Source organism: Scophthalmus maximus, chromosome 11 (genome assembly GCF_022379125.1).
Source record: "Scophthalmus maximus strain ysfricsl-2021 chromosome 11, ASM2237912v1, whole genome shotgun sequence".
Lineage (NCBI taxonomy): Eukaryota > Metazoa > Chordata > Actinopteri > Pleuronectiformes > Scophthalmidae > Scophthalmus > Scophthalmus maximus.
The window spans coordinates 15,602,729-15,740,000 of NC_061525.1; the positions used below are offsets into that span (position 1 = coordinate 15,602,729).

General features: G+C 41.4%; 1 protein-coding gene across 2 annotated transcripts; it reads left to right on the forward strand.

The window, feature by feature from the left end:
- The first annotated feature begins 43,028 nt into the window (after positions 1 to 43,028).
- Positions 43,029 to 119,896, forward strand: zgc:172282 (leucine-rich repeat and fibronectin type III domain-containing protein 1-like protein). Of its 2 annotated transcripts, XR_007031723.1 has the most exons (10): positions 43,029 to 43,136; positions 63,954 to 64,170; positions 65,013 to 65,164; positions 65,409 to 65,662; positions 65,910 to 66,153; positions 66,287 to 66,444; positions 67,742 to 68,122; positions 101,961 to 102,610; positions 109,110 to 110,200; positions 117,717 to 119,896. XR_007031723.1 is itself a non-coding variant. In XM_035623842.2 (9 exons), the coding sequence occupies exons 2-9, from the start codon at positions 63,978 to 63,980 to the stop codon at positions 117,722 to 117,724; spliced, it is 2,040 nt and encodes a 679-aa protein (XP_035479735.2). In that variant the 5' UTR covers positions 43,029 to 43,136; positions 63,954 to 63,977; the 3' UTR covers positions 117,725 to 119,896. The 2 variants fall into 2 exon arrangements, 1 of the variants encoding a protein (XP_035479735.2); XM_035623842.2 differs by lacking the exon at positions 109,110 to 110,200.
- Positions 119,897 to 137,272: the final 17,376 nt, after the last annotated feature.

A 137,272-nucleotide genomic window follows, 5' to 3' on the forward strand; every position in this document is an offset into this window, starting at 1 on the left:
GAGTTGTCAAGAGTCACTTTGTGTGAACTGCTACTGTATGTTGGCCTGTTAAAACTGCAACTCAGAGAAGTCAGTGTTTGTAGAAACTTTCTAATGGTAACCAGTTAAAACAAGAAAAAACTGAACCAGTCATATACAGTCTTTTCAAGTTTTACGGCATTCAGAAGTTTCATCAAGGCAGCAAAGGATGAAGTTAAACAATTTCAAAAACATTTTTTACAAACTGTATGTTTTGTCCAGTGTAGCAAATATCCTTTTTCATTAATGCTATTTTTATGAAAAGTTTGTAACATGTGAACGGTAATTCGGGTCACTGCCCCAGTGAAGAATGCTATTTAAATATTTATTTCAACTTACCTCTGTCTCTGGTAAGATGTTGTACTTTATTTAGAGTTTCAACTTTGAGATCTGGGTTTGTTTTCACACTACAGGTATGGTGCATTCACTTAGGGATCAACACTTCTGCTATGAACCAATCACATGATATTCCCTATACTTGTCCCTGTGTCAAAAGGGCCGTCGTCATTTACACCCTCCCCTCGGCTTCAAGTTATCACCCCTAAACGTCAAGTCTCAGACCCAATCAATATAAACATAGAATATGCTTTTCTACTTTCTCCCATTGCACAGAAATTAAGCCGGATTTTCCCCGATAATGCTGCTGCCATCTTGTGCTGGTGACATCATAAAGCTGCAGTACTGATCAGTGTGCACTCGTGATGGGGAGGATGAGGCCGTGGTACAGAGGTCACGCCTATTCACCCTCCCGACTAAGTCAATTTCCGCTGTCCGTCAAGATGTCTCACACCGTTTTTATCCCATCAAATAACTAATTAAGACCAAACTCATCAGAGACATGAACATTTGAACATATCAGTATAATATGCAATACCTGAAACCCGTAAGAAATATGTTTAGGTAGGCCCATGTCTGATCTGCTAACACGGAGGAGGTGGGGGTTGGTGACTTATACTGCAGCCGACCACCAGGGGGAGCTAAAGATGTTTTGGCTTCAGTTTTGTGGAGCTGTCATTTTCTCCGCATCTTCATGTTCCATCATTGGGCTATGACAGTGGATCAAGACACATTTATTTCCTAAAGAATCCTGACAAACCTAGTAGATTGATGTGATGGGGTAATACTTGGGTCATGATTAGATGTTTGTCTTCCACATGCACTATCATTTGTCTACCACATCACGTGCATTTGCACTTTCTTTTGAATCCCCTGTGGGTATGCAATTTGAATTAAAACCACAGCACTGGGAGGTCATTAAAATGCTAATCCACTTGGAAAAATGTAAGCCATAAATGGGATCTAAAATGGGGTTTGATATATTGACAAAACAGATCACAAGCAACTGACTTAATCTTGAATCATCCATAGTGAACTATCGATAATTTGATAATTGCTTGGAAGTTGGATGAGGTGACTGATGATGAGCACTTAAGTTTACGTTCTATTAACTTCACAGTGGAAGATGTGACTCCTGAGTGATTCTGCTGAGCTTCTCAATCCGGACAGTTGAAAAGACTTTAGTGATTGTTCCTAAATTCTGTCATGTTTCAGTAAAGGATTTACATTTTTATTAAATAGAAAATCCTCCCGCACTGGTGTGTGTGTGTGTGTGTGTGTGTGTGTGTGTGTGTGTGTGTGTGTGTGTGTGTGTGTGTGTGTGTGTGTGTGTGTGTGTGTGTGTGTGTGTGTGTGTGTGTGTGTGTGTGTGTGTGTGTGTGTGTGTGTGTGTGTGTGTGTGTGTGTGTGTGTGTGTGTGTGTGTGTGTGTGTGTGTGTGTGTGTGAGTGAGAGAGCTTTAAGTATAAATGTTCATGGACATAAACTGCACTCAAATTCTTCCTTCATGGTTCCTCTGATGCCGATCCCTGGGATGTTAAATTATCACAGGAACTTATTGTCACTTTGAACCAAAGTTAACATATTGTATTCGTCAAGTCCTCCAGCTCAAAGTTGGTGTCAGAGAGATTTTGTTTTCTTTTTTCCCATATGATTTTCATTTTAAGGGGGAAGATATTTTTCTTATTACTTCCCATTTGTTCCCTAAAAGGACTGTGTGGCATTTTGCTTTCATAACAATTCAAACTGTTTTTGATCCAGTAGGTGTTGCAAAGGTTCCCAACATATGTGAAACTACTTAAAGGTTGGATCATTTGACTATTTGATGTATTTTTTTAAGTAAGCTCCAAAGCCTTGCTTCAGGTGAGACACAGGAAGGAAAAAAGACCTAAAGGTCCACAAGGGAGCAGTTTATCTTTCAACAGATGACTATTTCATTGTGCATATGAAAAATGAAGAGATATTATGTGGTGGGGGTATTATGTGTTTGTAGATGGAAATTAGTAGTATGTCCACAGACGCACGCACGCACGCACGCACGCACACACACACACACACACAGAGTGAATGTAATGTGTTGTAACTGCCAGAACAGAACAAATTGTTTTAATCCATACTTTTTCGTCACATCATAACAACATTTATTTGATGACTGGTAATCTTCAATGTTTGTTGATAGTTGCTGATAATGATTATTCAAAGAATGAACCAGAGTCTGGACTTTTAAGATAATGTTTTGTTTAATTATTCATTATTTATCAATGGAGTCATGATCTTCCATGCATTAGCTAATTACCATTGTTCACAGCAGGTTTGTTTTTGTGTATAATTTGTCAAACCTTCTGAAGTGTAAACAGACACTGACAGCTATAGAAAAAGTACACAGATTCCCCTTGTTCTATGAAATATGTATATTTATCAAAGCTGTCAGCCTCCAACTTCAGTGACTGCTTAGCCTTCAGGTGTTGTCTTGCTCTGAAAGATACCAGCGGTCAATAAATGCAGCACTTTGTATTCACTTCCATTTCCTCCCCCACGGCATGTCCTATTGGTACCCAATAATTAATGCAATGAAAAATTTGTTTATATGCAACAATCAAACCATGTTAACTGTTATTGTGCGCAGTCTTGGCATACTACCGAAAGATGCAAGAAAGATACAAAATATGTGTCACATAATCAAACTTCATGGATTGCATTATTGTGCAGATTTATTTGTGTGGAAATGTAGCTGACGAAGAAAAAATCTCTCCTCCCTCATCTCGCAATACTAACCAGATTTGTCTGATTAAAGGGGCAGTTAGCGATTGTGGAGAAGTTAGTCTCTCTCTTTGCTGTTAGTGGACAGCAAAATATTCGCTGATTTTATAAAACATGTATTACTTTAGAATAGCTTACTGCCCCTTTAAGATAAGCACAAAAAAGTTAACTTCATAAAAACTTGTTTTAGGGCCCCCAGCATGGATTGGGAATGCCTCAGGATGTCACCAATAGATTAAATCAAGCCCAGACTAAATAAGTAAGTTGATGAACAACAGGGGAAATGGAGAAAACCTATTTATATATGGAAAGGATTGGTTGTCTTCTAATTTAGTTTTGCTGACAGTGCAATATGCTGGGTTTCATTTGTCACTGTGTGTGTGTGTGTGTGTGTGTGTGTGTGTGTGTGTGTGTGTGTGTGTGTGTGTGTGTGTGTGTGTGTGTGTGTGTGTGTGTGTGTGTGTGTGTGTGTGTGTGTGTGTGTGTGTGTGTGTGTGTGTGTGTGTGTGTGTGTGTGTGTGTGTGTGTGTGTGTGTGTGTGTGTGTGTGTGGGAGCGTCATCAGATCTTGTGGGAGCGTCATCAGATCTTGTGCCCTTCTTCTTTTCGTTTGAAACCTTTTTACACCTTATAAAGACAATCAATTATAGCCAGTGACTGGCATGTCAATGTCTGCCGTGGTGTTTTTAAGTTGTCTAGAGATGTGTGAGTGTGTCTGCCTCCTTGTCTGCTTGGGTGTTTTAAACGTCTGTCAGTTATGAGGAGGACATTATTTTTTTTCCCCTTTTAAGGTTAGCAGCTAACTTTGATATGCTACCAGTCGAGACTCTCACAGCCGCGTGATCACAGCTGCCCTGTATAAAAAGGCTGAACTGGTAGTTCATTATTTTCACTCATTGTTGCTTTGCTTACATACTGTCTGCACTTGTATACACAGAATAAGTTTTACCATTTGTTGAATATAGTTTTCCTGTGCAACTTTGCTTCTAACCTATAAATTGAATACCTATAAATCTAAAAAAGAAGAGTCTACAGTAGCAATGCTAAAAAGCAGGTGATGGTCGGTAGGTATAATGTTTACAACATTGACCTACTTATTTTAATGTCATTAGTTTTGCAGGTTGATGAAAAATCCACCTGCAAAACTAATGAAAAAAAATCAACCTCAATTTGGCCGAACTCAGTTCAACCACATATGAGACAACACTTCTTTAAGGCATAATATACAAAATACTCGTATATACAATTTCCATGTCATTCCATCCATTAGAGATATTTGACAAAAACAAAACAAAAGTCAACCTTAATGTTATATGGTCATTAGGATACATCGTTTGGGAATCTTTATATAATCCAGTTCTAGAAAGAAATCTAGGAGATGTTGAGATACAACATGTCACTGGATAAGTGCATATTTTGATTTTCTAATGGGACTGGATTAAGTTAAAGGATCACCAAAATCCTTAGGATCCATTGTGTTCTAAGTTCAATAATAATCCAATAGAGGAAAAAAAATGCTGGATCACCAAAGTCAGAAGGCTTTATTCTCTGGGGACCATAACTGTCTGTAGTCCGTTTCATGGCAAAACATCAACGATATTTTTCAGTCTGCACCAGCGTGGTGGACTAACCAACTTTTTAAAATGATACAATCATGTCGCTTGATCAAAAAGCCTAGTGGATGACTGCCCATCGAATCCCAGGGCCCTGCAGGATCCCACTGCGATGTGAATGCCACTCTGCTGTGTAGTCAGGATCCGGTTGACGTTAGAAAACCAAACCTCAGAGTGGACAGGATACTGGAGGACTGTTGATGCAATGGCTAGAACACCGTCAGAATGTATTCACTCTGTATGCTGCAGCCATTTAAGCACAGGCTCAATATGTTAAAAATAAACATCAAAGAAAATTCACTATCTCACCTTCAGCGTTCTGCTGTGAATTGATAATGGCTATTGTTGTTAATATTGGCATCATAATACCAGAGGGGTTCTTATCTCTTACTGTTGCCAATAAGACTCAAATCCTGCATTGTCTTTAGTATTGCTAAAACAACATTCTGAATGTCCTCACTGAACAGCAGCTTTCGTGTTGGCCCAAAAGCCCCGAGCTAATTTTCTTTTAAAAAATAAACAATTTACTTGGTGCCAATTTCCCCTTGTCACGATAACTTTTGGTCTACGTTAAATTTGTACGGGTTTACCACAAACATGATTGTTGCTCAAATTGCAACAGTATGTGCAAGCATTTTATAACAGCTCCATGATGTTAAATGACACGTGAAAAGTAAGTCCTTGGAGGTGTGTACATCAGTTCTGAAAGAACAGAAAGAACACATCTCTGAATAATCAGAAATAACTGAACATTTTGAGACGTTTTTTTTTTAAATTTTCATTTTTATCCAATCAAAGCTGCTGCTGCTACCAACAGTTTACATGCTGAAGCCCATTTGACTTTGCCTCTGTTAAATGCGGGCGGCAGGAGCGGGGACAGAACTGTTGAAGATGGATGAATAGACTTGATGTTTCCATCTGAGAGGCGAGTAACGCATGCAGGTGAAAAAGATGCAGAATCAGTCAAACGCGTGGCGAGAGCAACTTGTCCTCATTACGAGGTGTCTTTTTCTTTTTTATAACGAGACACTCTGCCTTTTCGTGTAACTAGCTCACTGAACAGCCGAACAGGAACACAATGGCCTTAACAGCAAGGGAGCTACAATTTCATTACCCCGCACGCTCCCCTCATGTCTTGCCCTTATTTGCCGCTGCTCTCCTCTTTCCCTCTTCTCCTCCTCATCTTCTCATTCCGCCGGCTCTCCTTCTCCCTAAGCTCTCGCTCCCCTCTGCTCTCCTCCTCGGTTCCGGGTCGCCATGGTGACTCAGCTTCTCCCCAGCCAGCGACCAGAATCCCAATCAGACTGGCTTGCCCTCGCTAACACGCACGCACGGCTCCAGTGTGGCGCTGCCAGAGGCCTGATGAGAGTAATGAGAGATTGACGAGTGTCTACCGGCCACAGCTGACCTGTCCTTGGGCCGCTCATAAACAACTCATCTCGCTCCCCTCCTTCGGTCCTCTCCTTTCTTTCTTGTCCTTTTTGCTTTCCCCTCGTGCTTTGTGTTTTCCCTTCGCTTGTCTTCTTTCCTCTCGCCTGCTCTCATCACTAGTAATTGGGTCTGTGCAATAGGTTTGTGTGCAGCTGCTCGGACTGGTATGTCATTGGTCTGAGTCTAGCTCCCCTCGGGCTTCTCATCTACACTCTTACGATGCTGCGAGGAACTTAAGATAAAAAAAAAAAGGGCCAGCGAATGACTTTCTCCCGGGTGCTGGATAATGACAGATTATGCTACATTACAAATCGGTGAGGTTTAAGTACATCGCAATCACACACCAGTTTAGCTGTTGGTGCTGATACACTGGTGCTTTTTCTGCTGGACCCCTGAATAAAGGGGACACAACATTCATGTTTGGGATATACAAACTGATCCTGCGCCGCTGACATCAGTTTCTCTTTCGGAGGATGAATGAATAATATCAGCCCCTCTTCTCTTTGCCATTTTATCTAAGCAGCTACAACCCTACTTGGGATAGCTGGGAGCAGGTTCGGGACTTCACCTCGTAGTACACTACAATAAGTAACTTTGTCAAATGTTTGTTTGTATGTTTGTCAAATGAATCGTTAAACTGCAGGAGAATCTGGACAACAATAAAACGGTAGCCGTCTCCACAGCCACGACCGTCCATTTTTTTAGATCATAAGTTAAAGATAAAAAAGTGAGGAAATGATTTGAAAATCAGAACTCCTGTTTGTAAGGTGATCAGATCAGTGTAGTGACTTTGGTAAATACAAAACAGGTAAATCCTGTTACATGAATGTGCAGCTCAGCAGCCTCAAATTAGCTTTATGCTTGAAACCCGTTTTACTGCATCCGCTACACCTTTATATATTTACTGCAGTTAAATATAAGACATGCTTAACCTGAATTGCCTCAGGCATTATCCAAAAGTGTTTCACTTTAAAAAAACCTTGTCTGGAAGAGACGCATGTCTGATGTGACTTAAAAAGCAAAAAATAATCAATTAACAGCAGAGCAACATTTGAGCTTTCACCTTGGGAAAGGATGCTGATGTCTTCTCTCGCCTTTAAGTTCATGCCCCAACAATTAACTCATTACTCATCTACGTAGTTATAGTTTTTCATATATATATATACATACATATATATGCGGCATACATACAAACTATACATCGTGTAGTCAATGGTCAGCACAGACATTCCAGAATAGAAAAGGTGGCGGTGATGTTTCTGAGCAGGGCATGGCCGTCACACATCACGCCTCACTGTTCGTTCTCTTGACACCACTTTCCACCATTGTTCGGGTCCCTGTGACTCAGTCATGGCTCGCCACTGGCTGCACCTGCGGCAGCATTTGTATTCCCCCAAAATATCCTGAGCATCACTGAAAAGCCATTTTGCCGCTACAAATGGGAACTAGGACATGGCTGTGTATCATTTATTCATTGTTATAATAATTTAAAAGTTGAATATTGTAGCTTTAAATAATAAAAATGTGCCCACTGCCTCTAGCCAAGCTTCATATGCACTGGATTGCTGTTTCTTAGAACTTGTGTTTGGAAAATAGATAGCCTTTGCCATCTGCTTATCTCCAAGAGAATGGAATATTTTCCCTGACAAACGTTCCCCTGTTGTCAAAAGCTTGCTTTTGACGGCTCGTTGGGAACTATCTACAAAAGGAATCAATGGTGCAAAGGAAATAATGTTAGAATGCATGTGGTTTTGTAATGGTGTGGCACACATGGTCAGTTTCATATATATATTATAAATGAAATTATAAATGAATACACAATAATGCAAATTGAATGGAGTATACTATGAAGCACAGTTTGAGTTTTCTGAATGAGTATCTGTTGGCAGGAATATCTAACCATAAAAAAAAGGAAAACAACTGTTTCATTGAATATTATCTTAATCCTATTAACACCCTGATATGAGGGGCCATTAACAAAAGGGTCCATTGAATGTGGGGTCATTATCGGACATTTTATCATTCTCATGTTTCAAAGTTTTCGAACTCATACATTTGAATGAACCCCCCAAAACAACAATTGGTCATTGGCGAAGTAGCTGGTCTTACTAAGGGAGCATCACCGTTCATATGGCATGGTCCCAATGCAGCTGATACATTTATTTTTTTTTGTGTAGTGACCTGATCTGAATGTGACTGAAGTTTGCCTATTCTGTGCATTAACTGTGATGCCGTTGTCAGTCCTCGCAGAGTTTTCAAACAGAGTATCTTAAACCAGCGGGTCAATACTGCAGACAGAAACATGTCATAGATACAGACATCAATGCCACCGACTGTGAGAGGCTGCAGTTATTGCTTCTTTCTTCTTTCTTTCACTTCTTTCTTTCTTCCCCCCCTCTCAGTCAGGCTAGAAATAGCTGCTCTGTGTCACCATCTGGCTCCACCAAGGCTGCTCACCTCTGTGTGTGTTAGTCAGTGTGACTGCTGTGAACTGTGTCAGGCTGTTGGCTCCGACACTGTATTACTGTGGCCTCTGCAAAATAGCTATAGTGAGAAGCCAGCTGGCTGGTCGCACCAAGCTTAGATTCCGGATAACCTGCTTCTACTGCACACCGCTACGAGTACAAAACACCAACCACAAAAAACAAACAAAAAAAACAAAAACCTCTGTGCCCGGCAGAAGCCATCAAATGTTCATTGTTGAGTTGTTTTCAGCCAGTTGTGAATGGCTGTTGTAGATTAAAGAAGATAAATACAAATAGGTGCTGCTATATTTTCAGAAAAGGTCTGCCTCTGAGCTAGAGGAGGTTGGCACGTGTAATGTCTGCAATGGCAAATATAGTTTACATGAATAACTAAAATAGGACAAAAGGAGAGCATTTAAACCCAAAACTGTAAAATGAGCACCTACTATCTGACATCTGAGCAGGGTCACACACAATATCTGAATGCTGAAATATTGCAAAATGACAGGCAGGAGTGGAGAAGGAATGAGCTGTGATATGAATACAGTTGACTTATGTTCTCCATATGCAAATCAACACTTGTAACGGTGAGGTGGAACAAAGTATGTGATTCCCTGTGGTAACAAAATTAACACGATCCAAAATGATTGAATTTGTATTCCTGAAGTATATTTCATAAACAAATGTGATGTGAAGTTTCGTAGAATATCAGAGAGGCTTCATCTGGATTAGTCCCTGCAGCACCAGGACTAAGGTTAGTGTGTCAGCGAATGTGATGAACACAGGATTAGTACATGCACACACAGACACACACAAAATAGGCATAACAGGTGGAGTGAATGGAAGGATGAACGGGTTGTGGTGGGGGTTGAAAGGGGAAGAGAGCGAAAAATGATGGAATTGCGAATTGGGATTAAAGAAGTCTGGACCTTTCACTTTTTTTCAATGATCCATCTATTCAACCAACCGTTCATTAATTCAACAGCTTGCCCAATCATGCCGCCTGTTCCCCCGGCATTTTTTTATATTTTTTTTCATGAAAAATTCATCAGGGGTACTAAGCAATTTCCATGACACTGAAGTCAATGAAACTGACTCAGAATTCATGAATAGTCATCTTTCAAACTCTGATCTTATTCCCTTTTCCTTGTGATCGCAGTGGTGTAGAAATGAGCTGCATTATAAGTATATGCGTTTAAAGTGGCAAATACATGACGGAGAGCACAAGGGAGGGTTACGGATTTCTATCGCGTGCGATCCTTGACACCACCAACCGTTTTAAGGGAAGAGAAAGAGACACAAGACGTTTGTGGGCAGGAGAGAGAGAAGAGAGGCAGAGATAAAAAAGAAAAGGACGGCAGGGAGACGGAGAGACAGAGGGCGGCAGAGCGAGAGAAGCGAGACAAGAAAAAGAAGTTGGTTGGGAGCCAGCTGTTCCCCTCCCGTCTCGCCATGCTGTCAAAGATGCTCACAAGCAGCATTGACCCCCGCTGGATTTCATGTCCAGTTGCTTTATGAGGAAAGTTGCACGGACATCATTCCGATGCCCAGGAAATGCCAGTCAAGCTGACATTTATTTAGTATGTGTGTAAAACAGACACACACAAACTCCCTCGTTGTGGAAAACACATGTCAGTGTGCGTGTCGACTGCTCCTCGCTCTCAGCTTCCCTGCATGTGTCTTTCTTTCCTGCGTGTCTGTCTGTTTCGTCTGTCTGCCACCTTTCCATTTACTTTGTATTATTCTCTGTTCTGACGTGTGCTCTCAAGGAAGGAGCCAGTCATGGTGAAGCCTGAACAAAGATCTAATTTTGCCGGTTCTGCTCTATTTCTCAGTATCTCTGTGGTGCTTTATGCTTCCCTACGAGCCCTACAGGGAAGAGGGAAGAGTAATAGCCTAAATTTCCACCACACGCTCTCACACACGCACACGCACACACACACACACACACACACACACACACACACACACACACACACACACACACACACACACACAGGCGCAATTCATTTTTACCACTTAAGGTCAAGAGCTAAAATAGGTCATGGACCTATCCCTTTGTGGTTCCCCACAAGACAAGCGAAGCAATATGCTTTTTATGGACCTTGTCTTCAAAGGCAAGTAACTAAACTTTTCTCATTTGATTCTTTGACAATTCATATGAAATATATCTCGCAAACCTTATACATTTAGTTTTGAAAAAAGACATAAATGAGAAATGAAGATGAAAACATGGGCAGTTTCCTCCATTTTGTCAGGAGAGTTTCCACAAAAATAAAAATACAACAGTAGAGAGTGTGTGTACCTACAGTACTGTATTCAGTATCAGGAAGAACCAAGTACAACGCCTCTGTGGTGGCAGACAGCTTTTTCCCAAGGCCCTTTTGTACCCTTAGACCTGATAGTGTCAGGCTGTTCTCTAAGAACTTCTGACAGCATCATGACAGTCTGGATATGCCACTTCACTTCATCGCAGTGGTGTTCTGTTGCCCTGTAGTGAGGAGGGTTGTCACAACACAGCAAATCACATCTTCCCATGGACGTCTCTAAATGCATGCATGTGGTGAACTGGACAATTAACCACATTTGGTCACAAGCCACTGAACGATGTAATGCTGCGTCCGCTTGGATCTGTATGTATTGGGTCATGCAAGCTATACAACAAAACAGAAACAAAAAATGTTAAGAATTAATGGAGACACATAATGAATGCAGATGCTTACAGGGTCACTGAATGGTTGATGATGGGAATCATACGCTCAGTTGAACACCTATGGAAGATTATCAACCAAGTGCACTCTCCTTCACCATCACCACAACACCAAATGAAATCCAAATGAAATCTTTTTAGGAATCCTCTTTCTCTCTGACCTCCCAACTTACTAAAGCTGCTTTCATACATGCGCTGTATGTTTTCCTGCCAGCTCCCTGGTAACATTTCCAGAAGAAATTCCGGGAATGATCCTACAATTTTGAACGTGTTTGACCCCGACAGTGTCCTGCTATGTTCTTCATATGCAAACTGCAAACTGTATAAACTGGAAAAATGTATGGATCCAACTTTTTATTTAAAAGTTTAATGTTTGGAAAAGCTGTAAAAGTCTTTGTATTGATTTATCCTTTAATTCATATATATCGGGCTTGACAAGTTGTGCATTTTGTGATGGGCATTGTGTATTGACTTTGTATTCTTTACACTGTTGGTCAGCCTGCGTTTTTTGGACTCGAGATGAACTTGCTGACTTAAATATGAATATACCATATTCATGAAACTCTACACACTGCAGTGCATGCAAATCACACAAGGGCTGATGGATGTTCTGGCACCAACAACCACTCAGAATGGTTCCGATGCCTGCTTCGATATTCAGCTGAACAGTGACTGACCCTTGTGACCCTGTCTGCACACTTTACTCATGTTTTATGTATATACAGTATATGCTAGTCATTGTCTGGAGGAGCTCGGTGCTTGCATAATGGGGGGCTTGTACTTTAAGTACATATAGTGCTGAGTATGTATGTGAGTGTTTGAGTAATTGCAGACAGAGAAGCCTCTGGACTGAAAATCCTCACCTTACACCTTGGCCAAACGTTACATCTGACAGTATAAACTATCAGAATAAACTCCTTAAGGTGATCATTTTGTAGAAACACGGCGAATTCCGCTCTCTGTAGGGAGGAAGAACTTCACCCCCGGAGCTGCATAATTCATGTTAAGTCCTGTCGGTTTGTTAGAGAATGTACTGTTGGAGATGGGCAGAGATAAATCCCCAGTACCCTTCCTATCCAAAGACTCAAAATTGTCATGCTAAATATTGTTAAGCTCAGTTGTTAAAAGAGGTCCACAAATATTTGGCTGTTTTATTTATTTATTATAATTTTTTTGTTCGGTAATATACACAAATTATGTCTGTACATGCTGAATGCATGTTTATTATAACAATAGTATGAGATCTTCTCACACACACACACACACACTCACACACACACACACACACACACACACACACACACAGGCGTGTGTCTAGCCCAACGTATTGGTTTGGCCATGTGATTCATTCAAGGGAAAGTGTGAAATTTGGGGAAGAAAAATAGAAAAAAAATGTCATCGTGCCATAGCCCCGCGGGCTACTATGTGGTTGCTAGGCAGCAATGGTATTTCCTGCTCCCCTGAGCAGTCTGTTTTAGAGAGAGAGAGAAAGAAAGAGAGAAACAGAGAGAGAGAGATGTCACATGTGCCTTTACTCAATGTGACGGCTGGCAGTGAATATTCAAATATCTCGCACACACACAAACACACACACTGAAACACACCAAAATCTCCTGGTGTGTGATGACGGACTGCAACTGTCAGTGCGTCCCACTGCAACAGTTTCTTCCTCACAATGGCTCATTCTTTCTCTTTTCAAAGTCTGTCGTTCTCTCTTCACTTCCATCCCCCAACTTATTCCCCTCTACTCCTTCCTCTCCTAGAGGTTCCCCTTGTTTGACTGGAGTGACTGGATGTCTTCTCTCACTCTCCACCTGTCCCGTCCTTGTCATCGAGGCTCGGGAGCGACTGTTGTTGCAATGAGACTGTTGTGAATATGACTTTGTGTCCTTGTAGAGGCACCTCATTTCTATCACAGACCTAAGTAGGCAGAGAAAGTGTGAGACAGCGAGCTTACCCCGACTTGTACTCATTATGAATGAGCCTGAAGCTGCTTGTCCGCATGTTGTTTTGAGAATCAAAGAAGCATAGTCTCTTTGGATGAAGATCAATACAGATCAATTTGTGTAAAGTTTTTTCTCCGAGCGTGCCACATATTAATGTGACAACTGGCATGGTGTGTCAATTGCCAATAGTTGCCCTATAGTTCCCCAATAGTTCCTGCTGTTGTGAATGCTTCCAACTCAGACAATATCCTGCTGCGTTCATCGTCATATGTGAAAGGCAAACTCCGGAAAATGTCTGGACGCTGTCTTTCAGACAATTTCCCCAGTTCATATCTGAAAACTGCTCTGGAGACAAACAAGCATTCACATCTCAGGGCAATTTGGAGTTAACCTCACCTGTATTTCTTTGACCTGAGGGAGGAACCCAGAGAAAACCCATGACCATGCAAGCCCTCACACAGAAAGACCCTCTTGCTGTGAGGTGACAGTGCTAACCCTCTGCACCACTGTGCCGCCCCATGAAACATTCAACACCTAGCAATTTATGTTGATTTATGGAGGGAATCTGTAGTCAGCTGAAGACTTTTGGGGCGAACATCAAGCGATTTTAAAATGACTTAAGGCAAAAAACAAGCCATTTTTTAACCAAATGAATTTCAGGGCTCAGTCATGATGCAAAAAGGAGATGCAAATCAAGTTTTCAACATTTTGGAATTGATACCTTAATTCAAAATGACTGCCTCATTCTGCAGTCTTTGTTAGGGGGCATCAATACTCAGAAAGTCAGGGTGTTGCTGCCCTGTGTTTCATCTGCATGGTAAGTTCAAATGATAGATTAGCATCTAACTGGGGCCAATCTTTACTTTTAAGATTCCAGGCAGCAGTGTCTTTAAAACCCAAACCATGTCTGAAAACTCTATAGAAGAATCAAATGAGAAGAGCGTACGATTGAGGTGGGAAGCCGGAATCTCACCATGTTTTACACACTTCTGGTAAAACTTCTCACTGTCAAGTGAAAAGAAGCAGCTCACGATGTGAATCAGAGTCGACAGAAGCCTGTCAACATCATCCTCGGACCAACAGAGGGAGGTGGCAGTGACATGGGCCGCAGCACATGGGGAACTAGCCACTACAGATGGGAGATTAAATGTAAAGTGTCACAACTGTCGAGTCTACTTTCTTGACATTCGATGTACAATTCGGTCGTTGCAAGAGACATTCCTCTGTTTTTTTCTTGCCCATCTTCATATAATTGAGTTTGTCAGTAATTTTAATTATGTAAATATAATCCAAAATTGTGTCCGACTATATATTGTATCCTAAAAGGAAATGACAGACAGACGGATTACCCTTAAAAAAATTGCACAAAATGAAAACTACAAGTATCAAGACTCAAAATCTTTTATACTGAAAGAAAAAACAGGTCTTGTTGGACATTGACATGGGGACAGAATAAAAAAACAAAGTCAAAGTGGTTGAAAATAACTGTCATTTAGCCGATTGATGCATCAATGACACAATTTCGATGAACGCATCAATCAGTCTATATATTAACGAGTAAACTGAATGGCAACAGATAAAGATTTGCTTCTGTAGTTTAGTGTGCTGCATCCCAAAAAAGTTTCAACACTTTACTTAATGTCTTGAGCCCATCAAGCCTTTCAGGAATGAGGTTACTTCTTTCAACCCAGTCAAACTGTCACTGAGCTGATCCGATGTGGTCCGACACCCAGTGTTCACTTAGTCATTACAAATAGGTGCACAGTTAAAGCGATCCAAAACAATGTAATAAAAAAAAGTACCCGACAGGCCAACATTTAAAGACGCATCACGCCCCAGGTATAAATCAATTAATGCGTCAGTGTCAGGAGATGATTGAAGTCTGTGCACAGAAGTGTCCCCCGTCGGCTGCACAGAGCTGCATGTTTCATCACTTAAAACTTCATACAGACAACATCTTTGGAAAGCCAGAGGAGAGATAGTTAGTGATTAAACAGAACACAGAGGTCATCTGTGACCATCTGTCTGCCAAGCTCATCATTTGCTGGACTGGCATGTACTTGCGGGACTGCTTTATTAAACTTAAACTAATGAGAACACTTCTGGATTTTGGTCCTATCTGCAATTCCAGGCCATGTACTACTCAAGTGTGATGGATGGCAATCTCCCACATGAGCGTGGTCTCACAATTCAAGCTTAGCCTATGAACTTGATATTTTTGACCTTTAGTCATTTTTGACCTTTAGTTAATGGATTAAGAAGCTCATAAAATGGTGATGTGTGTGAGATCAACTAGTCCACTGTGTTATTTCAGTGTTTGAGATACCCAGGTTATTAAATCAACAAAATCATAAAAATTCTAATTGAGTACAAGATCAAGCTTGTGTTGGGCTTCATGTCATGATAATGGCATCCTCCATTGGCCCGACACTAGCATGTAGCACTCTCTCCTACAAAACACACGGACACATGCATGATACAAAGTTTATCCCATTTGATAGATGAATCACACAGCTGCTGTAATTGTTACACTCCACTGGACTTTCCCCCATGCCTGTCGTGCCTCCATCCGACTCATTAATCACGTTAGTCAAAATGTAGACCATATAATTAAAATTGACCTTACACAAATGATTGTAATATAATTCTGGTGGTGTTATTGGGCTCCTTGGTTTGGACATAGACAGCCAGAGCCCCTTGGCTTAAGGGTTGATCGGGTTGCCCGTTTCATCAGTGACCATACCATCTTCCAATCCCACAATCTTAATGTGTTGGCTTTGGGATTCAATGTGCTCTGTTGTCCCAGGAGAACATTTATCTCAGTGAGCCCTTTGGTTTTGGTTTATGATAAAATATACTTTGGAAGATGAAATATGGTGTCCTTGTGGAAATATACCATTTGATGCTGCAGTTTGTTTAAGAAGATGAAGCAGAATATATTAAAAATGCATGATTTTTTGGACAGTTTGGACAACAGTGCTACATATCTGGATTCGTATTCTTAACATTTTTGCCATGTTGAGTTAGGATTAAGTATGTACTTGACGGATTATGGACTGAAGGGTAAAATGGCCTGTTTGATTGAGTGGCCCATCGGTTCAAGTTTGACCTTGTGCAGTGGATGCTTAGATGTGCAGAGAGCGAGATAGAGCTCTCAGCTTATGTAAGTGGTGTCACATTCTGACTTTGCTCCAAAGCTAATGGGACTGGCATGGTCCGGTCCCCTCTGATGGGGCTGTAGCCTGTAGTCCCATCTGTGTCTGTGTGTGTGTGTGTGTGTGTGTGTGTGTGTGTGTGTGTGTGTGTGTGTGTGTGTGTGTGTGTGTGTGTGTGTGTGTGTGTGTGTGTGTGTGTGTGTGTGTGTGTGTGTGTGTGTGTGTGTGTGTGTGTGTGTGTGTGTGTGTGTGTGTGTGTGTGTGTGTGTGTGTGTGTGTGTGTGTGTGTGTGTGTGCGTGCGTGCGTGCGTGCGTGTGTTTGTCTCCTGTCGAATATGTGTGTGGTAGGAAAGTAGTCGGTTGTTAAACCGCAGAGGTTTGTATGAACAACTCTCTGCGTAGGACACAGAGCTAGGGAACACGAATGGTTTATGTGGTTCATTAACAGTTTTGTCAGAGCCGCTCGCAGACATCAAGGGAGAGAGGGAAACTACATTAGGGTAGTGAGGAGGAGCGGGTGAGACAGTAGGCAGGTGACAGTGGGTGGAGAGAGATCAGACAACCACTGTGATTTATGTGCGACAATGAAAACTGTTCCAGATACCAATTTTTTTCATTTGTATGTCATTGCTTAGTTGGGGGTCTACGATGAATTTTTCGCTGCCACCGAGTGATATCCAAAGATTGTTCAGAGCAACAGGGTACAGTATGTGTGTGCATCATTGAGTCAGTCCTTGTTACAGTGGATGGGTAAGGTAAATTAAAACTAAATGTGGTATTTTAGCCAACATCTTTTGTTTTTCTTGTTTTTGATGAATTGTTGGGTGTCAAATAAAGGTGATCATAGAGCCAAAAATCCACCTCTAAAAATACCACATGTGGTGCTGGAAACGAGCTGTCTCATCAAATACCCTGTGTAGTATAAAAAAACATAAGCATAAAAATCACTTAAGGCTATTAAGAACTTACAGTGGTTATGAATTGTGTCATTTCCACTTACAGTTTAGAGAAATACGTCAAAAACCAATTCCTTCTCGAAAATAATTTCAGAGGAATGTCAGAGGAGTGTTCTTTCTGAGCCTGCATTGTTCATGCAAAGATTTGACAGTTGACCAGGTTTGTTCGTCCCGACGGTGGTGATCAAACATCAAACCGGTGACATCCAAATGGTCAGGAAGATGCACCTGTCAAAAAATATAAGAGAGACGTGATCTTGATCAATGGAGTTATGATCAAACACAAAGCCAAAAGAAAAGAGGAAAAAACTGAAACGATCCCTTTTTTTATTTCCTCTTCAAAAGATTGTTGAAACCACATAAAATGGTAATGCCAAAAATGTAACACAAATGACAGTAGCAATGGGACTCCACCAAACAAAATCTTCTCAGTATTTTCTTTGACCTCAGGAAGAGGAAGGCAAGACTGAAAGCGGATAGGAGAAGCGCCTGACTGTGGCAGATTTATTGGCAGACTTTTTATTCACAGCTGTGGTGATGGAAAACAAAAGTATACCCATATCATCCAATCTTGTCGTGCCAGTCTCATTTCCAGTATATTTATATATATATATATATATTTTTTTTAAACTACTGAGACAACAACAATTGGAGACCAGCCTGCAGATGAGAAACGGCTGTTGATATTGTGTAAACATTTCGGTACAGTATATGTTAAGGCCAGTTAAAGCATGATGCAGCAAAAAAGAGAAAAGAAGTAAAAGGCTATTTAAATGACTACATCTGCTGTGAGCTCCCCAAGGCCACTGTGTTGACATGCAGGGCAGAGCAGAAGACCTAATATCCACTGAATTCCACTGTTGACTGGCTGCATTAGCAACTGCATACATTTGTAACAAACTGACCACTGGGTATGCACGTGATATAATGAGTCCGTATGTATTTTGATCTGTGCCAGTGACCTAAAAATGCATTTGTTGTTGCCGAACAGTGGTGTTTTTTTTTACGACAAAGCAGCAATGCCAAGGGTTACCATCAGGAACAAGTGTGTTGGAAACGGGTATGTGGGAGAAGGCTATAATTATATCTCCCATATTCCCCACAGAAAATGTGTTTATACTGAGTTCAGCGATTCGTTCTATGCAATTTCCTAATTAGACAAGCATACAAATATTTTTGCTAAACCAAAGAAAAGAGAGCAATATGAGGTGGTTATTTCTTTCTTTCTTTCTAAAAACTTGCCCTTTTTTAAAACTTTTCTAGTAAGCATAAAACACACTGGGATCTCACCGCAATTATCTGCATACATTTACGTGTAGAGCTTAACTATTGCACAAGACATCCTCAGTTTCCCTTGGCAACTTTGTCCCTGTAATTAATTTTAAAAAAAAAGAATGCATTAATTTGATCTCATTTGCCACTTCTGCTACAAAAAATTAAAATGTTCTGTCTTAGCTCTGTCTTTCACAAACATGTGAAATTGTAAATTGCATTTTAATGATTTAATGGATTGTATAATAGAAAGCTGCTCATGTCTCCAGAGATATCTGCACGTGTTTAAATATACATGTGGCATAGACTGTTATTTCCAATTATCTCTGTTCCACTGACTGTGTTTTAGATGCGCGCACGCACACACACATACACACACACACACACACACACACACACACACACACACACACACACACCTTCCTGCATATATGTTCACAATGTAATTAGAATATTGCTATTATGGCATGGGTGATGTATTATGTTCATTAGATTTAGGTCTATAGTTTATGTTCAGTCACAAATGGCGCCAATGGATGTTAGAGGATTATTGTTTCTGGTGCCACTGAGTGTTGGTATACAAACAACTTCCACAGTTTATAACATTACATTGATACTGTGCTTAAGACGCAAGTTGGGCTTCTTGTTTGGACATAGAAAGCAAATACTTAAAAAGCACAGCAAACGATATGGCAAGGAAAAGTGTGGAAGTGTGGAAGGAAATTAGTTGATTTATTACCTGCCACAGCAGGTCTTTGTTTCAACTTCTGTGCTTTGTCGCTTGCTCTCTATTTGATTTTGATTGTGAAATTGTGGACAGGATTTCAAAGAGCAGACAATGACGAAAGACTTCCCAGTTGGAATTCTGCGCTTTGCAGATGACATGTTGTACTTCTGTGGTGATCATCAGGCTGTCAACTCCTGCAATTGATTGATTTCAAAATGAGGGTGGGGTCAAGTCTCTGCCTCTCTAGCTCTTTGTTTGAAGCCTTTTTTGTTGGACAAAAGGGGAATGTGCCCCCTCTGTGTAGGGACTGAGTTGCTTCTGCAAGTGATGGAGTTAAATAATACTAGAGCGTGAGCCAAATAGTGGGGTATTAGGTGGTTCAGTGCAGCAGCTGCTTTTATATTGAAGCTGTACCATATCATTGAAATAAAGGAGGAACTGAGGTCAGAGTGAAGCTCTCATTTTACCTATCAATCTATACAATTGAATCCACTCTTATGGCCCTGAATGTTGCGTGGCGACTGAAAGGAGGAAATCACAACAGGCTGCTGGTGGAGTACTCTTGTTGAGTACTCGCATTGTGAGCTGCCTGTTATCTCAAATTATATTGTAGTGTAGTGACTTGGATATCTGGGATGAACTCATGCTTTATATGTTGGCACGAGCCAGCTGAGCTGCTCTAATCATTTGGGCAGAAGAAGACCCTGGTTAAAAAAAATGATGTGGTATCCTTTTCTAGCCTGGGAAAAAAGTTGGAATCCATGGGTGGAGCTGGAGGATGTGGCCAGAGGTCGTCTATGCTCTGATCAAGTGCCGCCTGACTAAGGCAGCGAGCGTTCATGGGTGGAGGGGGTGATTGAATAGATGACTAGATATCCACTCAGTTGAACTTCCAACATGTTGTGCATCGCAGGAGCACCTTCAACTGGGAAACACAACGGTTCATATGCATCATACGATTGTCCCCTTCACAACAGTCATATATGACGTGTTCTCTAGCAGAGAGCTGTACCCTCATGTCTGATGTAGGTGTCAGAGCCACGTATAGAGTCCTTCAATCGGTAGCAACAGGCCTGAACTTGGACCAGTGTCAAACCCTTTGTCTACATGATTTCGTTTATCATGAATAGAACAAACTGATCCTGTTCCAGCAGTCTGTAGGGCTTGGTGCCAGCTTCAGGCAAAGCTAGACTGCAGTGGACCCAGGTGGAAGGAAGTTTTATGTGCCCATGCCCAGTCCCCATCCTCACCACCTCTCCCAACCCACTCCCCTACTACCCCCCCCCCCCCCCCCCTTCACAAAGGCAGGCACATTGAATATTATTTTGGATGAATGTACCCTGTGGGTGTCCCACTGGACCATGTGAACGGGGACGGCTGAACAGCCCCACCACATTTCCATAACATCTCAATTACTGGTGAAAGCCAAAGGCGAAATAAGGTGCAGACCACACACTGATAGTAAAGCAAAGGTAATTCTGAGATTACAGGGACAGACTTGTGAACTGCAGTGACCTCTAAAATCCCAGAGCAGCGGCGAAGTGGCAAAGTCCATTACGAGGAGTTACACCGATCAGCTGGCTGCGTGACTGCTTTGAGCCGCTTCTTCGTGTGAAATGACCTCATCTGTAGAGGTTGTATTATGGTACCTATCATGTACTTGTGTCTTCTGCTCTGCACCCACCTATTCACAGTTAATAGACCTCAGAAGAGAGTTATACCTGAGTGCTGTTCTCTGCACTTCTCAGGTGTCTTTGCGATCTTCCTTCACACACAAAATGTTCCCTCTTTTTCACACACACACACACACACACACACACACACACGCACACACACAAACCAAGTTGACACTGACTGACACACATGCAAAAACAATTCTGGTAGAACATTCGGGTTTCATCAACCTGTCAGTATCTGATCTTCTTTGACCAGCAGGGGTCCTTGTACACTTCGCCTCGCCTCATCTTGCCTTCTACCTTTCGCTCTCCTCCTCTATTCATCTCTCTATCCTCCAACATCCTTTTCCCTGCTATTTAATCTTTTTCTTTTTCTTCCTGTCTCTATCCTCACAAGCCTAAGTTCTCTTCCCTTGATCTCCCCCTCTCCCCTTCCCTGACAACTGATGTTCCTCTCCTCACATCTTTCCCATGCTCCCATACCTCCTTCTCTTCTCCGTCCCAAAATATATCGAAAATTACTTCTTCAGGCATGACAGTCGTTATGTCGCCATGTCCTCTTATGCAATACAATGCAAGTAGTTAGAATGATTAAGATACACACGTAGCATACAGCGTGTTCAAGCACAATAATCCCTTGATAACACACTTTTGAGTACTTTTCTTCCTGTCATGATTTAATACTATTTCACCACGTAAGCTAGTTACTGAGAAGGCTGCCAATGGAGATTCCTCAGTGTTGAAGTATTCTTGTGAGTGGGTATATGACACCTTAAATCCTTGAAATAAAGTCGAGAGGAGAACCAATGTGGTCAGAGAGAAATACTGTCGGAGAGACAACCAAATACGATGGACAGATGCAGAGAGAGAGAAAACAGAAGGGACGGAGGGATAAAAGCAGCCCCCCCCCCCCGGGATGAAGCTCCTTGTGATGGACGGTAAAGTAATTTCAGTCAGCTGAGAGATGGGAAAACAGAAAGATAGGGGAAATGGATATCAGAGCAAGAAAAGGGAGGGGGGCCTCCCTTTTACCAAAGGGGAACAGGAAACAAAAAGGAAAAAAAATGCATATGCCTCTGTAAGAATCACCATACGCATTGGAATATAACACTGCTGATGAAAAACAATGAACACCTAATACTGCAGAAGCACATTGTTATACTTCAGGCCTAATCTTAAAAAAACGTCTACATCAACATATGATTTGCAGCAAAATCAGTTTATTGGGTTGAAGTAACTAACTTTCTTGACACAAATTTCATGTCGTGTTAAATTCTGGTAACTCTGCCGAGCAAATTCTTACCCATGGCTGGCTGCAAACTGGCTTCACAGCCAGGCCAATGCTAACACCGATATGAGGGAGTAAACATTTCTGATACCAATTTATAGGCTGACGTGTTTAGCAATGATTCCTTAAGTGTTGTGATCAGAACCAGATCACAAAGTAATGTAATTCAGGCTTTATAATTTACAGTTTAGTCATGAACCTTATAGGAAACAACAAAAAAGAAAAAGAAAAACACGAATACAACCAAATAAATGAATTACGATTATATATTTATTACTTTACATAACATGTAAACATGAATGCACATATTTCCTGCATTGTTCTATCTGGGTGCCCTCCAAACTGAAACGTCTCGGTCAGGCTCTAATAAACAGTTTAACATAACGTCCCATCAAAATGATTATCATTTTTTTCAGAGCTGTATCAACAATTGGAAAGCACTACATCTAAGTGACGCGTTTCATTTGGTAGTCACCGGCTACATCACTGCAGGTTACTGCGCACTCATCGTCAGGTGTTTATCTGCATTTCCCTTCCACTGAGCTCATGAACACACCTTTGACTTAACAGTGCAGACCATAAATCCTTAAACTGTCACAGTGCAAAAGGCATTAAACATAAGTGCACAAGCAAATGAGTAAACAGAGACTGGCTCTTAGTGCTCCTCCTGAGCCCCTAATAATGGTAGTACTGAATAGTAGGTAATAAAAGATATACAGCACGAGGCCCTTACTGGATTTATGTCCCCAAGGATCAAATGGGGGAGACATGTATTTGCAGACAACTGCAGAGCGATTATAGTCCCCGATATGTTGTTTTTGGTTTTTTTTTCACAAGCGAAATTGCCTTACAAGTTCAGCAATCTATAACCAACTGAGAAGGAAATAAAGAGTGAAAGTGGAGGGCAGTGAGAAAAGCTGGAAACACAGAGAAGGCGTTTGATAGCAGAGTGATATTGTTGAGTATTGTTCAGTTATAGCAGTAATCGATATCCAGCGGAAACTGATCAGCAAGACAAGGAGATGAGGAAGATAAATGAGGAGGTGGAAGGATGCAGAGCGGGAGGACGGGAGTGATGCTGAGGTGGATGCCTAAGAGCAGATTTCTATTCTTTCTTTGCCGTTGTTTTTCAGTTTAATTCAGGACCAGTGCATTTCATTTTTATACCCTTTTTGCTTTTCCTACCTTCCATTTGGTCAGATTCTTCCAGCGGCCTGTGATTTCGTCACTCCCTCTGTTCACACAGTGCTGTGATAGCATTCACTGTGCAAACAGTGAGATGCTGTATTGTAAGCGTGGTTAAATGGGTGCCCTCCAGCGCTGACTTGTACAACAGAGCAGTTGCGAATGGTAGACACCGAAGCTCAGTGTGTTTTTGTCCCGAGGCGCCTCTCGCACAGTACTTCGAACTACTTAGAGGGCTATAGATACTGCAGTGTAACGAATGCTTACACGTACAAACAGATAGGAACATGTAATCACAAACCTTTGTACACAAATGGAGCTCATACTGTCGTTCACATACATAGTCAAAAGGTGCAAAAAAAAAAAGAAGAAACTAAATTGGTTATGAGATGCAGTTAGTCCTACTGTAGAGGCCGGCTTGTGAAGATGGGATATTAGATGATCTGATTCCTTCTGAAAATGCACTGGTAGGAGCAAGTAGCATGAATTATTAATTGTTAAATTCATAAAATTATGAATTGGGATTAATAATGAAGGGGCAGAACACTGGTACCAGGGTCCAATAACCAAACTGTAAATGCAGTCTCATATGGGTGTTCACCTGTAAGTGACATTATACATTATAGTGTTATTGCCTGAGAATGCAACGATCTTCACGTGACCCTTTTGCAAAATAGCTAGACCAGCAGAGATACAGGCAGAACTGCTTCACACACACACAGACACACACACACGCATGAACAAATACACACACACACACACACACACACACACACACACACACACACACACACACACACACACACACACACACACACACACACACACACACACACACAGACACACACACGCGCATGAACGAATACACACACACACACACACACACACACAAATAGGATTTAAAATTGAATCCATGTCATTCCACAGAAGTCACTCAGGTTGCATGCTGAGTAGGGTCATAAAAGGGTGTTTGAGTGCAAGTTTGAGAGGTAATGTGTGTGTGCGTGTGTGCGCGTGCGTGCGTGCGTGCGTGTGTGTGTGTGTGTGTGTGTGCGTGCGTGCGTGCGTGCGGGCGTGCGGAGCAGCGCGAGACAGCCACTGCCGACGGAACTAAGTCACAAATTATTTCTAGGTCTGACAACCAATAGATTGCTTCGGTTCTTCTTGGTGCTCCCAGATGAAACAGCTGTGTGAACATCTGAACATGACACAAACCCTCAGATGATCATTTTGAAGCCTTTTTTTTATTCATGTCGTTCCCTCTTCTCTCTTGTTCCTCTGGATTCCTTTGTGAAACCCAAGATTACAACATGGGCTTCTAATAACCAATTAAACTCCAATGCACTGCAACGTAATAGCTTCTGCCTCAGTGTTAATTAGCAGCTGTTTGTTTACATATTTACCTCTTTACAAAACTACCAACAACTTTGACCAAGCTGAAGGTAAACAGGGCATAAAAGTTGCCTTCATCACTTCATTCATAATAATAAAGTTAAAGTTAATAATATAAATAGCTTATTACTAACGCCAAAGGAGGTTATTTTTTCGCCTGTCAACTTATTTGTTTGTTTGTTTATCAACAACATTACGGTAAAACTACTGTGACATTTTCTCCAACTTCCCAGGGAATAATTCATGGATATTGAAGAAGTGTAGTTCTAACTGAACATAAACTCTTATGTATGAACACAGAATCGCCAGGCTTACACCATTTGACTTTTCAGGCCCTCTTATACACTATAACAATGTGACAGTTTTGCCCCCATGCCCTTATTTTCAATGTATTTTTCTCATACAAATCCAAATCCAAATCCATATGACCCAAACGCAATACTCGCAGGGCGTCACTTATTGTCTTATTAATTTGATCATCTTTTACAACTTTCCCTTTTCTAATATTTTCCGACCTTGGGCTATTAGCATCAGTCAGCACATCAGCACGCTCACCTTTGTTTTCGCTGTCTCTGCAATTCAACATTAGCTTCACTCGAATTAGTTGAGCTCGGGGGCAGCCGAAATATTGCTCGCAGCGAAAACCTGCCGCAGCAGATTCTTTGATAAGAAACCATTGTCGATAGCGAGTGTTTACTTTCTGCCCTTTTTAAAGCGTGTGTCTTCAGCTCTCGGAGAGCTCGGCTTGCATATTTTTACTTTCTCTCACAGCGGGTGCCGTGGCAGGGGAAAGGAGCTTAGAGTCAGGTGGCAGACTTGCATTACCGCAGTAGAAGTCAAGAGGGATAACTCACTCAGGGACTGGTGGGGGGTGGCCACGGCTCCAGATTGAAATAATGCTGTTGTAACGAGAGACGAGGAGGTGTTTGTCAATAAGCAATTTTATTGTTGAAGAATGAACTCATATTACTTGATAGGCTTCTTATCGGAAAGATGGGCTGGCGTGTGTGTGCGTTAGAGGTGGAGATGAGTAAAGGAGAGAGAGAAGTGGAAGACGGGCGAGAGGGGACAACCAGGAGGAAGAGGGGGGAGAAAAGGTATTGGCCCGTTGTTTACTCTATGATTCACTGTAAACTAGACAAACTTAGCACGTTAACAATAATTTGTCAAAGGACAATGGCAAGCGTTTTCTTCGATTTTGGCAGCAAATCATCCGCTTATTTGTTATAACCCATTAAGTGGAGGCGGACGGAGAAGAAGATAAATCATTTTGTTCCAGATCCATTGGTTACACGGAGCATAAACTACAACAAGGTAGACATTTTTTCACTGAATGAATTCTTAGAATATGCAAATGAGACTGAGCGTTCACATATTCAACATATAATATCCATGGCAGGCTGAGTGAGTGAGTGTGTGTGTGTGTGTGTGTGTGTGTGTGGGGGGGGGGGGTCTCAAAAATATCATGTAAAGCCCATCTATTATTTACATAGTGCGGTGATGGTGTGTGTTTTCTGAGAGGAGTGGAAGATGAAGCTAGTCGTGCAGGGCTGCTTCACTTCACACATGCAGTGTTCCCTTTCCAAAACACACACACACACACACACACACACACACACACACACACAGAGGAGTAGCTGTTGAGGCTCAGCAGGAGTGCTGACAGCTCCACTGTCTGACTAATGATTTTCCTCCTGCTCCCTAACCTGTCCCCTCTCCTCTCTCTCTCTCTCTCTCTGCCAGTCGTGGACCAGCTACACTGACAATGATGCTCGGGATAAATCAGCTGTCTGCCACGCTCAGGTTGAAGCTGATCCCGTTAAGCTGTTTACATGCACCTGTAAAACCTGACAATGGGTATTGCAGGGACAAAACCTGCGAACATGTGAATCTATGTATGTATGCAACCGACTAAACAGTCCACTACATGGAAATACAAAAAAAAAAGATAAATAAATGATTATCCAGACATCCTAGGCTTTTCTAATTGGAAAATATGTTCAGTATGCATGGATGATACGCATGTTGACAGCAAGACTACCAATAATGGCTAATGTACAGGAAGGATCCTAAGCCTCTGACATTAGTCAGGTTTCTTGTGATTGGATTGGTCTTGAAATGTATGCGCATACTGCTGTTGCAAAAAAAGATTCTACCGAAAAGGAGCAACTGTGAGGTAAATCCCTCGCATGTGCCTGTCATTTTTTAATGTAAACTGCACAGTATAGTGATGACAATTTAATGGCACAGAGCTGTGGCAAAAGCCAAGAGAGAAAAGACATTTGAAGCCCTACCTCACAAACAAATACAAAAATCGTATAATCTTTCCCGCTATTCAAGATATGGATTTTAAATGGATTTTTAACTTACCAGCCTCTTAGAGTGACATGGGATGTACCAATGAGCTGACTCAATTTTTCTGCTAGCATGAGTGACAACAGGCAGTTGTCGTAATTGACATGTGACCAGTAATGCGATTCGCGGCATTCACAACACTTTTTTTTCTAATTGAAAGTATTGATCTTGAGATTGTTTGGTCTCGGGTCAGTTGATTAGACTTGAGGATTAGATGAACTATTTGCCGATCTGATTAGTGTATTGATGCTGCAAGGATCTTATCAGTGTTGCTGGTTTAATTACTCCTGATAAGAATGCCAAATAATCTCGTGGCTCCAAAGACAGTCATTTGGTTTTAGTTGTCGATGGAGGACATGATTCATTTTTGTCGTGACACTTGTTCACCACGCGAATGTAGCCACCGGCTGATGGTCTTGAGGTATAGTCACGTACAGACGGGTTCCAAAGAACGTTACACGTCAGGTGATAGTGAAGCAATCAGGAGTTCAGTGACTAGCACTTAACTAAGACATGAGCAATCCTTTGCTCCAATGTTTCTGAATGTGTATTCAAGATTACGGGCTTAATGTCTTAACCCCATTTTGGGTTAGGACAATTATTGTTGGTCCCTGTGTGCTTGCTGTTTTTAAAATGAATTCGGACTGTTTGGAGGGGCTCATAGGATCACTTCATTAAGACAGCTTGTCGCACCACAGGCCAACTGGCATCCAGTCAACACGCACGCATGCACACACACACACACACACACACACACACACACACACACACACACACACACACACACACACACACACACACACACACCGCCTCTCTCTCTCTCTCTCTCTCTCTGTTTCTGTTTCTGTCTCTACCATACAGACTGTCGAGGCTGCCAACACTGTAGCCATTGGTTGCAGGATTAAAAATGTCACAGTAATGATAGAGTAGAAAAGGGAGCGGGGGGTGAAGACAAAAAAAGGCCAAAATGAGATGAATGGAGAGGCAAGCGGAAATGGAAGCGGTGAAAAGCGATAGAACAAGGTTATGACGAATAATCTGGAGAGGAAAGGGCAAAATGAGAATGAAGGAAAGTGTAATAAATAAAGTAAAGACATAGTGGGTCTTCCATGCGTTTTATCTGTGTGCGTGTGCGTGCGTGCGTGTGTGCGTGCGTCCCTCCCTCCCTCCCTCCCTCCCTCCCTCCCCTCCCCTCGAGGTTACCCGAGGTAGACGTTAGAGTGCACCATGAGGAGCAACGCTGTCTCTCTACTGTACATGAAATCTGATCTCATTTACTGTAGCTGTATTTTTCCCCTTTTTCTATGTGGTCTTCACTTCCTCGCCTTCTCTTTCTATCATATTTGCAAACCTGCACTTTTGGTTTTCCCTTTCACCTGAGAAACCTGACAGGAAATGCTGCTTCGTGGTTTGACCTCGCCGCTTCAGCCCTGGCCCCACTCAGCACTGAAGTCGAAAGGTGGCTGGTTTTCGTGGGCCTGTTACCTGCTGCTGCAGCCTAACAGATTAGTTAAATCTCCATCCACCAACCACTCCACACTCAATCACTCATACTTGAACTATTACTGCTGAAAGTGGTCACTCAACTGTCTGTGGCTGGCTGCTCGCAGAGTTGACTCAGTGCACACTCGTATTTCCAACCGTTAATAGCCTAAAACAGAGGCGAAAGAGGGCTACAGTTGGTCCTTAGCACAGAAAGGCAGCTTGCTGTTATATTGACTGTGAAATCGTAGTTATGAAAAGCAATGCAGTGTGTCTTTTGTATGACAATTTATTGTTAGCGTTAAGCAGGAGGTGAAGCCCCATCGAATAAAAAGGCAGTGGTTTAACAAAGATAAAGTAGAAAGTAACAGGGTGATGGTGGTTGTAGAGCGATGGCTGCACTGGTGCTTTCCCTTCCAATTCAAAACCAGCTTCATACTCTCTGTCAAGATAGCTTGACCAAAAGAGACATCATAACCAAACAAACATTTTGGGTTGATCTTTGACCAACTGCTCTGCGGGGGATTAGACGTGAATCAGACAGACGTGCACAATGTACTGTAGGTCCAGTCTGAATTCATACATATTACAGAAAATTACAACAAAGACAGCAGAGCATCTGTGGTTGGGAAAAGAAGATTAGATCATTTTTTTTGAAACATTTAGAAAATAAGATAATACACACAAATGCCGCACGGGATAGTCTTTTTTGAAATGAAATGCATTTCAGACTCAAACTGTGACAGCTCTGGTTTGAACAGACTGTATTCACACAGATAGGCAGTGAGCTGCCTCCTAATAGCAGAAACTATGCACATGGGAAAAAAAAATGTAGAAAAAGGTAGCTGGCACATATACGCACAACAAAGACACGTGGTGGTTTTTTTTTCCTTTCCTTTTTTAAATGGTGAGGCCAAACCTGGAGGGAGCCCACTGTTCAAAGTGACTTTGACTGTATCATTATACTGCCATAGTCCTTATAATTAACCTGTTCTTTCAACCACTAGCTCACAAAGCAGCGGCAATAAATCTGAATAAAAGACAAATAAACAGAGATGCAGAGGAAAATGACTGAAACTTTAAGTAATGGGCAGAGCCAACAGAGGCAGAGGCACACGCTGAGACAGAGAAGGAAAAGGGATTCGTTTAGCGTGCTGCTGTTATACGAAATCTGAGGGGGGATGCATAAATAAATTATGGATCATGTTACTGTGAGGTATACTGCTGGATTCTCTGCACACCAAAGACATTATGGCTGAACTGAATTACAGCCACTATAATTTGGCCCGAGGTTAGAAAAAGAGCCAAAGCCTTGGAGCAGATGGGATTCAGACAAGACAAAGACAATGTGAGACCTGCTTCATCAGATGAATCGCTCTGTTCCCAACCCATGTTAATGCCTATTCCTAAACAACATGGAATCAAAAGTGGTATGAAACCAAACCATCCAAAATTAAACTCAAATTGAAATCAAAAGTTTTTTTAATGGAAAAAAACAGTTGCTTAGAGTCCTGGCTGAAAAGGCATGCATATACAATATTAAAAGTGCAAAAAATGATAGCCCATAAACCGTGAAGGGCATGAAGCAAGAAGTCACAAATCACATACAATCTCCATTCAATGACGTTCTTGCCTCCCTGCAGTGTCGACGGATTCCTAGCTGGCTCACTCCCGCACATTGTTGTCGGAGCAGTCTGCTTTTTTTAACTCGCCAAACAAAACAAAATTTACGGCCTAAATCTGGACATAGAAACAAATCTTCGCACACAGACGTGGCTATTATCAAATCCAGCTCGAGTTTGTTTTTGCCAAACAGGACAGCGAGCTGTAAACTAATTTGAGGCATATCTGAAAATGTATGATATCAGAATGCAGCAGTCTGCTGCACATTAAATAAAGACTTCTTCATAAATCATGTCCTGCTTATGTTCACTACTGGAGGATTTCTGTCCGCTCTGTCTGTGTCTCAGAGGCGGGCATGTGTGCATGAAATGTCTCCTCCTGGACTCTCAGTTACGCCTCCAGGGGCCGCGGACAGAGCGCAGTGGGTGGCACTCATACATTGACCAGGAAGAGATCTTATACAGTAATTTCAGACTCTTTCATTCAGTGGAACATGTAAAATGTAAAATAAGATGACACAATGCTGTGATGGATCGGTGATGTTTTATGTTCTGTATAAGCCAAACCGGGGAGAAATCAAGCAGTTTCTTACCGACTCGTATTACTTTTTTTTCATTTCCAAAAGAAACCAGTGCTAAATATAGCAACTTTTTTAATGCAGGATTTATATGCTGAAGTTCCCACTGCTCTCCAGTGAACATGATGATGGATGACTAATATGAAACGCAAAAGAAATGGTTGTGCAACATACACACTGGACATACACATACAGTAAGTGCAAACAATAGACTGATATCACTGAGTCCATCGAAGCACTGAGTAATTTAATCCTCATTTCTCCATTCTGTCTCCTCCATGACCTTTTCATATCATTTTGATTATGTCGGTGGTATTTTGTGTAAATAAGGAGGATGCGTTTGATTCGAGGCAAATCAGGTAAATATCCCAATTAAGTTTTGATTGCACAATCAAATTGTAAATAAACTAGGGAGAAAATGCACGATGGATTTTTTTTTCTCAAAACGACTTGCATCTCAATAATGGAAATTATTGAGATGGGGCAAAGAGTCGAGTCTTACAGTACAGAAAAAAAAGCTAAGCCATTTCCCGCTTTATTGTTGTTTGGTTTTTTAACTTTGATTTTGCAAAATGTAAAATATGATGCTGCACCATTCCCATCACTCTACTTTTCAATAAACAACTGAGTTAATGATCGTTATAAGAAACAACTAAACTGACATTGGTACAAATGAATGGCATCTGATTCTCCCTTAGGCCATGGCTAAAATCCAGTGTTGGCCCTTTGGCAAGGCCCTTAATGCTACCTGCCTACCTCTGTGAGTAAAAAAATAATGGTTATGATTCAATGTAATGTAGCGCTTCAATTAAGAGTTAATGCATTTAAGAACCTGTATCTTCCAACCAACATGAAAACACGGGTATTCCCTGTCGTACCTGTAACTCTGTGTTGTGCAGATGCATCTCCAGAGTATTTAAATCAAGCGTGCTATATCTAAGAGATCTGTCTACTTGCCAAGCTTCTTATATTATTAACTTCACATTTACTGGCTCTCTCAGTGGGGCAGTCATATTCCCTCTAAGATGTGTGGCTTCTTTGAAGAAACTGGAAAGCACTGTAGGTCTGAAGAATTATATCAAATGAGCCTAAAAACCTGTGCGCTCATGTGCATATAATGGCTTCATTATTGCTGTGTTGTTAATTCAGTATCCTTACAATATACCCTTCCTTTTTTCTTTTTTTTTCCTTAAGTGGATTACATTGTCCACTGTTATACTTTGAAAAATGTCTAGAGGCTTGAGAGGCTGCCTGTGCAACATATTAGTTATGGTAAATTAAATCATCGGCCATTTGTTGTTGTTTCCAAAACAGACATGTGGTTGATACTGGAGATGTGTTCTCCACCCAGAAAATGAAGCAGATCCAGAGGTGTCTCACGAGCACTTATGTCTGAATGCCGACGCCCACAATTTTGCAGATAAATCCTCATTATGTGTGCTTATCGCAACCCTGAATGTGAGCCTCGGTGAATGTGTTTGGAAGGGGGATCTACATGTCATGCCAGAAAGTATTCAATGAATTAAGTAAAGTTGAAAGGGCTCATAGAGAAAGATAGCGGCACAGAGAAATAAATAGAGATATAGACACGCTGTTATAAAAGTAGACACATGAAAGGGGGTTTGACAGTGGATTGGATTTTCCCAAGAGAAAAAGAATGACGCCATGCTGGTACATGGAATATGCAAGACAGAAATTGTTTGTATCTGAAAGAAACAGTTAATAGTTGACAAAGATAATGTCTAATCCTTTTTGGCCTTTAGTTGGCAACCATTCATCTACCATATTCACAATTTATTTTCATCTGTTAGTATTGGCTATATTTTTCTGACAATCTATGAAAAAGATAAAATGCGAATGGTTAAGACCAAAAAAGCAGAGACGACGAACCGACGACACACACACACACACACACACACACACACACACACATTGCTGTGAGCCATGGTCACTGTGACACCATATATCCTGTGGTACATTCCTCAACACTTGACTTAACCCGGACATAATTACTGTGCGATTTAACAGGCAATTTTGCTCCTTCACAGTTTGATCCAGCGTGTGTGTGTGTGCGCGTGTGTTTGTGTGCCGGTGCATGTGTGTGTTTTTACCAGTTGATTGGGTCATATTGCGAGGTTAGATTGGGCAGTATCACAGTACAGGCCCACACTTACACAGGCATGGGGTGGATACACAGATGAATAAATGAGCGCTGACCGTTGCAGAGGGGAATTAAGGTGATGAGCAGGCAGGTAGGAGGGAGAGAGTGAGGAAACAGACGGGGGGCAAGCAGATTGAGGGGTGGGAGGAAGAAGAAATTACAGTGGTGACATGGAGGGAGGGAGGGAGGACAGCAAAAACTGAAAAAGTACAAGGAAGGGCAATGAAGAAATGGAGACACAGAGGGAGGGTGAATGAAGCCTATTGAAATTAAGTTTAAATTTAGACAGTAATTGTAGCATGAATTCAGACAGATAAGAGAGTGTGGAATGCATAAATGAGGAGGTAATGGATAGAGAGGCGAGCGGAGGAATGGAGGGCAGAGAATTCGATGGGGCGGCGCTCAAATGAGAGAAAAAGAGTGAGCGATTGATAAATGTAGAGGAGGGTAAACAGATGGAGGGAGAGCGGAGCAAATGGAGTGAGTGTTACGATATTGAATAGAGGGGTTGACAGGATGGAGGAAAGCGGGATGATGGTGAGGGGCAATGGGAGGCACAGTTTGGAGAGAGCACACTTAACAACTCAAGGTCAAACTGCAATTGATTGAAACTGAGGAATAATCGCTCCATACGCTGCGTGACTATGGGCTTCCCAGGACATACGTTCACAGATGTGAGAGAGAATTGTGAAATCCTTGGCTTTTCTATCAAAAGAAGTGTCCACCATCGGCTGTTTTAGGCCCTTGGCGACCAGTGATAATGGCCGCGAAGATTCGGAAAGCAATTACAAACAACCATCTCCACGTTGTGACTCAGTTTTTACGTTTATATTCATGTTCATGGTCCCTATAGGATGAGTCATAATGATTTTGGTGACTGACGTTCATCTTGAGCGAACATTAGGTTCACATACAGTATGTGGGATTGAGTGACAACAACTAATAGATGGAGTTCATGCATCTGCACTCTGGATCAACTGTCGTCACGCTATTGATGGCCTGACTTTCATATCTCGTGCCATCATCGGGTCAACATATCACCTTGTCCAGTTTGATTTAGGATTCAACTTGAAAAACACAATGTAATTAGCATGCCAGCGTGATAAGATAGGGACTTTGTTGGCACTTTATCAAGCTGATGTTACTATTCATCTCAAAACCCAATTGTGTCCAATTAGAGCCTCACAGATCTCACAGAAGGATGAGGGGTAACCTCTTTTTTTGAAAAAAAAATTGTATTTATTTATTTTTACATTTACAATGTACTGCTACGATTGCACAGTATAACGCATATTGTCGAGAGGATTTTATCTGACTGATCTTGCACAGTGTGTCCTGCAATGAACCCCTGCAACATCCCTGTTATCGCACAGTGTGTAGGCGCCTTTATGAAGGAGTTGGTGAGAGGGGAGAAAGGGACAATGGAGAGAGGGGGAGGGAGAGAGAGAAGGCAGGAGAGTGCAGAGCTGTAAATATAATATAGACTCGCTGGTTATCTTGCGTACACTACGAATAAAAAAAAAAAGGGGGGGTCAGAAGGTCTAGGGACGATAAATAAAGACTGTGTTGGAAGTGTGAGGGAGAAACAGGAAATTGAGAGGGGAGGGGGAGGCAAGAGACGAAGAGAGGGAGACATGGTGCTCTGTACTGAGAGACAAAGTAAGGGTGAGACAGACAGTGAAAAAGGCATTGAGAGAGACACTGTGAGAGAGACACTGTGAGAGAGAGAGAGAGAGAGAGAGAGAGAGAGAGAGACAGAGAGAGAGAGAGAGACACAGAGAGAGAGAGAGACACAGAGACAGGTGGTAGTGTTGTGTGGGAGGTGGACAGAAACCGACGGAGAGGTCAGTGTTAACCGCTGTGGTCTGGATTTTCTCCCCGAGACCTATCACAACCTATCAACTCACTGTGGCGGAACACACACACACACACACACACACACACACACACACACTACACACTGCCTCCCTGGTGATGTGGACAGGCTAAATAGAGAGAAATAGTGGTGCTGTAAGTGGTTGGGAAATGGAGAGTGGTAGTAGAGGAAGGGAATGAAGAAATTGTTTCAGATGAGAAACTGTGTGTGTGTGTGTGTGTGTGTGTGTGTGTGTGTGTGTGTGTGTGTGTGTGTGTGTGTGTGTGTGTGTGTGTGTGTGTGTGTGTGTGTGTGTGTGTGTGTGTGTGCGTGCGTGCGTGCGTGCGTGCGTGCGTGCGTGCGTGCGTGCGTGCGTGCGTGCGTGCGTGCGTGCGTGCGTGCGTGCGTGCGTGCGTGCGTGCGTGCGTGCGTGCGTGCGTGCGTGCGTGCGTGAGGAAGGCACACACCGCTTTGTGTCTCCAACATGCCTGTGATCTGGTCAAGGTCATCGACTGGCTACTGCAAAGCCATTCTGGCACAAACATCATTTCATCATTTACAGTATGACATGAAACGCTGGTGTACAGTGCCTGAGCAAGAGACTGAAATAACTCAAAAGATGCCCCATATATATTGTTCGCTGAAAAACAACAACAGTGCCATGCCTACATAAGAGTCCATGATACATGTGTCCATTTAAGTAAATTTTATAATAGTTGTAAGTTAACCAAGGCCACAAGGCAATTTTTGGGGTATACATTTGGGGGAATTCCCTTTTTAAAGACAAGCATATTCCCCTTTTTCCTGCCACAGTATTCACGACATTTCCCCCAGATTCATTTAGACACGAACACCTCTGACTTTACATGCTGTTTGTGGAGAGAAGGGACACGGACAAGAAAGAGAAGAGAAGAGAAGGGGAGGGGAGCGGCAGAGAAGGCGGCTGTCAATCACCATATTGGAAAGTTGCAGGACAGCGCAGTATTACCAACCTCAAACCCTACCAGGCACCTGCACACTACCTTTGTGAGGACCCTCACTGTTGCACTCTACTGTGACCTCATCTGTCACAACTAAATCCCTAACCTAATCCTAACCCTAACCTCAATCCTAACCCTAACCTAATCCTAACCCTAACCCTTAGACCAAGTACTAACACAGTCCCACACACACTGTATAGTTTGCTAATTTACCCGAACCATTGAAGGACAAATGCCTGTACAGTCAATCATGACAAAGCTTCACATTGTGTTGAGATTGATGAGATGAGAAATCTTCATTTCCATCCTGTGCATACCAGGGCTGCAGCTATGGATTGTTTTAGTAACCGAGTATTCTACCGATTGTTCCCTCAATTAACCGAGTAATCGGATAAGAAATACTTTTGCTTCATTGAGAGGAGTGTTGATCTTTTGTCTAGAATGACTCGAGGAATTGTTTCAGCCCTAGTACACACTCTGCTGTTTGGTCGCTGAATGTTCGCATTGGATTTTCACCGGCGATGGCTTCAAGTCAATTGGGTGTTTTAGGAATCACTTCATTCGGAGTAAGAGTAGGTTTCTCACCGTCACACTGATCTGAACCCACGAGAGGTCCTGGGCAGACAGAAATCCGGGATACCCTTTATGTGCTGTAAAATCTTCCTCTGGTCTTCATCAAGTCTGTTTATCAGCATCCTCCCTCACATCTACCCTCTCTTTATAACTTTCCCTCTATCTCTTTTTGCTATATTCGTCTCTCCCAGGCATCTCTTGGAAGTAAATTAAAAATGTTCTCTATTTCCCCCATGCAGTCAAACCTGTCTTCTGGGGGTTTTTTTAAAAACTTTTTTTCAGAGGAAGCCGCATGGTGGCCGACAGCCAGGTTTCATTACATGAATTAGTCATTCCCCTTTATTCATTATTAAAATAACATTACTTATCGTGATTTTAGTACAGCAATCTCACCAAAATAGAGATTGCAAAATACCCCAGCAGTTAAAACAGATCTAGATGTTTTTTGAACAATTATCTTCTCCAGAGCTTGTGGTGTCCATCAGAGATAATTTGTCTTTTTTTATTCATTGTACATTTTATTTCCCCTTCAATTGAATGCAGTCTACAGAATGACACACTTTTCATGCCGCTGCCTCCGATTCGGGAATGGCAGTTTAAATTACAACAACAAACAGATAACCTAATCCCACTGCCTTGCAGTGTGGCTCTGTTTAAACAACCGCACAAGAGGGAAGCAGGGGGACAAATGCGCAGTCTGATAAATAATAGAAGTGGGCAGGAAAGAGATCTGATTGGAGGTACTGTATCAGCGAAACATGGGCGACGTTATCCGCGGGCTCATACATTGTTGGGAGCTGCAATTGTTTATCAAAGATGTAGGAATAATTTGGCGGTACACAGTATGAGGCAGATTCTTCATGTTGGCGTGCATGCGAAGAGTACTACTGTGTATATATGCTGGCATCAGGGATAAATGTTTCGAGATATATCTGTGTGCTAATGTTATGGACCGTTGTGTGTAGACAGACTCATCCACTCTCCTAATCTCTAATCCGTCGCACAGCTGGAGCACTGTGTGTGGGTGGGTGAAGCAGCGTGTGTGTCTGTGAGTTTGTGTTTTCCTGTGTCTATGTGCCTGTCTGTGACCCTCTCATGTATGTGCGAGCGGTATTTAGAAGGTAATTTGGAGTTTGTCCAGAGTAGATTTAGTATATTTTTAAAGTTATGCTACACAGTGTCATCATTGTGATCATATTGGGAAAGAAGGTCCCGGAGCTGGCCAGGGCTACTCCATGCTCTGAGAGCAAGATGTCTTTTTGATGATGCACCTTTTAACTTGAAATGCAGGATACAGGAAGGGGAGATATGTGGCGGCACCCGGCTGAATACAAGAGGACGAGAGAGAGAAGTAGATTTAACTAGCTAACATTGAGAAAGATATATACTTTTATTACACGACTTATCACTCTGACTGACAGTGTATACCACACACCACCCAAGTACAACAAAAACCCTTCGTAGTTGGATTTGCGCCTCTGATTCACTGATTGTCAGCGGCCCCGTCCGTCTCTTTACCAGCCCGCTCTGTTTGCCTGCCATTCAGGGTGCACATGAGAGTGTTTACTGTGTGCATGTTCAGGGAGTACCGTGCTGATGCTGGGAAAAAAAGAAAAAAAAAATGATACGGCAAACACTGCAATATGATAGGTTAGATACACATTTTCACTCATACTGCAGCTCTAGCTCCAATCCTCTTTTAAACACTGAGTGTACCTTCATTGTATATGTGCAAGTGCCAGAGACATATTTACGATGGTGAGAACATTTGTACTTGTAAGTACAAGTACAAGCATTCTTAAGAGTATTGGCATATATATGTGTGAGCATGGCCAATGACACGTCAGAGCTGTTACACTTTCCAGATCAATGTGTGCCCTGGTGTATACGCTTACACACACACGCACACACACACACACACAAAAAAAGAAACTTACTTTCTGCCTCTGTGAGCTTGTTTGTGTGGCGCTAAAAGGCTTGGTTGTCTGAGGTCATCACAGCAACATCTAACCACATGAAATGCTCTTTGATACACAATTTTGGCAATTCACTTATCTAGCTGGTAATTTCCTGATTATTAGGTTAATCATGTGTTTTTTGTCGTTGTTTTTTTTCATTTGGCTGAAACCTCGCTCACACTATTTGTGTTTAACAAATGGACGCCAAATTAAATAATTTTCTTGAGATTTGTGCATTGTTTATGCAGAGTTCATGTTCTAGGAATGTGTTATTTGACTGTATTTCCTCTCCTGTATATTGTATTATGTGTTACCATTATTTTGAGTCATATAATAGTATATTGGGATAACTCAATGCCATTACATAATGTAAATGCTTATATATATATATATATATATATATATATATACACACACATACTGTCTAGAGAGAGAGAGAGATCATGTGCCTTGGTTTATGCATGGCTGTGTGTTTGTGTCGTGTCGGTTGGACTGCAGAGTAGAGCAGATGGGTTTATAATGAGGAGACAGAATGATTCTGATAATGATGACCTGATAATTATATTGCATCTGAAGGAGGGGAGGAAGGCGCAGGGATGGTGGAAGTGGTGTGGTGGATTAAAAAAGTGGAAGGAATGACAGAAAGAGGAGTGGGTGCACGCAGAGAAGGGCTCAGTGTATCTTGGGAAATGGGAAGAGAAGAGGAGCGGAGAAGACGGGATGAGATGAGTTTTCCGAGCCATTAAAAAAAATATTCAAAACGTTTCTTTACTGAAATATCTGCACAGCAGGTCTGTAAAGGTCTTGCCTGGAGTTATGTAACCATAAATATGTTTCTCTTTTTCATGCTGACCTCTCCTGTTAGGCGCTCGGCTGAAATCACACTGGAAAATATTTTGGGCATATCTTGGACTCATACAAACGTGTCTCTCAGAATGGATGAACTCTAATTTATTAATCCTGCTGTCCAGGCTTCACACAATCTTTTGGTTGAGCTGCTTCTGTTATGCACCTGTTTTATCTATGCACAGGGCCGATCAGGGAGCCTCCGACCTGTGAAACAACTGTGGCCTCATATATATATATATATATATATATATATATATATATATAAAATTCTAGCACAGAAACCCTTCAAGTTTATCCCAGCACCCAGGGCTTGTTTTTTTTGTCCATACACTATGATTTATTGCCTTAGGTCATTGCAATTTTTCATCTGGGCCTGACTTAACGTGGGCTTGTTTTTTTAGGGGCAGTAAGCGATTTTAATCCAATAGCCTTTTTTGTAAAATTCTACGAATATCAGCCCTCGACTGTCCGTCTCCCCTGCCCGTGGCTGCCGGCTCGAGCCCCCGACTAGAGCAGTCTAAATATCAACATCAAACAATCTTTCTCCAATGTCGCTTACAGCCAATTTCAAGTTAGGCAATAACAGTAAGGCGTTATTAACTCAAGGTCGAGTTTGGTTCAGTTCAAATTCAGAAGACTTTGTTTGGCCATAAATTATACGTTTGCAGACACAAATGCCTGAAAATTCACTCACACACATAAACGTCAACCTCAAAAATACAAAGTGATGACACTCAAACCATGCAGGTTAAGGGCAGTGGATCAGCTGAAGTCATTATGTGACGGGGAAACTGAGGTTGAATGAAAAAATTGAGAAAATTCTGTAATGGCAGACTCCTCACGGCAGGAAGAGAGCACCAATGCCACATTTTATACGGAGTCATTCAAGATGTTCAGCTTTTGTGTGTTTTGGGTTGTTGGGGGCTGTGTACCTCTGCTGAGGGTGGTTCTGCCTTGTTGATTTTAATCTTCAAGACCTCTGAGGTTACTTTTTCCACGTTATTATGTGTTTCTCGTTATACTTTTATGGTCAAAGAGTTTTAGCGAGATGGCTGGTGGAAGGCCATCACACACACACACACACACACACACACACACACAAAGCTCACTGGCAGGTCATTTCACCGCAATCTCACATAGCCGTGTGGAGAGAACAGAAGCTAAATATAGAGGCAAACTGAGCAGAATACCAATGAATTTCAAGATCGTACAATTCAGACGAGCAGTGTTTCGGTTCAAATGAGGCAGTAGGAGAGTGTTTTTCAAAGTCAGGTTAATGGGAGACCTAAAATAGGTTTTAAGAAAAACTTTTCCGAAGAAAGCTAATTTAATTGCAGTTTTGCTTTTGCAAAGATTTCATCTATAATTGCATGAAATTGAAGAATGTCTCTGTGGTAATTACAACCTTGGAGGATTTAACAAGTACTCCATCACATATTTCAAGATGTCAATTACCAGTGCTACTAATAGGCATCTAACTTTAAGATAGCTATGAATTGCATTTGTTTGAAAAATGTTGGATATTTTGGAGCTTTAAAAAAAAAAAGTGACATTGAGAAAAGTTCGGAAGGAGCATTCTCTGTTTTAACATCAAGTTAGGCTCATTCCTTCCTTCCCTCAAATAATCATACAACGTTTTGTTTTTTATATTTTGTTGTGTTTGCAGACATGCTGCTTCATTACACTGTGAAAAACAAACACTGTAATTTGACAGATCACACAGTAGTAAATGACTGCGTGGATTCCATTTAAAATCCTATGTTGGACTCAACACAAAAAAAAAAACTTGTGTCAGTAGAATAACAGGTTGTTTTCAGATTGTGGAGCGCTGCATGAGCGGCTAATGTACAGTAACTGAAATAAACATGGTTGGCGTGTGAAGAGGAAAGATGTGCTCCTGATCAAAAGAGAAAGGAGGCAAATGAAACGCTGATTCAAGAGCATAATTTAGAAAGTCAATGGGCACAGACTTTTTTTTTTCTTTAATTAATTAAGATGAGGAGATGAATTGGGTAATTTTAGGTCACATGAAATATATGATCTTGCAAGTTATCACTCTCAGATGAGAATTTTTTTTTTTTTTTTTGCCTTTTTAACAGGTCACATGTTAAGATGGAACCCAGAGGTTTATTTCTTTCATTATTATTTATTAAAAAATCGTTTCTCTCTTACTTTGCAAAACTTAACTATAATTTTAGTACCTCAATGAAGCCAGCAGCAGCTGCCACAAGGGACTTAAACGTAGCTGCAGTGTCAACATGCCATACCACAGAGTATCCTCTTGTGTATTACTGTTTTGATAGTAAGCTGCATAACAAAGCATGGAGCTGAAAGTCTGTCAAAAATAGAAAGAACGACAAAAAAATATATATAATTAATATTGTGCTGTCACTGCTAGAATGTGTGTGTGTGTGTGTGTGTGGGTTGTATTTTTATTTTTAGGGAAGATGCGGTGCCTCTAATGAAGATAATTAATACCTCTAATGTCAAAATCAGCCGGTGTGTGTGTCTGATTATGTGAAATCAGGCAAACCGAAGCCCTGACGTGTGCACCCCGTGCTCGCCAACTTGAAAGGATGTTCAGGGAGATCTGACTGCTGTGTCCGTTCGCCGAGACAAATTCATCAGAATGCCTGTGGGGGAAAATAGGTGTTATCATCTTTAATATTGCCAATAACAGCCTAGGTAATCTGCGTGGATTCACCTGTGTGCAGGATGCCACGTCGAGTGTGTGCCAAATGATCAGCTGTCCCACTGTTGTCACATTGCTGTTTCATGTGACGCCTTAGGGCCTCTGATGTGAGCAACGCATTTCTAATAACCTGCAGCTTGTTAGCTCAGCTTTCTACAAAAACACAAAAGTACAGAGTGTCAGTTTCAATTTGATAGTACTTTGATCCATATTGAATGAATTGTTTAAGTAAAAAAGTGACATGATTTTTGCATCAGCGTGCCAAAAGTATTTCCAGGCTTGGCATTGGAAATGTATGTTATTTTCGTACTTCCAGGGTTCTGTTTGCCACAAATGTAACAAGCGCCTTGATATCTTACTTTAGACGGCGCTCACTATTGTTCTTACGATTCCTTCTGTGATAACTAGAAAGAGATAGAGAGAGTTTTGGCGCTCAGCAGCACGCCTCCGCAGTAAACAACAGTTGGATTTGACATCTTGCATCTGACTAGGGTTTCCCCTCATTTAAACAGATAAGTGACAAAGGCTTACATGTAATCTAGGATTTGTGTTTTGTATGGTCACTAACTACTGTGGCAGGATGGTTTGGAATTTTTGGGGCAGCCTCTTTTTTACAGCATGAACAAACACATTAAAAAGTGCATCAGATGATATCTGTCAGACAATCATGTTAGATCTACAGTACTATTTTGGTCTAGATTGAAATGTCTCAACAACTTCATGGTCCCCGTATATATATTTATATATACATATGATTTATGTTCCCCTCTGTCTGATTGTAATCACAAATTACTCACACTTCTCTGTCTCAATGCTCAGCGCTATGTATAAGGAAATGGTTCATTTGTTTGAATTGATCACAGCAGGCCATCTGGGTGCAGTGGGTTACAACAAAGGACTGGATGTACAGGCTTTAAATAGTGAATACCACTGAATGCAGTGGATATCCCTAAAACATCATGGACTAACCCCTGGCTTGTTTCTCTGTTCTCTTCCTCAGGTCTTTGGATCCATCTCCCGAGGCCATCCCTCTTTTCAGTCAATCTCCAGTCGTCCCAGCTTACCTTCATGTTGATGAATAAATCACAGCATACCAGATAGAGGTAGGCGAGGACTCACATCCACCTTTAACTTTACTACTCTATCTCTTTTTTGTGCTATATAAATTGAAACCTGGATGCAACATGGATTCTACTGTGAACTCTGACACTATTGTTTCTTTTTTAACTACATCTAAATCACAGCCATCAATCAAAGCCATTTTATTCCAAATATTTCCTCATGGTCCGCTAACTGTCAGTTCTGTGTGTGGGCTCCGTGAACGGCACACAGTGTGGACCGCACCACACTGTGTGCCGTTTGGTTAGTCGCTACGACGCAGGGGTTTTGACCTTGTGGTTAGCGCGCCGGTCTCCTGTCACCCGAGACGGCGGGTTCAAGCCGCCACCGGTGAAGTAAAAATATCAACAACAAACAATCTTTCTCCAAAATCAATTACTGCCCCTTTAAGGGAAAACTCTGAAAAGTACAATACGGACACAAGTGTTTAAGTAAAACCTGTGCACCTGTGTGTAATTTATGCGCATGTGCCTGTATCAAATGCACTACAATAATATGAGGTTGAGTGCACTCATTCCCATATGAATGTGTGTGTGTGTGTGTGTGTGTGTGTGTGTGTGTGTGTGTGTGTGTGTGTGTGTGTGTGTGTGTGTGTGTGTGTGTGTGTGTGTGTGTGTGTGTGTGTGTGTGTGTGTGTGTGTGTGTGTGTGTGTGTGTGTGTGTGTGTGCGTGCGTGCGTGCGTGCGTGCGTGCGTGCGTGCGTGCGTGCATGTGTGTGTGTGCATGCATGCGTGTGTGTGTGTGCATGTCTGTACCTCTGATGAAAGCAGTACAGACAGGTCTGCAGGCAGCTAAGCAGAGAAGAGACACTGCTATTAATACTAGATGGATGGATTTAAATCAAAGAGCGATACGCTGTTATCGTACAGCTCTCACTAATCATCAACTGTCACACTTGCCTGCTGTTGTCTGAACTGAAATTACATTTTAACATTTTATAACAGTCTTGGTTGGGGGCTCACTGCAGAGGTGAAAAATCTATGCAAACAGTTCCAATGTATTAAGCTTTCTCTTTCATTTTTTGCTCGGTAAAAAAAAGGGATGTAAAGGATGAAACTCTCTGAAAGCCTCAGCTCACTAGTCATTCGGTTTGATCCACCACACTCAGACTTGTCATTTGAAAAACGCACAAATGACCCATAAAGCTGTCATCTGAAATGATAGCTTTAAAGACTGCACATTTCGCTTCTTTTTTTTTTTTTTTCCAGACAGACCTCTGTGTAAACAGGGATTTTCAAAGGCTGACATTTTGTTCCTGTGCCGTTTATCTGGTATGAGCACTGTTGAGTTGTGAGCCTTTTGGGAGCAAAGTGCTGCATTCCGATGTGACGGGTATATGGGCAAGGCCAGGTTAGGCCAAACCTTTTATGAAGCGGCTGGGTTTGTCACCAGGGCAGAAGTGGACAGATTGTTGACAGATTGTGGACAGTGGAGATTTTGGCCATCAGCCTGTCAGAGCACAGCACAGTTAGACTCTGTTCAACTCTGGGACAAAGGTCGAAAGCAACAAAGTATTCCGGATACTAAGACCTACACGAGCTATCAATCATTCGGAAAAAGGAGGAAAAAAAAAACTGCAAATCCACTCAAACTATGCACTGACTGGGTTTTTTTCTATCCAGTTATGTGCAAAGTGTCGGGTGCTGAGCCTTTTCACTAATCACTGTGGGGTATATTCGTATAACTGCTACTTCTAAATATGGAAAAACCTCAACCCCCGGGTGCCCTGCTGCCTCTTCAGTTTTTACTTTAACTTAACTTTTTTTCCTGGAGCACATAAAGGTGTTTTTTTTTCCATTGGCCTTTCCGTCTAGTGGACGTGTCATCAAAATGTGGCCCCTTGCTGCCGCCCAGAGAGTGCTCATAAAGAGAGGTCACGCGATCGGTTAATGCCACAACACTTCTCCAAACATTTTATGGTAGCGTAGGTGAACAATTTTCCCCAGCACTTTTGGCCAGCAGTATTTTCTGTTGTTACTTTATATCCCAGGTTTTAATAGTTTTCTGTTTTATATTGGCTCCGCTTGAGGTGCTCGCCTTAAGAGCTTGTGTCGCTGCATGCAGTGGACGAAGGGTGTTGGGTCAACTTCCACATATTCAGGAGGAAATACAAAAAAAGTTATCTAAAGACCGTCCCTTGTTTGACATCTTACTTTAACAAAGTATTGTCAGTTTTTACATGGTCAGCTCACTGGGTTTTTGTGCCTCGGATGTGAACTGTTTACTCACTGGAAGAGTCAGCAGTTTCCCCGCTAATTGATTTTTGTGTGAATGCAGCACTCTCATGATGGTGATTGGGGTCATTGCACGTTACACTGTTCAACATCTTTAGCATATTGCTCACGACCACAGAAAAAGAAAGATAAAGTAAAAATAAACTCTCTGGCCCAGAATGAGTGGCTGTTTGTAGCTGCACTGAGGACGAGATGTGTGTGTGAACTACACCAGAGTCGGAAGGGGTTCTATGAAGTGCAATTCAACTACAGACGCTCTTTACAGCCAGAATATTACGGCATACTAACTTTGGCTTAGTGGTTTGAAGAATGCTTTCATTTCAGAGGGTTGCAGAACAATTTGTACCGTATCTTTACCTATTTTTTTTTCCTTTTTGCTTGAGGCCCGCCCTTCCTTCTTCACGCTTTCATATTTTCTTCCAGCACCCAGGAGAAACATCTGCCACGAGCAGTTTATTAGAACGAACTAAACGGCTAAAAGGTTTGAGTTGGGTTTTTTTTTCCAGTATGTCCCTTTATTTTGCAGAGCAGAGTTGCAAAATAGCCACTGCAAAGGATAAAAATAAGATGTTGAAGTGAGGTATCGCTCCGCCACTGATGGAGGGATCTTCAGATGAGGCATTTCTGACATTAAAACAACTTTTCCTCGAGTTTGAGAAAGAGACATCAATTCAGACAACTTACTTCTTATCTGCCTAATCATTTCAAAGATTACTCAAGATCGCTCATTTGAACTGTGTGATATCTGTTACAATAGGGTCTATTTTTATGTCTCTATCCCCCTTTGAAATCTTCATAGAGTACACATTTGGATAGAATAAAGTTTGCAGTGTGATATCAGAGAACATTCAGCTTATCTTAGATTAGTTATCTCGGAAATTGAGGTGGATTGATGTGAGGGAATTGGATATTCGAAATCTACATTGCCAGAGCTAAAGATGCAATAGTTCACAGAGTTTGGAATAGGTCACAATGATTCCTGCGCGCGTGCGTCAGTGTGTTTGTGTATGGGCGGATGTTTGTGTGAACATAGCCCTTTGGGAAGTGCTTTTACACAGAATTTGAGAAGGAGCATGTCAACCGGGTCCCCAGAAACATGTCTGTTGTCTTGAAGTAGCCCAGCTCTGTTGGCATTTGTGCACCTTGCGGCATTGCTTTATTTGCAAGTGTTTTTTTTACAACCGCGGCATGTTTCTAAATGCAGCACACGGGTTGTCATATTGATGAATATGTTTTCACTAGAGGTTCATGGTTCCTCAATTTTGCTTGTGTTGTCAATTTGCAATGGTTTGATACTATGTTGTCTGGCTTTTCACAAGAACATCCTCCATGCTCCGCTGTCATGGAAACCCATGGGCTTGAGTTTTTGCTTTTTGGAATAAATGTCATACTTTCCACCAAACTTTTAGAATACGGAATGGATGTAATGGTACTGAGAAATGCATAGACACAGGAGATTGTAATGGTCTTTTATCAATAGTTTATTGCACTTTTTCTTTACTCAGGTTTAAAAAAGTGCTCAAGTTCAAGTCCTGTTTATTTAAAGTAATGCGTTGACATCACACTGAATAAATCTTTACTTCTTTTGTCTCATTGCTATTTAATGTGGGATCATTCTCACATATCTGTAATGGATACAAATGAGAGTTTAGCCGACTGTTATATATTTTGTCCTGTTTCTCCACACATACCCAGATGCATACACTCACTCCTTTTCTATGACACTTCCCAGCCACCTAGGTAATTTGTGTTTTTTTTATTTTTATTTTCGAGAGCTGAGATTTTCAACAAACACCACCCGCTAACCTGCTCCTCTGAAACTCTTCACACCTAAACACACGTTGAAGCAGCACACACCAAAAGTGCAACTGAACACAACTCACTGCAACTCGTGTCTGTTTATCCAATGTCCTCTCCAGTGAAGCAGTTCTGATTGGAGCAGACCACGTCAGTCTTTGAACACGAGTACAAATTTGACCTTGTCTTGTCTCGATGGAGCAAATCTGGGAAATGATGTTCACAATCACGCAATTTAAAAAAAAAAAATATATATATATATATATATATTTGTGTATATGTATGTATATTTGTGTGTGTGTGTATATATATATATATATATATATATATATATATATATATATATATATATATATATAACTACCCAACTAACAGGCTGTGCTGGGGAAATCGACAAGCATGTTTGGTTATAATCACAAAAGCATCAGAAACCAGGTTCCACATTGCTATTGTATGATATACAGTATAGCCTTGACTCAACTATCCTGCATGCTGGCCAGAGCGTCTGATTTCTTCTCGTTCTGCTGTGTTGATTGTGCTGCATCATGCCACAGCCACTCTCACTCAATCCTTTACATCCAGATGTGGGTCAGCCGTCCCCACTGAGCTGTGACCTTCACTCAATGGCATCTCAAGGCGTGTCTCACATCTTTGCCTTTGTATATACACACAGGTATGACCATAAAACAAACCACCGTATCCTGGCAAAGGTGAATACTCTAATAGATTTCCCACCAAGACACCCTGGATAAATAGGGAATCTAAATATTCTATTGAAGTTGAGAACCATGGCAGCCATGTAATTCCCTAAGCTGCCTCTGAAAGCCACAATATTCATATTTCTTCATAGCAATAAAACCATATTACCATATGAAGGCCATAGGATAATATTAGCTCCCTGTGTTCCTCTCCAGTGGCAGGGATCAGTTCAAAGCACAGCCCAAAGCATGGGTGCATGTGTGTGTGTGTGTGTGTGTGAGAGAAAGATAGTGTGTGTATACATGAGCATGTGTGTGTGTGTGTGTGTGTGTGTGTGTGTGTGTGTGTGTGTGTGTGTGAGAGAAAGATAGTGTGTGTATACATGAGCATGTGTGTGTGTGTGTGTGTGTGTGTGTGTGTGTGTGTGTGTGTGTAACTGAATGTGTGTGATCAGTTCCCTGAAGCGACAGCTGCACGCTAAGTTCCTGAATGGAGAGAGCTACTCTGCGATGACTACCAAGTGGCACGCGCATCTCTTTAACATCTTTTCTCTTTTCCTTCCTCCTCCTTTCTACTTTCCTTTCCTTTATGCTTTGTGTTTTCCCCTCATTCCCTTTATTTAGTGATTGTTACGCTTGTGACATGTTTTCTATTGTCCTCTGCTCTTCTACCCCATGCTCCCCTCTACTTGTATCAGCCACTCTCTCAGTTAATTACTACCTGTCACTTTTGTAAGAAAGTAGGTAATGGACGCAGGAGAGGATACATGGAATCATGGAAGGGAAACATACAAAAAGGAGGAATGAAATATGGCAGGGGGAATTAAAAAGTGACATCAACAAGGAGGGACAAAGTGAGAATAGTGAAAGCTGATGAAAACTAAGGTCTGCATTTAATTGTGTTGTGGATGGGTCAGAACCCCATTAGTTACACTAGTGAGTATTTGGAGAGATCTTGCTGCATATACACATTGTCTGAATTAGTGTAAGTGAGACAGAGATAGATGGAGGAAGTGAGAAAGAGAGCTTCATGGTTCCTTAATGGCTGGACAACCTCAAGGCCACAGAATCAGAAATGTAAGGTGACAGCAAAACACCACAGTGGACCACTCGAGAGTGTTTTCTCTTCTCCACGACTGGCTTTATTAAAATCTTCATGCCAACATCGTGCAGGAGTTGATCCTTCCTCAAGGTCGACTTGGCCTTCAAGCATATCGAATGCCTGTGGATCAAACAGCTCGTGGATCTTCGTATTCCCTTGATTCCCTTGTTTGCTCTTACAGTGCATTCAAGTTGCAGTCTTTGTCACCCTTCATTTGTGCTATGTGGAAAAGAAATAGAAATGAGTGCAACCTTTGTTTCAGAGGGAAGCAGGGCAGAGAGACACAAAGGAGATGAACATGTGAAATGCAGGGGTTTCATGGTTATACCTTGTGCTTAAATGTCAGAAATTTGACAAAAAAAAAACCAAAACTGTTCAAAGTTGTGGTGCCTGGTGCGGTACTTGCCTCAACTTAACCAGAAAAAACAAAATAAATGTAATAATAGCAGATTGGAGGGAATCACGAGTGTAGATGACCATTGTGCCCAGTTTGAGTGTTCAAAGGTGCCTTTTGTTACTTGTCACACTCACTCTCTTTGGCCATGGTGGCTGGTGAAAACACCAGTAAAATTCATTCATAAAAAAAAAAAAAAAAAGAAGTAGAAGAAGAAAAGACAATGCAATGGCTTAGCAGTAACATGAGGGAACATGCACTCATTGATTTAGGTTTAAATTTACCCAACATTTTAATGGAAACATATCTATGTATGTATCAACATATGAAAAAGGATGAATATTATGGAGTCCTTTCAAAAAAACAGAAGGTTGCAACTAGATGCAGCAACAGGGAGAACTTTATGTTGCACAGGTATATAAATAGAATCATTGATGTTCGGAGCTGACAGTTATATCGCATAGGTGCTGTTAGTTGTATTTAGAAGAGAGGTGACGCGCGCGCGCACACACACACATAACTGAGATTTCCTCAGTTAGACAGTTGTGCGTGTGTGCGCGTGCACGTGCGCGGTTAGCATTACAGTAAACAAGAGGCTGCGGTTCGTGTTACGATGGAGTGCAGTGTGACACGCATCTCTGCACCATGCAAGTAGCCACAATCGGCTCATTATCTGCTGTACTGACGGGGAGAGGACAGAGTGTTAGAGATGACAGAGAGAAAAAAGAAAAAAAAAGACAGAGGAAAACAGAAGATGACCATGACTACAAAAAACGGAGAACAAGATGGAAATTAACAGAACTGGAGACAGTGTGAAATGGCAAGAAAGAGACATGAATAGTGATGGAGAGGAGAGGGAAGCGAAGGAGTCATGTAACAAGAGAGCCATTAGCAAATGTCCGTTTGCCTCCCCTGCTCAGATGTCTGAAAGACAGCATCGATGTGTGTGTGTGTGTGTGTGTGTGTGTGTGCGTGTGTGTGCGTGATTATGTGTGTGTGTGTGTGTCTGCTCAAATCCGAGCAGTGTATCAGTTCCGTTGGAGGTGAAAGTCTGTCTGGGCCACAGTGTGTATCAGCACCTGTGTGTATTTGCAGTGAAGCCAACCTTTGTTGACAAGCTGGAGAGTTTTTGACACGAGCGATCCACGGAGACGGGCTAAAAAATGTGATCCTCTAATCAAGGATGTAACAATATTGACTTTGGTGTGAATATGTTTCACTATAAACAAGCAGTTGCCAAGAACAGCACCGCCGACATCACAGGTAGTCACCAATACTTAGATAACACACCGCCGCATGTCTTCCAGCCCCGGCGGCTGGTAAATTGTCCAATTTGTTAACTTGTTTTCGTTACGTGTTATGTCCTTTGGTGGGGCTCCTTCCTCGTGCTTTCCTCTGAGGCTCAGGTTAATCTGCTCGCATGTGTGACGGGTGTGTGCAGGTCACGTGAAGACAATGACCCAGTGGCTGCTGTCCATTGTTTATTCTCTGTAGAAGACAAAAATACAATTATTTATGTCTTCTGGTGCGCCTTCATGCTTCTGCACTGTGTTTCTTTGCAATATGCAATATACACATAAAATGTTGTCTCAAAATGCCTTCATGTTATAATAGACAGGGAAAACACCTAAAAGTCTAAATAACAATTAAAACACAATAAAAAATACAAAATCCTGAGAGCAGTGCACAGACAGCAAGAATTAAAGTCCTTGGGCTTAAAGCATACAGTGACAGCACTGATACAATATTCAAACAAAGGAAACACATAGAAGACAATGTGTATCTCCACCTCCTGGACATGTAAAATAACATATCTTATTCAAACGAATGGATACTAAATCCATACAGCTCCACGTTAGTTACTGAATATAACAGGGCGGTCTGACATGCTAAAAATGGGTAGAAAATCATTGACTTAAACATCCAGAAAATGCATTAATATAGCGATTAAAACATCACAAAACATTTCAAGTTCAACCATAGTATTCATTGTGAACAAGGTGCATTAAGATCTTTAACATAAACTATCACATTTCCAAAGAAAACAACATAGCGCACCATTACTTCTTCACACAACTCAATCTCATCACTGTGCGGCAGGGGAGGGCTATGGAAACCTAGGAGGCACAAAAACGGCGAATGTGAATGAATGCGATTTCCACAGGGAGCATGAATAAACATGTCGGTAAATAGAATTAAGCAAAGTCATATGATAAAATTCCACACGAAAAAATAATTAGAAAGATAAATAAAACGTATAAATACAAATTAGAAATAACAAAGTGTATTTTTAACTTGGCTACACGTGGTTCATGTGCCAAGGAATCTTTAACTCAATGGTCATTTTTTCAAATAGGAACCTTATTCAATTTGAATGCAAGTTTCTCAGAGATCGAAAAGCAGGAGGTTTGGTGGTTGGACGTTTCTGCCAATTCAGTTTCTGTCAAACAAATTCCATTATCACTGCAAAGTCATTATGTTATAACCACATACATGTATATTGCTCCTATGATACCAAGGCCAAGCACTGTTACAACTGTACACTATCCACAATTAAAAGCATAGTCGCAGCTCCAGGTTGAATAACTGACCCATTCATATCAGCCTCCGACATGGCTTTATTCATGGGTCAGTGTGTTGACCTATACGGGTAATAACGGTTTAATCACAGGCGTATATAATGAAGGCAGATTCTCCGTGTGGCGGCGCCTGGAGGATATAGTCAGAGGACGAGAAAAGGGTGAAAGAAAATAGTAGGAGAGGGTTGATTACTTTTTTATGCCCCCTTTCAAATTAAAACCTCTCACATTTTAAAAGAGCTGTCTCGAGGCTTAACAGTTGAGAGTATTTCCTTCCAGGTTGTCAGCTATGTAGTTAATGACTGTGAACTGAGTTGAGAAAAAAGGCTTAACCCCTAAAAAAATGTATCTTGCCCAATGCATTCAGGATTAATGTAACTTTTTAGAGAACCTGAGAATGTATATTAGTGAATTTGAACAAGGTCTCTGTGCTCTCTTGAGGACACAAAGACCTCATGGGTTCCGGTCAGCTAGAGAGCAGCACCTTGGTAGCTAACGGCCCACTTTGTCTTGATGGGTCGACTGCTTCCAGCGCATTAAGGAAGTGTCCGCCTTTCCCTCGCTGTACCTGGCTTTGTTTATGGACATGCCAGACTTGCTGCAAGGTGTGTCTTATGCATCGTGATATCCTGATGACACGCAAGCATCGGCCAGACTACTGACAAGGTGTTTCAGGAGCTTTAGGAGCAGTTTTTTCTGTCGGGGAGAGGAGCTCCCTTTACCACAGACGTTGGGGTTTTTAACTTTGCAGACCTTTTAAATACACAAAAAGGAAAGGAGGGGAAACTGAAAAAGCATAATATGTCTCCTTGAAAGCCCAAAACTGTAGCTCTATGTAGACTTTCATCAGTCAATCATCAGTGAGCCCACTTGGTCGCCATGGAGATGGATTTGTTTGCAGTGGCTCCTACGATTTGATTCATAGCACTTTTAGCTGATGATGATCTTGTGACGTTCCGAGTGAGTGGACCTCCATTTTGGGTTGTTTTGTCAAAATACTATTTTTCAATTCAACTTCAATGCTTCATAATTATCTTATGTTGTGGTTATTCCTGTTTACATATTTTTGGGAGTTTTCCTTAAAACAGGCTAATTATCAACAGACACTCTGTACAGAATAAAAAGAGAGACATGGCTGCTGCAGTCTTGTCGGCTACTGCCCTACTTCACTGCAGGCAGTTGATGTGGTCCAAAGGTCTGCTGAAGTCTTTTTTTCCTTATTTAAAGTTGTTAAACACACATTTTACTGCGATCACATTAGATTCTTAATGAGTTCCTCACTGCATTGCGTTTCATTAGGGCTTTTAATGGATACTCCTTTAAATGGATGCTTAATTCCCACAGATTTGGATTTTGGCATGATGACGGAGCAAAAAAACAACAAAAAATGATTTCACACATGCGATGAGGGACTCATCAGAATTTCGATGATCTTTGCGGGGTTTCCACACAGATGAAGTAAATACAATTAGACAAATGGTTGTGTTTATTTCATCAAAATGTAGTTTGATAGACCGACAGTAAAACCTCAGAGATGGAGCACTTATGAATAAAAGCCTCAGTATGTTTGTTTTTATGATGATACAAGGACATTTTCATGCAATGTGTATCTTGGACAAAGATAAAAAGTGGACCAACTCTCTCTCTCTGTCTCTCTCTCTTTCTCTCATTCTGTGGAATCTATCTCTCTCTCTCCCTCCAGATTCACTCTCTCAGACCAATTCAGATCTCCAGACCAATCCCTCATTTTCTCACAGCCCCCGTACACACACTGTCACTACACCCCCACAAAACCATAACACACACACTTCCCACCTCCTCTCTGTTACCATCCATGTGTCATTCGTCGTTGCTAAGTTACAGGCCCCTACCAAGTTTGGTTGTTTGGGTATTTTTGCAGCCAATAAATGCTATGCTGGATTTGACAGATGCCCCATTCTGTTGAAGCACTTTATTTTTACTTTAGCTGTATCTCCGTTCATTGCTTTACCCTGCCATGGTCTCAATGTCCTTCATTCACTTTTTTCATCGCTTTCCATGCTTTGATCTCAGTGTTTTGCTCCCGATCTTGCTCTATTTGATTCAATATGACATAATATGGAATAATTATGGCAGATTAAAAAATGAAAGCTGAAAGATGGACTATCTCTGCAAAGCGGAAACTGTACAGATTTGTCTCACTGTCAATAACTAAAGCAGTATGCAGAGATTAAGCTGCAGCAGAGGGCTGCATTGTTGCACCATGCATGGGTACATATGGACACAAGCACACAAGATTACACCCAGTTGAACTGAAGTGTGTTTGCCTGTGAGAGTGTGTACGCTACAGTACGGTTTTGTGTGTATGCAGCAGGTGGATGCTGTTACTTTCGAGGTCGTTAATAACCCAGTGTCCTCACTAGGGTAGGCTCTGCAGAAATTGAAATATATATATATATATATATATTGAATATATAGACACACACACACATGCAATACATGCAGCTGCTCTTGTGTACACACCAAAACATAAGCAAGCACGTATGCAAAGCAGCAAGCAAGCACTTATAGGCACATACTCTTATACAATAAAGGCAGGAGCACTTTTCCATATGTCCTTACAGAGATTCCTGTGGAAACACACGCACCCACAAACAAAGTCAAGGGTATATGTACATGAAAGCAGCTACTTTTGTGCGATGATTATCTAAAAAAAATATATGTACAACACATTTACCTTTTTTTCCCCCAACCCTTTCTCTCCCCCTGCCTTTACCCTCCAGACTCTTGTTTTCAAAATGAAACAGGACTTTTTCGGAGAACTCAACATCAGGTTCTGGAGAGGAGTTTGAGGGTCAAGTACTAACCAAATTGGTTAACTCAAAGATAACTGGTGTGTGGACATTTCTAGAAATAAACTCTCAGCCAGTCTGTATATTAAGAGGTCAGGTGTGATCGTCTAGCCAGGGAAATTGATTCGATTTTAGTTTTCTTTTTTTAAACATAGCAATTCCATCAAGGATATAAAGGGCAGTGGGGGGGATGAGGCAGGCTTATATTGAATAGGACATGCATTGTAAATGTTTACACCTTACGATATGCTCTGTGGGCACACGCCTATGTGTTTAGTAATGGACTGAATAGGAACATTTCCTAATGAGCGGGTCAGTGACGAGTGAGGCCAGTAGGTGGAGCTAATGGCGGCAGAAGTCCATCAAGGTGCCACTGGAGTCGAAGACGTTTGTGGGAGAGGTGTGATGGAAGATAACAGTCAATCATGTGGGGCGGACTGTACACATTATACAGGTTAGCTGCTATAGGATTCGACTAGAGTCCATCCCTTCTGAAGAAGTAAAAACGGCCCCAGAACAGACTAAAATCGTCAATAAAACCCATATTGTGAAATTGCCAGGTGGACTGGAGCGAGCTGTAAAGACAAGTTGTAGAGAGGATTCATCTAAAAAGCACGGCTCCATGAATGATAGGGTCGGGTATAAAAAATAAAAAAAGGACTTTCCACAAGTACTTTAACCATTAAAAAGGTTGTTAAGATCCGTTTTGGTCAGCTCAGACTGCTGACAACCTGCATTGTTTGTCCTCACATGAGCCATCACATTACAGTTTGTGGAGGAAGGGGGGGTGAGCACGGCAATCCTTAGAGCTTGTCCAGGATGTCAGGGACTGTGGCTCCAGGGAAACAACGCATTGAAGAAACAAATATTAATGATTATGGATTCCCCCACCATAAATGTGTTTTGGGGGGAAAAGGGGATGAGGAGATGGAGCCGTGGGTTATCGTGGCGGGATAATACATGACCTGCTTCCACGCTGTGTGTTGTGGCCTCTGACTGAGGATGGGGTCTCTGAGCATGTGAGCAATGTGATAAGGGAGCGACCCAAGACCAGGACAAAGGATTATCTTTCAGCAAAGGGCAAGGATGACATACATACCGTCTGAGCACAGCCTCTTGCAGGATCCTATAACGGGACGTCCGCTTTTGGATCTGGTCGGCAGGTGATATGTCCTGAAAAGGTTCCAGATCAGGGCGAGCCAGGACTGCAGGCTTGTCAGTGGTGGACCTCCTTAACGTCAGCGTTCTTTCTTGAGTGCAACACAGTCCTCACACAACATACTTGCCATGGTTGTTTTGGTTAGTTAAGCCCTAAGAATGTTGACGGTTAAACTAAAGTAGGAACAGGTTGATTGCCAACTTGAACTATGTGTAACTTAGAATCCTGACATCTGATGAGTGAGATCTCAAGAGTGAAGTATAAAAGTGTGACCTAAAGCCAGGCCGCGAGTTTAAATTTTTGATAAGCACCATTTATTTTATTTTTATACCAGAAGTAACCATAATTAGAGTAGCGGAGGGATGGTCTGACTGTGAACTTGTCCACTGTAAGTTATTATTATTATTACTAGCTGTCAATCACGCTGTATCCACACCCCAATGAATACAGTGGTTTACTTCTGTTTACTTCTAAATGGGACCATCATTTACAAAATGAACCTCATGCTGCATTGAAGAAGACTTGAAACTACCAATTGAGACCAAAATATCCACAGGAAATGTTTACTGACATTATAAATCAAGTGAGAAGTACAATCATTTTCTTATGGACTTTCAGGCCCTTCTAAAATGGTTTCACTTCCTGTACTCGTTCTACTTCCACTTTTATACACAGCCTATACTTAAAACTAGGTAAAAGCGTCAAGTTAAGTTATGACAGAGCCTATGATGGCTCTATATTTATGAGTTATTTTTTGGCACCAGTTTTACATCACCCTCACTACTAACTTTCATTTAATTATTTTTTCATATACGTCAGTCATGAAAAAGACCCTATACTGGATACATGACACAATTTGACCAATCTGCATAGCCATCCAGCAGGCAATCATCATGTTGGTTTGTGAGTTTAGTTTGGATCACTTTATTAGGGCGGACCAAGTGTAAATGTCACAATCCACATGATTTGCTAGAAATATAGATTATGGACGTCCAAGTGATTCATCACAATATAAAATCGTCAAAGCTACATACCCTCACGAATATGGATCCATTAAGCACACGTGCACATCGACACATGAACATGTTCATACTTGCACAGATGTAGTAAATTACACATACAAGACAGTCTGCAGTGGTTCTGCAAGAACACTGACAGGGCAATCCATCTCCATTGTGAGGTGCAGTATACTCAAGTACACACTTGCATACATACATGCAAATATGTTCATGCATGGATGGATGGCTTGTACTAAGTGCAAAAATCACATTAGGGGATTATTAACTATCATAATCTTATGACCGATGATGGCAACACAGCGGCAATCCATTAACTGAGTCAAAGCTGCACTCTAGCTACATTTATGGATGCAACATCTGGTTTAGAGTGTGTAAAATACTCTGCACACTTACACCATGCTTTTAATGACTCTGGCTAATTAGACCTGGTCAGGATGAAAATGGGTGGAACTCTAAGCGGGAATATTTTATGTTAAAAAACAGCGACATTGAAAGTACTTTAATCTGATTTGGACAATGCAAGTACAAATAACATGACTGACAGAAACGCGAACAACCTTGAGTCCCCACACACCACCGGTTAAAAAGTACATATGCACAATAAGGGAAACAATCATTGTTGTCAAAAACAGTGATATCGCCGCAAGAATATAGTCTTGTTTCAGAGCTATGCTGTCGTGTTGTATTGTAGTGTTCAGATTTGAACGGCGTTGCTTTCACATATTGCATATACAGGATAACCAGGGGTGAAATTGGGTTTTGGAAGTAGGAAAGCATAGGCGATGTCTTTCAAAGCATTTCTATTTACTTGTTGCGTAATCGCTGGTAAAGATGACTTTTCAGACCAAAACAAGCATCAGTGCCACAGGGAAATGGCCTCGGGCTCCCAGCGGGCCGTCCTTCCCGCAGTGGCATGTCTGAATTTTTGTTTAAAATCCCTGAAGCCTTGCTTTACACTGGAGTAATTCATTTTGTGCCATCACATAACATTGACTGGGAAATTTATTTAAAAAAAAAAAGAAAACCCAAAGAAGTCAAGTGTGATATTTTAGTGAAGGAGGCGGAGACAGGCGGAGAACAGCTCAGGCGGGCTCGGGCCCAATTCAACCCCTGTGCATAACTACAGTGTTACTTCAGTGGGAGATAGCCTCATTGCTGTGTCAGATCAAAGGTTGCCAGAGTAAAATGTATCACTAAAGGCCCTTGCAGTAAAATTGTTTCTTTTGAAATTCATGAAGACAAAACATCACATAGCCAGGGAATTGGGTGGTGGCAATAAGGGCTGCTGTTGAAAAAAAGTGTCTTTCAGTAGGCAATTAAGGGGAGGGAACGGGATGACATGTGCTTGCTCAGAGGTTACATTCATGCCTTACAACATCAAGCGTGAGATAGCAAACTCGGGGGCAGGATTTCTGCTCCTGTCTGGAAGCTCAGATATCCTTTGAAAAAGGATTTCCATAATACCATTGATATTGGATATTAGCAGACGGCGTGGGTCAGGTCGGCAGGTGACTTCCACTCGGTTGAGTTGTTTCTCGAGATTATTTATGGCTGTCTAGATTTACTGGGGTGAATACTTAGGTAAATTTGACTCCAAATCTTGACTACTTCCCGTGTGTCTTGAAACGATTATGAATTATTGTCAATTTTACTCCTACTCATCACCTCATTCTCTTTTGACTCCCCCATCCATCATTCCTACTTCTTACCTGCCACTTCCTTCCCTTTTTTTCCCTTTCGGACTGACTTACTGTCTGTCTCGTGACGTCTTCTGTTTTGTTTGATCATTTCTCTCCCGTTGTCTTTGCCTCTGTCTTCATCGCCCTTTATAAGCTCATTTGTGGTGCTTTGGGATTTGCATTGTTTATTGCTTCAGATGGGGGCTGCAGTAATTTTGCTTTTTAAAATCTCTTAGTTTTGGTCTTTAAGACCGCCTGTTAGATTGTGTCACTTTTCATCGTGACCTCTATAAACAGTATTGTGTCTTTTTATTTTGTTATAATGTAACTCTATTATGTATGAAATGAAATAGAGAAGCTGACTTTATGGTACTTTGATCACATTTCCGACTGACGAGCACACGTTTAATCAGATGGAAGTCCACTTTAATTGAGACTAAGCTCCTTCACAGCTTCTTCAAACAAGGTAAAAAAAGAATTGCACCTGATATATTTACAATTTACACATTAGTAAGGACACCTCCTTGTTTTCATTGATCGGTTTTGAAACGGTTCAGGAAAAACTGAGAGAGGAGCACAAGGGGTTGTCTTTGATCCTCACAGGAAGGGTCAATATGACCTGTGAAGGAGATATTTATTTCTCTTTAGAAAATGAATATAGGGCGTTTTTGCAGTTTACTTTGCTAATTACTTCTTTCTTCAGAACTCCCCGCTATGACTTAAGTGAAATAACTTTAAACTGTGCTGCTATTTTAATTTCCGACAAAACAATGATACATTTAACTGTGTTTGATGTGCTTTGGGTTTTTTTGCATTTCCCCCCATAGCTAATGGCCACGCTGTTGCAAAGAGCACATTCGACACGAGGCATATGTAATGAAGACAGCAATTTAGGATTGCGGTCGGCTACAATATCTGCCCTAAACACATTGAAAAATACTGCAGAGGAGCAGCTGATTGATACACAAATGCAAAGCACAGATCATACTGTCAAGGAAAACAAAGAGACAGCCAGGATTTGTCTGGGCCTTACAATTACTCTGCATTAAGGAACTTAAAAACATAAACATTTGTCACTACTGTAGACAACCAGCAGTGTTCTGTCAGCTCTTAAGAGTCACTTCTAAAAACATTATATCGATGCAGAGTTTCCCAGTGTAATAACTGCAAAATGATGCTGGATGCATTTTGTTCATTAACTATGACTTTCAGACATAAAGAACATCATTCCAACGTTGACTAACATGGAGGCTTAAACAACTGGAAAAAAACAAACATCTGATTGTCTATTCAAAGATATCCATGCCACTTGATGTCAGGCATTATGTGGATGAACGGAATGTGTCGTCTGATATACCAACTAAAACTGCCTAAATGCTGAAAACATAAGAGCTTTGTCTGGAGTTTTTTTTTCCTTCATTATTTTTATTTAAGAAGTACATAGGGGCCTGGGGCTAATTTACTTTGTGAGTATGGTTGATTAATTGATTAATTAATCTGATATTGAAATGCTCAAATTCAGCAAGCTAAACTGAATTGTTTTCTGATTACAACCACTGCAGGTACTTAAGGATATGATCGGTATAATGGGCTCTGTCAACAATCGGGTTTGAAATAATTTTGTGAACTGCGTCTTTACATAATCGAAGCTAAAAGCAAGGATGCGGCACTGCCTGCTTATCCTCATTCGCATCAGTGGCCCTCGATACTACTAAGGTTCCACCTGCCTTGTTAGTTTTTTACATTGATTCCAACAGTAATAGGTTAGGCCTAATGTGAACCAGCTGTAATGTTGAGGCTGATCGGTGTGAGCAGCTGATGATGGACCCTGGATAAAATAATCATTCTCTGCACACTTGCACATTATTGTGAGTCAAGCAAACAGAGACCATCGGAAGTCAAGGGTGAAAGAATGCAAGTACTCTACCATGACCCAACCCCCCTTCGATATTATTTCATTCTGTAACCTCAGGAATCATGCAGGGTTACACACTGGATTTAATAGCGCAGTATGAGAACATGCTCCTGAATAAATAACTTTTTGTGACCTTCCTCCAAATCACTGCGAACGTCACAGTGATTTGCACAGGGTCACTACATTATCAGTAATTCATGAACATAAAGGGCCAATATTACTTAAATGTGACTGGAGAACTGATTATAAGATGTGTCGGTTCAATACCTGTAGTGCTTACTGTGATCTTTATTGGGCAAGTCACTCTTGGAATCTTCTGACTGCGCTAAAACATTTGCTATTATATTTTTTTGGGTGGGCCTGAAAGAAGGTTACATACAGGCGTTAATATTTGAAACATGATTCTTGGTAGTATTAAGACTATCATGCACTATGAAACTTTGTTGTTGCGGGTGTAAACATCCAGTCACAATCATGAGTGATTCAGACCAAGCACCATTTTAATTGAGTTGGGACAAGTCAAGCCCTACTCTGCACCAAAGACGTCTCAACAGTCGTCAGCAGATTGCCATTCAAATCAATGCCAAGAACTATTAAGTCCCAATCTAACTGGTAACAAGGGCCGACAGCTCGGGTCTGTTTATCGCTTGTGTTTGTTAAATCTCTATATCTGAACGAGCACTGCAGTGAGTAATGGCAGGTGACTGATCACTATTATCGACTCTGAGTTACACAGAAAAACGCATCCATCCATAATGGATGGATCCAAAAAACACGAACTCTTGATGTGTGGTAGAACGAAGTGAGGTATTTTTAAACGTTTGAATTAATGCGGTCATTACACTGTCGACACATGCTGTACGGTACAAGCTGGATGCGTTGGTAAACCAAGCGAAGGACTGTACGTTTAAAATTACAGTTGGTAGCAATTTCTGCAAAATAAAGGCATTAAATACACATCACAACAAAGCCATTGTAAAACAGTGAGGCGTAAGAGATGGATGATGGGGCAGAAATATGTAGCGAGCATAGAGAGTCTGAGAAAAGAGCAAGATTAAAGAAGGGGGCCTTGTGAGATAGATGAGATAGCATGAGAAAAGAAAAACAAGAAAATGAAAAGCAAGTTGGAGGGAGCGATTATAAATGAGAATCCCATCCTCTGTAGTAAACATGCTCTGTAAATTAGGATTTAAGAGGCAGAAAGAGCTGAAAGGCAGGTAGGGTGGCAAGAACAATGACCAAAAGAGTATGATAGAAATGGAGAAGCCAAAAGAAGTGCGGCGTGAGAAATGCATTAGATACAGAGAATGAGGGGCAGCAAGAGAAAACGATATTAAAATGAAGGAGGACAGTGACCAGGAGTCAGCAGTAGAAATAATGGGAAGACAGAGTGAATGTGTTCATAAAACATGAAATGTATTAACAAGTCTGGAAGAAGGGATTGTGGAGTGAGCAACGTGTGAGAAGAGAATACTGGTTTGAGGGTTTCTGAGAACAGAGTACTGTATGATGGGAATGGGAATGGGAATGGGGGGAGGGGGGGCACATTTGAGGGAATAATCAAGAGTGATGGAGAGAGATTTATTGAATGTCATTGAAAAACATTGACAGAGTAAAAATGGATAGGCTGATGGAAGACATCGTTAGGTGTCTAACCAATCATCATTTCTCTTTCGCGCCTTACATTGTGGGAGGACGGAGAACACCAAGTATCATATTACAGCATATCTATTTTTAGCTGGCCCACGAGAATATATGCAATTTCACTTGTTTGTATAGAGGCCTATTTGGCAGACTAGCTTTGCAGGATAATACACAGGGAAATATTACAAAAGCGTGTAGCGGCAATGAGTATTTTTTAAGATGGATAAGTGTAACATCCCTTGAGAGAAAATGTTTTGTTGAGGGTTTTAGGAGTATCAAGGAAGCAGCAAGATGGAGAGGTGGTACACTTGCCTTCAACTGAATAGAAGCTCAATCCTATTGATTAGACTGGTAGTCTAACTGAGCAGGCTAATATACTGCTGCCCCATGGTAAACATTTATATCACTCCATGGGATTGTAACTGTAGTGTTTGAAAGTATTGATTGCACCATATTTAGTGAATACAGGCTTCGGGCACTTTTTTGCATTGGCTTAATTTTCCGCACATTGCGACTATGTCTATTTTTGTATACAGTCTACGGTTTTGGAATGATGGTTAGATAAAACATGACATTTTAAACCATTGACAATCATATTTTTAATGATGTCCAGACATTTTCAACGTGTTAGTTAATTGAGAAAATAATCGGCACGCTCATCATCATTCATAACAGCAGTGCACACAATAACCAGATTGAAAATCATGCCATTATGAATGAAGCGTAGAACAACTGAGGGCATATGAGGTCAATTCATAACTGGAATTACCTCATTAGTCTATCAAAGCTTAGTTAACAGTTTATTGTTAAATAAAAGTATTTTTTCTTGTGAACCAAAAATTGTTTCATCCTTATACTGTAGTCAGGAGTAGTCGTGATTCCGTTAAAGCACATAATGCTGTGAGAGACACATGTCAACCCATATTGCAATTATAATCGTTGCATTTGAAACCTGTTGGAAAGAATGAGGGCGAGAGGGATGGTCCCTAGTGGTATTAAGCTGGAAAGAGAAGTGTTGTGACAGTTTTTGGAGGCTGGCTTCACCAGCACTCCCGTTAATTTGAACTGCAGTTACCTAAAATTAGAAAGAAAAAACAAGATTTGGATAACAGCATAGCAATGCATGCAGAGTCTACTGTGCATGACCGGGTTTGATGAAGTGCACCACTCAGATTTGAGACCGCAGGTAGAACCTTCAGCTAGTTGTCGGCTGAACCTCCATTTAGCAAAGAGGCGGTTGTGGATGAGAAATGCAAGTACCTTTGCCTTGCTGACATTATTGCCATAATCAGACTATAAATGCGTTACACTGTTCCTAACAGGTGGTTTGATGGAGACATAATACAAGCTTGACACCAAAACTGCAGTTTATCTTTGGATAACAGTGGCACTGCACATCAATATTACAACACACACATACAATATTGCCTTTCAAAAAAGAAATCCCCAGTGTGCCTCTGGAAAATACCTGCCACACAGTCCATTATGAGCTGACAGCTTTGTGTAATTTAGTCCAGCTCCTGAGCACTGCCATGATCTGCTTATCAGTCTTCAATCCCTGTCTTTGAAAAATATGAGTTGTGGTGGTCTATTTGGTCTGGAAAAGAAACACAGGCATTAACCAAATAGATTATGTGTCTCTGCTAGTGAGAGATCTGTCCCGGTTTCCCACTTCTTGGCAGTTACCTTTTTTTGTGACACCATCTTTGTATTGACGGTAATTCATTGCTGCCTTCTACCTGTCTTCCAGTTGACCTGTTTCCAGTAGAGGATAATGGAACGGCTGTGGTTGTCTTTGCTGTTGCTGGCGGCAGCATGCAGGGGACAGCCGTGTCCGAAACGCTGCATGTGCCAGAGCCTTTCCCCATCGCTCGCTATCCTCTGCTCCAAGACGGGCTTGCTGTTTGTCCCCGCAGCCATTGACAGACGCACCGTGGAGCTACGGCTTCAAGAGAACTTCATCACGGGTAATGTACCTGCCAGTCTGTCCAGTATTACATTCATTTTAATTTTAACATACCACTGAAATCCAAATTACACATCGGAGTGCAGGGGGTAAAGTGAATAACATGCTTTCATAAACTGCTCCATTTATTATACCCTCTTTGCTATTATCTGTAATTTAAGGTTCATGCTTTGGCTGGTTGTTTACATGGAAACAAACTAAATGGCTGCTTGCATGAACAATTTTTTTGCAACTGAACAGTTAACAGTGACTACAAATGTTTGCTCAAGCCCCAACTCTTTTTTTCTGTTGGTCTCCACGTGACAGTAATATTCCTCATGAGCAAATCTCATTAATGATGGCTCCTTATATCAAATGCATTGAAACATACTTATTTTTAAGAATTGAAATGTGGCTTTATCCTATTATTTTAATCTGGATTCCCATTAGCTCTCACCAAGGCAGCCACCTAATCTTCCCAGGCTTGACTTGAAAGAAATTATATTCTGTGCTTCACCAAAACAAAAGACACAAAAGCTTAAAAAAAAAAAAAACTTCACATGGCTCAGCAAGATATTGCGCCTATAAAAATATCACACAGCCAGAGTTATCTAAGACATATTGTTCATGTTCAAATCAATTTTAATTTGTAGCACTACACGCAAACGTAAAGAACCATACAAATGTTAGTCATCCACTTTTGTAAAAGCACCTCTTTCTGTGGTCTGGGAAACTTTTGAGCATGTGTATCTTCTGACTTCTATATACATGTATATACATATGTGTGTGTGTGTGTCTGTGTGTGTGTGCCCTCTTACGGCCTACCTGATGGCGTCTCTCTGTGTTTATCCCGCTCACTCCCAGCTGTCCGAAGAAAGGACTTTGCCAACATGACCAGCCTGCTGCACCTGACCCTGTCCAGAAACACCATCAGTCAGATCCTCCCTTCAGCTTTCAGTGACCTGCGGAGACTGAGAGCTCTCCACTTAGACTCAAACAGATTAACTGTGATCAAGGTGAGATCGATTGCTGAATGGCTGGATGGATTAATGATGGGCAATGTGAATGAATAATCAGGTGGCTCCATATAAACATAAACAGAGCCTACTAACAAGGTTTACAGTCAGATGGATGAATCTACAAGGAGTAGATAGACAAAGAGACATTACAGTACAGGTGGTGGGCGATTTAATTTCTGAAATGATACTCAGGGCTTCGCACTGGATATTCACTGCATATTCACTTTTTTTTACCAACCAGGATGACCATTTCAAAGGCCTGACCAACCTTCGTCACCTAATCCTGGCCAACAACCAGCTCCACTCCATATCTCCCCATGCCTTTGATGACTTCCTGTCCACACTGGAGGATCTAGACCTCAGCTACAACAACCTTGCCCAGGCGCCCTGGGACACGATCGGGCGCCTGACCAATGTCAATACCCTCAATATGGATCACAACCTCATAGAAAACGTTCCCCAAGGGGTATTTACCAACCTACACAAACTGGCCAGGTAAAATGATATATAAAGGACGGATCGGATAAAGGAATGAGCTGATGATATGTGTAGTTAGACAATGTAAAGTGATCTTAATAATCAGAAAATATTCAAAGGATCATTTGAAATATTGTATATTTGCTAAATTTGTAAATAAGACAAATTTACCCTTCTTCTCATTATGTGCTGGGTGGTTTACCAATCAAGTGAATGCATTTCTATTAATCTAATGTTCTTCTCCCTGTACGTTGTCCATTCACAGGCTAGACATGACATCCAACAAGTTGAAGAAAATCCCCCCTGACCCATTGTTCCTGAGAATCCCAGTCTATGCCAAGTCCAAAGGCTCCCCTCTCTCCTCCCTGGTGTTGAGTTTTGGCGGTAACCCCCTTCACTGTAACTGTGAACTCCTGTGGTTGAGGAGACTAACCAGGGAAGATGACCTTGAGACCTGCGCCTCTCCTGCGGACCTCAGTGCCAAATATTTCTGGACAATACCTGAAGAGGTGAGGTTTGACAAGAAGTTTTCTCCTGATCTTCTTTATGAGTCAATCTTACGAAAAATAAAGTAAAAAAACAGCTCAGAAAACTATGCAGTTTAGAAATTTTGTTTTCGAACTAATCTGCTCTGCCCTTTAGGAGTTTATATGTGACCCACCAGTTCTGACCCGTAAGTCACCTCATACTGTGACAATGGAAGGCCAACCTGCCAGCCTGAAGTGTAAAGCAAATGGCGACCCAGAGCCTGAGGTCCACTGGATCAGCCCTGAAGGTCGACTTATATCTAATGGCTCCAGGTATAACCACGGTCCCTTATTCTTGTGTGATCTACAGTATCTTAACCGTTTTTCCCTCCAGAGTTAAAGATTGTACAATCTATCAAAATGTAAAGAACAATGTTAATTTGGGGGATATCACATTCAATTATATCGGAAACCTGGCAAACCCGATGGCAGGTGCAAGAAAGGGGTTGTTGTTGTTGTCATTCTCCTGTGCTCCTGAGCACTTTGAGCCAATATACACCCAAGTCAGAAAGACAGTGTGTATCACATCATTACTGTCTTGGCTGTAGTAACATGGTGTAGGCATATGACATGTCTGGGCCAACTCTGAAGCAGGATTAGAAGGTAATAGTTGGGGTCAGAGTTTAAAACTCCTCAACCATAAGAACTTCACATGTCAATCAATTTTAACTTAGTTGCGTTTGCATTGTCAGTTCACATACAACAGCGACGTGGGCAGAAATACATAATCAGGCACAGCAAGCGAGGAAACTTGAATCAGTCATCTTCTCGTGCCTCATCTATGTGCATAAATCTAACACACTCGTGGATGGAGTGATGACCAGACCAATCCAAACACAATAACACAACTTCACAGATGGCTACCATCTCCATCTTTTTGTTTGTTGTTATAAAGTTTTTGGCCCTGCATAATGGGACGAGGATGAGACGTGAGCTTGACAGAGCGACCGGCTTTACAGTCGTAAATGAAATCTTTATATCATAGTTATATATAATGTCAGAAAATCCTTTTAAATTTGTCATTTTCGTTTTTTGCATTTTACATATTTTGACCAGAAAATCCTAGTTTATGGATAGAAAGCGATGTTGGATGTTTTTTGGCAAACTGCCGTTTGGGTTATTGCCTAAACTTATGGGGGTAAAGCCGGCCCTCCGTCAGCAACATAAATCCTCAGGCTGGCACTCATTGTATTGATTCTGGAAAAGAATGGATGATGGTGATGGAAGTTGGCTTCAGCTTCAGGAGCTGCAGGCGGGTGTTAGTAAATGAGTTGATTGGGAGAACACTCATTAGCAATTGGCATTGAATGGATGACAAAATGAAAGAGAACTTACGTGACTGGACAGTGAGAACTAGAAGGGTTTGCCTCTTAAATTACATATGTAAATGTGTGTTTCCATTTTATTTTATTTAAATGAATGGGGGCTAGAGAATGGCACCACAGTAGTGGAAAACATGGCCTGGCCCGTTTTAATGTGAACCAGAGCTGCAGTCAGCTTCCACTTAAATGTTTGATACATTTATTGAATTCATGAACTTTGTTTTTATCTAATTTTTCATTTATTTCAGAACTCTGGTTTTCCCAAATGGAAGCCTGGAGATTAATGTAACATCCCTGAAGGATTCAGGAAACTTTACCTGCATCGCCTCCAACGCAGCAGGCGAATCCACGGGAAGGGTGGAGCTGGTTGTCACGGCGATGCCCCATCTCGCAAACAGCACAAGCCGCAGCCGAGACCCATCCTCTGAACCTGCCCCCTCTGATATCCTAACGTCCTCCAAGGTTGCGCAGCCTAACAACGAGACAAGGGGGGCAGACCGCAGGGTCTCGTTGGTGGAACTGACGGGAAACTCTGCCCTCATTAGATGGAGCAGTCAGACTCCGACATCTGGAGTCAGGATGTTCCAGGTCCAGTACAACAGCTCCGGGGATGACGCACTGGTTTACAGGTCTGTCCATCTACACTGTCAATTTCCAATCTGTCTGTCTGTATGTTTTAATTTTCTCACTACAGAACCACAAGTTCTCAGTAAAAAGGCTTCGAGTGAGAGTATGTACTGTATTTGCTAGTGTGTTATCAGCAGATGTCATCCGCTGCTGTGAGGATGAGAGCAGATGATAGATGATCCAAGAGGAGATTAGCCAGTCATCCAGTCGTAAAAGTCTAATCAACTGAAATGATAAAGACATCTGTAGAGGAGCAGAGCCATTGTCGGGTTCGCAGAATGCATGGGAGGCCTGGGCCAAATGTGACGAGTGTAGCTGTTAAACAAGTTTTAATGCTTGTCTGTCAGTTTGCTTCATTGCTGCATCGCTGCGCCGACTTTTTTTGCTGTGTGGTTTCACTGCTGGTCAATACACTTCGGCTTTATAATTTAGATACTTTTTTTTGTTTTGCGGTATTTTGGTTGACTAGAATTTAACTAGGTTATTATTTTGTCCGATTTTGACTCTGACTGGCACTCCTCTGAAGATGGGTGACGTTTAGTGTTCAAAGTTGTATATAGAATGAGGGAACATCTACTTTAGCAGCTTCCTGAAAGAGGCAGGTGAGTTTTCTGATTTGTCTGCACAACATCCTACTGCACGAACACAAACTGTCACCTTAAGTCTAAGTAAAGTGTGAATGAACGCCCATAGAATTTCAATGGATAGAAAGAGCAGTTCAAGGTATTATGGTAATTCTTTTTGATAGTTCTGTGATTGCAGCCGTAGAATTCAAATGCTATCATTAAAACGAGCCTCATCCGGTGTGCAGAATTGGAATAGGTAGAAAGGTCACCTTAAGGTGGAAGCATGTTAATCGTAAAACTTTGCCAGTGTCGTCCTTATGGAACTGTGCACGAGGAATCAAAGATGTTGACACAAGTAGTGCTTTTGACAAATATTGAAAAATCAGTTTTCTTGTGTCATTATAATGTTCATTCCCAAAGAATGTAACAACAGACTATAGCAGTCATTTGACTGGGAAAGGCCCGTTATTCAAGTTATGAGTATCATTGAAGTATACATGAACATGTGCAAAAAAGCTAAATCATTTGCTTCAGTACGATTCTTAGCATCTGCATACTTGTTCCATTATGTGATAGTTAAATTAAAATACAACGAATGCATATTATAATTATTTACTCAACAGTAACCAGAAGTTCCCCTTCTTGTTACACTACGGTAAATCTTTATCCCCTCCAATATTACAAATTATGATTGGGTGTGAAAGCAAGTTTTTATTGATTAATATTTGATGCCATGAGTTTGTGCACTATGGACACATTTTGTTTGAAGCTAGGCTGTTCAAGTTTCATTTGGCAAAAATGTCTCTGACCTGTATGGTGTGTTGGTGGCTAGGTTTCGTTTCGATACAGGATGTTGATGTGCATGTCAGTGTGACAGATTTTTCTCTGTACAATATTGCTTCTTGTTTTGACTGTCTCAGATAATGTAACAGGAGAGACATGGTTAAACTGCCACATTGCACTTATATGTATTCAGTTTAAGTTCTCTGTGAAATCGTTTTGCTCTTGGGGAATCATCCACTTTCCTCTCTATTTAAAAAATCCAAAGCTCTGCCAGCACCATTGCCGAAGTATCTCTTAAAACCTGGGAAAATCCTGTTTATTTTCAGACTTCTAAAGGGTTTTCATTTGTTGTGCAGTTGTCATGGCAACAGGTGGGGAAGAATTCGCCTAGATCCTAGGATGAGTGACAAGTAGCTTTAACACTATCGCAGATGAGTACTGTGGACTATTCATTTATTCCACCCTTTCAGAGGTGCAAATGAAAGAGCCAAATATATCGGTGAGTGTTTGTCTGTCTCTTTATTTCTATTACAGGAGTAAAACAAAAATGTATTCACTGACACTAAATTTGTGCATAGCTAGTTTAGCTCCACTTGGCCTTGTTTAATTTTGATCATCAATTGAAGTTGTCTCATGGGGGGGACAAAATCCTTCTGGAGAAGAAAATTATAGAAAATGATAGAACATGATGAATATATCCAACTGACAGTAGGATCTGACGGTTCCTCTTAAATTGTGCAGATTCAACACATGGAAATGGGGGTCTCCATTGAAAAACGATTCTGATGTTATTTCTAAGCAAGAGAGAACACATGTTTATTTAGACAGTGGGAGACGAGCAGCTTCTTACAATTCCAAGCATGGTAACTGTTCTGCCTTGCAGCCGCCCACCTGCACCTGCCTGTTCAAGGTTAGGGGGCAGTTAGCAGGCACAATGGCAAGTACGTATACTCCTTACTGGGTAAGTGTCGAGGTGTAAGTGTGTGTGCGTGTGTGTGACTGTGATATTAAAATACATTAAAAAAAGATAATGTAACCTAATCAACTAGGACCGAAATCCTTGTGATAAGGGTTTCAGATAAAAAATAATAACATAAGTTACAAGATTATGATAGAAGTAGGACTATTTCAGTACAGCCGGAGACAAACCAAAAATTATAATAATAAAATTGGAGAAGCCTTCAAGATAAGACACACTGTAATGCGGTACAGCGCAATGTTGAATGAGATAAATCTACACAGACATGTTTCTTCTCAACTGGATGCCTTCCCGTGAAGCGTCCCCTTTATCTCTTTACACCTCCCATGTCCCGCTTTGATTATTTCATTTTCCCCCACTTTCTTGTATCTTGAACCCCCATCTTGTGTGGCTTTTCAAAGATGTGTCATTGCATTTTAATGCATGTGTTTCAGGAAAGAGACGGTGCTATTTGCTCGACATGTGCTGACACATTTATTGAAGGAATGTAATAAGTACTGGATTGGAAGGGGTTTTCTTTTCTTTCTTTTTTTTTGGGGGGGGGGGGGGGTGTAATATTTCCCTATAGCAACTTCACATTGTGAAAAGAGTACCTGTCAAACTGGGAGCCCAGAGTAACTGACACATGAGAGAGGCAGATATATTGAACTACTTCTGGTGGTATTTGCATCTTGTTGTTTAACAATGTGTCTTTATGTATGCTATGTAAGCGTGTTGATTTGTTTGGGCTTCTGGTTGATCTTTTCGGACAAGCACCAATTTTGTATGAAACATACTGATCCATGGCATGTCAGAGGTTAAGCAGGATCAATAGCTTAGATTCCGCAGGCCTTACCAGGGATTGCACATCATCCAGCCAAACACAGTGGCATTAGCTCGACTCGCACCCCGGTAGCTTAACAGGATGAAGCTAATTCTGAGCTATATTTGCCTAAAACTGCACTTCTCCTTTCAGTATGATTTATAAGTTCCTGTCGAAGAAGATCTGAGGGGATGTATCACTCCGTGTTCACATTTTTCCTCACCCACTGTGCGTATGAACTGACTCAATCTTTGTCACCAGTCTTGCTACCGCCACAAGTAACTCATGTAACCATGACAATGCTTAGTAAAGACCAAAGATGGCACCTTGTGCTGTAAATACAGTGTCACCACAGCATGTGACATATCGTCAAAATGCAAACCTGACTATCTGAGGGATGTGGTCAGCTCAACATGTTGCACTGTAAGCAGAATCTGACTTGGCCATGTTGAGATCTGCCAACCAAAAGAGATCCTGTTTGAGGATTCAAAGCGCAGTTGCCATCTGTGGTTTATCTATTCGGTGAACATATAGTACATATCACTTTTTTGTAACCAATATGTGTCGCATACAGAGCTGTAGTACACTGAACTGCAAAAATAATTTTGACATGTGGCATTATGTCAGAATTCAATGCGAAGCATCACCACACACACATATATTTTCAATATGCAGCTTTGATTATTTTCTCAATTCACACCGCTTTGTCTGTCTGCTTGAGGTTTGACTGTTATGTGTGAGATAAGATTTTCGAGTTCTGCGTATGTGTCTTTGCTTGTGTCTATTTTCCTCACATTTTCCTCACCACGCAAGGGCAGGAAGAGGTCGGCGTGAACCTTTATCCACATGTACACACACACCCACAAAAACACACCGACCCACAAAAACACACCGGCCCATCCCCGTGTTCAAATCCTCCCTTTGTCGCTCTACCGTTTTCTGCATTGTCCATGATCAGTAGTTCTTTGATTAATAGACTCACAGACACATCAATTCTGCACAAACCAGCAGACTCAGGAAACAGTGACTGGAAACATGCATTAATAACCGTTAGATCTACTTTCTTTCCTGTTAAGCAAGTCCTTACTTAGATAGTGTGCACATCATGTGACATTAGCTAATGTAAATGCACTCTCTTAAGCCTATCATTACATGGAACATGACAAGCTTTGACACTCAAGTCTTACAATTTGTTAGTAGCAATCATCAGACCTCCCGTGGTTCTGACCGTCAGAGCTATTTTTTTCCACATAGTCGGGGGAAACAGGGTACAATGAAAAATATCGTCTATTTTTAATTTACTGCAATGCCCTCCAACATTTTTCCCCAAAGAATATAACGGACGTTGTACCTTCAGTATGGAATTTCTAAAACCCATTAGAGTACGTGATGTGATATTAATAGTGAAATGTCAAGCATCATTAAACTGAAATATGAATGAACTCAAGTCAGAGCACAAGTAATGTTTATGTGCCTGTGTGTGTGTGTGTGTGTGTGGGTGTGGGTGTGGGTTGTAAAAGGGAGTTGGGGGCTAATAGCTTTGGAGCAGGTGGTGGGAGCATCTGGGACAAAGCTGGGTGGGCTAAGGTGTGCCTGCACTGAGACTGTGTGTAGTGTGGGATGGGGGGGGGGAGAGAGAGAGAGAGAGAGAGTGTTTGTGTGCAGGTGGCTGTATGTGGCTTACTTTTTTTTTTCTTCTTTTACATGAACAGTATATAAAACACAAAACAAGATTGTTCAAGTGTAATGTGCATCTGTTCAGTTTTTTACCATGTTTAATATGCATATGTAATGGGGCTTCAGTTCACAGCTTTGAAAGAAATATTTTATTTTATTGAAAAGAGAAAGAAAGATACATACCCACATACAGAGCCTAAGTTCTTTACGTAAGTGCGACTTCATCATATGTCAGTTTTTTGAGTGACTTTTACCTCAAATTTAGCCTTGTCGGCGACTGACAGTTTTGAGCTGTTTCCTGGTGATCCTTAAGACGTGACATGCGTGATATGCAAACGGGAATGGGCACCAAAGATCTGATCAAAAATTATACAGTAATTGCATTTGTAAAGTATTTTAACGTAAAACAAAATCAGCTATATACTGTTAGAAAAACGGTAGAGGCGAGAACTTCTGTCCTTCTCATTGTAGAAAATGTCAAGTGGTTCCCGTTGTAGTACTTCTGACTCAAGGTACCCTATTTTTACCTGCTAACATTTTTAGACTCCTTTTGTCGGTGAAAAAAAAAGTGTATCTAGAGTTGAGGGATATTGCAATGAAAATAAATAAGCCGCTATTTCACCTGACAATGTGCCCTCACGATCAAAAGAAGCTTCACTGGACAAAACTGCTCTCAGCAAGTAATCACTCTATTGATATCAAAAGGGCCAATTTTTGTAACGTACTGTTTTATTACTTTATTGTCCTAGTCAATTGGGCATTGGGGCCAATTTCCTTATCATCAAGTTCAGAGGCACAATTTGTTAATTTAAAATTAGATCAGCTCAGGCTGTGTTGACAACAGAAAATAATCATAGTTTCTTCTTAGAGTCTCTTGTAAATTGAATGATATGGATAATGAGTCAGTCTTCACTAGCCCTGTTGCACGCTCAATTAAAATTTAACGAGTTTGCCGTGGAAAAACAAATTTGACCTTGGAATTTGAAATCAGATATTTTATGGCTGTAAAAACAGAAGGGACGATAAACCATCAGTTTTTGCAGCAGCTTACTTTAATATCATTTACCCTGGACGCTTAAATGCACTAAGCCTCTCATCGCTCAGGAACTCGCAATACGAAGTTCTGCTTTTAAGTAATTGTAGCCGCTTTTCAGTGGGTTTGATATTTCACATTTTATAGCGAAATTGGTGATTTTTTTTTTACACATAATGCCGTGTGTAGGTCAGACACGTAGTCCTTAAATGATCCACTATACTGTTACAACTAAATTTACTTCTCGTACACTTCATTTCAAATATTATAACTGCCACTGCACTGTTATGGTCATGACCAACCTTTAAATGCACACGCTATATGTAATATTCTTAATGCCCTATGCATGTGTACCACACCAAAGACAAGTCATTCAGGCTCATACAGAATCACCAAACTAATGTCAGCCCAATCATAACACGAAACACACACACACACACACACACACACACACACACACACACACACATCCATGCATGGCCGTGCGAGCATCTCCACATCCTCTAGTGCCGATGAGCAGGCAGTTTGCTATTGGACGTTGCCATTTAATTGAATGATTCAGCGCATACGTACTAATGAGCATCAAGAGCCTAATGGCTAATGACTGTCCCCACTCTCATACATGCAGCCCCTCGCCCTTCCTTCTCCGGAACCAGCTGTATATGTGCCAATTAAATGTGGAACTAATGAGTCAGATCAGAGAGGTTAAGTTCAAAGACACCGAAGACGTTGTCTCTTTAGTCATCATTCTCCTGACTCTCATTCACGTCTGCGGTCTATTTCTCATCCTCCCTTTTATAAATGTATTTTTTTCTTTTTCCTTTTTCACTCCTTTTCCTTATTTTGATAGCTTTTCCTTACCTACCTTGACTCCCTGCTCTCTCTTTTTTTTATATCCCTTTGCTTTCCTGTTCTTTCTTTACTTATCATTCCGTGTCTTCTTTACTGGCAGTAAAGACTTTTTTTTCTCCCCTCTCATCTTTCCTTTCCTCTCCTCTATTGGTCTTCGATATTTGCGGTGCTCAGCAGAACGCCGTAGGCTGTCCGACCCATAATCCCCTTGTTTGGCGTCTTGTTGCCGTTTTCATCATCGTTCCAAATCAATGTTTAATTATCCCATGACACGCCCCAAACCTACTACCCCCAACCCCCACCCCACGTTCCCTGCTCTTCCCCTCATCATCCGTCCACTATCCCCTTCCCTCTCCAGCCCCCCGCCCAGCCTTCAGATCTTCTTGGCTGGAGGGAAGAGTAATTAAAAAGACACATGACACACAGTGAGGGATAGATAGAGTGAAGGCATGGGAGGGGGAGACAAAGTAGTAAATAAGAGGACATGAGGGCAAAAGATAGAGGGGAGAGGATGAGAAGAAAGAGTCAGTGGGATATAGGAGGAGACTGTGGGGCAGGAGGGGAAGTGGAGAGGATGAAGGGAATGGAGAAGAGGGGATTTGGATGGTAAGTACGGATAAGAGAGCTGCTGGATGGATTGCATCCCACAACACTCAATGAAATACGACCAAACTAACTCATTATTAATGACTGAGCTTCTATCATGTGCTTGACAAGCTCAATATTCAAGCCTGGTTTATCCATGTTTCAAGCTGCCTAGCAATAGAAATTATTAACACAGGTTGATGCTTTAACTCTTGCATAAAACGGTCACCCGTGTGTTCTTAGTGCTCTGATGGAGAGGTGAGGCGAGGGGTGTGCATGAGTAAAGTGAGCAGAATGAAGTTGACATTTAAAGTTGTTGAGCGACTAAGGGCACACTGTTTTTGTGAGCAAGAAAAACCACTCGATAGAATATTTCATTTACAGCTCCCCACTTTTTCACTTGTGTTAACTCCTACAGCCCAAACATGCACCTGCGGTTCAGCTAAATCAGAAATGCTAAATTGCTTAATTTGCTCTGATGTGGACGAGGGTGTTTCTGTTCTTTATGTCTCATACTTTGCTGACCATGGCACCAGGAGACCTGTTTTGGAAAGGGAAAGAAAAGATGAAATTGAATGAATGATTGAAAAAGAGAAAATACAATGAATAGGGAGGAGATGTGCGTCTGCAGACAGTAAAAGTAATTTAAGAAAACAATGAGCTTGTCGAGTATTTTAACTGCAGTATGCCACTTGGATTGGAAAAGAAAAACAGCCTATGAGCATCAAAGAGAGGATCATTAGTAAACCAGACAAGTCTAACTAATTCCTATCAGTAAGACACAATCCAATATATCGAATGTATTCCAGTCCAATTTAGTTCAGCAGTAAGCCAGGATGAGATTAACAAAGTATTAAGCTTTTGTCCTTGTCCTATTTGTAAATGCTTTGCAATTGACTTGGGGTAAAGCTTGTACATACAGAATGTATACAAACTGAAAAAATGTGTTTTATCATAGAGACACTTTTGTCCTCTTCTCTCTTGGGGTGTTATATTATTGACATTACGTTCCGCTCTCCAATTTGATGGAAGTCTTATCCTGTTATACTTCATCCACTCGGGCGTTGGCGGGGGTTAAATTAGTGGTTAGGATTACGAGCAGGATCCAGGGAATTAGTGGTAGTGTCGTCAATAAGGTAATAAAAAATGAGTTTAAAAAATGTATTTTCCTGTGCTGTTGTTTATTGTTCAAGGAACTAAATGGAATAAAATAAAAACAACAACAAGACAAAAAAAGCACAAAAAACATGCAGTACTGCACATTAGTGTGAACTACAAGAACACAAAAAATAAAAGGTAATAGTCCCAAACCACAAGCTCCAACCTAAAGATCAACACTGAACATTTAAAATCCCATTTTAAAGTAGTTTCTTAAAAAAAAATCTTGTATATTTCCAGTCACTACCTCACCATGTATGAAATCATTCCAATCTCTTCTGTGTAATAATTTTTTTTTTCTTTTCTCTCAGTTACTGAATGAAAACAGCGCTCAACAAGCATTTGTGAAAACGAGCATGGGATGTATGAGCCAATATATAGAACCACGTCTGTTTGCAGGTCATACGAAACATGACTACAACATGATTATTGACGAGACGCTCGGTGGAAGCATCGGATATCATGGAATGATCCATTCTTTTCCTGTTTGTATATAGACTTGAAATGCAAAACTGCTATTGTCCAGCCCCACCAGTCTTTACTTTTCTTCTCTCTCCTTGTCATTCACTGATCACTGCATTATTCATATACCCTCCTTGTATTACCCCTGTTTTTCCTGTGTCTTCTTTTGTTTCCGTATGTAATCCTAAGCATTGTCTTATACTTAGTCTAGAAATAAAATACACACATGCCTCCGGACATACATATACATTGATCTAGTAGTTATCTTGTACTGGGTCGTACATTCTATATTGTTCCAACTCAGCATCTTGTTCTATCGATCTGCAGTATTGGCTGTTGCAATGAGCCTTCCCTCCTTAAATTGTCTGTCTTTCTCCCTCTGTCTGTTTCTCTCTCATTTGGTCTTCGTCCATGTCTGTCTATCCCGTTTTTAATCCATTTGACCCCATTGAGTTCCCATAGTTGTACGGCCGGACCCATCAGAGGATACGCTGCATTATATGTGTATACTGAAGTGTTTGATTTTGATAATTGTTATTCATTTACCTTGCAGCTTTAGAGCACAATAGAATGAGCTGTGGGCAATATCTGACCCAGAGACACTGGGAGCTTATTTGGGAGCTCACTGGGGACAAATACGTTCATTAAATACTTTATTTCCGCTTTGATCTGAATGATTGCCATGTATTCTAAAGTGGTGAGTATGGATTTAAAAATAAAGATGTGACTTCCCATGAAGTGAGGAGTAAGTATTTAAGGAAAAATAGGCTTCATCGGGAAATACATTTTATATTTGATGGCATTCTCTCTTAAATTTGACAATTGACAGTTTGTCAATTAACAAACAGGCAAAAAACAAACAAACAAGAAAGGATATAAAAGAGTTAAAAGTTGACAAAACACAGCAGACATAGCTGTACTAAGACATACTGTATCTTGGGCCGTGTTCAGACCAGGTGTAGACATCTGTCTCAGGTGATCCGATCACTGTGGACAACTCTAAGTAGAGTTGTGAACGCACCCAAGACACATATGAGATCCCATCACTCGGACCGCATTCGGGGACTGGTCTGTGGGCGCATTTGCCCACATTCTTTTTAGGAGTGTGAACACAAATGCGTCGTGGGCCACATTTAGGGACTGCCACTCAGGACGCATCTGAAAACTCACTGTCACTGACGTACTCAGGGCAGATGGCCCGAGACAGATGTTATCACCATGTCAGAACCGCTGTACTACAGTATGTGCAGTCCAGCTACACGGGACCTTGACGAGAGGCAATGCAATTGGATTATTTTAAACACAAACTAAATAACTGTTTGCTCAGTTTTTTTTGATTTTTAGCTCATATGTCAGCATGTTAAAGTTAATGTACATGGTATTCGTTTGCAACCAAGTTTCTCGGACCAAAAACTTCTTCTTCGTGGGAGGTTTCACAGGGAGAAACTCACATGCACCACCATGAACACAAACCCACACCAACAAACAGATTGAAGAACAGAGAAGCGTAGAACACTCCACACACACACAGAGGGAGTGTGTTTTCTGCTTATTACTCCATTATGTCATTAAATGGAAAATAGCTGTTAGATGCTATGCCAAGGAGTATTCAGTACCTTTAAAGTATAATCAAAACAACTGCACCAAGCAAATTTGTTGTGGCACTTCATGTTTAATTATCAACGCTTTCCGACTAAACATTTATTCTGACCTTCACAGACACCCGTCTTATGTTCAACGTTGACTTTAATGTTCTTTGCATGAAACCCATTCATCAAAACATCTGAGCAACTCACACCTTACCTGGCAGACACAAAGATCTGAACTGATCTTCAACTCAGTGACGCTCTTCAGACAGTCGTGTTTAACTTTTCCATTCCTGCAATGCTGATAATGAACAATATTTATGATCTTGCTGCTAATGTCAATTGCCCTGTCTGACATCCAGACACTATGTTTGTTTGCTCAATTCCCACAAACATCACCTCACTTTGACCCAAATGACAGCATTACTGACAAATATAGCTTTCAGTGTAGTTTTCTTTGATCCTCGTCTTCAAAAACTATTTTCTTTTTTTGGTGGTTTTTCCTTTTAAGCATTTAGCTAATGCTCTTATCCGGAGTCACTTACGATAACTTCAAAGTGCATAGATTCATTTTCGTTTCAGTTTTTGTTCATTCATTTCCCTACGAAGGGGAGAGAGAGGAAGGGTACGAGGAGCGAGAGGCAACATGGGAGGAGACACAGGTCACAGTTGAGGACACATGAAAGAGAAGAGAGAGGAGGTGGGTAGGACGAGGCAAGGAGACGAGAATGACCCGGGGAAAACAAGGTTGGATGAGTGTGGAAGGGCAAGGAGCAAGATGAAAAGAGGAGCAGAGAGGATGGGGAGCTAAGGGGCTACACCGGGTGAAAGGAGAACGAAACATAAAAGAAATATTTAATAAATGTGGGGCGGGGGGGGGGAATGGTGCCTCATTAGGAGTAACCCTGGCTGAGCTCCAAGCAGACGACCTGATGTCAGGCGTCCCGCTCAACGCAGGTAAACCCAGCTGAGTCTCCTCGCTCCTGAACACACAACCTCCATTTCTTACTGATTCAGACGTGAGAGAGGAAGGGGGAACTGACGAGCTGATGAGTGTGCCTTGAAGCTCTGCCCATGGACACGCACTCATTCATATACCCACACACAGTCATATTGGAATTCAGAGGACACGTGCCTGGACAGAGCGCTGCCAGTGAGAAACAATCGCAGGTGCCTGAGTTTTCACTCCCCCTCCTCGGCACTGTAGGATTTAAATGCATCTCAGTGGTTTCTGACATGCCACAGTGTATTGCTGTCTTGTCTTTCTCCAGGATGGATATGTGGTGATATATGACTTTGAGTGTTCGACGAACAAGTCTGAATATTTGTAAAGAAAGGGGCTATGATGCACGTCTTGGCGACCGGAGCTATCAGAGCCGGCGTTTGCTGGGTTTGGAAGATTGCCCAGACGATGGGCTGTCTGGAGCTACGACAACTTATTTGTGCCGGAAAAGTGTTATGTTATCTTTGTTTTCTTTGGACATAACAGATCAGCATTTCTTCTGGAGTCAGAATAAATGAGTTGAGGGGTTGATGTTTTTTTTTTTTTTTTTTTTTTTGACGAAGTACAGTTTTTGTTTCCTTATCAATCTGTCTGTTTGGAATATGTATGGCGACGAATGAGCGGGAAAAATATAGAGGTGGAATATCAAATTTTATGGTAGCAATAGAACTTTCAAACACTTTTTTTTCTTCACTCTTTCCAATAACTTGATTTGATGAAGTGTCTTCTTTATTAAATTACCAAACCACATTTTAATCCTGTTGGGGAAATACAACTTTCTACCCTCTATGAAAATAAATCCAATATAAAGTTTACTGAGCGATTGTATAATGTTCCAAGATGTTGTCAGCTTCATTAGAAAACTATATCGTTGTGTTTGGCAGCTATTCATTAGTACGGGTCATTATTTGTAGCCCCTGAGTGAGAAGGACGATCTCTAGCTGCTCTCGAGAGGTGTTTGTGTTCAAAGGTCGGACAAACCTTCCCGTTGGAGGCGAGTTGATTTTGATCGTGTTGTGTCAGAGCTAAGCGTTTTATGTCTCTCAGGTGTCCGGAGCTAACGACCTCACGCAGGTACTGAGCAATCACCGTTGACTGTCGAGAACGGCAAACTGTCCATTCTAATAGTCCGACAACTCAGTAGCGACCTCGTTTAATTGGCCAATTTGAGTTTGGTATACACTTGTGTGCTTTACATGTACGTGCGTGTGCTTGTGTGTGAGTATGAACGCTTACCTGCTCATGGGTGGATTCCATCATGTATTGTTGTGGCTAGAAATAATTGTTCCTCTCTCCCTGTCCATCATGCCCCAGTCCTGTCTCTCCGTCTGTGTCTCTTTGTTCATTTTCCTTCTTGTTTTCCCTTTTTTTCTACCTCTTCGCCTTTGCTCATCAGGTAGCTGCGGTAATGACCAGCTATTAAATAATCACCATACACACACTCACACAGTTACACGAGCGAGACCTCAAATCACACACGGCTGTCATGGATGCACAGGGGAAAGGAGTGAATGCCTTTTATGAAGTTCATAATCAAGGCGATGGAGAGAGAGCAACAACAGAGGAGAGGTGACTAGAGTGCGCTAGATGGAGAGAGCCATTAAAGTCCGGAACGTTACCTCTGCCTGTGCTCATAATTTCTGTGAATGTGTGCGTTCGTGCGTGTGTGTAGGACCATGAGAGTACACCACACAGAGTGAGGACATTTTGTGAAAGTGTGTACATTTCGGCTACATGCATGAATCAGGGCAAGAGTGTATTATCCTTAAAAACTCAAATTGCGAAACCTAATTTGAGTTTGAGTGTTTTGTTCCATGGAAACCTTTTTTTTGGACACAGTAACAGGGAAGCCGCTGCTGCAAAGTCACTGTGTCCCGATGCTCCAGCGACTTCACAAACATGTCGGTGTGCAATTGCAGGCCACAACTATGACATACTGCTGGAACATTGTGGCTTTAGGTTTTGCGGACTAAGCTTGGGGGAGAACATTTAGTTCTATAGTTTATCACTACTCACGGTTTGCGCTATTTAATTGGAGTGCGTATTGTATTTTGAGTGGGTCTTGTGTCAGGGACCTTACTCGGCATTTAAAGGGAAAAGTGCATTCAATTACATTGTTACAAAAATACTGAAGAGTTATGCTGTCTTCATTTAGCACCAGCACTACATTGACATGGTTGAATTTAGCAGGCCCGGATCTTCTGCTTGACAGTATTGAACTGGAGACATGTTTTTTCCTGAGCCCCTAAAACCTCCAGCGTGTTTCAAGTACAACTTGTCATTGAACTCAAAGTCTATCCCAGCCCTTACAAGACTCTTAAGCCATTTACAAGCATCAGCCGCAGCCCCACTCTCTCCCCCTATGGCCCACTTAGATGGATGTAAAATTAGGCTTTAATCTGCCAGCTGAACTAAATACATGCTCCCCAGTGTCAACACTGCTCATTCTATAATATTTCGTCTTCATCTCGCTCACTTTCTCTTCTACATTTGTTCCTTCATTTTTTCATTCTGAAGATCAAATGCTAACTTATTTTCTTTTCCTCTTTTAGTCTCTTCCATTCTGTATTTCATCCGTGATGGATGTACTAAATCTAGCCCACGTCCCCAACTGCCACCACAGCACTTAAGATGAATTAAATCTCCTTGCTCTGTCTCCCGGCCTTCGTATATGTTCCTATGTCTGTTGCCCCTTTCTCTCTCTCTCTCTCCCCCTGGTTGACGGCCCGTGAGCAGTCTGTGGATCGATAGTTTTGATAAATGGGAGGAAATCTCACAGTGCCTTTTGAAAACCGAACCTATTAAGGCTGGTTTAGGCGCTAACTGGTAAGTGCCCGCGTCTGTCTTTGTGTGCATGTGTCAAAATGGCAGACCAGCTCTCAGAGAGATACAGTTCTTGTTCCCAGTGGATACCAATACCCCAGTGGTACTAAGGGGGGTGTTTGATTACTCTTTATTCAGATAATGGAAAGATTACTGTTATTATCGTGGTTTATTGGCATACTTGTGCACATTTACTTGTTGCACATTTGTAGTATGCAATTACTTCCACCCCACCAGGTAAAATCACCAAATGATATGAGATGAGTGATGTGGTCCTAGCAATTACTTACCAAAATGCCAGCGACTTTCCACAGTCTACCTTATTCATATGCAACTCCCATTTTGTTGTTCAATCTTTCGCATGGCAAGGTCACAACAATAGCAACCTGCTGCAGCCGCTGCCTCAATTTTAGTTCCAATCATGGCATTTTCTGTGGTTGCAATATATATTTTACATCGAATAGTATTATGTCTGTGTTTTATCTGGATGAACGTTATGTCCTTATGGAGGGAATTTTTCATATTGTTTTCAATGCAATAAGAACAGCAGACTGCTCCATTTCATTTGTATGTAAACCCATAGCAGGTTTGCTTGGAAAAAGACAGTCATAATTACATGGTAACACAGATGGGAGACACTGCTCTCTTCAAGATCCGACATAGAATGAGAAAGGACCATTCAAAACAAATATTAGTGAGTTTTTCTGGCCAAGTAGTTGTATTAGTTGGATCCAAATTAAATGCATAACATACCCAGAGTTATAGAAACAGGCTTTTGGCCAAAAAGACAAGCATGTAAACTCTGTGAAGCTAAAGCTGCATGGAAACTGGGTCAGAATATCCACTGTCATACTCTCGCAACACCTGTTACACAAGTATATTCATACCTGGCTGCACATTGTTTTGGTTGAATTTATTCCACAAACTAAAAAATTATAATAACATACATATACCCAGTCCATCATTGGGTCAATGTTACACAAATGTAAGGGATTCACTGGAGAGACAAAAGGGTCGGGGAAAACTTCTCATCTCATCTACACATAATCTAGAAAGTGTTTGGAGAAAACACAGATATGGGTTAAAAAAGATGAAATGGAACTTCATATCACGAGTCAACTGCTTAAAATGAGGGGTCCCATTTATATACTACAGAGTGTGGTATTTGCACACATCAAAATAATGTATGTGTATTAAAGTTATTGATTCATTTTATTGAAGATACATTTGCATATCAAATACGCAAGAAGATTTGTTTCTCTCTCTCTCTTTTACTCCAGTCAACATTACAGTGATTTACTGCAAACAAAAAGCCTCTTGTGACTCTAGTCAGGTCCATTGTCCCATTTAGCTGTAATTGTTTGTCCTGCTGAACATTAGGTTTAATAAACTCAGTCATAATCTCCTCTCTCTGTTTGTCTGTTGTACACGCTGAACTGAATAACAGATGAGAAAAGAGTACAGTTTCTGTTCATAATTGTGTTTCTAAAATTCACTGTAAATAACTAATAATGCTTTTTTAAGACACACATTACAGATGGGGTCAGTGCACTACTTTACAATAATAATAACACCAACAATCAAGTGCAACATCCAACCCAAATTCAAAAAATGTGCTGCTTCATTCATTAAATTTATATAATGTGTTGGGGGTTTTTCTCCTAAAAAAATTGGGTTTGAGAAAATGGGGTTTTCCCTAAATTTCAGCATGAAACTATAACATTCTAATCCCTTGCAATAGATATTAATTGAATGGAGAGAAAACCCGTCTAACTACGCCCTTTCACAAAGTGTTGCATTATTGGATATTTGTAGCCGTATATTGATGTTATGCTAAAAAGTGTTTTAGAGTCAGTATGTAGTGAATCTCTCAGAGTTGATCAGTCTGTTTAAATATGTCTCATAGCCAAGAACAGATAATTTGCTAAGGAATACTCAAGTGTGAATAATGTTTCCTGTCAGAGAAATTGATTATGCGAAGGGAATGGCAGTGAGAGGGGAATCGACGCTGAGTGACACTGGGACAGTGAGCCTGATGTCCACTTGAAGAAAAATGTCATTAGGCAGCCAAACGCTTTTGCAATGTCAGATGGTCATGGGTGGACGAGAAATAGGAAGAGATGAGTCTTGTTTCGTGATGTGCAAATACAATATATCTAGAACATGTACTCAAGGACATATGGTGCTCACTCTGAGATGTTGTAAATGAGTCCCATGAAAAAAAAATTCTAACTTCAGTGAGCATATTTTTTTTTTCACTTTTCTTTGTGAACTGTGAAGAACAGCGTCTTGCGTTGTGTCCATATACATATTGTGAAGAAAATGTGGATTTTTACAATCCACACTGCCCCCGACCAAAGCAAACCCCAGCAACCTAGGGAACACCCACCACATACAGTACACTGCATACTGTATATTTCCAGCCCCATTAATCATATTGATTTCTGTCCTCCTATGGTGAATGTCTCTGGATTCTATACCTGCCTCTGGGTTATGAAGCATGAATTCTCCATGAATCCTTTAAAACCCACAAAAACATCCCTGCCAGTGACTATAAGGCTATAATCAAGACAAACAGCTGCTTTTTGAACTATGGTGCGTGTGTGCGCGTGTGTGCATGCGTGCATGTGTGGCAACAGTTGACGGACAGATACTGTTTCGACTTTGTGTATTTGTGTGGGTCCAAATCGCTAGGAGAGCTAACTGACCTCTGGGTTGATGGAGAGAAAGAGTTCATCCTCAAGATAAATGCACACAGACACTTGATGTAACACACACACACACAAACACACACACACACACACACAGTTTGGTTGAATAATGGCCCAGTGAGTGTGGTGCCTATGGGGAAGGCTGTCAGTTTAATTGAATCCAGTATCCTCGATTCTCCCTGCCTGCTAATTGATTCTGTAAGGCTCTTCTGCTTGACAAAGAGACTGACATTTTCCCCTGCATGGTTGTGACTGTCGCAGTGTGATTGACTGTGTGTGTGTGTGTGTGTGTGTGTGTTTGTACTTAGAGCTACAGGAATCTGTGTGTTTCTATCGGGGTGCTTTAAGCTCATTATTAATGTAGGACAGGGCAGTCCCGTTGGCCGCGCGTGTGGGTATACCCATAGGTGTTCAGACTTAGATGAGTATTACCAATATACAGCATAGTAAACAATGACCACTTGCTGTACCCTGGGCTGCTAGTTTTATAATAGTGCATATTTTTTGTTAAATCCCCCTTTTATTTATTCGTAAGTGAATGGACTTTTCAATCACCCAGCCTTTACAAATATATGAATATATATATAATATTGTTTGGTAGTTTAATATATGATATTCAGCTACCAAAACTGATTATCACTCACTAAACATAAGAGTACGCCACAAAATCTTACTATAATGCAAGAAATCTGTTTCTCAAAAACTGTAGATCCCATCTCCTTCGAACTTGGCAAATATTTTAGAGGAATTGTAGTAGAATTATGACAGAGGTCGTTACAGTTCAAGTCCAGCTATGATCGGTGCATTCACGGAAATACGCAGCAGTTAGGTAGCTTCTGTTGATGTGTCAACATCTAAGCATTCCACAAGCATATGACTATATGGTGTTCTATGTTCACGTTGGTTCACAAAGATAGAAAATTGACAGGTCAAAGTCTTCTGTCACACATTTCTAATTATTCATTTCGTTCTGGAAACTATGACTTTTATTCTCCATGTGTAACTTTGTCTGGTTGTCTTTCATTATGGCGAGGGGGATCATTTTACTGAGGTGTGAGCTCCCACATCATTTTTATTTCATTACACGTCAACTGTTGATGTATTGCATTCACTTCAGTCAGGACACTCCAGGCCCTCTGCTGCCTTTTCAAAGGATATGAGATTGTCAGTGGATAAAACACAAATCCATATCTTCACCGGCAAAGAGTAAACACAAGGATTTGACCAACATACAACCTAGAAATGTCAGTTTGAGAGTTGGTGCAGAAGAAGGGGGAATTTAAGAATTGCTGAATTATTTTGTTGAAAAAGAAAAGTGTTTCTCAGTGACACAGGAACAAAAAGTATGGATTTCATCTGTCCTGACATGTCTCAGAGTTTTCGAGACATTATTTTTTAAAACAAACAAGCTCTCTTCAAACAAAGGCCAGGGTTATTTCTCACTGGGTCAAGCCAATGTGCCCCCTGATACAACAAAGATACAGCAAAGTCAGAATCCCTTCTGAACGGGAAATAAAAAAATTAAAATCCTTCAAACCGCGCCTTGTGCAACTCATTGGTGTGGCTCAAATTCGGCAGCTTGCCATGACTGAATGAATGCAACTGATAGCGTTTTATAGCAACATTGACGAACAAACCGTATTTAATGGGGATCGTGGCCGACACCCATTTCACTTAATTAGGTCAATATTGGCTTCATAGCCTTTTGAAGAACCTCTGCTATTGTTTGACCTTTGCTTTTTATAGTCATCGTTGTGCGGATGGTGCTATTTCAGGACACTGGCTTGGCAATGTTCACTGACGTATGGAACAACAAAACATAAACTCAATAGAATATGCAACATAGTGGATTTAGTGTGTGGTTTGTGCTTTCTGGAACGATATGAATACAGTAAATAGCAAGATGGAAGGTCAGCGTGCTTCATGCATTGCCACTTTAAGGTTAGTAGCTGACTTCTTAAGGATGCCGAGGTAGCCACACGTCATAGCGCACATGAAAAATAACCGAGTATGATGCTGCGGCCAACTTGACAACCAGCTCACTCGTGTCATTGTCTGTCTTGTCTTCCTGTTTATTTGCTGTTGTTTTCCTCTCTCTTTCTGTCAGGCTTTCTATCTCTCTATGTTCATCTTTGAATCTGACCACCTGTCTCTTTATTTCCCTCCAGTCCGTCCCTGCATCCGCTCCCTCCATTCATCATCTGACTATGTGTCGACTGTGAATCTTGCTCTTTGACCAGTGCACACACACACGCACAGCATGGAGCAGACACAACTAATCTCAGAATAATCTCTGCTCGGATTATCTCGTCCCGTTTGCTCGGGTGATGGAATGGGGGGGATACGGAGGGAGAGAGAAAGATTAGAGTTATGGGGTCAGTAACTTCTCCAGGTCATGCGGACACATTTTATGAAACAAACAGCAGCTTTATTGGTTTTACAGGTTTTCAACTTTGATAAAGACATCCTCAAAAGGGTTTATTATACTGCATCAGACTGACACTTTTAGTTATTAGAGATAGTGCTGCCACTTCAGTGCTGCATTTACTGACTCATTGTGTCTAACAGGAGTGTGAGTATATTAGAACAGAATCTGTCAGGAGCTGTTGCTGGGTTTTTTTCAGATAATAATCATTGTTAAAAAGTAGCGTTATAAATATTACATCAACAAATTGCTTAGAGAGAAGATTAAAGCTGAGTGCTGTCAGACAGAGGTAGGTTGTGTTGTTCAAATTGTACCTCAGAGTTTTTACTGAGCATTTGGACTTTAAATCTTTTAATATCCATGCAATCCACTTGATGATCTTAACGCAGATGTTACGTAATTTATTATCATTTTCTTTTTGTCTTTCTTTTATTACTGTACGTACTGCATGCTAGAAGGATACTTCCATAGTCAAAGTAGTATAAATAGGTAACATGTTCACATAGACTAGATGATTAGGTAAAATGCACATGGTCATAATTCATTACGCTCAGAGATGCATATTTTAAGCGTAAGTTAGTTCCAAACTAATTAAATGTACTTTCCCTGTGTCAGGACTTTCCTCCTGGCAAAGGCCTCATTTATTTTACCTTCAATATGCAAACCATGGGGATGCAATTAAAACGCCTATGGATCTTTCCAGATTTGTGATCTGCTGAGGTAATTTTCAACTCATGTCCAATTAATCTCAATTTGGACATTGAGTGTAAAATAATTTAGGTCTCATCTGAGGAAAATTCTTGCCTACTATACATGTTTAAATCATCCTTGAGAGAAAATAATATATACAGAAGGAAAAATAAATCCATGTTATGTTTTAAGCAATTTGTCAACTATTCCATTCATTTCTTTTAATTTAGTCTAAAGCTATTTTTTTCTTTCACAGAAGAACAGGTTGCATTGGTGTTAAGTCCTCTTCTGTTAGAAATGTCCAAATTGTGTGAGTTTTAAACACATATTGCTGCTGGAGTTTTACTGCACCGTCCTCAGGGGTTCAAATCCTATGAAGCTCATGGTCAACATCTTTATTTCCTTCATTTGATTCAACCTTTAATTTCAGAGAGGACATTAGAATCTCTTTTTACTAGGGAGACCTTGGCAAAGTAGTACACCATATCAAAATGATGGTGTGATGTTACAACACAGGCCATTACTGGAGTACAATATCGATATAAAAGATGACACAATGTCATGTATTCATCCCATAAAGGTCAGCCATTGTCCTCAGATGGGGGATACAGTCACACTATTAAGTCAAAGATCATTACTGTAGAGCAGACGCAGCACCAGAGGAGATTACTCTGATAGCCATCGCATGGGACGTCCTCTTCGATATTCAAACAAAGGGGTAAGGATATGTCCTACTCTTTTCACTGTGCGTTATAGTCCTTAAACAAACACGGCCCGGGTTTAGATAGCCCTTTTCATTTGAGAGCAGCAGCATGGATAAAGAGACCACAGCATGAGCTTGGTATTTACAGTCATTCCTGCTGAGGTTTCCTTTAATAAGACAAATCCAACCAGGCCTTTAGCAGACCATGAACTCTGATCTCTGTATGTTGGGAGGACATGTGGAGAGGCTATTTCCCTACTGAGATCAATAAAATAACTGCTATCAGCTGCAGAAGGGCTACTGTGCTATATACGGCTTGGTTTTAAAGTGTTGCGGGGGCAGAATGCATATGTGAAACCTGTTGTGTGTGAGTGATGACTTCGTATAAAAAAGCACAGATAAGTGAAATGCAGTTTGCATAGAAACAAGAGTGAACATCTGAATAAACTGAAGGCAGAGGTGAACTGAAAAATGAAATGTATGTTTATCAGATGCATAAAAATGCAATACAGGTCATTCCTGAGTAATAACTCAGAAATTTAATTTTGTATTTACACATAAATCACATTATCTCTCCTCAGTCACAGCATCAAGCTATAGGTAAATCCTATAGATCTGCATTATTACAAGGGATTACTTCTATATTTATCTTGGATTGAATGTCTGCTAGCAAAGGGCTAGAGTTAGCTGACCGCAATACATAAAGTGTTTAAGTCTTGGCCATGTTGTAATAGACAGTGATAACACCAGGGATTTGCCCTGACATTCTCATGTGGGTTATCCTCTGCCCTCTGACTCAATGAGAAGGAAGGTCATATATCTTTTAACACCGAATAATATGTCTACCAGAGAGTTAATTGTATAATAGATCAGCTTTACCCAAGCAAAAACAAAGTGACAGTCCAGTCATATTTAAGAGGATGTCGCGGGCAGCGTTTGGAGATTTAATGTACAATAACTTCAGGTGCAGAGCGCCATTAAATCAGCTGACCTACTTATGAAAGCACTCACAAGTGCAATTTGTAGAGCCCATCCCTGTGCCTGTGCTTCCACGGGGCATTTGGAATGTACATCAGCCACAACAGAGACAGGTCCGGTTCACTCTTATGTAACCACTTACCTTCCATCCCTCATTCACTTTGCATCGTGCATCCCACTGAAAACCTGCCCCCTAAGGTCTGTTCCATATTGAGCAGTGAGATGTCATGTTCAACTTCTGTCTGCCACAGAGGGATGTTGTTTCCTTGCAGCAGTCTCAACATATTCAAGGCACACTGTACCTGTTCAGTAATATTCAGCCGGTGGGGAGGGGATTATAAAACCACATGTCTGCTAGCAACTGTGTAAGATGATGAGGTTTACTGGCATTATCAAAACTGCACTAATATGCTTACCCCCCCTCCCCAAGCGATCACTCTTTGTGTATAATTCTGGCACGGTAAGGCTCAGTTCAATTCCTGATGCAGTGTTTTCAGCGGTACAATAAGGATTCAATGATCTTTCAGGTGAAAATAGAGAAGAGTGAAGGTGCATTTACATTCACATCAACAGTTAAAATATACAGATATTGAAGACTTATTACATCCGCCAACTTTTGTTTTCATCTGCGTTTGAAAGAAATGTTGTGGATGGGATCGGCTTTGACCCAAGGATGAACTTATAATATTTTGGAGTGGATCTGGATACATTTCAAAGGTTTCACTCCTTTCAGCATGGCGATGTAGGGCGTTAGCTTTGGCAGAGGCATGTGCTCTTTGAGCGCCCCAAAGCAAACATTTTAAAAAACCTGCTCTCCCAATCCTCATGATCAACAAATGCAGCGCGATGCTTAATGATGTGACAGTGTTGTTAGAATCTTCTGCCAGTCACCTAGTTATTCCGAGGGAGTTACTCGGAAGCTTCAGCCACAATTTATTAGTTACTCTACCCATTAAACACGGCGAAAAGAAGATCCAAAACAGATCTTCTTTTCTTGGCAATAATTTTTGGCCCAAGTTAGCTCACTAACATGTTCTTGTTTTTTTTCTGTCACTTAAATTCAATGGCTGTAGAGTAGTGTCTATAGCAGGAAAAGGTGATATTATTAGATTTGAACTATGTGGTCACGTTTTAATTGCACATTAGGTGAATATCAGGTATCACGTTATGGTCTTCATGCATCAGACAGGCACTACATTATTTTACACCTTTCTCTTCTGTCTCCACTTGACATTTGAGGTGCCAACAGGACAAACAAAGCAGTGTATACATACTTTTCTACCACAGCTGCTCCTTTAGGGGGATACCGGGGAGCCCTCCTGCCAGCTGGAACCTCTTCCAACAGGCTTCTCCAGCACGTCCTGGGCCTGCCCCGCACTGTCCTCTCAGTCATCCATGACCGGTTTACATTCAAAGCGATGCACATGAGGGGATGGTGTCCCATCCAGGTGTCCAACAACCTCAGCTGGCTCCTGCTGAATGCAAAGGAGTGGGGGCTTAACTCCCTCTGGACTGCCTGGCTCGTCAGTGTGTCATGGACAGCATGCTCAGCCAGTGTGTGTAAGAAACTCACTTTGGCTGCTTGAATCCCTAATCGTTTTCCACTGGTCCCTGCAGAAAGCTCTTGGCCATAGGTGAAGGTCAAAATAAAAAGATTTGCATTCACGCATTGTGTTTGAACTTCCTGTGGTTCAAAACAAGACCTGAATTGATGCAGCTACTTGAGTAAAGTACTTTTCCAATTGAGACTTCATTGCTGCTTTAGATAGAAATATTGACTACATAAATAATTACTTATTAATTCACTAAGTTGGAAGTTGGGTGAGTCAGTATTAATTTGTTACTGACTTGAGTACATACATTTCACCTCAAAGAAATCTATGACATACAACAGAATCAATGAACTTCTGATGCATTATTACAAAACCACTTTATCCATCTGTCAAGCACTGATGTTGGATATCTTTAAGTACAGTACTCTCTAAAAACAACTTTTTTTCCATAAACACACCTCTTACACAGGAAAGCTATAAGGCAGTTGCTGTGCCTCTTTATAACCAGCCTGATGACAGTTATTAAAATGTGTTTCTTTACAGTTTCTTTCTCTTTTTTTTTATCCATCCAAGAACGTAGAGAAACACTGACCCACCTATCTAGATAACCACCAGCTTTAAGGCACTGATGCACTACCCGGTGCAGCCATTATTAAGACATCAGCTACCAACAGATTTGATCGCACCTTAGTTTAAAGCATGGAAAAATGGTAAATGGGATGTATTTATATTGCACTTTTTTTTTTACAAGCCACATTCACACACTCATTCATCCACTGCTCCTGTAAATGGCACTTATCTATCACACACTATTCACACCCTGCCAGCTCAGTCGTCGGGGGCAATTTGGGGTTAAGGTTCTTGCCCAAGGACACGTTGTTGTGCAGACTGGATGACCTATTCTGACCTATTAGTTTCTCGAAGAAACATAAAATATAATGGTAAAAAAAAAAAAAAACTTCACCATGTCAGATGGGAATCAGAATCAGTTTTTATTGCCAGGTAAGTAACAGGTTACATACGAGGAATTTTTTGTTGTTGTTTCTAAGGTGCATTTAGCAGTCAACATTTATACACAGAATTAGAAAAATAACATAGAATGAAATAAAATACAATAAAATAGAATAAAATAAGATAAAATGAAATAAAATTCACACTTTTTAAAATAAATTTCCAATAAATATCGGGGTCACAGATGGCTAAATGTGAGTGTGGTGGATTATGTTAATATAACGTGTAATGTCCATGGGGAAGGAAGGGAGGAGTCAGTGGGGGTCCCGGGCCTTGTTGATGAGGCTGACGGCAGAAGGGAAGAAACTGTTTTTGTGACGGGAGGTTTTGGTCTTGACAGACCTCAACCTCTTGAGGGAGGGGATCATTCCAGATGTGGAAGCTTGCATAACGCTGTGTTCTACATGAACATGATGTGGTAATTTTTTGGATTATTGGAATCCTACCTACCAGGATACGTCGAAATTGCTGCTCCCACAATGTAGTCATGTAAACTGTGACACATTATGTAATTTGAAATGCACACAGGACACAAAGTCACTTGCAAGAGAAGGATTCTGTTCATAATTTTCATCAAGCATGACTTAATCGATAATCCTCCTCTTTCGAAAGCATAAAGAAAACACTGCATTGATTTGAAATGGGCATGCGGAGTGCAAAACAAATAGGCAAGCCACTTCTCCTATAGGGATCCATAACTTGGATTTTGTTTTCATCAGTCTCTGCTCTCCATAATTGATTCAGCTCTATATTGGCTCAGTCCAGGGGACAGCTGGAGCTCACACTCATCAATGCAGCCTCTTCAGTTATGGCTGCAGTGTGCTCTTCTGGATCTATTGTGTGGTCCTGTCCCCTGTTGACCCCACCAGGCATCATGTGATCCCTTTTGCATTTTGTAATGTCAAATATTTTCATTTGAAGTACAGTGCAATAAATGTGGGGTTTTATCCAACATGATCCTACTGCTCTGTATTTCCCCTTGTCCCATTTAAACTCATCTATAACTGTCATGCCTCTATGCACACTATGATACGGTCTTATTTAGTAGGTTTGCTGACATACAGTATATAATGAACACAGTATGGTAATGACGGTAAGGTATGGTAATCACATTATGTGGAAACGAACAGACTGTCAAATGAAAGGCAGATTTAATGTTGGACATACACAGTACTGTACTGTACTGAATACATCTGCAGTGGACAGTGAGAAGATGTTTCCCAAGCTCAAAATAGCTTTTTGAAGACCTTATACATAAACAAAAAACCAATATAACACACTATAGGGAGTGGGAATACTGTCTAAAAGTGTCTACGAAAGTAGTTAAAACAGTTCCTTTTGTTATCAGTGTCAGTTTTATACTTCAAATCCAACTTAATACAGTTGGCTATTTGGTTGTTGTTGTTTTTTTGCCACTGGTAGTGAAACATTATTTAATTCCTCTAACGGGGTTGTCTCACAACTTTAAAATCAGATCTGTCTGAACACTGGTAGGAGAGATTTTTCAGAGAGGCAGAGAAATTGGAGATGATGGGAGAAATTAAGCAGCAGAGCGGGCTGCAAGAGATGGAAAGACATCAACACAGAATGCATTCAAAAGAGGAAACAGAGAGTGAAGTGGAACTATAAAGGGAGGCAAATTATGTGCAGGATGCTGGCAGAGAGAGAGAGAGAGAGAGGCTATGCTAATAAAAAAGAAAAGCTATAGAAGGGCTGTGTCAAAACACTGCTGGACTGAAAAGTCAACGGATCCAGCCACTCAGTGGAATCTTCAAAATACTGACTCAGTTCCCGGGGGGGATGAAGGAGGACAGCTCACCTCCTAAGAGGGGGCAACAGGACATGGCCCTCAGCTCACGAGGTCCCAAAGGCAAAGTCACACAGAATGATTCATAATGTGGCACTCATTGTCATAATTAAAGCTTGTAACGTCGACGTTTTTCCCTGGGTCCTGAGAATACCTAATGGCTACTCCGTGTCTCCGCAAATAGAGTCATGTTTCTGAGTGGTTTACCGAGGCCCTGAAAGCCCCTCAAAATGATTGGTTTTCTTGGGAAGTGGTTTATCTCTTCTTTTTTCTTTTGTGGTCATCAGTGAAAACAGGTGGGGGGGGGGGGCGGAATCACCTGCAGCTTTGAGAGGGACAGTGACGGTAACCTGAGAGTTTTGATTGGATTTTGATTTTTTTGGACGATCCACCAGCCCGATGATCTGGACGGCTGACGAAGAAGCTCCCCATCGTCATCAGAAAGATAGGTTCCTTTAAAAAAAAGAAGAAAAAAAAGCAGGCAGGATAATCCAACATTAACAGTGATGGATAACTTCTTGGATTGATATCTTCTCTCTTAACAGCTACTTAGCCACTCAGCAGTTTCCCCCCTCTGGCAATACTGTCTGCCCCAGTCAGCTTCAATTCTATATCTTTGAAATCTTACCGTACACGTTGTTTTACTTCCGTGAGCTCTAGTCTACTCACCTGTCTGAGCTGGGTGCTCTGCAGAAGTCAATAGGGGGTCTGGGGGGAAAAAAGGTCTCTTATAATGATAGCTTGTGGGTAATGCATCCAAGGGACTGTAAACTATGGCAAGAGAAAATAACCTGGTTTACATTTAGGTTTTTTTAAAAAGTAAAATATTTCAATACAGATCGTAGTTTTTTAGTTGATGACAGATGTGCATGTTTGGTTTGGGGTTCGAGGCAGATCTGCACATCCAACCTTTGCATTCGTTAGCATTTTTTGCAGTGTGTATGGCGGGATGGACAGGATGTGTGTGCTGAAGGGACTTTGCTGTCAACCCATTTTGCCCTCCTCTGTTCAGCGCAGCCTGCACTGGAGGAATAATTGGCACATTAAATTATTTAAAAACAGCCAGGGCACATTATCATAAATATTCACTTGACGTTTTGCTTAGATCAACAGTCAGCTCAGGATGTGACTCTGTGGCTTCTGACGTATGTATGTGTGTGTGTGTGTATGTGTGTGTGTGTGTGTGTGTGTGTGTGTGTGTGTGTGTGCGTGTGTGTGTGGGTGTGCCCAATTGAAAATGTGTGTGCATTTTGAGTGCCCAAGTGCTGATTGACGGACAGTATTTGCAAACAAAGCTTCCTCCTGTCAGTCAACATAACTGAATGCAGACAGCATGAAAATGTCAGGCTCATGCACAGAAACAGATGTGCACGTGAGCGTACATATCCATGCCGGGCAGGGAAATGTCAGCCACACTTGCGCTTGTGCACACTCACCGAGGAACATGCAGAAATGGCAGCAATCTACAGCAATTACTAGTCTTCGATTGCTGTGGCGTTGACAGCAGCTAGAGATGAAAATCCCAAGAAAGGAACGCTGATGGAAGGGGGGGGGGGGGGTGTCACTATAAATTATCTGATAAAAAGTAGCTATACATGAGAAAATAGGCCTGAAAGTTGTAAAACACACAAAGAGGATAAGTGAGACTCTGAACGTTTTTTTCTCTGAACCAGTTTACATCTAGACAAACAAACAAACAAACAAACAAACAAAAAAGAACCATGCAGAGATGGCAGCTTTACTGTAGCTCCTCAGTGTTCAGGATGATCCATGTGCTGTGACAGATTGTGCTCCATCACAGCACAGACGGAGGATGTCCTGCTTCCCAGTTCCCACCGGTCACTGTGAAATCTCATTGGTCTCCCAGTGGAGGTAAGAAATGGTCTGTTGATATTGGGCTGCAGTTTGTATGGTAGGTTTGTACAGGCAGTATTGCCACCATGGGGCACGTTAGTAAACCGTACAGGGCGAAACGGACCACTTTGAAGCAAACTCAGCGAGGTAATTCTACATGATTGTAAGTCATAGCGCTGGGATGTATGATGAAAAAGGGAAGCTAAAGAAAACATGGGTCGGATTTTCAAGTGTCAAAATTTGGAAACACCTCTGAAAATGGGATAATTGTTGATGCAGATGGCTTTCCATCATGTCTTTAAGGCAAGGTTTAAAGGTATTACGTAAAGTTTTTGGACCACTAGTGGTACTATGAAGCGATGAGATGAGTGGGTTGAGTTATGTACAAGGATGCACATTCTCGCCATAGGGATTGCTACTGTATGAGTCACATACAGTATTGGCTGTTACTATGGGAATGATTAAAGAACTGGAATGAAAGTGTTTACCACACTATTTTAAGTTGTAGCTTACAAATATAAATATAAAATATTCCCTTTCATTTTATTGAATTCCTATAGCTGTCCTTAGGCAACGGTACAGTTCCCTCAGCAGCCTCCCGGCACGTAATAGCAGAGTGTCTTCATGTAATCACCCTGCGTGCCGGCGTAGCCAGGAGCGGGGGGACAACACCACACAAAGAGATCGTACAGAGCAGGGCCGCTGTTAAGCCGAGGTCTGGCTGCCTGCTGAGAATTGTACGTTTGTCGTGTGAACGTGCACAGTGGAAGCGGTTTGTACAGAGTTCAGTCTGAATCCTGGCTGCTGGGCACAGTAACAACTTTATGGATGTTTTAACTGGCCGCGGACACACACAGGAAATTCCCCCCGGTGCTGCCGATGGCCGGTCTGAAAAAGAGCGAGAGCGACAGCGGAGCAAAGAGCGCTGCACACAGCGCTACGATGAAGCCATGCCTCCAAACACTCTCTAAGAGAAATGTTGTAACAAATATAGTATATATAATGTATGTAAAGTAGCAGGGTGTGCATCACCCTTCCGGTGCTTTTCTTTTGCATGTTTCCGTATGCAATATGTGTACCCTCAATTTTAAGATGCAGTTTACCCATGCAGAATGCATATTTCCTTAAGTATTGCAATGTTTGTTAACCTCTTAGTTATGTTACATAAATAAATTGACAAACATGGTGCATTACACTTTAAACTACGCCTTCCTGTATCCCCAACTGTAGTGCGCAAATTTGGATTTTGTGTATCACTTTAAATTCTATGTTCAAATCATTGACACTACACACAGAAATGTGTACATCTGTGGACTGAGCAATGCCCAGAGTAGCACTGACTTGAGATTTGGTGCCAATGCGCTCTGCGTATAACCGCTGGCTTATACCAAAGGAAACCTTCCTGTGGTCATGCGTTGACAGCCTTAGTCATGTTAAAAAAAAAGGAAAGAGAGAGATATTGAAAAACAAATGGATTAGTTTGAGGAGTTGTCAGCTTGTGCATCCATTTAAACGCATTAATCAGACCATTGTCATGCTTGCAGTATTTTTATACATGTGCACACAGAGCCCCAATCGCATGGGGTGTGCTAATCTGTTCAATTCAAACAGGGAGATAGATTATCTGTTTGTGTATTTGAATGGTTCTCGCTGTCTTTCAGCTGTGTGTGTGGGCACATGTGCGTGTGTGACTGTGGGTGTGAGGATAAACCAGAGAGTGACAAACATGACCGACTGTTGATCTGTCTGTGTGGCGTGTGAGCGAGCAGCAGAGTCTTGCAAACCATTAGTTTTGCTCCATGGCTTTGTGTATCTGTGTGTGTGTGTGTGTGTGTGTGTGTGTGTGTGTGAGTGAGTGAATAGTGGAGGAAAGGAATCCATTAGGCTGTTTAACTCCAAGAAAGAGAGAGAGAGAGTGCGTGTGTGTGTGTGTGTCCGTGGTTGAACCCATTAACTGAATAAACCATCCAGTATGATTGCGGTGTCAAATGGGCTTGCTGAAGCATTTCTGCTTGGCCCAGCAGTCCTTGTCCTTTTTAAAGTCATGACACACTTACACAAGACCGAAAAAACTCCCCTAGCCACAGTTAATTATTGATCGCTCGAAAATGTTGCGTCAATCCTCGCATACCTGCATCACTGTGAATGACGGCCAATGAGCTAACCATGTGCCACATGCTGATTTCATGAGATATGACTGAGTTTGCGGCAATCCCGTACGTTCATCTGGTGAAAAAGAGAGTTGTCCTCAGCCCAGACTCGGTTTCATGCATCAGCAACACCCCTCGACTGAGTCTTTAAATCTTTCATCGCCTCAAGGTTCTTCTGTGTGTGTGACCCTTTTTAAAGGGGGTTCTGGGGGGAATAAGAAAAAAATAACTTTTTTAGAAGAACATAAAAAAATGTATGTACACAAATTTACAAGTTTTCATTTAAGCATTAAATTAATAAATCAGGGAATCTTCAACTGAACAAATATTCCACCTTATCGCACACACTCAATTCTCAGTTCATGTACAGCTAGCTGCCTTTTAGCAGGGCTGCAGAATTTTCCCAGTTTGAATCTGTGCGTGCGTGCTCTGTTTCTCCCAGTCTGCTTAGGTAGATTGATCTAAGGTGCTGCAGCGAGAACATAATTGATATGTATGATGCAACATCTGCACTGGTCCTGATCAAGTCCAGTGGCTACAGATTTATGCCGACAATACGGACTCAAAGCAAAGGTGGGGGAGAGATGTTTATGTCTCAACATGATGACAAATACTCATTGAAAATTAAATATATCAGTTTAAGTTTTTAGTTTGTAAGATTTATTGGCATCTATCAGTGAGGTTGAGAACCAGTGTTTGGTTTGACTGTTGTGGGCATCGATGGATAGTGTGTTCTGTGGAAGAGGACCTGCAACCTTATGTAGCTATAAAGTGCTCATTCTAAGGTAAAGCAAAAACAGATTTTCTTACATTCAAGTGATTATTAATTAATGTAAACATAACTATGATACTTGTACTATACTCTTTTTTTTCCAATTCTAAAAAATATCAGTATAAATAACTGCACTCTGGATTAATTTAGAGACTGACTGATAAGATATGCACATACAATCATGCATCCTTATTCAAGAGAAGAGAACATTTCATTCAAGTTTTCCTTGGAATGTATAAGCTTGCGCACAGTGTGTGTGTGTGTGTGTGTGTGTGTGTGTGTGTGTGTCCACACAAGAATGTGACAGCGTAGTCATTAAGAAATGAAACAAAACGAATCAAATCCAAACGTCAAAGCGCTCACTGACACAAAACGAAATGACAGAAATCACAACAAAGTGGAAAATGTTAAGGACTGGCTACAGATATAGTGCATTGACTGGCGTTCTTTCTGAGCTGCTTTCAGAACTACATTTGAAAAGAATAGCATCAAAAACTTGAAGGTGTTGTGTGTGTACTTTTAAACTTCTTCACTTATATTCCATGACTATAACTATTCATATTGTGAAAAGTGATACAAACTCAGCAGTGGAGGCATCACGATCCCGAATGTTGGAACCTGTGCCCTCTGGCTCCATGACAGTTTGATTATGGTTAGTCACGACTTTCACATTTACATAATGCGTTTTGATTCAGATTATTTAGTTCCTTAGGACACTTTCAAACAGCTCACTGTGAAACGGAGCTCATGTTGTCACAAACACATACATTGTAAATCTATAGATCACTTGTTAAAATGGAAAGCAGGTTCAGACTGCAGATGTTGGATTAGACGCTCACATGAGCTTTGTGGATTTCACTGAAGGAGAATTTTTTTTTCTCACTGAGACAATGAGATGAGAGACAAAGAGCGACGCTCTGGTTTTCTTCAGACACATTTAGGAGATCTTTCAGTCTGTACGTTTTTGAAGTTTACTATGGTAGACTCCCAAATTGTGCACTTACGGCAAGACATCAGGGCAGACCCCCTTCAAACATGTATTCACCTAAAAATTGAAAAATGTATGTTATGGGGACTTTTTGTCTCCATAAGGAAGACAGGTCCTCATAATCTGACTGTGTGAACAGACTTATGTCCCCACAACACGAGTAATACCTGTACCACACGCAGATCAATCTGCCAAGAAATACTTCCTGGTGGCGATTCGATGCCATCAATGAACTTGGCATTGGAATTGGGCCTGTCGATACCATGCTGCCCACTGGCTCAAGCACTGTTGCACATACACACACACACACACACACACACACACACACACACACACACACACACACACACATATCCGCCTCGCCTCGGTTATATTTTACTCTGACTTTGATGCAAGGTCTTCCTGTCACCATGCTGAGGTGGAAATACATTTATGGGGGAGGGATGGGCAGAGGCAGAACAGCTCACAGTACATTGGGGGAAATGTGAATGAAGCAGGAGGAAAATATGATTTAGATAAAATGTAGCAATGACATATTGACAATTCCACTAGTTTCACTGAGGACCCCTAGAGAAAGCTCTGCAACAAGGACACAGAAAGCAGAACCAAGGTAAAGCACTGTTCCTGTTTACCTGAGTGATTCCCCCCCCCCCCCGGAATTTCCCCCAGGATTGACGACTGGAAAGGAAGAAAAAAAAAGAAGAGCGACAGTCATTTACCATGGGAAATATCAAGACAGTAGTCGACAATGGGACGAATCGGGGAATGTGTTTAATCAGGGAATGAAGATTTAGGCAGCTGGGGAGGATGGATCTGTGTGAGTGTTTGTCAGATCACACGCTCATGAATTCCACCTCTGTGGGGAAATAAGGACGACGAGGTGGCTGCCACAGGCTGCATCGCATGGCAATATGTATACAATGAACAGGGCATGTTTCATCACTGCAGCTTTCACATAATAGTACACGGCAGAATACAGGGCAGCAATACAAGCAGGTGCAATAATAAGTCATTTTGGGAAAGGATTTGTCCCTGTTGAATCGGTACAGTGTGGGGGTGAATGGACAGAGAGTTGAACAGAGCGGGGGTTTGTGTTGGCAGGTATTTTGGCTCTCTGATTAGGCTCCATGGCATTGTTAACATGAGAGGGCGCCCCCAAACTGCAATGTCATCAAGGGCCGTGTTGGAAGATATTGTGAATTCAATTTCAGCCAACAATTTGAATGATTTATCTGTCACTGATAAACAATGATCCCCATTGTCTTGTTGTGTATTTGGTAACACCAATTCACCTTCATTTGAGCCCTTGTTGTATTTCAAAAAGTTAAATATAAAACCTGTTTAGTTTTTTTTGTTTGTTTTATGATTCATCCAACGGTTTAAAAGTGATTGCTATCCCCTCTAAGCGAAACGTGGTTTTCCAGGTATATATACAGAGTATGTAGACATTCATGCATACGCATATTTAATCTTACATGGGTATAATTACCTCAGAGGAACTCATGACATGTTACAGGCATTATTGTGAAAGAAAAGCTTAATTTCAACCCTAACATTATTCATTCATTAGTCATATATTATTTGGAACTTTACACTTCATGTACATGTTGAATCGCATGGTCAGCTGACTTGGAGTTTACTGTCAAAAAAAATAGGTCATGCTGGTAAAAATGTTTAATCAATAATACTGTGTATGAATTGAACATTGGCTCTATTTTACTGTAACTAAATTATAGTATTATATAAGTCTACCAAGAACAGGATCGTTTTGCTCTTTGTTCTGCTTGATGTGTATTGAAGTTGAATTTCCCCTACAGGTAATCAATGAAGGTACATCTTATCTCAAGTTATAAAACTTCTGACATTGATACATTCTTGTCTTTGTTTAGGATGATCCCATCCAGCAGCAACGACTTCCTGGTTCGGGACCTCGCCGCTGGACGCAGTTACGATCTTTGTGTCCTGGCCGTGTTTGATGACGTCATTACATCACTGACTGCAACGCGACCTCTGGGCTGTCTGTCGTTTACCACAGACACCGAGTTCAGCCAGTGTCAAGCACTGCACAGCCACTTCCTGGGTGGCACTATGATCATCATCATTGGAGGGATTATTGTTGCTTCTGTTCTGGTCTTCATCATCATCTTAATGATACGATACAAGGTTTACAGCCACCAAGGTGCAGTCCACGGAAAAGTAGCCATTGCGGCAACCCCTCCAAGACCGCAGAGTAATGGACAAGGAGGAGGTGGACAAGTCCATGTCCTCCCTCACTCTGCTTCAAAAATGACTGAGAGTCTGGACGACCAAGCACTAGCATCGTCCAGAGCCATGTCGCCTAGCAACACTCTGAGAGACACTGTTGCGCTGGTTGAGGAGGTGAGCAGTGGACGGTGCATAATGACAAGGACTGACTCCATGGCCAATGAGGAGTTGCTCTCGCCCACAAAGTCCCGCTTCTCCTCCAGGGTTGCCATTGAGATGAAAAGCAGACCGCCATCTGTCACCAAAGAGCCCACCTCACCCAAGGATCCGGCAGGTAGTAGTGACACGGATAGGGAGGATGTAATATGGAGACGTGGAGGATGCAAGCAGCACTGCACGCAGGACAGATTTCAGAGAGGTGTTAAGATAGACACAAGGAAGTTGACTGACCAAGAGCAAGGGAGAATAGGGGAGATCCAAAAATACAGTGCAACAGAAAGAGATTGAGGACGAAAGGACAGACAATGTGCAATTGAGGGTGTGAAATTGAGCGAGATAATAACGGAGTGTGGAACAGTGAGAGTCCACAATGCTATCCTTGTGGACTGGTAGGATAGTAAGAGAAGCAGAGGGTGAGACTCGTCTTCAGTTTTTTGTCTGCAGGGCGGAAGAAGCATCTAAAATTATTACTACCTCGGATACACTTGGCAAATGGTATCATGGCTTATCTCACTCTGCATAAGAAAGGGTTGGGTTGTTTTGTTTTTTTCCAATAAAACAAAACAGAAAATGTGGAATTAATCTGAAGTTAACCCCTCGGCTTGATTCTGGTTTTCTGCTCATGCCAGTTACCAGCATACAATTTCTAATGAATGAAAGATGATTCGTGCCAGTTAAAGGTTTCAAAGCAATTTGAAAGAGTAAGAAACTAGCCGATGCCAGTACGTTGTGCATTAACCTGTGACTCTGCTGGAAACATTTTGCTGTGTTTGAGGAAAGAGGGATTTGATAATGCAGAAGGGATCGTCCATCAAACTACAGCCAACATTATTCATGGTAGCTTTCCTTCCGTGTCCTCCATTAGAGTGCTAAAAACTTGACTTTAAGAACCCTGAGAAAGCGTGTTTGCCATTAAGTGCTTGAGATTGAAAAAGGGGAAAGTTACTTCAGTTCAAAAGGAGATACTCTTTAAATTCAACACCAGGCTGGAAGAAATGGAAAACACCATGGCTTTCATTAAAAGTCAAAATCCCCAGTGTCTTAAGGATGTTTACTTTTTTTTAAATTAAACCAAACAACAGTGTTAAAGACTGTACAATCTGTGTAGGGGGTTATAACCATATGCATGTCACAGTTTAAATGCTTGTGTCTATAAACATAAATACATGAACTAAGAATAGGTTCAAATCAATACATTTTGACACCGCCAAGTTGTTCAGCCACCCTCCTCACGCAGTGAAACATATGCCACAGTATATTTATGAATGTTATTACAGCTGTATATATTCACAGTTCAGATTTTGCACCCCCAGGGTGCTCTATGTAAATGCAAGTCAATTCCCTTGGATTCAGTGGGAGTGTAATTGCACCCCTTCAGGGGTAACACGACAGAATCACATAAATGCGGACAATTTAGAGGGAATGTACAAGTGCACAAGGCAACTGATGCAATATGGACCATTATTAATGTATAGATTGCAGTATAAGAAAAGTGCAAGAAGTAAAGGCTGTGGTGGTGGTGGTGGAGGGAGAAATAAGCACAACCAGTGAAAGCAGTGTGCAGGGTTAAGAGGCAAACCACTAGCGGCACTCAGCAAAAGCCAAGGCCATGAAGTTTATCAAATTTTTCATGAAGGTCTTCAAGCATGATTATGAATGTTGAGATATGCAGGCAAAATAAAGTAGGTAGGAAAACATTTATACATTCACGTCAGCAGAAGACTAATGATTCATGATGAGAACTTGCCTCTCTGATACCAAAAGAAAAAGTAAAAAAACCAAGTCTGTGTTATTACTAAAGAATAGTTTCTGAAGATGTCACACTGAGTGTAAATGACATGCTAAATTTGAGCACAGTCTTAATCCAATCCATTGTATTCATTTTGGTAAATTTTTTAGCGTACAAACTATTCGTACTACTTGAACTTTTGACTTCCGTTCACTGTCTTTTGAACTCTTGCCTCTCTTATCTGTCCATGGATCAATGGACCAGTTTGCCAATTTGAGTTTCTACATTACGACAAAAAATAGCTGTTGTAAAACTGGTGAAGAGTTGGCAAGAAACAGACAAAGATGGAACGAAATAATGCAATGTAATAAATTATTTGCAAAGTACATTGACTTTCACATTCCGATTGTGCGAGAACCACCATGGTGAAAGCGCAATGCATATGCAGCTATAATAGTGTAATATACTTCTTCCTTAACACGCAAGATACTTTATTGTGACCCAGCCATTAAGCTATTAGATAAAACCCATGTTTTACGTAATCAGGCCCCAGTTCTCTCATTAGAGCAGATAAATAGAGACACCATTTTAACGTGAGTGGCTTTAAAGGCTGAGTCTAAATACTTTATCAGCAGCTCTCATTCAATTGGTCTTTGTGAATGGGTCAAAATGAGGTGTCATTGAGCCTAACACTGATAGCGAGGAGGAGACGAGAGTGCAGAGGACCGCAGTTTAGCCAGTGAGTTCAGGGGAAGTTTTTAACCTCAGAGAACTCTGCTTGACATTTAGAACACAATTAAATGTGCTGGGCAGTCTTTAATTGTATGAAAGAAAAAGTTGCAAAGATGTTTGATGGTGTCAAGCGCCGCACAAACTAGCAGGCTACCTTGGATGTTAATTGGCATCAGACATTTTGAAACAAGTTTTTCGAGTTGTTTTCCTCACCTCCCATAAACCATACGAGGGGAAGTTTGCGCAGTCGTAGTCTGACAAGTATTCTGAGAGGTTTTATGGCCAAATTGGAGTTACACAAGAGGAGGGCTAGGGAGTGCTCATTAGGGCTCTAAGAGGGCAGGATTTTGCAAACTGTGTTGAGGAACTTGCATTGGTTTCACTTTGTTAAAACACTAAGGTATCACCATATGCACAAACTCAAATATTTCCCCGATAGGCCTAATTAACGGCTATAACCTCATCTCAGCCTCAGCCTTATCTGACTCGAGAGTTTCAGTCAAAGAAGTTTCAAAAGGAGCGTCCCAGACAACAACAAGACACGCCAACAAAGCAAATGTTAGTTTTTTTTTATTTTGACAGGAAGAAAAGAAAGAAGAAGAAAAAAGCTGGCCTTTGTGTTTTTTCTTTGATTCCAGTATCATTGGCTTTTTGAGGTCGACCTACAATGTGGGATTATACTCATGTGTTTGTACAGAGGCTGTTGGGTTTTCTCAGGGTGTAGCTGTGTCTGTGATGTGTTGCACTGGTTGCTGCATTGCAGAGAAAGGCAACATTGATCTGATCAGAGAGAGAGCCGCAGTGAGTCAGAGCGCCGGAGGAACAGAGCAACTGACAGATACACAGAGAGACCCCATTAAAGGCCTACGGTTGTCAAAAATGTGATCCACCGTGAAAAAGCAGGCACATTGTGGGCGATGGTTTTCTTTTCTTTTTTGCTTTTCCTTTTCCGTTCCTACTGGTCAACACTAAAGTGATCTGGCCTAGTGTGAGAAACGGGAGAACCCCACATCCCCCAGAGTATTTGACTGTTTAGATTATAAAAGAGAACATTGATAACTTCCAAAGTTGCAGTCGCTTTTCACACAAAAATATGAATCTGTCTAACTAACTGATGAAAGCACATAGTTGCATTTTTACTTTTTTTTTACGTTGATGTTGTCCTTTAGCTTTTACGTCACAGTAGCACTGAGAGGGAATCACTTGAGGGCCTGTACGGAGAGAAGGCATGGACGCAATACCTGTTCGTACTGTATGGGCACACTATGTGTGTACTGTATGAACACTGACTTGGAAAAGTCACACGGTAACCTTTTTTTAATTGCTAAATAAATCACTCGGTAGAGAACGTTTTGACTCTAGTCGTGTCACCCTGCAGCTTGGGGTGTAGCTTGTGTCACCAGGACACTGGATGTCGATTTGGCATCACAAATAGCTTTTCTGAACCTCAATAATACGCGTGGAAGGATTAGCAATAATTATATGTATAATTCACACATATTATGTTTATGTCAAGCATAGTAGTTCAAGAACAGCCAACCAAGCACTGGATGTGCAATGTATTAATCCCTTTATGGGGACAGAAATCTCTACACAGTCATAATGTGGTGAACCATTCATTTTACGAGGTTACGACTTGCATTTAGGGTTAATTTTAGGACAGACAAAAACAAAAATCCTTTGTGTGTCGTTGTGTACAAGGTTTAGCTGCTTTGAGCCAATGCATGCGGTCCCACAAGGTTAGGCAGGGCAGGAAAACAGTCGAGGATAACGCAATGCGTGTGACTCTGTGTGAACCCCCCCCATGGCCGATCAATGACCCTGTCGCCTGTCTGTCCTCCATGTATTCTAATCTATCCTCACTCCTTTTAGTGTCGTCCCATGTAGACGGCCTTATTCTTCAGCACCGCTTGTCTGTCTGAATCCAGTTCTCCGAATCACCCACTCTCTTGCCCCTCTTAAGCTCTCTCTCTGCTCCCCTCCTTTTTCCTTTACCCACTTTCTGCCTGCCCCGATGTTATCGCTTCCCCTCTTCCCCATTGTCCTGCTGTATCTGTGTGTGTCTCTCTCTCTTTCTCTCCATGTCCCTCATCTCTGTCTCTTTCTATTTCTTGGACGCCCCCAGCAGCAGACGACAGGCGGCCTCGTAGTGTCGAATGGAGAGACTTTAAGATCTGAAGGTCTCTTGGTCTCACAAAGAGATTGCGCCAACACCACACAAAGAGTAATGACTGAAACCTAAGACTTGAGCACTCCCTGGATGTTTTTTTCCTCCCTGTAGACCTCCTACAGTCCCTCCATTTCCTTCACCCTGTGTCACCTGTCTATGCTGACAGAAGCCTCTCTCCTGAATAGCATGTCGCCCTCTGACCCTTTCTCCCCAGGGCTTTCTGGCCAGGTCCGTTTACACAAACAACAGTGTAGTGTAGTGAGGTTCTTGTCTCCAACCTTATACAATTAAGCAAAACAGAACTCCATCTGTGATGCTCATATTATAGAGAAATTACCAGAGTGGCAAAGACTAGTCGATTGATTGATGAATCGCTCAAGTAATTTTTGCAACCATTACCAAGTTGAGGCATCCCAAATGAGAAAGATCGGCTGCTTTATATGATTTAAAACTCTTATAGACTGTTGGTGAATTACTTCCTGCTGAAGAAATAGTTCCCTTTGAAAACTGCCGTGGTTTTCTCAGGAAAAAGTGAACGAGAGTGATAGGGACACTGATTATGGGGGGGAAAAAATGCAGATGTTATGCAGATTGATATTTATTTATTTTTTATCTAAAAGCAACACAGACATTCTCCTTTATTGTATTGGGGTAAGGCCAGGAATCGCCGATCCTTTTATACTTGATTCTCCTATTCTCCTTGATTTGTTTCATTACCCGTTCTCTCCCTCTTTGTCTTCCCTTCCCCTCTCCCTCCTGTTTTTGTCTAATTTACAGCACCTTTACCTTTCTGGTTATTATTTATTTTTATGATGTCCTCTCTATCCATCTGTTCACCACTCACATTGCAAACGCCCCCCCCTCGCCATCTCCTCCATCCATCTGCATGGTACAAAGGGTGATGGAGAAGACGAGGGGAGAGGAGTGGAGGATGATGGAGGAGAAGACGGTGGAGATGTGCAGTGGTTGTGATGGATGAATACAGGCTGAGGCATTTAAGGAGACTGTGCTTCATTCTCAAGCTGACACAATGAGCAGTGCCTGTACATAAATGCGCTTAAGAAATATTCCGTCTGACAAATACAGTTAAGAAATGCCCTCCTGACAAACATACACATTACAGATAACAGCTGTGGCAATATACTGCCACATCAAGCACAGCTTCATCATTCTTTAAGCTTCCCCTGGTAAGCAGGCCTTGCTGTCACAGGCATGTGTAGAGCAGTTACATTTTAAAACAGCTCTCACGAAGGAAAAGAACAAACAGATTCATGTTAAAAACCTAAGGTTTCTGCTACATAAAAAAAAGTAACCTGTATAAAATGCCATGCTTTCAATTGCATCAGGATATGAAGCCGGGCACATCATTGAATCTTTTAAACCTTAAAAAAAAAAAAAAATTGCAAGAATTTCAAGCTGCTTCATTTTTATATATTTTGCTCCAGGACAAGTCTGATGTTGCCACAAAGCCACTTCCTCCAATTTCATCTTGTTTAAGTTTGAGCTCTGTTCTCTTGGGAGTTTATGTCGTCGCAAAAGAAAATTTAAAAGTTTTCTGTGAATATTGGCTCGTCTTAAACCTTAATGAAAACAAATGAAACAGCCTCCACTGAGATTTTTTTAAATAAATCTGGCCTGTGGAAAGGATTAAATCTAGTTGGACTCCAGACACAAAACAACAAAAGTTAAAGCCCCTGAAAGGTTTATTATGTCTTCCCAAAATGCTTAAAGCATTGATATTCTTAATACTGTCATAACAGTTGTTTGCTGCGCAAAGTCTTTTTATCCTTTTGTCAAGACCTGAAGTTCTTTTTCTGGATCCCTGCATTTTTTTTAATTATCTCCCTGTTCTAAATATTTCCTTTTAGAACACAGACAATGCCCTTGATGCCCTCACCTTTCTGCCCTTTTCCTTACAGCCTATTACAGTATGTTTTACTTTCCTATTTTTAAATGTGTGTCTCTTGCTTTCCTCTTTTCTAGAGCCCTGATGATGATGTTGTTCTGGGTGGCAGATGTGGAGAATGAACGTCACCACCAGTGAAAACTCTAAAGAATAACAATAATTAATTTTAAAAAATGAAGAAAAAAAGCCCTATAGCTCCTCTCCCTGTATCTCCCATTTGCTCTACCCATTAATTTTTGTCCATGAATATTATGGGGTTATAGACCTGTACTGTCTGGTTTACTTTAAACTGCTTGTCTTGGTTCTCGTGTCTGGATTGGACGACGGACTGTGTCAAGGCCCCGTGTCTCCATGGCTACTGATCGGCCAGTTGCTGCAGGATTTAGCTGTCGGTGTGGTCAACTTAATATCTTTAAATGGAGCGTCACTCGTCAGGGGCCAAATATTCTACTTCGAATCATGTGGATGAGCGTGTCAATGGATGCAGTGGACATGCATAGCACAGAGAGGCCCATGGGTACGTCTGAAAAAACAAATGGACAAGAAAATATGAACTCCTTCTTCAGCATCGACGTGCACGGACAGATTCTGAGTGGATGGTGAAAACAGAAAATGATGCATAGATAATCACGCGCAACCTGGATATGCATAATGACGGACTGCACGGACAGAAAGGGAATAAATTCAAGCAGAACAATGTCTGGATGGGTGTGGTTTTGGATATGAACATAATATTAAATACTGGCTCACTGGCGAGGCCGGCTCTCCGCGGCGCCGCCAAGCAGTTCTGCTGAAACTGAAGTGAGCCGAGCTGAACCTAGCTGGCCTCAACTGGAGCCGGATCTTAACCTTGACTGGATCCTTTTTGTCTCTCACTCAGAACGTCTCTGGGAAGCACATAGACTGTACGAAATGAGGAGACGTGAACTGAAAAATGGTTTTACCTGGACACAGCTGGGGGGGGGGGGGAAACCTGGACCCAGTGGAGCCTGGAGTTAAACACTGATAAATGCAGACTATACTGGACTAGACCAGTGACCTGTTGGTCGAGCCTGCGCTCTCCTCTGCTCTGGTCCCGTATCTACAGTTTCCCACTGTGATGTGACCAGGGAGGACCGCGACGACCTCTACCACCCGCTCCCCCGTCTCTCCAGATACACTTACACAGGTGAGTAACCTGCTGATGAGCCCATTAACCCAACCAAACGAGCAGCCGAACCACGAGTTCTCTCACCCAAAGACCCGGGCTCATTAATTAGTGTGACACACGGTGACTCGCCGGCAGTCACCTTGGCCGTCGACCAATTTTAGCGTCCCGCCCTGTAGTTTAAGACACACTTTCACTCCTCCTGCCGAGTGTGGTGTGTAAGCTAATGAGGGCAGGCGCTTTTTTACGAATGCCGTCTAATTGCTGTCAGCTAGACCATTAGGAGAGTCACCCCGGCGAAAAGATCTGCTTCGCTATACTGCAATCTACTGACAGTTTCACAGCAGGCGACAGGAAATGCATCCTCCCCTCCTGTTTGTTTCCTGCTCTTTCATTGTCACTCCTCATGTCATAGGCACCTCTCCTGCTCTCCGACTCTCTCTCTCTCTCTGTCTCTCTCTCTATCATTCCCGCTCTGTCCATCAGATGTCTCTTCTTTATTTCCCGCCTGCCCGAGGCGGAGATCGAACACTGGTGGTGAATTTAATATGCGAGGGGAGGGATGTGGTTATGAGCTAACACCACAGCCTCAGGGATGGACTCTGTCTGTACAACAGGAGGTCAGCAACATCTCTTTAGTCACGGACAGAGACGGATGTCTGATGCTGCGGATTTCAACACACCCTGCCCCCCGGTAACAATGTTGCTGTCAAAATGAAACAATACTGTGACTTTGACTGGAGGAAATCAGCAGTGTGTTCTTTGAGCAGTCAAATTTCTGAAACCTAGCTCCATTTGAATTGAGGATTGTTGACTCTTATTTGAAATACACTAGATAGGAAGTGGCTGTAGATTGGAAAAAAAGCAACACTGTAAGGTTTTGACTAATGGCAAACCTTGGGTCCTCACATCAAATCACCGTTTAAAGACCATGTACACGCTTGACTTGTCGCTTGCCATCTTATGTCCCTGGTATCGTCTACTCAGCATAACTGAATCAATAACTTGCTCATTATGGATTCCTATAAAGTTCATTTTAATGCATCAGTGTTTCCTCTCATTTTCCTAGATGGTGACGGGCCACCATAGTCTTATTTGTCCGCGCCACACTTTTGTAATGAAGCAATTCAAGGTCTCTAAGATTGTGATTCATTCTGTTGCTTCGTGGTAGAGCTACGGGCAGCGTTCTTTGACCCGCTCGCTTGCACAATTGTTCACTTACTTTCTCTCTCCAGTATTTTGACCGAAGAATAGTACGAGTTAAGAAAAACTTTTTGTGCTCCCTGGAGCCGGCAACTCTAGCGAGCCGCTATCTCTGTATTTTTAGAACATGGGTATCTAAGTGGATTCCGCCGTGGGTCTAAACTATTTCTGAATGAAAACCAGTAGACAAGTTGTCCACTAGATCTGTGGGGCCGAGGTAGTCCAGGCCTGTTTATGAGGGTTTAACATGCACGCAACGCAGACTATGACAGACCCGTCAATGTGTTTGTGAGAGGGAGAGACAAAGAGCGCTGCACACAATACTGCAATGAAGCAACGGCACAAAAGTTAGAGATCTTATATGTAAAAAATTGAAATAATGGATCATTATTCAACTGTGACGGGACAAAGTAGACTATGGCAAGTTGCCACAGACTAAGTCATCAATGAGAAACACTGTCTGTCTTATTCTGTTTAACTCCAGACACAGAAGCGCTGCATGTGTGACATGTGAATCCTGTGATTTTATTGTTTATACTGTTATTACGCTAACACATGTAAAAAAATTAACCCCATTTTTATAAAACATAATGTCTGGTGATTTGTTTGTATCAACCAAGATTTTGATCTTGTTGGTTAACAATTAATGGTCGGTCAATAAGCATCAGCTTTACGTGTTGAAAAAGAAAAAAAAAATCTATATGAACGTCTCTACTCTCATTGTCAACATAAATCTTTTAGTGTTTCTGTGCAACACAATCTGATTGATGATTCATCATCTGTTCCCATTATGATATTGGATCCACTTGACAATTGACAAGTCTGACGCCCATGAACCCCCCCCCCCCCCTTTTTCTTGGAATGAGAAAGTACTGAGTTGTTGTTTAGTTTTTTCTCTCAGTGGTGTTAAGCTATTTGCATACAAAACACTGGCGAAACGGTGCAGTCCTAAAAATTTGTTGAACAATAACACCAAACAATGCACTTTTTTCCCCCTTATAGATAAAAACACACTGACGCATAAGTCCCTCTCCACTGAATCGTATTTAAGGAGAGACACATTCATACGTTGTCAATAAATTCCCATTGTCCTCACAAACATACACGCATCAATGGGAGGTCACAGGATGCTTCCATGAAAATCTCTTCTTGACTCGCTGAATATGCGTCCGCGTGTTGACGTATTTGTTCAGCTCAGTACATCGTCTGGCTCGCTGTCAAGATCTCTCTTTTTTTTTTTGACAAATTGACAAAGGGAAGAGGAGTCACACAAGTGCTCAGAAATAAACACGCATTGTGTGTGTCTGTGTGTGTGTGTGTGTGTGTGTGTGTGTGTGTGGGTTGTGTCACATATTTTTCATACTTCCATGTTTTCTTTCTGTGGGACCAAAGAGCATAATGCAGCTGGAGCTGAATACACATCCCACTCGCTCCTCTCCTCCCGTTTCCCTCTCTGTTCCACGTCTCCTGCCTCTCAACCTCCTTCTTTACTCGGGCGGGTTGTCCTCACATCTCTCTCTTCGTTCTCCTCCTCCGTCTTTATCTTCTTCCCCTTTCTACTCTCCCTCCTCTGATTTCTAAAGCTGCTTATCTCGTACAGTCATCCTTTGCCCATTCCACTCTTCTCCCTGACGGTACATTTCCAAGAAGCCATGTTGGCATGATACAATCATCCCTGTGGCATCTTTACATGTCAGAAGACCATGTCCAACTACACTGAACCAGAGCATGTACGCAGATTTTGAATTATCTCAATGCGCCCTATAGTCATCCCGTTTCTTTATTTCCCACATATTATCTATTTTTTTAACATTTCTTCACCATGTTTTCACTTTATTCTTCTCCTCGTCTCATAGTACGTTGACATCTGAACCCATTCCATGTTCGTTTCCCTCTGTTCTCTTTTATCCTTCCTGCTTCCTTTTCTCCCCTCCCTTTGCTTTCTTTCTGTCTCTTCTCCCTCTCTTGTTCACCTCGCCGTGTACTTGTAGGGCACTCATCATACATCACCACAAGTAAGACGGCACTAGGGTGCACACACGACACACATTCATACGGTAGGGAGATGCACTCTCTCGTTCCACAGAGGCTCAGCATGGGTCCCTGCCACTTCTTCTTGTAAATCTCCTCTCGCTCACACTGCTGAAAAATCAATGAGTAATAAGCGCAGGATCCAGCTGCAATCTGTCGGGGAACTCGGGGTGATTTTTATGAGTGATATATTATTTATGTGTGTAAGTGTGTGTGTGTGTCTGAGATACATTTGTATAAACAGTTTTGCACCAATGCAGTAATGCATGCAGGTCCATGTCTACCTATATTGCCACATCAGCCGCTAGAAGTGACATGCGGCTCAAATTGAAGTCCATCAGCCCACATGCACGGAGCGGCCACGGCCGGTGCCTTTCTCGACAAGCTGGTTCAGCCTCCGCAAATCAAATAAAGCAAATGGCTGCTGGGAGGGGCTCATATGCTGCTGCAAAATGGCCACAGGTGGAAGATGTCACATCGAGTGGAACAAGACTATGCTACAATCCACATGCAGTACTTAACTGAAGAGACACGGTGCAATCAAAAACATGGATAATCTGTTCACTTGTGACCAGATCGTTCTCTACTGGGGTTGGGAGGCTCAAAGAAATCAAAATGTCACTTTTTTACTACAGACCTTCGTAGCGGAGCAATATATCACAACAGATACACATTTGTTAAGGCAAAGACGTTTCAGACATGGCTTTTGAGGATTTCCACACTTTAATTTGAAATTTGAAAACTTGTTTCAACTTTTAAATGAGAGGAAATAAGCATAGTCAGGGAAAAAAAGTAGAACTTTGTCTTAAGCTTTGTCTTCTGACAATCGGCATTCTAAAAAAAACCCAAAAACATGCTCAAATGTGCCTGAATGAGATTCATTTTGCAAGTACTTGCTCATAAACCACAGTGCTCGACAAACAAAAATTTGACCTGATGATGGCGTGAAAATCTACGTGACTGTGAAAGTTCCTGTAATTAATTCTGATGGAAACATAACCACCAGTAATAAATGGCATGGACAATGCCATTGAGGATAGCTGATCACTGGTGGTCTCTGCAAAACCGTGCAGTTATCTTTTAACCGTCACTTATTGGAGAAAATGCCGTTTTTGGTGCACTTACCAATCAAAATGAATGCTTAAGTGATGAAATGCTGCTGAATATACTGGTGTTTTTTTTTTTCTCTCTTTCAATTAGAGCACATCTGTCAGACACGTACATGGTTCAGACATCTGCTTCAGGGCGGCAGAATAATCACTGATAGACACTGAAAGCATGAAATGCAAATGAGGCGGCAGTGATTATATTTATAACTGTGTACAAATTGAACACAATAGCAACCGATACCGGCTGACATGTAGTGATGCATGGACTTGTAAAGGGTCTCTTGTGTTGTGTATGTGTGATGCATATGTGTGTTTTTTGTGAATGGTCCCCCCCCCCCCAGGATACAGATGCAAACAAATGAAGAAATAAAAAGAGAAGAAAAGGAGCATATGGGATTGCATTAGTCAGCAGGTTACAAAATGATACAGCAAAACAGAAAATACCTGGAGCAATTTACATATGAATGGCCACAGCTGTCCTTTCCCACCATCTGTCAACCCTATTCAAGAGCATTTGGATGGCTGTAACTGCACTGTGCAGTAGTGCACTCACCAACCGGATCAAAACAACAACAATCTTTTTTGAAACTGTGTGCCGTGGTGAATCTGTGTATTTGTCACAATCACATGCTCCTCTCAATGTGCATGTTATGCCTGACAATGCCTCAACAAATGACACATCATTTAAAGTATTAATGAAATACCCGTTAAATCAGTGGCAATGCAAGTCATTTGCACATCAATTGGCTGGAGGGACACCAGGGGTTAGCACCTTTGCATTTCTGTCTGCGGAAACTCATTTCCTTCGACAGGCGGGGGAGAAAGTAGAACCGTTATTGGATTAAAATCGTGTGCGGCTCCGAGGGTTTAGCCGCAGAGCAGCTCTCTGGCTGTGATATTGGCAGCTTTGCACAGAACACGCTGATGCGGTATATCTGTATTGGGGGAGAATGAGACGACAGTGAGATGCAAGAGTGCTGATTTTGGAGGTTGAAGTCTTTCAGGTGTTACAAACGTAATTTGCTCTGTAGTGCAGATTGGCAGATCCAACGCAAATGATGGTGTCAGAGTAACAGTGTGAAGTTTAGTCTTGCGAAACAAGGTTGTGTTGTTGTTTTTTATTAATGTCAGGCTGAACAAAAGCCCTGGAGTCGGTGGCTTTTGATTTTTTTCTTGCTGCAAATGTTAAAGTGTAGACTCAGCATCTTGTTTGTCTTGTTCCAATGGTTTTATAGACAATGGTTTCTTGGTTTACTTTGCCGAGACTCCATTTATGTTGGTTTTGCATCTACAGTCAGATTTGAATCTAATATTCCTTTTTGGTGATCTGCATCCGTTCAATTATACGCTGTGTAGTTTAGCTCATTGGTAAATTTTCAAATAATGTATCAGATGCTTTCATTAAAACAAGTGCACTTGAAAATGATAAGAGGCTAAAAATTGTTTTAGCTGTATGCCTTGAAAATGCAGTCCGAGATTGCTAAACTTCCGCTTTGAAAGCATATCATTGTCATTTCATCCTTGCCCCCGATAGGATGGGATAACTTTTAAGTAATTATCAGTGAAAGTTCAAGTGTGATTAAAATATAGGTCAGATAAAATCATGGTTCACATTAATGCGTGGGCGATAATCAGAGAGCGCTCTCGATTCTCTTTGTCAGTACAATTCATGCACATGTTGCAGTGTATGAGGAAGGGCTGCCCGTGGTTTAATCCCACGGACAAACACTTAATGGAATTTGGAGTCCGACAGTGAAGAGTGCACATCTCAAGTAATGCTACTCCCTCTGTTGAAACCTCATCGCTCTCTAGTTGCAGTGTACAGACCTGAGCTGACAAACTACACCTTTCACTGTGTGCCACACTGAGAGGTGGATGAATGGGTTGGCAGTTATAAGGAACTATGCCTAATGAATTGCTCTGTCACGAATCAGTTCTTAAATGAGGCCGGTTTCCACAGTTGATAACCCGTCTCATTGTAAAACCAAACGCCTGCTCCCGGCTTTGACGTGGCACCAGTGCCGTTCATTACTCACAGAGGTATTTCAGTGTATCCTGTAAGTCGAGCTTTAAAAGTGGACGTCATCTGCTGTGGGATTCTGTGCCTCCCTAACAGGAGACGTTCACTTTTGTATTTTGATTGAATTGTAAAATAATTTCTGTCTCGATCTTTACTATCCCCTGTTACTTCTTTGTCAAAACCCTATTTTGTTTGTCACTCTATGTTACGTTGTAGAACTGTACGAAGCATTTGTTTTGACAACTTATTCGTTTTTGACCAGTAACATTCACCTGTACAGTTGTTTCTGCCAACCACTCATTGAGGAATTTCAGAATAGCACCAGGTTTTCTCCCAGGAGGTCGGCTTACAGTGTGACAGCTAATCATTGTGGCATTCTCACATTAGGCTAATAATGAGGCCTGCAGTGTTTCAGTTTGAACAAGGAGGATGGTGGGTCAGCCAACTGCCTTCTGTCACATTTCCGTCCATGAATCTCCTGTAACTCCGCAGAACACGTTTAATGATGAGTTTGAACAGGGACATCGACAGCCTACTTGTGGTTCTCAAGGGGTTTCTGGATTTAGGGCCTTCCCAACATGGATATTGTGTTTTCTGGGATTATGTTTTATTATGTTTTATTATGTGGCATTGGTTTGCATTTTAATAATTTGCACCCAAGATTTTCCACATCACATTTGGTGCCAAAATTATGCATTTTAATTGTTACCTATATTGGCTGTTTTATCACATCAGAGCCGCATAAATGTTTTTAAAAAACACCAACATTAGGAACAATAAAAAAATATGTGTATAGATATTTATCATCAGACATTTTTTACTCCCTAGTATTGATATTGGCATCAGCCTCTAGTTATTGGTCCATTAAATAGTGCTACGCCAGTTTTCAGACAAATCTGACTAAATACGAGTTGTACGTGATTTTTCATCATAGACACACAGATGCAAACTGACCGCCAGATGTGCTCTGTGGCCTTGTTTAGAAAATTAAATCATGCCCACACACACACAATCTTCACATCTTTGTAAAGCTCAGATTTTTAATTAGTTTATTGTGTATATATTAAAATGTGTTTTAAACAGATTGCAATCACAGATGTTTACACAGTAGTTTCTGACTGGAAAAAACATCAACTAATGTTTTTCTGTCTCTCTGTGTCTTTGTTTCTTTCAGACCAGTGACGAGGAGGAAGCCCACAAGTCTGAGGTCAAGAAAAACTAAACGGACTGATGAGGGAGAAACGATAAAGTAGTGGGCTCACCGGTTAAACCCAATCACGTCAACCATCACTGATTTCATCCAACAATTTTATCGGGAACATCTTCACCGTCATCATCATCAGTACTCTCATCATGACGTTAACAGCTACAGAGTTCTACATTCAAAGTCAGAAGAGTTTATTGTGAAGAAGAAGAAAAAATGACTGTATATGGCTGCACCACCTTCATTGAAAACATCGAGGCGGTAGTCATCCAGTCCCTAAGCACATGTTTATCATCACCACAGAGTGCGTATCTGTGCTCACAGGTCATTTAACAGTGATTTAAAGGGGACCTATAATGCTTTTCTTTATTTCGGTTATATACAATGTCCGATATACATAAGGGCACGGTCACACATCCATGAGGCAAACCTTCGCCTCTCGTTCACTTCCATTACGCTAGCGAGGGGGGCACATCAAATTTTTGCTTCCTGCAGTGTGGCTTCGCGCGGAGTTTGGTGAACTTTGACCCGGCGACGTCACAGCCTCAACCGGTAGCAACGAAGTCCGCCTGGTCCACTTGGCTGTCACGAGCTGTTCGTAGCCAAGATGGGGGAGACCATCACACGTCTCTACTTCCACAACGAACTGATGACAACTCGTCACGTCGTCCACTCCAAGCACAGCTTGTACACTAAAACAGTCTACTCGAGTAATATTATAAGCATCTAATGTTCTCCAGCATACAAATCACAGACACTGCGGGTTTACTACACAACCACAGCAGAATAACATTTAAAAAAACCCTGGCCGCAGACATTTCTCATTTCCCCAGCCATATTTACAGTTTGTGGTTGAACGAATAAATGCACCTTAAAGGGGCAACAAGCAATTTTGGAGAAAAAAAAAAATGTAGATGTTGATTTTTTTGACTGCACTGGTCGGGGCACGAACCCGCGGCCTCGGGTATGAAAGACTGACGTGCTAACCGCGATGCCAAAACCCCTGAGTATCTGGGCATCTAGCATCTGTTGCTAGCACACCTCTTAAGGTGTTGACTGTACATACAGTGTTGTGAGGTGCATTCCACAAGATTTATTCCTTTTTTAATATAATATACATATATATAATTTTTTTCGGGCGCACACAGAACTGACAGCTAGCAGACTGTGAGGAAATATTCGCTGAATTTGACAAAAAAGTGCATTGGATTAGAATCGCTTACGGCCCCTTTAATTTCACATAATAAACAAGTCATCGGCGTGCTATTTACTGAACAAAGTTGTCCTGTTGTAACCTTTGCCGCTATGGATGTTCCTGCTTTCCCCTCAACATGTTTGGGAGGGTTTGAGAAGATTCACAATTGTGTTGTGTTACTTAGTTTTAGTTCCTAGTTTCTTAGTGGGTACAGTTTGTCGTCAGTACCCCCACACCGGTAAGAGGATGACGTTGTGCTCCGGGCTTCTGGATGTTCAGCCAGTCAGAGGCCTCTTAAGGGGACCTGGGCTGATGTTGCAAACAAAGAGCTGCGTGAAGGGCAGTTTGAGATAAATAAGAATATGTTTTGATCTGTGAAACAACACCAATGGAATAAAAATATATAGCCCGCAATGAGCATAATAGGTCCCCTTCAATGTTCTGTTTTGAATGAGTTACATGTTCATGTGAGTCACACGGAAATCTGTTTATGCATCATATTGCTTTCATTACTATTGTGCTTTCACTGAGGTTTTTATGCTGGTTATTGCAAACGGGACATATGGGCCACAGGTGCCATCTCAGATCTGAGCCATCCATATGCGTTTGCACATAACCGCATTCACCGTTGGTACGCTGCAACATCAAAATCATTATGATCATGATGCAGTTCCCTGCAGAGATGTGAGTCGGTAGAAGAGAAAATAGACAGAGAGCCTGAAACCTTTTGACCCATCACAGTAGAAACACGAACCCGCCCCCCAAAAAATAAAGAAAAATAACACCCTGCTTAGTCTTCACTTTTCCCCTCCTGTGTTCTCCGCACTTTTTTTTTTTCCTTTGGGCTTTATCTTTTGTATTTGTACATAGAGCAATTTCAAATCTTATAGTTTTGTACATGTAATTTTTATGGTGTGTGGATATTTTCTAATAAAATAAAACAAGAAAAAATGGATGCCTTTCTCCTAGACTGGCTGCTTTGTTTTGTTTTGTTTGTTTCATCTCTGTTCTCATCTTCGGCTGGGCTGCACTTGTCTGCCAGGCAATGTGTAATTAACCAGATTCTAAACATCATGTATAATTTTCAAGATGTAACCAGCGCTGACAATTTGCAGTGAAGGTGAAGGTAAACACTGCACACAGACGTTTCCAAAGACAGGAGGGTTGAATTTAAGGGGGTTTTTTTTCATCCACAAAGCTTGAAAGTTAATTGTGAACCAGGGTGTATGACACAGGTGGGTAAATGGCAGACTGGGAAATTGTCAATCACAGATTATTTACGTGACACAATTACTGTCACATAATTGAACATTTTGAATAAACACCATAATCCTGTGGCTTCCTGCATATCTACAGAGATCACACCTTGTAGTTTGGTTTCACAAGCGCCTGCAGCGCTACTGTGTTGGTTCACTCTCACAACTCTTATCAGCGTCGTTTTCGTCTGCAGCAGACAGTGGTTCACGCCTCCATTGACTGTGCTCTACCCACCCAGCACCAAACAGCCCCCAGGCGAAGTTAATGACTCCTTTAGTTGAGCATCTAACAGCTGAAGAGCAAGATATTTCCCTCAGAAGTCGGCCAAGACTCACTGGGAGCTAAAATGAGAGTGGAAATTTGGACTGTGACTCATCAAGTGACTTGAAACATGAATCCACCAATGGAATGATAATGTCACTCCGTGTCTCCTAGATGTGTAAATAACTAACAACTTGTTCATGTCTACTTGTTAAGTTGATCACGAGTCAGTGTTTTGTTTATGACTTCAGGTAATGCAAGGTAATCGGGTTTTTTTTAATTTCATTTGATTTCAGCACGTTTTTTGTTATTGAATATTTGATTTATTTTAAAAGGAACATTGCTCGTGTACAGGCTTTCAGGTTATGCTCATTGTATAGTAATGCAGTGGTCAAGGAACCAAAATTACTTTGCAGTTATCTGAAATTATCAACCTCCAACCAATGACAAACAGATATACATACGTGTGACCCTCTTCTGCTTTGCTATAGACGTCAGCATGAAACCTTCCTGTTCACGTCTGGATGAAGGCCTCACTTACTGAGCCTTTTTGATTGGATTCTTTAGGTTTTGTGCATTTTACAATACCCCATCATATTCCTGCATGGAGGAGACATACATTACAGATAACAACTCATGACCTTAACCCATTTACATTGGGCAGTATGGAACTTTTTTAAAGGGAGGAGATCGCATTCGAAAGTCTTGAGCGTGTCTCTTGTTTATTCCTCCAAATTGCTAATGCTTCCTGTGAACATAACCTCAATCTGTCTGCTTCCTCCCCTCCCTCCTCTCCTATTACCTCCTCCTATCACTTCTCCTCCCCTCATCTATTCCCCTCTGCTTTTCTCTCTCCTTCTTAACCTCCAATCCCCTTATCTCTCTCTCTCTCTCTCTCTCTCTTTCTCTCTCTCTCTCTCTCTCTCGTTCTCTTGCTCTGTTTTTCCCTCTCAACTTTAATACTTATCTTGCGCCGCACAACTCCATTCTGCTCCCCCAGATCTACTCGCTCCTCAGTTCTCTGCTCCTGAGTTCTTGGCAGGCAGCCAGCACCAGATGAGCTTCGCACAATTTTCTGTCTCCGCTTTCCCCTTTGCTCTCATTACCACCTGTTTACGCAATTTCCTCTCCCTTCCTATTTAAAGCAGATATAATAATTAAGTGGTGATAATGACAGGAGTGAAAGTAAAAATAAAATGTATATTTCCTCACAGAAGTAGAAACGAGGACCAACTACTTCAACACTACCATCAGAGACAGAGAAATAGATGGATAAAGGGTGGAGAAGGATTGATACACAGTCAAACCATAAGCTATCATCATTTGCAGAACATGTGGCACCTGGGGTCTCATTCTGAGATGGATATTAAAATTAAAATTTGATTCATGTTTCGCTCTTGGAGCTCTATACCCGCGACTGAATATGATTATAACAGGAAATCAATGCAGCAGAGTGAAAATCAGAGTCGAGCAACGTCCTGATGAGTCATTATCATTAGGAATGAATTATTTCAAATCACCTTTGGATGTACACACTTAAAAGTTTTCTGCACCGCTATATGAATAAAACAAGAAGCATTCTAATGTGACAGCAGCCCATCACAATCACTTCAACACTGTATGGCACAAATAATCAGTTTTGCCACTGAATTCATTAATTAAGCCAAATATTCATAACATACCTTGGAGAACATTATTATGAGCTCTATCTTACAACATTAAGACATTTTCTGCACATTAATATGTAAATATATGCGCCACGGTGCTCTTAATTTAATCAGACAATATTTTGGACAGGGGCAAGGCTTTGTGTGTGTGCTGAATCTCTGTTATGTACTGTTCTCAAGTTTGTGTTCTCCCCAAAAAGAGTTGACACACAGATGTCAACCTGACGTTATTTAAAACAAGGGAAAAAAAAGAGATACAAAGTGCACATTAACTTTATGTCTGCCTGTTCTTAGTGAATAAACCAATTCTAATTTAAGGCAGATCATGCAGCAGTATTAATTGGTCAGGAGATTAACCACAAGACGATGTAATTGTCACCTGATGGAAAGAAAGAAATGCAAATATTCTTTAAGAAAGTTTAAAAGCCTTGGAAACTAACTCTTACGAAACGGACACTAACAAGCACTTTATGAGGAACCCATGCTTCAATCAGCCAATTGTGTGGCAGCAAAGCAGTGCATAGTGTTCACATCAAACACCAGAATGGATAAAATATGTGATCTTAGTGACTTTGACCGTTGCATGTTTGTCGGTGCCAATGCCAGACCTTCTGATAAAACATATTAGTGAGTGTATGAGCACCCACAGGAGACACATGCAAACAGATTGCATATGTGGTACATGCATAAAAAACACAGTGAGCAGTGCACACACATTCACATGAATCCACAGAGACACATTCACATGTGAAGACAACGTTTTGTGGAAGAAATTCTGTTTCAGGGCTGCAAAAAGTTGAGGTGGGTCGAAGTGACTGACATCCTCTATGCTTGAGTGACTTCACAATTTGTCCGGTGTGTCATTACTACTTGCCATGCTGCTTCTTGGCTGGCTGAATGATTTATTTCTATCCATGTGAGATAAGTGTTTAACGTTCCCGGGTCAGCGTCCTCGGGGGAGTTCGCTGCCACACCCCGATGCGTTGGGTCTTTGAGGACTGCCTTTTATCGGGGAAACGTCCCCATGGAGACTGGCCAACTTCATTTGAAATAAAATGTGAGGTAGTTTAGTCCGATTTCATCTAAATTTCTGATGTCCTCAAGGCTGCGCAGCAACTGCATGTTCAGTCCACAGTGAGTACCTTAAAGGCCAATTTACACTTGTTACCTCACGTGTGTCATATCCAGATGAAACCCCACATATGGCACCTTTTTGTTTACACCAAGCCATGTTCATGTCACCTCCGTTGACAAGCTGAAATGTGTGATTGGTCTTGGATTTCCAGGGCTACATGCTGATCACATCAATCGGGCGTTGGCCTGTGGTGATAGTGATAGACGTGAACTGGCAAAAAGTGAGGTGGCTGGAGGAGCTTCTCAGATCGGGTCTAAAAGCAAATGGAAAATGGACTCAATCTTCTGGCCCCAACTGTATTCTGACTTGAGATCATTTTATAGGGTCTGGCCGAGACCCAAGTGGAAATTGGGTCTTCATGTAAAAGTGGTCAAACATGTAGATCCGGTAACTTCCAGATTGGTGCTTCAAAATCTAAATATCTACAGCTGCTTTCAGACATCTGACAATGCAAATAACCCCACATGTTGTTCTGGATATTTTCCATGTGTCTCTCAGCCAGTCGGGCCTCATCTCCATCAAGGCTCCATCCCTTTTACCACATGTGAGTTCTCTGAAGAATGGAGACGTACTTAGGTTGGCGACAAGTGGTAAGTACATTCATCTTGTTGGCAGGCTATATTTGCAGTGTCTCCTTGGAGACGGAAAAGATGAAATGGTGAGGGGTTGCAATTATTCCATTCTCAGCTTAAAGGGCCCATATTATGCCCCCTTTTACACAAGTTACATTTGTTTTCAGGTGTGTGCACTACATGTCTTTGCCATTCCATGTCAAAACACCTCAAGGATCAAGCCACACAGCACCCTCCTCTTTCTGTATGAACAGCCCTGTGAGACTATGGTCGATTCCAGCGCTTTCATGCTCACATCTCGCCCCCCTCCCTTCATGTACCGCAAAGCCCCCCCTCGCTCCGACTCGCTCCTCCCCGGGTCTGCTGCGCAACTACGGCGTTGCGTTGCCATGACAACAGTCGCACGTGACAAGGCACATACACGACGTAGAGACCCGGGGACGTAGAGACCCGGCCAGTCCGCGAGTCTAGCTACGCCGGCCGGAACACTCATATCGTGATACAGTTTCCAGCCATAACGCCCAGCCCTAGAGCACATACGATCTTGAAAACGTACATTTGCCTCCTCCGGGGCTTCGCCTCGGACAGTTGGAAAGGCTCCGTCTGTCAAAAAGAGATGGGTTGCCAGTCCGGCGTCATGTTGGTCTGTACATCCAACAACAGAGCAAACATTATTATATCTTTTGGCCGTGCCCGCGGTCGTCGTTCGCTTGCGGGGAGAAAATGATGGCCTAGACGCGATCTGTTTTTCCGCACTTCAAGGGGGGAGGTGCTGCTCAGGTTGGGGGCTTGGTCGCCCCAGTAGCAGGAGTCAACTGACGTCACTTGACGCCCGGGCTGTGAATGGCTCGTTTACAGACCGTCTGCACGGCCAACCCAAACCACCAATCAACGACTCATTGTTTTCTTCTCATTCTCCGTGGGCTGGCAGACACCCCAGATAACACAATATCCGTGGAGGCAGGCTGAAAAGGTGCCTGGAGCATAATATGGGCCCTTTAAGAACTCCCTCTCTATCCCCCTCAGTGCCATTGTCTCTTGACATGACGCACATCACATGTCACAGTCTCTCACCGTGGGGAGAAGGTGCTGAAATGAGACTCGGCTGAAGTCGTTGGGTGTCCAGCTGTGTTTCTAGTGACTCCCAACCACAGAGCGAAGGAATGAATGGCCGCATTAAATGGACTGTCCAACTAGCTGCCTATATTTCAAGTTGCTCACTTTTGTGGTTGAGTCACTAAATGATTCATAAGTACGTTTGTGATTTTGTTCTTTGCATAGATTTTTGGATAATGCAATGGTGCAATAACCACTTTTCCCACATTTTCTGGCTTTTGACTTCTTCGCTATACAGTGACTACAGCTGAATTCTCCACCCGCAAGAGGGAATGTTTGTAATATCCCTCATCACTGGACTTTTTTAAAGACAACCTACTTGCTAAAAAAAGAGAGAGCGGGCGATGACGGCGATTGTTGGTAATCAGCAGAGCTCAGTATTTATAATAAGGGCACCTCATGGTGTTTTCAGTTTAATCTTCTGCAGACAACCATCAGATGTGTTTTAATGAGGACAGCTCACAGTGAGAGATGGCTGAAAAAAACTTGGCTCTCCCTTGGTTTTATCTTAGCTTGGATGCACACCACAAGATCGCATCAAGTTTAGTTCAACTAATTAAACCCACAGTTACCGTCCTCTCCCGGCCAACATTTTCCAGATGAGGGAACCGCTGTGAGAAAGCCACAATGGAAAAACATTATCATGGTGGGATTCGGAAAAAAAGAAAAGAGAATTTGCATGCATAAGACTGCTTAATTGGGATTAAATCTTGTCAAAGCATGTTTTAGCGACCACATTTGGCAGGAAGCAGCAAGGGGCTGTAATGATCTGAATACTCTATGCATCTGAAGGAACAACATGGATTCTAGTCACATCATTGTGTACACCTCCCTCAATGTACTGAAACTGTCCAACTTGCACATCACATAAAAACATAATTGATATGAAATGTGCAATTATTGTCTGCAACTGATTGTATGTAATCGCTCTCTTAGTGATAAGAGATGTGGCATTATATGTGGCATGATGGTTCTGTAGTTATAAGGTTTTCGCTGGGCGCTGCATTTTCCTCTCTTTGAACCAAGACATGCAGCTTACTTGAATCATCCAAATTGCACCAGTCCAGTATGTTCTGTTACCTGAATGCATGTTGGACTGTGTTAGAAACCCCTTACATCTTCCTACTCAAGAAGCAGGGACAATAAACATCACACAAGACAACTTCTACCAACTTGTGTCATTCACTTTTCCTCTCTTTTCATGTTCCTTTAAAAACAGTTTTATGTGTTTTTGAAAAATGTAAGATCCTGCTGGAAGGCTTCTCCTTGTTGCTCTGCAGGGGCCGACTTTTAACAGCAAGGCAAACGCCATCGTTGCCACTGTGTAGAATCAATTTGCGCATGTATACTTTCTGCATGCAGCACGGACAGATTGAAAACCCTTTGAAAATCATTTTTCTGAGAGTCGGCTGGTGCGCGCATACAACAGCAGACACACAGTTTGCTGCTGAAAGGTATACACTGTAGAAAATCAATCCACCAAAAATACTTTTATGCTCCAGCTTTATCTGATACTGAAGGGAAAAATTGGTTTAACCGCTAATGAAGTTGGGAGCAAATGGGGCCATCTCTGTTGAACCACACACTCAAACCTTCCAAGTGAGTTGTATACGTCGGGCTGCACCTCACCAACAGACATGACAAAAAAAGATCCCTTTAGATCCCAAAGCAGCTCATGATGCAGAGGCCGCTGTTGTGAATTTGTGTGGTTGGTAATGTGCACAAACATTGTTCTTTGACTTCTGTCAAGTGAAAACAAACTCAATGTTGAGAGGTGATGAGATGAAGATTGGTAGGGAGTAAGAAAGGAACAAGTCCCGATGTTTGGTTTTGACCATTGTTGTTTCTGACAGTAAGAGGCCATCTTCCATTTGTCGTTAATGGAGAGTAGCACAGAGGGCCAGACGGAGGCCAGGGCTTTGAAAAGGATTTGCTGTCTAGTGCAAATTCTCTGCAATCTTTTTTTTTTTTTTTTTGCCAGAGGAGGATGAACATGCAGCAACAGACAGTAGATCTTTCATAAATCTGGGGATTTGAAATTGAAATGTTATTTAAATTTAACAGACTGATTAATGTTGATCGTCAGATTGTCATTTCAAATAGTTTGAAACAACATTCGACATGCAGAGCCGGCAGTTGCCGCGTATGAAAGACAGGAGAGGATGAACGCAGAGGAAAAGAAAGAGCACAAGTCCTCAGAGTTTGGTTGGAGGACAGCTTCATCTGAACAATCCTATCAGAGATGAAAAATCACGTCAGCCAATAATAGCAGAGATTAGACCCAGTGGGCAAGTACATACGTGCCTGGGTGTGTATGTGCGAGGTTGTTTGTGTGTGTCCTGCCATCAATCGTTTCTTACCTGCCATCACCAGCTGACGTGATCTTTCTATCTAAAATTTCTATATAAAATATATTTATAAGACCAACCATATCTGTGGTCGGCCATCTGCATATCAATCTCAAATCTTCACTTCATTTCACAGCATGAAGATGCTGTTTCATTCTAAGGTGTTTAAAGACGAATATCTCATTTTTTGAGGAACTGTTATTTTGAGGAACATACTCAATATGATTTGTTGTTAAATCGAGTTTGACCTTATTTTTTTGTCCTTTGTGTTTCTTTTTTTTTCACTGTCTCCCACCCAAAAAACTGACCAGGGACTGCTTAAAGGAAAAATGTAGAAATCGAATAATTTCATCTTCAGGCATTATCTGATTCTGAAGAGAAATGGGTTTACCCACTAACAGACGTGAGCAAATGGGGCAATCCCTGTTGGCTCCAAGCTTGAATGACACTTTCAAACCATCCCTCTCACATCAGAGAAGGAACCCCGTGTCTCTCTTCTTGTCTCCGATCTGTTATAGCTCACCAACCACATCACTGTGATGTTCTACCGTGCAATGCAAAGGTTAGACACAGCCCTTGAATCCGTATTCACTTAGGGACATATTCCGTGATCAGCCCACCCTCATTAGCCGCTGCCTTTATGTTCAAACTGAACGTGGCTGGTTCTAAGCTGGAGTCTTGTGCTGCGGAGAGAATTCAGTAACACTGAGGTGTGCCAGGAGAGCCCACCCAACATGAGAAATGATTTCCCTGGATCAGTGAACCTTTTCCCCGGCGCTGCCCCAAACTTAAAGGCTTGCAGCTTTTGATATGCTGGAGTGTTAAAATGTGCAAATTGCACGGGGCACTGTACAGTAATATGAGCTCAATTTAATTTGAGTGCTCTGTGTCACGGACAACTGCATTTACTGAGCCGCATGAATAATTCCTTTGATAAGCAGTACCTTCCCCTCATCATTCCCATCAGCAATGTCGTTTACCAGTTGTAGATTTTCGCCCATTTGTCTCGACCATGATTTTCAGGGACTTTTTTGTCCCCAAGAATCAAATCCTTCTCTGCAGTGATTGGTCCCTACCTAACCTGTCCTCAGTGTGCAAGTTTAATGTCTGGTATTCGGGTAAGCATGAAGTGGAATCGCCTATTCATTCTGATTCCGCATGACATGTGAAGGGTTCAACCCGTTGCATTCCCTATTGCATCCTTTTTGTATCTTGCAGTAGGCTGTGCGTTTGACTTCTTTAAAGTTCAGGTGAAGTCCCGATACAACTGAATGACAGGCACTTGTATTCCCATGATAATCTTTTCTCTGTCTCTGTTATCTGTTTAATTTATTTGTTGCTCTGGGTAAATAATGGGGCACGTTATGCATTTGGTTATTCTTGTTGCAAGCCAAGCGCCTCATAATGCTCTGGGGAATATAATCAGTCGTCTTTGTCGTCCTTATCCTTGACCTGTGACACTTGGTAGTCAGCATTAATACTCACTGACCAATGCTGCATGACAACCGATCATATCAACAGGGAAAGTAAAGTAGTTGAAGTACAGTATTATTTGACTACAAATTGTCATATATGCTTCTCTTGCTATTTCCACAATTCACATTTGACAAAGCGCTGGTCTACTCTGAGCTGCATCCAACAGGCGCAATCCACAGTGACAGCGTGACAGTTTTCTCTGCAAAAAACTATTTGAAGAAAAGAAAATAATTTGGTAAAAAAATGATTTCATACACTATTACAAAAGAATAGATCAAAATAAAGCTCTAACAATCATTTTACAATCTCAACTTTTAATATCAAACTAAGAGAGGACAGTGTGGCGACTGCGTGGTCATTGAACTTCATGTAGACTGAGCTGCGACAGCACTGTGGTCACAGTCCTCCCCGATGACACATTCATTGTGCGCATTTGGCTGCAGCCGCCTTTGGATTCCAAAGAGAAATCAGCCATATCAATGACATTTTCCACCTGCTCTGGTCCGAGCATCTGCCGCTGTCTGGGTCAGCTGCGTCTCTGGTGGCAGAAGTTCTTTTTTTTTTTTTTTCCACATTTCGTTCAATCTCTTTTTCACAGATGGTTATGGTGCATTTACTGTTTGTTCTTGTGTCAATGTTTCCAAGATTCAAGATCAACTTCACCATGTCAGAGAGATAGCCACAGGTTATCTAATACAATCCGTTTCTGTCAAGAGCAAAGTCAAGAGTCACAAGTTGCTTTCATTGCCATTAATATTCTCTTTCTGCTGCATCACATTTCATGATCAAAGGAGGAGCATTAACATGTTTCTTTGCTTTGTGAAGTCTATATTTAACCTGGAATTGGGTTCTGCTATCAATTGAACTTTCGGCAAAGATGTGGATTAGCCTGCCAGTCGCCTCTTGCATATTTTAATGCCACTATGCTATCATATATTAATCTAAATGATTGCTTATTTTTTCGCATTTTCTACCTGATTGTAAATATGTAGAGTGTTGCTGTAAAAATATATTTATTACAAGTATGATTTGGAGCATCTACCAGTACAAGTAAATACTGTTTCTAGAGCAGGAGCAGTAAAGTTCACGACAGCACAGTCACTAATGATTTAAATTGTGTCACGGGAAACAAATCTCAAATGTCAGTCAAATGAATAATATCCCTGCGTGAAGTTCGGAGAGAATAAAGAACACAGACATGAGTCAGCATCGGCCCTTCCACCTGTGCCCTGTCCGCCTCCCTCTGCTGCTGCCATGATTCACTGTTTGCAGGTAACGCTGTAGAGAGAGAAAAGGGCGAGAGAGGGAGGTAAGTCTTGTTTATACATATTTTAAGATTTGTGGCAAACAAAGATAATCACTTAAACCACAGAGAAACAGCGTTTGTTTGAGATCCCCCGTAACAAGTTCATATTAGCTGAACAAGCGAACTGTGGATGTGTAACACATGCACACCGGGAGGCTCCTGCAAAACAATGCTTTTTGAACAGGTGCTTGGTTAAGTAGTCTTTTTTTTCCTTTTTAATTTTATTGCATGTTTCATGGACACTAATGTGTTCCTGTGTGTGTGCGTGTGCGTGTGTGTGGCAACCCGACGTGATGTTACCCATTGGTTTGTGAATTGCTGTTGTGAAGCATTGAGTTTATCATTTTGACCAGCGCCATCTTGGGGGTTTTTTTGCAACCAGACATAGGTGCGGTGTGTGTGGAGGGGTCTGACTGAGAGCTCTTCAACTACATACCCACTTACACCTGCAACCATGCACAGATTGGACGGTACTAGCTGTCAATCACGCTGTATCCAGCCCCCAATTCATACCGTGCTTTATCGTCTATTTTTCTATGAATGAGACCACAATTTACAAAATGAACATCATGCTGTATTGAAGAAGACTTGAAACTAGCAATTGAGACTTTAAACTACTCAGGAAAATGTTTAATGCTTACGTTTTAAATCAAGTGAGAAGTAGAGTTATGTTATCATAGACCAGTGGAGTCGCCCTCTGCTGGTCATTCCAGAGAAAACAGGCTTAAGGTACTTCCACATTGGCTTCATTTCCGAGATCTAGTTACTATGTCCATTGTTGTATACAATCTATAGAGTATGCAGCCCCACTTCAGACAGGGGTGGATCAAAATGCTTTGGTATTAAAATATAATCAACTACACTTATCGACAGTAATAGGCAATAGTAATAGGTAATTAGAAACATTGATCCTTCTCTAATACAAACCTGCTCAGAATAAAGGGCTGTCCCTGGCAACAGAGTAGTCGGCTGTTTGGCTGGCAGCCAGCGCTATTGAGGAGTTCTGCTTTAAAAAAAATAAAATGAAAATGTATTTATCCTTTTGTTATGCCAGACATATTGTAAGGTGTCAGAAGTAGATGTCCTCTCAAAGTAAAAAGAGAAATCAGGGGAAGGGAAGACAGAAATTGAAAGAAAACTTGTCTTTATGAACTCTTCTCAAGACTCAATAACAGAACACTTTCACCGTTGAAGTTACCTTGGTGATGAACTCTGCACATACAGGAAAGCAAGGCTGTGCAAACAAGTGAAAGATTGAAAAGGAGTTTAAAAATTACAGAACCACTGCAAACTAATATTGAGAAAAAAAAATATTGAGAATAATCTGATATATTTTTTTGAAAATAAATACATTAGACGGAGGGATTTGTGATTCAAGGAGAAGATGGATAATTTAAGGATTTCTTGACGTGCTGTGAATGCGCGGGATAATTCTGGTAATTAAAGATAAATTATCAGTAAAATAATCTCTGTATTATCCATGGAGCAGCCGCAATGCTTTTGAATACAAGAGCATGGCGGCAGCTCCATGATATATGTGGCTCCAATGATGTATGTACCAGACTAGTAGGATAGTAAGATCCTATAATTGCTATGATACTGTTATTGCTGTGCTGCTGCATGTGTTTCATAACTATTACTGTACAATAGCAGAAAAAGGGCAACCACTGTTATGGGAGCTTAGCTTTACATCACTATTTTTATTTCCTTTGAATCTGCCTCATTTGCTTCTGGGGCCAAAAAGCCCAGTTTGGTCTGATCCATGAGTTGCTTTGTGTCCAAGTACAGTTGCTGAACGATTGAGACACTCAGTTTTCAGTTTATTAGGTGCACCGGGCTAAGACGGATGCAGTCAAATGCAGCAGAGCTGCAATAAAACTGTATGCTGTATTGTTATACTGGACAGGTGATTGTTTTTCTCTCCACCCTATTTACCTCAACAGTGGTAAACTAAATAACAAAACACTCTGTTGTACGAAGTCTATAATAAAAGGTAAACATAGCAGATTGATGATAATAATAATTGCATTAATCCAACTGCACACGTGACTAAGTATTCACAAATGACTAACCGATACACTGGACATGGTCTCATTGCAGCTCCTTCAACTGAAAATTTAATTTCATGGTAAACCAAACAACCTCTCAATAACCATTCACAGTTTCTCTTCATATACTAAAGTTTATTGCTATTTTTTTTTTAATCTTTTAGACATGCTTCAAGTTCTGAATCTGTGTAGAAATTTAAAAAATCAATCACTCCTACCTTTAAATACAAAGACCCCTAAACAAAGACCTAAAAAAAGTCAGAAAATGACGAAGAGTAGAGATATATTTATTCAAGGTTTGGTCACGATACACCTATCCATCCTTTTCATTGGTTGGCATGGCAACACTTCTTTCTGGTATACGCGCTGCAAAGAAAATGGTAGAAGAGAAATGAATCACCCCCGTCAACTGCCAGAACTAAATTACATATACTGTATATTAACTGTATTCAAAGCATATCTGTGTAGAAAGTGTAATAAACCACCTTCTGTAAGGGATTTGCATTAGTGCTGCAACAAATTATTATTTTCATTGTTGTACAAAAATTAATAAATTGATAGTTTGGTCTGTGAAAAATCTGAAAACTAAAAGAAAATTCCTTGGACCTGTGGTGACTTTATTTTTTTGTCTGCAAACTTGTGCCCTTCACTTATTTAAAAAAGAACTTTGTCTCACATGCAGCAGGAAATTAACTGAAGAAAGGAAGTTAGTGGTTTATGGAAAGTCAATTTAAGTGGTTGTACTGTACATTATGATATAGTACGCAGAGATAAAATGAAGGTTTTATAATTCAAGGCATGTATGCAAAAATTATCAATATTTTCTTGTATAATTTCTTCAGGGTGATGTTTTTTACTGTGAAGAATATTGATCACGTAATTAGGTTGATGCATGACATCCATTTCCGTAAAATGTTGCATTAAATCACACACTGTAAATGCCTCAACTGCTGGTGTTTCTATTATTTTGTCCATTTATAGCAATGTATCAATGACAGTAGGCTAAATGATAGAAACATCTCTTTGTATACTGTGCTACAACTCAACAGCATCACACACTACAGCAACTCTGTAAAATAACATAATTAAAAAATCAATAAAAAGTCAATATCATAATCTTCATGAGGGAGGATTTACTGAAGGACTGTTACAGTGATTAGACTGCTTCTTTTTTTTTTAGCTTGGTGTTCATATTAAACTGCCAAATGTTTTTTGTATAATTATCAGTTGTGTGCACAGAGTGCAAGCTTGACAGAGTGGTTACAGTATACACACTTTGAAAAACCAATGCAAATAAGCCGGGTAGCCTAAATATGTTCTTGCATTTGATATATTGTTTTATAACACCCCTTCCCTCTTTGAGAAAAAAGTAGCAGAGTAACTTTTAATGCGGTTCATTCAAAAGGACTTTTTTTTTCTCGCTTTTAACTGATTGACATTTATACATCGGTACTTTTACTTGTACTTTGTTGGTGGACATCACCTGAGTGAATCTCGGGTAAATATTAGAATAATGCATGTAATAATAATACTTGTAATAATACTTGTAATAATAATACTTCGAAGTTACCTTAACATATAAACAGTATAGATATTGTGTGGTTCTACATGTAACATGAACTGTAAGACAATAGATAAACTGTTCTCCTTTACAAACACCCGCTGCAGGACGAGTGCTGTTCTGCATGAACCCGCTTATCACTTTGTTCCTCTCCCTGCACTTCAAAACACCACAGACTGGGCCGAGTTCATGATCGACCCACGCTGCGTAAATATTGCCCCGTCAGTTCATTATGCAGCTGCTGTCTTTTCAAAGGGCAACGCTATCCTCCTCTTCTCTTTTTCCTTTTTTTGGAAACAAAAGATGAAATGCTGAGAAGATGAAAGAGAGAATGAAATGTAGGAGGAGTGGAGGGAAGGAGAGGAGTGCAGGTGAAGGAGGAGGGCAGAGAGGATGGTAATCAGATGTCAACGCTGCCGGTAGAGCTATTAACACACACACACACACACACACACACACACACACACACACACACACACATACTAGAGCACCCTTCTGCTTTTTCATCACTCTCTTTATTTTTCCTTATTTTCTTCTGTTTTACCTCTGTCCAAGTTTCCATCTGTGTCCTCTTCCCTATATGTTTGTTCTCTTCGTCTTCATCTGTTTGAGTCCTTGAATCTCCCTCCTTTACCTCCCATCTCTGAGTCTGTCTTAGTGTCCCATAGGCTGTGTCCTATTAACAGACAAGCTCTTGTGGGAGAGAATGGATCTCTTCCACTCTCCTCCTCTGTTAACTCTCGTGTCTCCTCCGTTTCGTCTCATCTGATTCTCTTTCTTGCTGCATTTCTCCTTCTTCCCCTCGCTCCTTTCCTTAATCCCTCCACCTCAATGGGAGTTTCATCACTGCCCTTCTCTGTCCTCGGACTGTCTCGCTGCTCTCTCATCTTGTCCTCCTTTTAACCACGAGCCGGTCGTTCCTCCCACACTTTCAGAGCATGGTGTGTTTGCTTTCACAGCCTTTTTTTTTCTTCTTTTGCTGGACTGTATCCCGGTTCTTTGCTCACATGGCGGAACACATAAGAGTAAAAGGCCCTTTTTCTCTGCTCTGGCTCGCTATCCATCATCCTCACATTTGCTTCCTCTGTCTCTCTTCTCTGCCATCTGCAGGTGGTTCAACAAAATAAAGAACAGGTCAAACTAGTTAGATGGAGACAGAGCAGAGGAACAAACAGGACGGGCCCGGCAGACAAAATGGTGATGAAAAATGTTCAAATTGGGAGCAGGAAGAAACAAGAACAAAAAGCACAGACTTGGATTTTGATGCACAAGCAATATTATCTTCTTAGAAGAAAACTTTTACAGCCTGCCATCACAAGTCCTCGTTTCCCCAAATCTCTAAAACAGCACATTCATGGAGTAACAAGAGCTTCATTTGAATAATCCAGGTTCAAACGAACCAGAATCTTTTTTTTTTTATTCTTATTCTTCTACAAGACAGATGTGTATGTGAGGATATGAGGAATGCTGATTATATGTCTACACAGTAGATACATACCAGAAAACATCACATGAATATGTAAACAGTGTGTGCCAAATAACACTAAATAGGGTTAATATGTGTTAATATCAGAGATATGGGGTCTATGTGACCACTGGCAGGGTCACAAGAAGGGAGGGATGTTTTGAGGCGACACACTGGGACGTTCTCTGTAAGCCCCACGGAGGTAACATCGGCTCCATGACAGACTGCATAACGGAGTAGATAAACTTCTGTGTGGACGACACCATCCCCAACAGGAACAATGCTTCCACAAGCCTTAGATCACCCGCGACCTGAAGGAGCTGTCAAACAGCAAGAGGAAGAGAGGAAGAGAGGGCCCCTCGGGGACGGGTGAACCGAAGAATTTAAAGTGAGGCTGAGGGTAGGAGCAGAGATGCTGACTGGAGGAAGATGGAAAACAACCCCAAAAAAAGATCTGGTCCGGTGTGAAAAACATCAAAGGTTTAAAGGCTAATGGGAATCAGGCAGAGGGAAACCTGAACGGAGCTAACAAGTTTGTCTTGTCCTTTTTTTCTAAAAGAGGTTCAGTACATGACCTCCTCTTCCAGCCTCACAGACCCCACACACCCTCCTCGCCCGTCACCTCCAAGCCCTGACTTGCTGCAGTCTGCTGGGCCTGCACTTGTTCAGGCTCATGATGGCTGATTATTGTGTTTGTCTGGAGAAAACACACACACACACACGCACGCACACACAAGGCACACCTTGGTGACAGGTACACAGAGAAGGCTGGCGCCCGCCTGCAGTGAACTGCATGTCTGTCCGTTCGTTTGTTTCCTAATGAAGCTGGCAGTTTTCCACTTCAAATACGATTCAGCTATTGCATATTATCATCACATCATTGAACTCACTTGGAGTATGGGAAAGGCTTTCATTAGTGAAGCCTCTTAATTCAATTTGCAGGCTAATAGTTTGCTGGCAGCCAGCCACTTTGAAAAGATTCCCAAATTCAGGATTAACCAGGCACAAATTATTTTAGCTTCCCCTATCATTAGGACACATATCTGATCCATCCATGGCTATTTAAACAGAGAAACTATGACCTGATCTCTTAAATGCTATGAAGATATGACTGCTTTGCCAAGAAAGGTAAAGTCATACTCAATAAAAAACATGTGGACCACATGAAGGATAAAAACACAATCATTTTACTTTAGCGATTACATTTTGATTTATTTATTGATTTATTGATTACTTTTTTATGTTGTGCCTCCTAAATGCATTGCTTTGAAATACAGGCTTCCTGTAATTACTCTTATTGCTGTGGAAAACACCGTTTGATACATTTATCTTGTGAGTTGAGAAATGAGTGTTAAAAGTTATTGTGACTATGTTTTGCATTTTTACAGTCAAAGTGGCACGGTGCATTGACTGAAACTGCACGTTTCAGGAAAGCCGGTTTAATGTCGTCCTGGCAGATTGGCCTGGGGACTGTTTCCAAAACCAAGGGAAATCCGTGGATTGAATATAACAAGAGACAGCCAGGAAACATGGATTAATATCACGTTAAGTAAATGACTGCTTTTATAGATTTACAAAATAGGGTCTTAAACAACAAAAATGTTAATCCAGACAACAGCAGATAATATGCAGAATTAAAGGAAATTATCACATTATGGGGATCTAGTCTCGATCTGTATGTGTGTGTGTGTGTGTGTGTGTGTGTGTGTGTGCGTGCGTGTGTGTGTGTGTGTGTGTTCCTGTCCTCACTCTGCTTCTCCCGCCCCCGGCTGGGCGTGACCTCTGGCCCCCGTTCCTACCACCTTCTTATCCAGGCACTTGCTCCTCATTGAGAAATCCTTCGTCCATTTATCTGCATTATTTACGCAAGGGTCTGATCTCAAACTTCCTGCAGGAACATTGGCTTGTGGTACTGTTGCTTGTGGTTTTTATTGCAAAAAACTCTTGCCGTGCTCTACATTTCGAGTCCTGCCTAGTGAAATCCCGATAATAGCAACTCCTACACATTGGCAAAATGGTATTATCAGCTAACTTAAGCTAATGAATTTAGAAATGTTAGATAAGTAGAAAGTAATTCAAGTGATGGAAAGTAAAAAATGGTGGCCGAGCTAGTTCTGCT

Bases quoted from the DNA above. Each gene is read 5' to 3' on its own strand.
- zgc:172282 (XM_035623842.2), top strand. From the start codon at position 63,978: ATGGAACGGCTGTGGTTGTCTTTGCTGTTGCTGGCGGCAGCATGCAGG. The intron at 64,171-65,012 runs GTAATGTACCTG...GCTCACTCCCAG, and splicing joins TCAAGAGAACTTCATCACGG to CTGTCCGAAGAAAGGACTTT. The intron at 66,445-67,741 runs GTATAACCACGG...CATTTATTTCAG, and splicing joins CTTATATCTAATGGCTCCAG to AACTCTGGTTTTCCCAAATG.